A 141,807-nucleotide genomic window follows, 5' to 3' on the forward strand; every position below is an offset into this window, starting at 1 on the left:
GTGTTATTTCCTCATACATAATGCCTTTATTTATAGTAATGAGAAGGAGAAGAAATCCTGCATCCCCAAATAATACAAGTTCATATAGAAAAGAATAACTAGAATCAAATCTAATCTAGGATTTACACAATCACACTTAAACTAGGAAAGTTAACAACACTCCCCCTTGAGTGTGTAAATATTCAAGGTAGATTTAGCATCATGCAAAAGTTGAGGAAGTCGACTCATTGACATTGATTCTGGGAACAACGCTATTCTCGATAAGGTAGGAACTTGCATAAGGAAGTAAGTCTCACTAAAAAACCCTAAGGCTATGGCAAAAACCCAAGTAGGGACAAAATCCATAGTCTAAGGAAAAATGCTTCAGAAATGCAAAGTCAAAAGAAATGTCTATGGGACATCATTACAGATATGATCAACCCAAGATGGGTGCATCGTTAAAACCTAGTTAGGTAGCAAAAACCTAGTGGAAAAAATGCTCATTATCGTAGGAAAAAAGAGTACATTAAGATCAAGCAAGTATTCTTCACGATACTCCCCCTGAGTTTGACATAAATCCAAAAAGAAATAGTAATGTTACAACTCAGAAAGTTTACGCATACCAATTCCTTGAACAAGCTTCTGAAACGTCGCCTTAGGTAGTGATTTGGTGAAGAGGTCGGCCAGATTATCTTGTGAACGGATTTGCGTGACTTCAATTTTCTGATGCTATTATTGTTGATGTGATGTCTTGGTGTTGTCTCATTTGATGTAACCCTTCTTGAGTTGTTCGATGTATGCTGCATTATCTTTATAGATCATCATCAGGACATCCACAACGAGGTAAAGATGCAGGAGCTTCGAATATGGCCTACAACTACTCTCAACCAAAAGCATTCCTGAGTTGCTTCATGTAAAGCGAGAATTTCAACTTGGTTAGACGAAATGGCAACTAAGGTCTGTTTAGTTGACCTCCAAGAGATTGCGGTGCCTTCAACGGTAAAGACATAACCTATTTAACAATGCTCTTTGTGTGGATCAGATAAGTATCATGCGTCAGCATAACCAACAAGGCAAGAATCGACTCGAGAAGTAGGGGGTGCAGCATCACTCGATGATCCATAGGGATAGAACAAGTCCAAATCCGTAGGACCCTTAAGGTAACGGAAAATGTCTTTAACACTAGTACAGTGTCTGCGTGTTGGTGCATTACTGTATCTTGCCAAAAGATTAACAGCAAATGAGATGTTGAGTCTAATGCATTGAGCTAAGTACAATAAAGTGCCTATCGCACTTAGATAAGGAACTTCAGGCTCCAAAATCTCTTCATTATCCTCCTTGGGACATAATGAATCTCGTTTTTCATTTAGCGATCAAACGACCATAAAAGTACTTGAAGGCTTCGCTTTGTCCTTATTAAAGCGACTCAACACCTTCTGGGTGTAGTTCGATTGATATACTAAGATTCCATCCGAACAGTGCTCTATCTCGAAATCGAGACAATATCGAGTCTTTCCTAGATCTTTGACCTCAAATTCTAACTTCAGGTGCGCAGCAATTCTCATGAGCTCTTCAGAAGTTCTGATAAGGTTTATGTCATCGACATATACTACAACTGTAAGAACCCGTCCCGATGTTTTATTTTCGGGTTTTTGGAACGAGGGTACGTTCGTAAATGTTCACCTTTTGTTTAAAGTATTATTTTAGGGCCTTAATAGGTATGCCTAAGGGGGCCCACCTTTGGATGTTGTCCCCCGGCCTACTCATCTTTCTCCCATTTTCTCTCTCACACTCAGACCTACCTCCTATAACCCGTACTCTCTCTCTCCCCGAAACTCTCTTTGCAACTCTCATCTTCCCTCCTCGAGAGACAACACGCACACACACATAGACAATCACCACCCCCCACATTCACCATTTGGATCCTTGAGCTCCACGGATCATAAAGCAAAGGAAAAGCACTCAACCCTTCCCGTATCACGTGCATCGGGGCTGCACCACTGTGCAGTCTCCTCTCCAGTGAACACTCAGCCTAGGTGAGTCCATAAACCTCTTGGGTTACGTTTTGGGGTTGGAATGAAGTAGTATGTTGAATAACTGTTTTATTATTATATATATCGACTTGGTCCACTCATGTTTGTTTTGCGCCCCCTCATGACTTACAATCGAGGTGTATAATCTCAGTGTCAAGGCACTCCGCATTAGCATCTTCAAGTCCTCTCGGTGTATGACCTACTCCTTTGTTCATTAAATGTTATATTATTCCTTTTAGTGTTCTAATTAGTTGTATGCTTTGAACATGTTCCTCATTTGCATAATCATTGTAATTTAATTCATAACTATTATTTGTATTTCTTGTTCACATGCATTCTAATATGGTTCGTCACCTTTGAGTGTCGGCCAGCACGTGCCTACCTTGGTGTTTAAGAGAATATCAGGGTTAAGCGTGTCAGCAACTACCGCAAAACTAGAATGTGACTTCTTAATGAACATATAAGGGCATAGTTTCTTGTTCACACATCCCTGACTAGTCAAATACTCACTCAGACTGTTATACCACATTCTTCTGGATTGCTTCAAACCGTAGAGTGAACGCCTCAGCCGAATTGAGAGTGTGTTCTAGGGTTTAGAAATATATGATCCAGTCAATATAAGTCATTCGGGAACTTTCATATAAATTTTCATATTAAGATCTCCATAGAGAAAAGTAATCACATCCATAACGGGTGAATAAGTTTCGTCATAGTCAATCCCGGGCGTTGCGAGAAGCCTTGCACAACAAAACAAGCTTTGTTGCGCACAATTTCGTTCTTCTCATTACGCTTCCAAATGAAAACCATTTGTAGCCAATAGGTTTCACATGTGGAGGAGTTGAAGCTACATGTCCAAACACCTGACATTTCCCAAGCGAATCAAGTTCGACTTGGATTGTTTTTTTCCAATTTGACCAAGTGGTTCTACGTTGACATTCATTAACAAAACGGGGTTCAATGTCATCGCTCAACATGATCTCAGTAACTACTACATATGTTAATGCATCGTTGATGATCATCTCATTTCTACACCATACATCTTCTAAGCTAGCATAATAGAACAAAATCTCATGATTCTCGGGATGAGGATTCGTCTCTTCAAAGACGCTTCCATAATCCAGAATTTCTTCATGAGTTGGATTAATGAGTAAGCGACTGTCGAATTCACGGTAGGCTCTTTAAAAGCCTGTGTCATGGGTTTCCTTTTCCAAAGGTGTGAATCTTTTGAACACAGAGGTCTGCCACGCTTTTGTGTAAGGGCAGATGATTGGCTAGCCCCTAATGTACGTAGATTACCAAAGTTGGCATCCCGAGCCTCCAAGAGGGAAGTCTATCGTACATTTGGTACATCTATCTTTGCAGGCACATTCACAACTGGAATATGTGATCTTGTCACTCGCGCTAAATCGATGAAAGCATCTAGCATGCTCTAAGCTATGCTATGGAGATCAATATCCGACATAGATTCCCATCCTTCGCTGAGACCCCTTTTTTGTACGTAAGGGCGGCGAAATCGGCACATAGACCACATAACCAAAAATGTGTAGATGTGATATGTCGGGTTCATATTCGATAACCAACTAAATGGCATTATATGGTTGGGTCGCAACAGGCCTCAGGCGGACCAACATGGTTGCGTGTAATATTGCATGGCCCCAAGCAGCGATCAGGAGCTTAGTACGTATGACCAACAATCGAGTAATCATTTGTAAGCGCTTAATGAATGCCTCTGCCAGGCCGTTCTGGGTGTGAATACGAGGTACTGGATGTTCAACTTCAACCCTAACCGACTTGTAATAGTTATCAAAAGTTTTAGATGTGAATTCTTCAGCATTATCCAATCGAATAATTAGGGTGATGAGCCTTAAGCTTGAGAACCTGATCCAACAGTTTGGAGAATGCAGCGTTCCTTATGAACAACAAGCACACATGTGGAAGTATCAACCAAAACCATAAAATATCCAAATGCTCCGCATGGAGGCTGAATCGGTCCATAAATGTCCCCCTAAATCTGTTGTAGAAAAATAGGAGGATTCGAATGAATCTTGTCATAAAAAGGCTTAGTAATAAGTTTTCCCATAGAACATGTTTGACATGCGATTCCTTGAATCAAACCTAAACTTCGGGTTAGTGGATGCATGTGTGATGATTTGAGAATATAGCGCATCGCTATTAGTCAAGGATGTCCTAAACGATCATGCTGAAGTGTAATTTCATGCGCAGTCCCAGAGGTAGGGCCAACCACATAGTGGCTTTCTATGGGGCGTATGGTCGTATTATACAGGCCACTTGGGATACGCTTCATCTTTTCTAGAATACGCTTTTGGCCATATTCGTAGGAATTTATGCACAAAAATTCAACTCCATTTTCTACGTGGGTTTCAGCGTGGTAATTGTTATTTCTAATGTCCTTAAGGCTCAACAACGTTCTTCTGGAATGCAGAGAATATAGTGCCTCATCACTGGTCAAAATTGTACCATTAGACAACATTATATGTGCTTTACCGTATTCTTCGATCAGGTTGGATGGGCCTGAGAGGGTTATTAGAGATACATTCTTAGGTACGAAGTTAGTGACATAGATGTGTTCACACAAAATGGTGTGTGTGGTTGCACTATCTACCAGACAACTAACTTCCCCACTAGTCATATCTAGAATGAAAATTAATTTGAATTGGTTACATGCATAAAAGTTCTTAAAACAAATATCCATTCAAAATAATTTAAGTATCAAGGACAAAAATTAATTAAAACTTAATATCCAAAAAAACAAATCACCAACAAATAATCCAAATATAATTGTTCAAAATTAACCAAAAAACATAAAGGGGGTTCGACCACTACTATGGAATATATTCGACCCCATGGTCTTATTTCAACTTAAAAAAAATGGTTTATGTCTAAGATTCTAATCTTCCATAGATGTCGTATCCTCTTAAAAGTCAGAAACCTTCATTTTGGTACTCTTCAGTTCGTCCACTTACACAAAATTGGATTCAAACTTCTTACGATGAGAATGATATTTAGCTACAACCTTCTAGAGAGCTCGACAAACACGAGATCGATGGTCCCTTAAACCACAGCGATAGCACATATCTGCATTCATGGTTTCAGGTGCTTTACCCTTATTCTTAAAGTTTAGGGCCTTAGGAGCAAGGTTTGGGGCCTTCGGGGCTTTATTTCCTCCCTTAGATGGGCCTTGACTCTGTTAACCTTGACAAGGTGGCTTTTAGCCGCCCATAGCATGCCTCTTTGGCATTTCGGGCGTTGGTTTGTGCTTTAATGTGATTCAAGCACAGCAGTCACCCCAATAAGTCGAGCTTGATAATTCTTCATCAACAGCTGATTCTGCTTTTCAATGAAAAGTAAAACAAAGATCAAATCCGAGAACTTAGTGAACTTCTGAGCTCTATATTGTTGTTGTAGGACAATATTAGTAACAGAGAAGGTTGAATAAGTCTTCTCTAGGAGATCCTCTTCGGTCAAAGTTTCATTACAAAACTTGAGAAGTGATCGGATTCGACAAACTTCATAATTATATTCATTCACAGACTTAAAGTCTTGGAAACGCAAATGATGTCAGTCATGTCTTGCTTCAGGTAAGAAGATGTCTTTTTGGTGATCAAATCGATCGGCCAAAGTGACCCATAATGCTTGTGGATCCTCCTCAGCAAGATACTCAATTTGCAGTGCATCATGAATATGCCTATGGATGAAGATCATAGCAGTGGCTTTCTCAGCTTCACCATCAAGGTTATCTGTCTCATCTTCAATGGCGAGATGCAAATTCTTTGCAATGAGGTAAAGCTTCACATCTTGGACCCACTTGAGGTAATTCCTTCTAGAGACCTCTAAAGCGGTGAAGTCGAGTTTGTTCAAATTCGAAATGTTCCTATCACAAAATAAAGGACAAGATGTGATTAGTACAATGGAGAAGAAAAAAAATCAAGCCATTCACATAAGAGTAGAACATTCAGGTTCTAATAGATATATATTAGTTAAAAATCGCATGAAAAAGCTTCGGGTTTTCATGGGTGATGCTTTTAAGGAAAAGTTTAGGTTATCAAACAAGGCATGTTTTTAGAAACTTCAGGTTTTGAAATAATTATGAACTTCAGGTTCATATGTTCCTGCAGATAAACACAAATATATACACAAAAATATGCAACAAGAAAACATGCAGGGGCCCAGAAATATGCAAACACAATTATAATTGAATTAATTATTTGGGCTTCGGGCCAAATTTAAATTGTGGGTGAAAAAATATAAAACCCAAATTGTCTAAAAATAATAAGCAATTGAAACTCGAGGCCCAAAAACATAGGCCAAAACCCCTGGTTGGGCTAAGAAAATTGGAACCGTGTGGCCTAGGCCCAAGAATGGGCTAGGATAGGCTTGGGGGTCAGGCCCAAATAACATAGTGGGCTGCAAAAGGAGCCGGGCCCAAAACAAAGGCCCAGACTGGGGGATGATCGTGTGTGAAGTAACATGGGGGAATACGGATACTCCAATGGAGCTGGGACCCAGTACGGTAGCAGGCCGCTGTAGATGAGCCTTAAAAAAAACTTTGTTTTTTTTTTCGCAGGCCAAACTAATATTTTGGGTTGCTGTAGGCGAGCCCAAAGAAGAAAAAGGAAGCAGGCCGAAAGATAAAGCCCAATAGGGCTCGAGTTGGGTCCAAAAACACCTCAGCTGTAACTGGGTGCATTCGCCAGGGAAGAAAGTCGACGTCATCATTTCAGGAGGCCATGCTTTGGGACAACGATGCTCGTGGTGAGTTCATGGGTCAATGGAGACCACAAATATGAACGGAGATTAAGAAATCTCAACGTTCTACAAAAACCCTAGAAATACAAATTGGAAAATTAGAAAAATTTCGACGATTAATCGATGTCGGGGACGAACTGCAGGTCATCGAAACACGATGACTTGTGGGTGAGGATTGGTTGTAGGCTAACCTACAACAGTGGAGAAGTTGTGGAAGGCGTCAGAGTTTCTAGGTTTCAAACCTGGAGCCTTTGGCTTCGGCTTAAGGACTCGTGGCTTGGCACGGCTCGGCCACCCAAGCTGCAGGCTTGGTCGAATGGTTCAAGGTCATGGGTTCGAAGAACCCAGGTTGCCTTTTCTGATTGCTTTTGCATTTTTTTTTTCTTTTCAATTCAATTTAATGCATATTATATAATTTAATGCATGAGCAGTTATTTGATGCAATTCATGGTAATATCAAATTCACATAATTCAACAATTATGAATATAATCCTACACAATTTATGTAGAATCTAAAATTCGAAAAATGTAAAGTTGGGTCATGCATTATGGTGAATGTTCATGCTATCAGGGCTACAAAAATATTGAGATAAATACTGTTGCTTTGGAAGAACCTGATTGTGTGATGATATGGATGAACTGGTTTGATGCAGAAAATATCTTTGTCAGATTCCTAAGCGCAGTGGTAGGAGCATGCTGATAACATGTTGTAGTTTATTTTATCTAACTAAGGGGAAGGGGCCGGCGGCAAGAGGAGAGATGTGTTTGTAGGATCATAGGGGAATGTTTGTGTTATTCCCTCCTACGTAGTGCCTTTATTTATAGTAATAAGAGGGAGAAGAAATCCTTCATCCCCAAGGAATACAAGTTCATATAGAAAAGAATAACTAGAATCAAATCTAATCTAGGATTTACACAATCACACTTAAACTAGAAAAGTTTACAACAATACCACACTTTTTTAAAAAAAGACAATTAATAGTAATCAGGTATCAAATTCATTGTCCAATAAAATTAAAAATAAAAGGTATAAATGTATGCAATCCATGAGTAGTCACTTTTTTCTCCCAACTTATTGAAAACTCCCTTAACCTCTCCATTTTCATGCCTTTGATTTGTTTCCTCCGAGTAAAACTCAAAGCCCTAAAGTGAATTGAGATCCCCTCCAGAGCTGATGAACCCAAAGATCTAGATCATTCAGTTTATACCATACGGCCCCATTAGCCTATTCAACTGGCTCACCTTACACAAATTAAGAGTTTAGATTTATCTCTCTCCCTTTTTTTAAACGGTTTGAATTTCTAGATCCGTAAGCTCCAGACTGCAAGATCCAGTGATGATCTAAATTCCCCTAAACCAAGCCTCAAACCTCCTCATTTCCCAAATATGAAACCCAATCACCATGATCAAAATCTCTTAAAAAAACCTTTTCTTAAACTCAAGCCTACCAACACTCTGGAAGCTCATGTGTTTTTCATTTACTAAACTTATACGCTTTAGTTTCCACACCTCAAGTTCTCATGTCAAGCCTTCTTTTTTTTCAAAATCAATCCATCACCATCAATTATTTTGAAAACCGTTGAAAGCGCTACATGAGGATAAATGCGAATTGCTACAAGAACAACAAAATATCTCCTATGACTCTTTTTTCCTTCAAAATGCTTTGGCCTTGTTCTTGATGTGTTTCACCGTTCAACTATAGAATATATGTGTTTCATTGCACATTACTAACACAAAATTAAACCACCAATAAATTAAAATGTGTTAGTCTTTAGACCTAAACTACCAATTACTTAGTTTGGTTTTGTTTGATTTCTCTACTCATTTTAATTTAAACCGATTCAAATCACATCAGTTCTCACACAACTTAAGAAAGAAACCAGTCTAAACTAAACCTGGCATTTGTGTCATATTTTCCATGTTGTGTCATTTTGTGTCATATCTGATATCTTAACAGGTAGTGTCGTGTAACACTTGTTAAAATAAACGGGTAATATGACCCGACCAAAACTCGACCCATTAATATTACTTCAAAACATAATACTATATGTATACCACATTGTCACATAAATCTTACTTCAAAACATAAAAACACATTTGTCTTTCAAGTATCACATAAATATTAATTAACGTAGAAGTGTGAACATATTAAAAAATATATATACAGAAACACTCATTTTTTTTTTTTTCATATTTTCTTTTTTGAAAACATGATCTTTTCATGGATGCAAGAAGATGAATGGTTCAAATCATTGATATTATATTCAAAGTTTTACATTAGTGAAAATATTGCTCAAAGTTTATAAAGTCTCTTGAAACTATATAAAATCGACTCATATTTCAGTTAACCATAAATATTGGAACGTGATATTAACAACCGTTCATTTTCCTACATCCGCTAAAAGATAATGTTTCAAAAAAGAAAATCTGAAAAAAAAAAAAAAAAAAAAAGAAAAAAAAAACAAAACAAAACAAAACAAAGAAAGAAATTCGGTGAGAATAATAAAGCATAAACGACAATCGATATTGATTACAGTGTCGAATTTTAGAGTTGACCCTTTTACGAAAGTTGTAAAGCTTGTAATTACGAGTGATTGTATGTTTTTATTTACATTTTTCACACTTCTACATTAATTATTATTAATTTTGCACTCAAATTAAAATAGTTTTCATGCGGGTTTGGAGGGTTTTAACAATCTAAACGACGATATAACCATGGCGTGGAGGATTCAATCACGAGGGTTTATATATTCTTTCATATTTTTAACACTTATACATTAATTATTATGAATTTGTATTTATTTTGAACTCCCCTTAAAATACTATTCACAAGGGTTTGGAGGGTTTTAAAAATTCAAAAGACGATGTACCCATCTCAAAGCATAGAGGATGCAATCACGAGCTTTTAAATTTTTTTTTCACATTTTTCGCACTTACAAATTAATTATTATAATTTTTATTGTGTTTGGTATTTTTAAATTACTTTGATGCTTTAATTTAATAATGTGTTTTATAATGTTTTAATCTCACTTTTAAGATGATATAATATTTATGAGTATGACTATATAAGAGAGTAAAAAATTTGTAGGTTTGTTGACTATAAAATTGAAAGTCTATCTTTTTGCCTATACTAACACTACACTAGTTGATTTGAACTTTAGACAACATATCAAGTAAAAATTATCCCAGTAATGATGATAAGAAACTCTCATAATGCAAATAAATAAAACAATTTTTTTAATTTATTTTGAATATCTATACAATAATACATATTTAATATACACACACTATGACTATTGTATTTTATAATAAGTTTTATTAGTAGTTTTTCTTTAAAATCATCAAAATAGTTTTTTCTTAATGGGTTACTCACAGTTTACCCATATGCAGTGGTGGATCTAGAAAATAATATTAGGGGGGTTAGTAAGAATAGCGCGCTGCAAGCGCAAATTTTTTTTTACCATAAATAGCATGCATATCACCATTTCATCGAGTCTTGGTAAGTCTGAAGTCATTTGGAAATGCATACTACACACCTTTTAATGCTTCATTTGCGAGGGTAACTAACATGTTCCAAGGCTACTCTCATATGAATGTTTAACAAAGAAACACCCTTATCTTGAAAGCACTAACAATGTCTGATATCATTGCCTTCCATTAATATGTTTGTCCAAGAATGATGATGCTTTGTTATTCACTGAGATCACCATTTCATTTACCTTTTTACAAACATTTTATCAAACAGTTGGAAGGCATATATGAAGCCAACTCTAATTTTCAAAAAGGCAGCACCCAAGGTATCCATGAACATTCACCGAAGTTTAGAGGGTCAGCACCAAGGTATCCATGGACGTTCATCGAAGTTCGGGGAGGTCAACTAACCCCCCCTGTCCCTCAATGCATCTGCCACTCTCTGCATGTAAACTCATTATTAATGAATACTTAACGAGCGACTCAATAACAACCCGATTAGTTACAATGTTAATCTTAAAGCCTGTTAATTTCGTATCGTGTAAGAAATTACTAAGTTTAGTCCAAACCATACCACATCCACCCCACCTAGAAACAGTAAGTTAGGGAGTAAACAATACAACATTATGAACTAGTATATACGACACTGGAAATAGCTATACGACACCATTTCCCTAGCCAAAAAAATGTCTCCACCATCAACAAAAAAATATCTTAACGAGCAGACCAAATAGAAGCTAACACTCGCGCGCCACGCTTCCTCCACCTTATCCATCTTCCATTTTCCCAAAACCCTGCACAAACACCTTCAAAAACCCTCCATCCATGGCGGACCTAATCTCTTAACCCTCATCACCCCCTTATCATCCTCCTAAGAAAAAAAACACACCTCACTCATGGAGCTCTCTTCTTCTTTCACACAAGTCTCCAACCTATCCGCTTACCATAACTACTCCTTCACCTCCTCCTTCTCGCAGTTCCCAACCCAAATCCGCCTCAAAACCCCCAAGTTCCCAAACCGAAGATCGCAAAATCTCCACGTCGTCGCCGTCGCCGTCGACCCACAACAGGAACTCCCCCAAAACAGCCCCCAGCGGCTCCTCAAAGAGCTCTCAGAGCGCAAAAGGGCGACTTCTCCAAAGAAGAAGGTGCCGCCGAAGCGGTTCATACTCCGGCCGCCGTTGGACGACAAGAGATTAGCGCAGAGGTTTCTGAACAGCCCACAATTGTCGCTAAAGTCGTTCCCTTTACTCAGTTCCTGCTTGCCCTCTTCGCGGCTCAACAATGCCGACAAGGCGTGGATAGAGGAGTACTTGCTGGAGGCCAAGCAAGCTCTTGGGTACCCGCTGGAGCCTTCGGATAGGTTCGAGGACGACAACCCAGCAAAGCAATTCGACACTTTGCTGTACATGGCGTTTCAGCATCCCTCCTGTGAGAGGACCAATGCCCGGCACGTCCGGTCCGCGCATTCGAGGCTGTGGTTTTTGGGGCAGTATGTGCTGGAATTGGGTTTGGCTGAGTTTTTCCTGCAGAGGTATCCAAGGGAGTCGCCGGGTCCAATGAGGGAGAGGGTGTTTGGGTTGATTGGGAAGAGGAACTTGCCCAGGTGGATTAGAGCTGCTAGCTTGCAGAATCTGGTGTTTCCTTTTGATGATATGGATAAGTTGCAGAGGAAGGACCGAGAGCCACCTGTGAAGTAAGTTCAATGATCTTTTTTTCTTGGATACTTGAAATCAATGGTAGTTAGTTGAATATAACTCGTATCTGAAGTTCAGAAATTTAGGTGGATTTCAAACAATGGAAGGAGATAATTGCAGTAATCTTCTCATGAAATGGGAGTTTGTATCACTAGATATTGCCATGAATTCTCTTAACTATTGAGACGATCTATGAGATGGTTTAAACTGGGATTTATACTAAATTAAAGAAGCAATACCACATTGGCAAAACAATACAAGTAGCTAAACTAGAAGTAAGCCTGATCCAACTCAGAGAAGATTTCAAAAGTACCATACGAGCAAACTTGGTGAAGACTTCAATACTGATGAATGGACCTTTGTTAAAGGCTACTGATTATGCATGCCTATGATAAGAATTCTTCATTTCTTGGTACCCTGATGCATATGTGGGGATTAGGTTATATTGACTAACCTCTGTGTTGATGATAGATCATATCGCATTTATAATTTTATATCATGAAGGGATAGAATGGAGATGTAGCGTTTGAGGCTGGCTTGTATGGAAGCAAAGTTCTGTGCTTTTGGCCTTTCTCTATTACCTAAGTATATAGCTAATGCTGAAAATCAATTTTCGGATTAAGAATGGAAGTTGAAGACATGATAAGTGTGTGGCCCTTTCCTAGCCTCAACTTAGGGTGTATCTACATATTAAGTACTAGTTTTTAGCTGATTTTAGTGACGAATTACATTCCTTATTTATATAAATATAAATATATTTATACACATACACGGACACACTATATGTTTATATGTATATGTATCTCATAGTGATTGCAAGTTATCTCTTGCTGTTCTTGTAGATCTCACCTTGCAGAACCAGACCATAGTTTCTTTGGCAGTACATAAATAATTTCTATTTACTTTTTATCATATAATTGTCTAGATTCTTCTGTGCATTGAAAACTCATAGTTGATGAGAAAATGCATTTGAGCTTCAAATTTATTGTGTATTTTGGGCAGGTCTGTATTCTGGGCTTTGTTTGGGGCAATATATTTGTGTTTTGGTATGCCAGAAGTATATCGTGTTCTTTTCGAAGTATTTGGAATGGACCCAGAAGATGAGACCTGCCAGCCAAAACTACGGAGACAACTTGAAGATGTAGATTATGTTTCTGTAGAATTTGAAGGCAACAAACTCAGCTGGCAGGATGTTGCGGCTTACAGGGCAAGTTTTTTTTTGTGCATTGTTTCTGTTGTTTATGCATACTAACAAAAATAAACGCTCCAAAAGTTGCTCTGGGATCTTTAGAAGATCAAAGAGTTTTATTAAAAGAATATCAGTTTATATGTACGCAGTTGGCAAAACCATGATGGGTACTGAATATAAAGACTAAATAATTTAAGGGTCGTCAAACGGCACTAGGTTCAACCTGACTCTTGAGGCTTGTTTTGAACATATGTTAAATCCCTGTTAATCTTCTAATGTTGGGATTTATGTTGCATCTTTTTGGATAAATTATTCATGTTATATATTAGAATGACTATATAAATTTTCACATACAATTTGGTTGCCATATTTTACGGAAATAGTTTTGATTTTGTATCTTCTCAAGTAAGTTCCTGCAAATAATGTGTTTTCCCCTCTACAGCCCCCAGAAGATGCGCTTTTTGCACATCCAAGGCTCTTCAGGGCTTGTGTTCCACCAGGTATGCATCGGTTCAGGGGAAATGTATGGGATTATGAGAGCCGACCTAAAGTCATGCGGGCATTGGGATATCCCTTAGCATTGACTGATAGAATTCCAGACATTACTGCAGCTAGGAACATCGAACTTGGACTTGGGCTACAGGTGTTTCCCTCACTGTCCTCCATCTCTATATGTGCATTTGCGTGTAGTATGCAATTTTATTTAAACTAATCGTAATATAACATGGTGAGTAATCTGAAAAAAAGTTAAAAATAAAATAAGAGAAGACAAAGGCAACATGCCAAAATGATCTGTTACCATATCTATATGTGTCACCAGATGTCTAACTAGTATTTTCTCTGTCACACTCAAAGTTTACTAGGGCGGATTATCCTATTCCAAGATTTTAGATCCACCAAATCTGGATAGGTTATGTCCGTTCTGTCACTCTATTCGATGTACTTACTCTTATTTGTTAATGTTTATAGTCTGTATAGGCCCCGCATCTTGATGTATTGTTTACTTTCTTATTTGCGTACAGCTTTCTTTCTTGCATCCATCGAAGCACAAATTTGAGCATCCTCGATTTTGTTACGAGCGTTTAGAATATGTTGGCCAAAAGATCCAGGTAATAAGTTACACTGTGTAAATGCAAATTTATTTGTCCTACATTGTGTAGGAGACCCCATATATCTCTTTCCCCATACTAAATATATATGTTGAATTTGGGTGGTTGTGTGTTTATATCTTGTCTAGGACCTTGTGATGGCAGAAAGGTTGCTGATGAAACATTTAGATGCTCCTGGAAAGTGGTTAGCAGAGAGACATCGCCGTGTTCTCATGAACAAATTCTGCGGGAGATATTTGAGAGAGAAGCGTCTCCACCAGTTTATCATCTTCTCCGACCAAGTTCAGGATGCATATGAGCACAACCGAAGATTAAGAAATCCAGCCACAACCGCTGTTCAACAAGCCATTCATGGTCTCGCATACACAATATACGGGAAGCCAGATGTAAGACGCCTCATGTTTGAGGTTTTCGATTTTGAGCAAACCCAACCTAAAGCTGTGACTGTGTGAAGATGAAGGATTCATATTCAAATCTTTATGCATGCCAGAAAGCGTTCTTTTTCCGCTCGCTCAACCTTTTCATTTTTCTATTCTAAATAGGAAATACTTGCATGGAACCATATGTGGTTGTGATATCTAACGACACTAATGTAATATAAAGATGTAATAGTTTTAACTAAATTAGTTTTATCATTTATTTTCACTCTCATATGTGACTAGAGCACAATTTTGCAAGTGGCGCCCAATGTAATGTTGCAGCCTAAGTTTTAGCCGTTCTTTCCGGAGTCCGTCTCTTTATTTCTTAATTCTTTTGCTCTTAACAATCGAAAATGAGATGAGATTCGTTATATTGGTTAAGAGCGTTCACTTTGTGCATAATCTTGTTCAATTTTCTTATCTCTTTTATGGCTTGTATAAAAGAAGGAATTTTTAGAAATTTAAAAATTCCATTGTGAAATTTAGGATTTTCACATGAGAGAGAATTATTGAGAAAAATTATCTCAATTTTCACTTTCATTCTTGTAGTTTTTTCTTGAAATTTTGCCCTTTTAATTTTGTTATGTTTTTACATCAGTCTAATTCATTAGTTTTCCGTTGTTATTTGTCACATTTCTCATTTTCTGTTGCTGTTGGAGACTATAGCATGGATAGCCAAAAAAGTCTACTCCCACCCAACCATGAATATCATTAACAAAAAATGCGTTGTTTGATTACAATCACTAGAGAACAAAGTGAAAAAATAAATGGTTCGTTTAGGAAGTGTTTTTGAGGAATAAAATTGCTTTTAAATAAAATGATTTTAAATTAATTCATGGTAAAATTCAAGTTAATTATGGAATCCTGTAATAAGCACATAATTGGTGTTTCATGCAAAAAGTACTTCAAGGGTGTGTTTGTTGCACCGGATTGTTTCGGACTGGACTAGCTGCATGGACTAAGCTGGACTAACTTAGTAAAGCGTTTGATGCAGTGTCGGACTCAGAAGCAGGATAATGAAAATAGTACTGTTCATCAGATTTGTGTTTGCTTAGACTAGGACTACATTATTGTTTTATTTTAATAGCTCAAAAACCCGTGCCCAACGCCTTTGCCATTGTGTAATAGAGTAATGCTACAAATATCATGATATGGGTTAATTGGAACATATTTTTGCCATGTATATTATGAATCTTCAAAAAAGAGGACAATTGTTTTGTTTTTAGTACCTGCTAATATAAATGAAAAGATAAATACATATCCTAATTCAAATGAAATTAGGCTTGGTGTATAAAACGATTTTACCACTTATAGTTTGACAAGGAGACTATTTTGCTTTTTAACACGGATTCTAGTAGCAGAAAACAAGTCTTCCAAGTTTAAACAAGAAAACAAGAAACAAATCAAGAAAACAAGAAACAAATCAAGAAGATAGTCCTGAAATTTTCTTCCCATGGAATTGAAAGAAACTGCACCGATTGGCGAAAATGAGCCCGAGATCGTGCTTCTTGATAACCCATTTGAAAGGTTGCTAAAAGTGTCTGAGAGTAACTTGCTTAGAGGTACAAAAAGGAAAGCAAATAATATGGTCCCGAGGGTAACTACTTCTTGGACTAAATCTGGAGAGAAAGAAGATCTCCATAATTTAGAAAATACCAGTTAACTATAGTATAGCATTCCAAAGTAGATCTCCATAATTTACAAAATCATAGTTAATATTAGCCAAAATACTTTATCGTGCAAAGCTAAGTTAGAAGCCATAACATTAGATTTTACGATTAATAAAATACATCCATGTCAAAAGGCACCACATAATATACTCATCCACTTGCTTTGTCGCTTAAAAGTATTTGGACGAACACTTTGTTGAGTTCCGAATTGATTGCCCTAAAAACTCCCACATTTTGTGGTTTTTCCAAAATAAGAGTCAATGCATCAATTTGATCCATATGAGAAAGACCCATTGCTCCAAGTTCGTTAGCTATGTCACTATGATCTGCAGTACCTTGAACTATAGCTTCAGTTACCATTTGCATCCTTTTCCCACTTTCAACATAAAATTCTTTCAGTCCACTGATAATTGCCTCGGTTCCATCACTTGAACTTCCCATAGCTCTTTTCCTCTTCCTTTGGCTATTTTCAGATGGGGTGCATTGTTGGCTTTGTTGGTTCACTGAAGAAACAACATTTTCACCTCCAATATCACTTGCACCAACCTGCTCATGATTTTGTTCCTCCATCATTTCAGCAGGGGTTTCGGCTACATTACCCGTAGCCCGATCTTTTCCAAATATATATGCAAATCTATCATACAGTGGAAAATGTTTGCTTCTCCATCCATCGGCTTCTTTATTTTTCTAAGATTATATCAACATAGCAAAACTAAAATTTAGCATGCGTAACAAATATAGCAACAAGAATATAACTACTGTATAAATAAAATAGGATATGAACCTACACATAAGTTTGCCATGAGTCATCACTATCAACTTCAACGCACTTTTTGACATCATTCCATGCAAATCCACTTGTGTTTATCATGCCAAGGTCCAAACTATATGTATTTTTTTCCATTTCTTCAACTTTGACTCAATATGTGGAGTTGCCTTTATATTTGAATTAGGACATAAAACATTGACAGCTTTCGCTATTTCAGTCAAAGTACCTTGTTTGAAAGCTCTTGTGTCACACCGTTGCTTCCAAGCAACAAAATCCTCAAGAATAGATAGTAATACTTCTTCCTCAAATGCTTCCCATTTACACCTTCTTCCTTTTGGCTCTTAAGCAGCATTCAAATTATTGTCGTTATCCATACCTAAACAAAAAATATTTGAATGTACTAAAGTACAGTACAAAGAATCAATTTGCATAACATCCAAATAATTTGCATACCATCCAATCAATAAATCGAATGACATTCACTGATGAGCAATCTAATCATTTTGCTAATATCCAACATATGCATGATAAAAAGGAAAACTAAAATAAAATGTTATCATTAACACATATAGCTAGTTCGGTTGCTGGTTTCTAATTGCTCTCCATTCATTCTACATTTCCTGAGCCATGGCATTCCTCTTTGCAGTCCACTGGTCAGATATTTCAACACTACCAACATATTCACCTTCTTCTGTATTTTGTCCATCTTCTATTATTGGCAAATTCTCCATTAGATCTACAGACATCTCTTGCTTAATAAGATTGTGTAGTAAGCAACAAGCGGTAATTATTCGACCTTGTGTCCTTATCGAATAGAAAGATGGACTCCTTAGTATCGCCCACCTTCCTTTTAGCAAGCCAAAACAGCGTTCAATTACATTCTTTGCCTTAGAATGCTTCATGTTAAAATATTCTTCCTTATTAGAAGGTGTTCGTCCCTCCCATTCAGATAAATGATAAGGTATTCCTCTATAGGGTGCAAGGAATCCTTCACCATTTTTATAACCACCATTTACAAGGTAATAATAACCTAATACAAAAAAGAAGACCTTATTAGTGTTTTGTAGTTCACAAACAAAACTAGACCTAACTTACAAAGTTGAGACTAACTAATAGTCTTACCCACTGGTACCTTTAAACCATTAGGCCTAGTAATTGCATCATGTAGCACTGTAGAGTCTGATGCGGAACCCTCCCACCCCGAAAACACATATATGAACTGCATATCTCCTGAACACACACCTAACACATTAGTTGCGACTCGACCCTTTTTTGTTCGGTATCTTGGTTTGTCAATTTCAAGTACATGCACATCAATGTGTGTTCCATCTAATGCTCCCAAGCAATTCTAAACAAAAAAAATAAGCTTTTGTTAATTTATACAAAGGGAATGAAGAGTTAAAGCTTAGGGAAAATGAAAAAAAAAAAATTATCATCATACCTTAAAATCTACCGCCAAAACTACGATTCTTAGTATAATGTGATAGTATTTGTAAAGTTATACACACCTGTTCCTCTACAGACACCAAACCATCCATTTTTACCCTCCCATCTTGACGAAGTAAGTCACATAATATGGCAAAAGTCCTTCTATACATTCTCAATTCGTTGACACATTCAACATCAGTATTACCTATTATACCATTCAGATAACACAAAGTAATCTCTCATCTAATAAGTGAACGGTTAGTCAAAGTGCGTCATTCAACATGTCTCTATTTGGCCCTTAGCATCAGCAACAAAAGAAGCGTACAAATGAAAATTGACTCTAAATAAGATATCTCTAACAATAGGATCAATAAAAGCTTCCTTCGATCCATATCTATCCAAACAAAAAAAAAAGAAAAAAATAATAATGACATTATATATGTAATATTTACTATTATTAAGGGTGATGAAAATGAAGTGATTATGATATGAAATGAACTAGATCAAAAGAAACGGTATGCAAAGAATTCTGAAACAACTAACTGCATCAATACCCCTTTGAAGATATTGTCATCTAATTAAACATGTAGGACACTGGAATTTTCTCCATTTACCACCTAATTAAAGAAATGTATTTTTAAAGTTAAATTCATACGATCAAATATCAAACAGCCATGAAGTTTTACAAAATGGTGGGTCCTTTTTTATATTTCATGCTAGATAATGATGCAGATATGTTTGCAAGAGTAGACACGCATATTTCGTGTAAAATGGTTTCAATCACCACAACCCACGTATAACTATTTCATCACATTCGCATTGCTGATCCATACCTTCAGTACAAATCTGCAGGAAGACTGTGGCTATTTCTTTTGCCCAACACTGCAGCCCAAGAAGAGCCTGAAATAGAACTTAACCATTTACTTAAATACACAACAGAACCAACAACGAACCACTATATGTTTCAACCAAACAAGTGAAGTTGCATTTATCAATATGATAAAAATGACCATGAAGATACAAATGGATTGAGATGCAAAATGAGATATTTCCAGACTACCCTTCTATAAGGGAAAAAATCATCAATGATGAAGCATTGACAGGACATATGGAATTGCTTCCTGCCTATCTCTAATGCCATTCAAACAAAGTGGTCCGAGGAAGATAAAAGGAAATCAAAAAATGAAAAAACAAAACCAAACAGAGGATACGACTTCGAACATAACCACAAACCATTAAAAGAGTGCACAACAAAAATTTCTTCAGCTTGCAGAGATTTCTCATCCAACAATTTTACCGAACGTTCTGTTTTTAGTTTTCATTTTTCATGGGAGAAAGAATGTAAATGAGAGAGGGAGGGAGGAAGGAGAGATTGTTTTTCCCTTCAAGTTTTGTCTCATCATTTATGCATTCACCATTCTCACCCCCTTCTTTCTTTCTTTCTCCATCCTTTCTCCTTCTCCCATGTTTTCTTTTTGAAGCTAAGAAAATCGAAACTAAAAATTAAGAATGAAATGGTTATCAAAAGACTATAAACTAATACTTGTTGTCTCCCAAGTTCATCTCATATACCCATAGACAGTTATCGTAACATGCATAAAGAACACTACACACAAAAGAGGAAAAAGAAAGGAATAAACCAAATTTATTTGGTTGTTTGCATTGAATTCTTCTTTTTAAACAGATGACTTAAGGCCAATGATACAAGTCGAAAATCAATATCACAAATATTAGGAAAGGGTGATGCAGATGAAAAGGGGGAAGGGAATAAGGAAAAAAAAAACAAAAAAAAAGAGGAATGAAGGAAAGTAGGGCAAAACATCGATGATATCATTCATGTGGAGATGAATCAAAGATCAATCCACAGCACTGACATTGCACTAGCAAATAGAATTTTGAAATAACTGAAGATGGCAGAGTACATAGTTGACGGAAAACGCAAACGCCAAATTGGTTTAGTGCTTTATAATTTCCTAACATCATACTAGCAATAACAGCATAGAGCCACAAATTGGAAAATTATCTGTGGTACTTCATGTTACAAAACATATGTGACTTTAACCGAAACGTGAAGGGCTACAAAACAGGTAAAGTCACCCACGTTTCTGAGTTCGGATTTGAAAGAAAAGTTGAAATATGAAAAAACCCCAAATTCTAATCTCAATTTGACCTAAAAATCAAAACCCTAATTTGTTCAAGTGCAGAGTTCTATGATTGAAAATTTCTCAAACCTAAAACAACAAAATCAAATAAAGCTCAGTAATATCACGATTTGCAAAACAAATTGACGAAATAAATCGAAGATTCAAAGTTTACCAGACAACTCAGAGCAGATGAGGCCGAGTAGATGCAGATGAGGGTGAGGACTACGACAATGAAGGAGCAGGGCAAGGACGACGATGAGGGAAGACGCAGAGATGAGGACGAGCAGGATGAGCGATGTTGGGGGGGTTCTTGGACGACTGAATCTCTCGTGGTTTTCTATGGCTTGTGAGTCCGCCCAAAATTAGGGATCCTCGTTAAGAACTGCTAAGGAGGCGTATAATCCGAGCGAGTCCATGCTAAGGTCATTAAACCTAATCTTGGTGCTAAGGTTATCAAACTTAGTCCCTTGTTTGGTCTACACCAGGATTAGGTTTAAACCATGAAGCATTCTAAGGCAAGAAATGTAATTGAACGCTGTTTTGGCTTGCTAAAAGGAAGGTGGGCGATACTAAGGAGTCCATATTTCTATCCGATAAGGACACAAGGTTAAATAATTACCGCTTGTAGCCTACTACACAATCTTATTAGGCAAGAGATGTTTGTAGATCCAATGGAGAATTTGCCAATAATAGAAGATGGACAAAATACAGAAGAAGGTGAATATGTTGGTAGTGTTGAAACATCTAACCAGTGGACTGCAAAGAAGACTGCCATGGCTCAAGACATGTATAATGAGTGGAGGGCAATTAGTAACCAGCAACCGAACTAGCTATATGTGTTAATGATAACATTTTATTTTAGTTTTCCTTTCTATCATGTATGTTGGATATTAGCAAAATGATTAGATTGCTCATCAGTGAATGTCATTCGTTTTATTGACTGGATGGTATGCAAATTAATTGGATATTATGCAAATTGATTCTTTGTACTGTACTTTAGTACATTCAAATATTTTTTGTTTAGGTATGGATAACGACAATAATTTGAATGCTGCTCAAGGGCCAAAAGGAAGAAGGCGTAAATGGGAAGCATTTGAGGAAGAAGCATTACTATATGTTCTTGAGGATTTTGTTGCTCGGAAGCAACAGTGTGACACAGGTGCTTTCAAACAAGGTACTTTGATTGAAATAGCAAAAATTATCAATGTTTTTTATGTCCTAATTCAAATATAAGGGCAACTCCACATATTGAGTCAAAGTTGAAGAAATGAAAAAAAACATATAGTTTGGTCCTTGACATGATAAACACAAGTGGTTTTGCAGGAAATGATGTCAAAAAGTGCATTAAAGTTGACAGTGATGACGCATGGCAAACTTATGTGCAGGTTTATATCCTATTTTATTTATACATTAGTTATATTCTTGTTGCTATAGTTGTTACGCATGCTAAATTTTAGTTTTGCTATGTTGTTATAATCTTAGAAAAATAAAGAAGCAAATGGATAGAGAAGCAAACCTTTTCCATTGTATGACAGATTTGCATATATATTTGGACAAGATCGGGCTACGGGTAATGTAGCCAAAACCCTTGCTGAAATGATGGAGGAACAAAGTCATGATCAGGTTGGTGCAAGTGATATTGAAGGTGAAAATGTTGTTTCTTCAATGAACCAACAAAGCACCCCATCTGGAATAGCCAAAGGAAGAGGAAAAGAACCATGGGAAGGTCAAGTGATGGAACCAAGGCAATTATCAGTGGACTAAAAGAATTTTATGTTGAAAGTGGGAAGAGGATGCAAATGGCAACTGAAGCTATAGTTCAAGGTACTGCAGATCATAGTGACATAGCTAACGAACGTGGAGCAATGGGTCTTTCTCCTATGGATTAAATTGATGCATTGACTCTTATTTTGGAAAAACCACAAAATGTGGGAATGTTCAGGGCAATCAATTCGGAACTCAAGAAAGTGTTAGTCCAAAGGCTTTTAAGCGACAAAGCAAGCGGATGAGTATATTATGTGGTGCCTTTTGACATGGATGTATTTTATTAATCGTACAATCTTATATTATGGCTTCTAACTTAGCTTTGCACTATGAAGTATTTTGGCTAATGTTAACTAGGATTTTGTAAATTATGGAGATCTACTTTGGAATGCTATACTATAGTTAACTGGTCTTTTGTAAATTATGGAGATCTTCTTTCTCTCCTGATTTAGTCCAAGAAGCAGTTACCCTCGGGACCATATTATTTGCTTTCCTTTTTGTACCTCTAAGCAAGTTACTTTCAGACGCTTTCAGCAACCTTGCAAATGGGTTATCAAGAAGCACAATCTTGGGCTCCTTTTTGCCAATCGGTGTAGTTTCTTTCAATTCCATAGGAAGAAACTTTCAGGACTATCTTCTTGATTTGTTTCTTGTTTTCTTGTTTAAACTTGGAAGACTTGTTTTCTGCTACTAGAATTCATGTTAAAAAGCAAAATAGTCTCCTTGTCAAACTATAAGTGATAAAATCGTTCTATACACCAAGCCCAATTTCATTTGAATTAGGATATGTATTTATCTTTTCATTTATATTAGCAGGTACTAAAAACAAAACAATGGTCCTCTTTTTTTAAGATTCATAATATACATGGCAAAAATATGCTCCAATTAACCCATATCATGATATTTGTAGCATTACTCTATTACACAATGGCAAAGGAGTTGGGCACAGGTTTTTAAGCTATTAAAATAGAACAATAATGTAGTCCTAGTCTAAGCAAACGCAAATCTGGTGAACAATATTGTTTTCATTATCCTGCTTCTTAGTCCGACATTGCACCAAACGCTTCACTAAGTTAGGCCAGCTTAATCTAGTCTAAGCCAGTCCAGCTTAGTCCATGCAGTTAGTCCAGTCCGAAACAGTCCGGTGCAACAAACGCACCCTTAAGGAGTTAGCAACAATCCCCTTACATATAATATTAGACAACCTAACACATAAAGAAATCAACTACCACTTTGGTTTTGGTAACTTACAAAAGAGTTTTGGCTCATAATGCCCATCTTTTCATTTGAAAAACTCAACAAGAAAAGAGTTTTGGCTCATCCCATTTGACGAATTGGACTAGAATAGAAGAAAACAAAATTATACGAACGAAAGTGAAAATCCAGTTAAACTACTTGTAATCTAATGTAGTTAATAGAGTGCATTTTCACTCATCATCATAAATTACGGTGTATGTTCATCATACATTTCATCATTTGTCACGCATCTTTTCATAATTCTAAAAATTTTGAAAAAAAATTAACTATGATTAAAAGAACAAAAATGCTACTCTTATCATTTAATTGTACAATTATTTGTATCATCTCTCTAATAAAAATGAGACTCACTATATTTACACTTAAATGAAAGGACACGAGGCACATTATAAGGTGTATGGTGAACATACACACTTATGGTGGTAAGCAAAAATGCTACCACAACCAATAACAAAACCACTAAACAATGAATTCAAATTCTCTTTGTATGGATCACGGGGATCTGTGAATTTTTACCGTTCATCGTACATCGTGCGGTAACAAATCATTTTAAATTTTTTATTTAAAATTGAACACCAAACAGTACCAACAAAAACTGACCTTACAATATACAATGAACAGACACAATTTACGGATCTCCAAAAGCCTCACAAAGAGGATCTGGAGAGGATCATGTTGGCTAAACAGGATTTGGATCCCATTCGGATCCAAATTGTAGAGATCCTAAAGATCCTCGCATCTTAGTCATTCATCGTGCATTTGTAGGTTAGAAATCATTTGACCTTTTTTTATTTAAAATTAAATACAAATAGTATCTAACGAAAACTGAATGCACAATATACGATAAATGATTAGGATTTGGAGATTTCTAAGATTTCCACATAGTGAATCGGGAGATGATCCTCTTCCGGCTAAACAATGGCCACTCTGCACTTTCCACGTCAACATATTGTCCACTCCACCGCACCACAGCCAAGCCCAACTCCCCACTATTGAATATTTAAGTTTTAACCGGAAAAGTTGCAAAAATTACGAACCAACCAACCCAACCCCCAATGCGCAGGTTTTTCGTTGGGCGTCGTTTGACGTTATTGGTGTCGTCGTTCCACAACCTCCTTCCAAGCACATGATACATGCGCACAAATCCAGCAATACCCCTTCGCTTCCTGCTAGTGTGCACCCTCGCTACCTTGCGTGCGCCGGTCGCGCACCCTCCTATCGTGCGCACCCCCTTCCCTCTTCCAAACCCTCCCCCCGAGACGCAGACTCCCACACTAACGCAATCCACTCGTCGCCAGATCTCGGCCTCGAGCAATCCCACCTCGGCGGCGACAGCAGCAGAAGCCATGTCCAAAGCACGCGTCTACGCCGACGTCAATGTCCTCCGCCCTAAGGAGTACTGGGACTACGAGTCCCTCACCGTCCAATGGGGGTAACCGTTTTTACCTCCCTAATTTTATTGATTTTCTCGATTTTCAATCCAATTCGGGAGCTTTCGTATACGGATTTATCAGAAAACTGTTGATTTCTGATTTGGATTTCTGTAAGCTTGTAGTGGATTTCTGTAAGCTGATTAAGATTAATATATAATTAATTGTGTATTTACTGTGCTATCTGTGGCAATGATCCCCCCCCCCCCCTTTCTTTTTCTTTTTTTCGTTTTAATACAACTTTTTGTGGGTTTTTTTTTTTTTTCCTTTGTTTCCAGTGATCAAGATGATTATGAAGTTGTTCGAAAAGTCGGAAGGGGGAAATACAGCGAGGTGTTCGAAGGTATAAATGTCAATACCAACGAGCGCTGTATAATCAAGATCCTCAAGCCTGTTAAGAAAAAGAAGGTAAAGTAATTTCCTTTTAGGATATTCGGGTTTTCGGTTCTGGTGTTTTGTTCGATTCAGTTGCCAATAACCCCATTCTGCACTTTTTAATATGCATTTGTTGTAAGTACATAATGGCGTGGTTGTGTACTATATCAAATATGTGGATCATTTGTTGTAACATTTAGCACACCATTTCATCTTCCTAGTGGTGTTTGTGCAGATTAAGAGAGAGATCAAAATTCTCCAGAACCTTTGTGGGGGCCCAAATGTCGTCAAGCTTCTTGATATTGTTCGAGATCAGCACTCGAAAACCCCAAGCCTGATTTTTGAGTTTGTGAACAGTACAGATTTCAAAGTTTTGTACCCCACACTGACTGATTATGACATACGCTACTACATATATGAGCTTCTCAAGGTAATTATTGTACTTTTAACATGGCACGGTTTGCTATATGAGAGAAGGGGAATTGAGCCTACATTTTGAGAGAAAGAGGTTTAATTTAGAAATGATAGACCATACCCTTTCCGCAAGAGATTGTTCTAACTCTGCCAGAAATTGTTTTAAACGTTTAAACGTGTTTTTTTTTAATTTCATGGTACCTTTGTGGATGGTCATTGCTTTCTCTCACGAAGGAGAGATTTTAATCTCTTTGGGGCCGTTTGGGATGACGTATTTCAAAATCAGGGAATTAGTTAATATTATGTTAGTTAAGTTGTTGGATTGGAGTCTTTGGATCATTACATAGTATTTGTATATTTTTTATGGAAAGAAGAAAGTAAAACACACAAGGATCAAATTATTAAAACACACTAGGATTCAAATGATTCATCGGATGTAGGCATATTGAGTTTTATTATTAAGTCCCGAGTCTTCCTTTCAAATCATTTTAATAATGGACCTTAAAGTGCTCTCTGGTGTGCTCTGTTCCAAGTTACTCAGGGATTTTAAATTTCAGTCCATGTGATGGTTTGCACAATGACTAGTATGTCATTTGACTCTGATATGCTCTTGGTCCGTTGTTCTGCATGCATTTTTTTTAATGGTGGTATGTTAACTCGTGGGAAAGAGTTCACACCATGCTTCAACAATTTGCAATTTAATGTCCGCTCAAGCTTAATTACTGGATCTAAGGCATTGCCATCAACTTTTCTATGTGTTACGTATAATAAGAATGCTGGGTTAACATTTTTTTCTGGACCTATATAAGTACTGGCGAAATTAAGGTCCAAGTAGTGTGTAATTTTGCCTTTCATAAGTTAATTATTTTTCACTGCAGGCGTTAGATTACTGCCATTCACAAGGAATAATGCATAGGGATGTCAAGCCTCACAATGTTATGATAGACCATGAATTGCGCAAACTTCGCTTGATAGACTGGGGTCTTGCTGAATTTTACCACCCTGGCAAGGAATACAATGTCCGCGTAGCATCCAGGTAATAATTTATGGTAAATTGGTAATATAGGACTAATGCCGATTCTTAGGAGCGGGTCGTTTAGAAAACATGCATGTTAATGAATGAATGTTGAAAAATGAATTGTTTGAGTAGAACAAATATGTCATCTAAATTAGTAATGATCAGCTTAGGTGGCTAGGATGAAAATTTTCTTAAGTAGGTTGTTTCTTGCACATTCTTTAATAATTTTAGCATTGTGACTCTGTGAGGGTTCCTTTTGAGGTTTTTTTTTTTTTTTTTTTTTTTTTCACATCCTTCAGTTTATATATTCATCTTTGTGAGATGATTGAAATGTCTTTCCTTTTTTTTTTCTAGATACTTTAAGGGCCCTGAACTTCTAGTTGACCTGCAAGATTATGACTATTCTTTGGACATGTGGAGCCTTGGCTGTATGTTTGCGGGAATGGTGAGAATTACAGTTACTGTATTCTGATAAGATTTGTTACTTGAACTCCAGAATGTGCTTGCGTTTAGAAAATCATGTCAGGTCTGTTTGCTCGTCATTACTTGTTTTTGTGTAGATATTTCGCAAGGAACCTTTCTTTTATGGTCATGACAACCATGACCAGCTGGTCAAAATTGCCAAGGTAATGCTAGTACTTGTTTAGATGGCATAACTTGTTCCGTATGCACGTTATAGCTACTGTTAGAATTCCTGAAAAGAATCAAATTAGTGGTTTATGTTGGTTTATGTTTATACACAACTAGTTGCACTACGGTGTTATGTAATCTAATGTAGTTTCACATTAGCGCTTACGAACATGCACGGACTCACACTCATACACATATGGCCTAATGATTTCATGTATACATTATATATGGTCTAATCAGTATCGTTAGGTGTAACGTCCTTTCTAATGAATTGTAGTACTTCATATGCATTTCTAGGTACTTGGGACTGATGAGCTGAATGCATATCTGAGCAAGTATCATTTAGAGCTTGATCCTCAACTTGATGCTCTGGTTGGGAGGTATGTTGAGCAAAATTCTCTTCTAAGGGATGATAATAAAATAATAGGTCGATTCTGTGAATTCTTTGTGGAAATGTCTTTAGCATGCGACTGCAATGGTTCCATCTTCCGCTTGGAAGTGTTGCAGTGTAACTTATAAAACAAAATAAAAAGGTGCAAATGCAAATGAAACCCTGCCAAGTAATAAATAATGTAAAATTAGTTTCTCTATACGTGCATTGATGCGTTGCTACACTACTGCAGGCACAGCAGGAAGCCCTGGTCTAAGTTTATTAATGCAGATAATCAACATCTAGTTTCTCCAGAGGTCACTTACTCTATTTTTTCTTGGAATTATTTACACTAAAAGCTCTTAAGTTATTCACATTATATGTCATTTAAACGTGCCAAAACGGTTTTTTATTCCTTATGTATTATACAAATGTCAACTCAAGGGTAATTGATATGCAGGCCATCGATTTTCTGGATAAACTTCTTCGGTATGATCATCAAGACAGACTAACTGCAAAAGAGGCAATGGTAAATCTACCCTGCTTTCACAATTTAGCATTTAGTTGTTTGTGGTCAGGGTGAAGGAGGGCAACACAGTTCATTCCTCATTTTCCTTTCATTTTATCGACATCTCGATAGCTTTTACCATCATTTTGTGGATGATAAAAAGTAGCTGACGGTGGTAAATCCTGCAGGGCCATCCATATTTCTCGCAAGTGAGGGCAGCAGAAAGCAGCAGGATGCGGACGTAATTGCTTGATTAGTCCGATTACATAGACTAGAGGTCCATTGCTATTTGGAATTGGGAGTGTGTTATTTATCTGAAAATCGTCACTGTGGTTTGCCATTGTCAATTGTTGTATGTTTAAAATTGATTGTATGTTTTCATGGTCATTTAAACGAGTTTTCTTTCAATATGTCTGCTTAGTTTGTATAAACCAAATTAAACCAATGCATATCCTCATTCGCCAAGCAACGCCATTGCCAACATTATGCCACTATTTTCAGCCATGCGTCTCACCTATGATCCTTTATTCTATATTCGATGGAGAAAATAACCCCGACATTTTGACCGGTTCGAATATGCACAAGGATATTTATCAATTTTCTTGTTTCGATTCATTTCTTGAAGAAAGCCGGTTTTTAACCGGAAATAACTATCCTTTTACCGATGAATTGGTCTTGCATTCGTTATCCTCCATCGCCCTTATTGCCATTATCTTGCCACGAAAAAATGACTACCATCGACGCCACCACCACTACAGCCATCGGCCAGCCACTAGTCTCGCCCTTATCTTGCCATGAATGATCACCCCTACAGTGGCTGCTCCTGTTTACCAAATAAAAACTTGATAAAACCTGGAATGCTAATCCAGCATTTCCAGTGTCCAGTGTGACAAATTAACTAGCGAAAGCAATTTAATGACAAATCAACTTTCTGAAGCCTGTATAAAATGGGAATTTTCGGTACTAGGCGGGAATTTGACTTTCAAGACAGAAAGCACAACACGATGAACACCAAGATTCCATGAAACACATCTCTTTTCAAGAGTTATACCACCAACATCCATGATCATTCAAGACCGAGTTTCGGTTCAACAAGGAGTTACATCTCTCTCTCTCCCTCACTCACCACAAACACACACACAAAAACAACTCCACAAGCAAGTATTAAATAGCTATCGTTCTAGAAGAACTCTTGGTAAATTCATTCCAGGCTTTAATATAGAGGGCCACGACATTCATAATCTGTCCCTGCGACTTCTTATCAAATGTTCTTTCATTTCTTGAGATGAGGGAAACAAGCGTAGACATCAGACTTGGGATGCTTTGCCTCAGCATGTTCCCTGCACTTCACTTCTGATGTGGTGCACATAAATGCTTGCATGCACACCTTACACTGCATTCAACATATAATCATTGTCATATTAAAGCAGATGAAGTGGAAAATGCATTAGCTCACCTGAGAAGCAATTAGATTTGATTACATCGATCGACCAACAATTAATTGTACTATATGTTAACTGTCTTGGCCCCAAAACTCAAATATATTGATCGACCAGGCCTTCATCAATACCTACCAACAATCGACATTATATAATAACATACTCTTGAGACCGCTGCATATGCAAACTGATGGCACATACTTCATTTGTTACTTAAACACAATCTTCCCACCCCAAAAGAAAAATCTCTCAGACGTAGGTTGAAACTGAAAGGCTCTCATAAATTATATGCAAAGTCATCTTGACCAATACATGATAATCACTATCACCTCAAACTTTTGACAAAGTAACTGAATTTAACTTTCTACCGGTCACACAAGGAGCCGATTTTATCACAAAGTACCCCAAAAAGAGGAAGAAAAACGAATGCACAGCATTGGCAGGCATAAATTTAACATTCCCTGATAACCCACTTTCAATTACATTCCATCTAAACAAGTAGGAACGAAAGTAGACATTCTAAACCGACCGAAAGACTTAACAAATGGTTTTCTGAATTAACTATGAATCATACCATCACCAAACCAATTAGTTGAAGTAATTACCTGGATAGACATGGCTTTCTCGTTTGTTTTAAGCTGACTTCCTGTGCAAATCAAACAATTAACCCAATTGTATTAGACCAACAACTAGATCTAACCATAATCCCCAATTGGAGCTACTAAACATAATACTTCAATTTTCTTTTTCTTCTATTTTCTCACAATGGACAATTTTCAGTGAAATTTTACACATAATCATCGCCAAATAAGCTTGCAAGCAATTAAAACCTAAATCTAAATGCAAAATTTGTATTTTTTTAATTTCTATATCAAGTGAAAAGGGTAATTTAAATCTGTGAAAAAAGGGGGAAAAAGAAGATGAAATATTTACCTTTGCCGGCAGCCTTCTGCTTCTCCAAGTTCTTCTCGCGCGCCATCTTGGCCTTCTGACCGTTGCCTCCTCCCATGGCGTGTGGTAAATCGAAAGAAAGGGTGAGGAGCTGGAAACCCTAATTTCGCAATTGAGCTCTGTGCGCTGTGCCTCTTAAGGCAGAAAGGGGGAGCAATTATTGGGTGCGAGCCGAATTAGTCAATTTCTAGCGCACCTCCCTTCTCATAGTCAACTTATATCTTTTACAAACTTTTCCATGAGTTTCTTTCCGTCACGGTGGTTGGCTAGCGAGCTATAATTGCTATGACACTAACTGCACGTGACCGGCACGATCCTTATAGAGTCCAGGCCTGTCGGCCAAATACTAGCACAGGCACAACGAGTTTATACAAATTGCTCTCTTTTGTCATATTCTTTCAAGGGATTTGTATTCAAGTAGGAGTTTAAAGGATTTCAAAAGAATTTTAAAAATTCAAGAATATTCAATTAAGATTTTAAATTTATAGAAGCATACATGTATTGACTTATATTAAAGATTTTGATGGATTTAGAGGATCTTATAGTGTATTTTAGGCTTTAGCAAATCAAACTTCTCTTCCAAAGATTTTGAAATGAATTCACTTAGAGTTTATAAAACTCTACTAGAACTCCATCAAACTTCACGAATTTATCTCTTTTAAAAAAATTCAAAATCTCAATTGTATGACTTATGTTTGGAAATTCATATTATTCTAGATAACATTGATTTACAACTTATTTTTAAATATCATTTATGTGCTTTGATTAGAGATTGTTGAATCAAAATATTAAATGATTTTCTTTTTATGTTGAAGGTTGCAGAATTTTAAAGTGTAATAATAGGGAGACCAAAATTTTAAACTAAATTTTGTAAATCAAATAATATGGTTGTTGATGATTAGATTATTATTTTAGTATTAATTAACGTGTTTATTTCTTACTGGTGACACATCATTTGAATTGTAAATTCAGTTTAATAGTTTGATCTTTCTAGCATTACCTTTTTCTTTCTTTTTTTAATTGTAATTCACATGTTTCTGTACTAGTCCTTGAGCCTGATAGTGCATTTACCATACCTTCTATGGAACATGATGTTGTCGCACTGTCAATTGATTAACGACATACTTACAAGACAAATATAGTACCCAAATGATAATTGTCACGTGTCACTTAGTTTTTTGTGTTAAAACATGTCACTTGATACAGTTTAATAATATTTTTCTTCACTTATAAGTGGGTTATTGTACATGAAGTTTGATGGACTTTGGTTGACTCTTTGTTGACCCTAGAAATTACAAGACATGTGTGATATGCATACTGAATAACCATTGAGCGAACTATGTCCTCTTGTTGATGCGGGCGTTCCAATTCCCAACCGAACTTAGTCAGGCGAATGAAATGAATGTGGTGATGCAGTTACGAAACGTGTTGATGACTTTTGTACCAAGCAACTTTGACCAAAGAAGGAACACTCTCGACCTAAGATTCTAAAATCTGAAGACAAGGGGATGCAAGTCAGTACTAGGTACAGGATCTTCTACACCAGGTTCGGCAACTTTAACTATATTAAATCAGAGTATGGTACCCAAATGATAATTGTCACGTGTCACTTAGTTTTTTTGTGTTAAAACATGTCACTTGGTACAGTTTAATAGTATTTTTCTTCACTTATAAATGGGTTATTGTACATGAAGTTTGATGGACTTTGGTTGACTCTTTGTTGACCCTAGAAATTACAAGACATGTGTGATATGCATACTGAATAACCATTGATTGAACTATGTCCTCTTGTTGATGCGGGCATTCCAATTCCCAACCAAACTCAGTCAGGCTAATGAAATGAATGTGGTGATGCAGTTACGAAACGTGTTGATGACTTTTGTACTGAGCAACTTTGACCAAAGAAGGAACACTCCCGACCTAAGATTCTAGAACCTGAAGACAAGGGGATGCAATTCAGTACTAGGTTCAGGATCTTCTACACCAGGTTCTGCAACTTTAACTATTTAGTTCATAAACCTGTATAACAATAAGGGGTGAGCTTCAATAGCTTAGTACGGACATAACATTACCATGATAAATTGACCAAACTAAATTAAGAGTCATAATATCATACATAGTTAGATATCAAATCATTATCGATAACAATGCATGAATGCAATGCATACTCTTCGTCTATACCCATTAATTTGAATAACTAAACATCCAGACCTCATATGTCCCATTCCGTACTTATACCACTTGGTCCCAAGTAACTAATTATACGAACTAACTCCCCTAACACAGCCATCCCAATCTCCCACCTCTAATCTTGTGAATACATAACATATCCATTCACTTGCTATTGTTCTTTCACCTAACACAGCCATCCCAATCTCCCACCTCCAAGTCGTCCCTCACATAAAGATCGTCTTCACCGCTGATCACCTTAGAAAATCCAATCTCTCCCTCTTAGATGTTGATAGAATTTTTTTTTTCTTTTGTCAGATATACTCACACCACTTTCATCGCCGTGTTGCCACCACCACCTTATTATGACCATCTTCTCTACACCCACCACCACCACTGTCACCGTCACTGCCACCATTGTCATTTCCATGAGCATCATTGTTACTCCTACCATAACCACCGCCTACACTACCATCACCATGATCACCACCCCTACCACCATCATCATCACCACCGCCCCCCATCTCTACTCCTCTAACACCCCAACACTACCCCGCCAAGACAATCACCATGTGACAGTTCCACCACCATTGTATAAGACTACTTTGTCATAGTCATGATCACTAGTTCAATAATGAAACTTAAAAATAATATTGCTTATTTATAAATTGGTGATTAGAAATTTCATGATAATTCACATAGTTCTAAAAAATTCTAGCATGAAACTCTCTGGAATTCTGCAAAGTTTATCATGTAACTCTTTTCTTTCTCATAAAAGTACATCATTATAAGTCTACTAAATCCGTGAAAGTCTACCACTTAAAAAAATCAACTGCATTTAAATTTTAAGACAATACACCCGTCAAGTGAGAAGAATTAGATTCAAATTTCGATACAGGTTTAGCAAACAAACCTAAAATTATTGTTCTTTGTTTAAAAAAATAAAAAGAAGCTACTTAGCACTACAATCTAATAGTATTCATTTTCACTTATAGTGAGAGGTCTTAAATTCAATTATCGCTAAAGACGAATTTGAACCATATTATTACTAGTCTATTATGAGGTTTAGGAGGTGTAGTCAATTTGGATTTCAAAGGATTTTGATGGACTTTTTATAAGTGACAGATTTTAGAGGATTTTAATAGACTTTGTAATCCTATATGGATTTGGCAGATTTACATAGATTTTCATTACGATTTTTGTGGATTTGTATGAATTTCTGTCATGGATTTCTAAGAATTTCAAAAAAAAAAAAAAAAATTAAAAATCACATGCAGAACTGTCAGATCATTTTTAATGAAATCATGCGGCTAGGACTAAACAACTCCAATACGTGTTCAGTTATGGGTCTCTTTTGTTTGACCTTCCTTCATTCCATCTAGCATATCGATCACAAGCTGCAAGCATATTCACCATGATACTTTCGTTCCCCTTCAATCCTATGCCCACCATTTTCCTAAACTTCAATGCACGCTCTGCCTTCCCACCCTTCCAATACCCACCATGCATTACAATCCAAGAAACCATATTTATCTCAGGCATTTCATCAAACAACCTACATGCAACCTTCAAATCACCAAATCCAGACATTTATGTACAATCATCTAAGAAAAAGTGGAGAAGAATTCATAGTAGGACTTTCATCTTCTTTGCTCATGAAAAGAAATCATAGGGGGAGGGTTGGATTGTTGATGACATTTTGTATTTATACTTCCCACCCTCATATCCATCAAAATCCTTCATTTACAAAAATCCTAGCAAATCTTTGGCATTTCCACTACACCTAGATTTGTATGAATTTTTTAAAATTTTAATTGACTACCCATGTATTTGGATGTATTCTTCAAATCCCCTCAAATCCTAAATTGACTACACCATGATTTTCAAATCTTTTAAAATCCTCTTTCAAACTCCTAATTACCTATACTCTGATTTTAAAGTCTATTAAAATACTATAAAATCCTAATTTGACTACACCTCCTTAGTCCACTTCCACTCCCTCACCCTCTTAATATAAAGGGTAAAGTACAAAAAATTACCTCAACTATTGGTGTCACGACACTTTCATACCTTATCTTTTAAAATTGACAATGTCATACCTCATCCCAACCCAACCCGAAGGAGGAGGAAGAAGAAGAAGAAGAAGAAGGAAAAAAAAGAAGAAGAAGAAGAGGGAAAGAAAAAAAAAAAAAAAAAAAAAAAAAAAAAAAACCAGTTTGTCCGTCCCTCCCATGGGAAGTTCATCCTCCCTCCCCCCTACCCACCCACCCTCTTCCCTCCACACCCATTCCCCACCCCCCCCCCCCCCCCCAATTTTCTCTGCGCCCAGGTTCTTAACCTTCAGAATCGGCCTGACGAAGGTTTCCCGATTCCACCTCAACGGGATATGGGTTTTTTTTTTTTTTTTTGGGTTGCAGGTAATGGGTGGTTGGGTGCAGAGGGTGGGTGTGAAGGTGGGGAGGTTAGGTACAGAGAATGGGTGTGGGGAGAAGAGGGGGTGGGGAGCGAGGAAAACAAATTGTTTTTTTTTTTTTTTTTTCTCTTCTTTTTTTTTTTTGAGTTGCAGTTGCAGAAATGGGAAAGAAGATGAAGATGGGGAGAAGAGAGAAAAAGGGGGAAGGGGACGAACTGATGTTGTGATGTTGGTTTTTTTTTTTTTTTTTAATAACTTTTATTTATTATTTTAATATTTAAAAAATATTAAATGATTTTTTTTAGTTTTTAATAATTTTTTAATAAAAAATGGATCCGGATCAAGACACATCAGTATTTAACTGAGAAATAAACGGCCAAGCTAACGGAAGGTATAACATTGACACAAATTCTAAAGATGAGGTATGACATTGTCAATTTTAAAAGATGAGATATAAAAGTGTCGTGACATCAATAATTAAGGTAATTTTTTATACTTTATCTTAATATAAATGATACCATTTGCTCAAAATAAATAAATAAAGAACGATCGTAATGAACAGAAGAGCCCGGGTAACCGAACTTCCTCTCGAAACGACGACGCGTCCAGCTTCCTCTACAGTTGTACTACTCAGTCACAGGCTCCGCTCCTTTCACAGTTAACAGGCATAAAGAGAGCCCATCTCCATTAACGAACGTTGAAGTTTCAAAAACCCCAAATTCCATAATCCATTGACAGATCTCTCAACTCCCGATCCGCACGAATGCCTCCTCCAATCTCCGAGATCCGAAGCTTCTCGCTCTGATCGATTCCAAGAAGTTCCGAATCGGAATCAATGGCGGTGGTGATTGAGAGCTCCGTTTGGGAACCGAATCCCGGCGTATACATATTCATGTTCCTGGTCTCTCTCTTCTCCATCCTCGTCTTCCCTTATGCTTCGAGCAGCGGCAGCAGCAGCAGCTCCGGCAAAGCTCCGTCGCTCTTCGACCATGGAATCTCCCCCACCGCTTCCTCTCTTCGCTTCCAGCGCAACTTCCTTCTCATCTATTCTCTCGCCTCAGGTCCGTACTCCTAACGACGTCGTATGTTATTCCCTTCCACTTCCAGATAGATCTTCTCTGTTTAAATTCAGATTTTGTTTGGTTGCCGAGAAAGTTGAACTCAACTTACATAGAAATTTATATTTTTGTACTTCCATTTTGTCATTGCTCAAACTGAAAATCGCATTTTTAATAATCTAACTTAGTAATTTAGCTATTAAATTTCAATCACTGATCGGATACTTTTGTACTTTGATGACGCCAGTTATGGAAGGAGTGTGGTCTGTATTTGGCGAGTTCGAATTAGCTTACCACGGTTTGAGCAAAGAGCAAATGATGTTTTCTCTGTGTGTTGGATTTGCAGCATCTCTCATTGTTGGTTCTTTCTTAGGCGTGCTTTCGGATTTAATGTGAGTGTCGATTTCTAGCTTAACTTGTCAGTCTTGTTTCTTGTTTTATATTCGGATGCCCAATTTTAAACCCTAATTGATTTCCCTCCGTTGTTGTTTTGTAATTTGTGTAGAGGTCCAAAGAAAGTTTGCATCCTCTTTTGCATTCTACATCTCTTTCTTGGCTTGTGGAAGAGAATTACTGATCACCCGAGCATTTTGGTGGCGAGAATTTGCTTGTCTCTCACAGCTTCTATTTTTTCAATCAGTTTTGAGACGTGGATGGTAGTTCAACACGAAGAGGTTGTTAAGAAATGTCGTCTTTCAGATTTGATTTGTGTGCAGCAATTAGTCGAGGAAATGAAATGGTTAATATATAGGCTTTGTGTTTGCAGCAAGCGCACAGGCAAGATATGTTGAGTGAGACGTTCTGGTTAATGAGTTTCTTTGATGCTGCATCTCTTATTGGAAGCCAGGTGCTTTCAAATTGGCTCATTGGTGATAATTTGGAGAAAAACATGGCTTCTCATTCTACTACAGCCGTCTTCTTGGCAATACTTGGCTTAGTCTGTCTCCTGAGAGGATGGACACAAACCCCACAAAAAGTAGCTCTTAAGGAGTATAGGGCATCTTTCTCTGCATATATTTTTGGTGGTAAGATTCCATTTTGTTTATAAACTTCCATCTACTTAATATACTCAAAAACAAAGTATACTGCTTCGATACATTCATTATGAAAATTAATCAATTATTAGATGAGATTGATTGAGACTGAGTGTATAATCATTTAAGATTTGTCAAATGCTTTCAATTTTTGCAAAACTCTATTCATGAGGACCAAACTCTTATGTGCACTGCACTTTATTTCTTTCGTTGTTTATGTTTGCCTCCATTGACACTCAGCTGTATCTACTTGCCCCTCCATTGATACTTCTTGTGTATGTTTCACCATTTAATACCGTCTTGAATAGTTAGTTACTGATGTCATCTTTCCTTTGATGGGACAAGTACTTGTAGCTGTAGAGCATTTTCACACTTTTATCTGGAAGTTTTGTTTTTATAAAGTTCCCCATTTCTCGTAACTGATTATTTTCCAGTTAGAGGTTTCATTATAAGTATTTAGCTGCTCTTCTGCATATGGTTTACATGTCATGGTGTGAACTATAGGCGTAAGCTTTAGCTATGAATTTCAGGTTTATTCTTACTGTTGCGACTTTACACGATTGCCAGATAAAAGAATATGGCTTTTGGCATGGGCACAAGCTTGTCTTCACTTCTCTACAGCAGTCTTCTGGATACTATGGGCCCCTACAATAGTGGTATGGTTATCTATAATTAAAATTAAACCATTTAATAGAAGTGAAAGTAACCATGCTTAATATCTGAAGGACTTTGAACTTTGCACTAATGAGATTCTTTTCTTTCCTCCATAAATTGAACAAACAATTCTTTCTTGGTTTCTTCCATCTGGGTTAATTTAAAAGATGTATTTGAAGTTTTGGACCTTGGATATCTCTTGAGACTTGAGAGTTTCATTTTCTTCCTATAATTTTAATAACATGATTTTAGGCTGATGGACGAGAAGTGCACCTAGGGTTGATATATCCATGTTTTCTGGGCTCAAGAATGCTCGGAAGCACAGTATTTCCGTGGCTGAATAGTGGACTGTCATCCCTTAGAACTGAGGATTGCCTAGTATATGCATTCATCATGCTGGGGCTTGTATTGTCCATAACAGCTTATGATTATCAGGTAAAGATGTTTCTGTTTTGGAATATTTGCGAAATATAATATCACTCCTGTATGATGCTTCTTGTTCAGAAGTTTAAACTTTTAAACGCTGATATGCAGGAAATTGGAGTTTTAGTGACACTGTTTTGCATATTTCATGCTGGTCTTGGTGTGGTTTTGCCTTCACTTGCCAGATTGAGGACCATGTAAATTAAACAAGTGCTCTTTCTGTCTATTAGCTGATATCTCTTCTCTCAATTTTTGTTACGTGGATTTTTATTTGATAGTTTTTGTGCTTTTACTTGTTTGTTCACAGGTATGTCCCTAATGCACTCCGTGGAGGGATGATAAGCCTTTCTCAAGCACCTGCAAATGCAGCAATTCTGCTTTTTCTGGTGCAAGTAAGTGTTTCTTTCTAGAATCACTTCGACGTAGAAAAAGAAAACATATAATTAAGCATCTCCCGCAGCCACAGTAACAGAAAGTTCATTCGACTGGTGATTTCCATCATGGAGATTATTGATTTGGCATTCATCCACTGACTTTTATTGCTACGGTGGTATTGATGCAGGGGAAATATTACCATAACATTGGTAATTCAACAATCATAGCTTTTGCTGCCCTTGGGCTATTCACAGCAGCTGGTTGCATGCATGTCTTGAAGCGATGGGGGAAGCAACCATATCACAACTGGCATAAATTGTGATGTTTTTACCTAATCATCACCGAGCTTATCGGCCGAGTTGGAGAATCCTGATCATTAATTGCTCAGTCCCTGACCAGCACAATGAGTGTGTTTAAAGAATAAAATTATGTGGCTCTGAATCTGCACTGAGGTATGCCACCATAGAAGAATATAAATATTGAAGGAAAGTGTGAAAGATTAGATTGATATGGTCTTGTATACTCCTTAGGGATCAACTGACCGACTGCAAGGCGGAAATCAATTATCGGTTCCTTGTCACTCAGTTCGATTCAAGTTGCCAAATCCATCTCACACGCTCAACTTTCAGGGCACGTCTGCTGGTTAGTCAGGAAAAGAGCAAGGGATTTACATGTTTACTAGTAGATTTTACAAGTTTATAATTGGCACTGTTGCAGTTCAGGGATTTATAAATCGACAGTACCTGAGAGCTGCAAATCTCTGCCTTCCTTATTCCGAAGATATATTTTTTCATTTTTTTTGTTATGTAGAACTGAAACAGAATGGAATTGTCAAAATTCTTTACTTTTATTGCACATGAAAATACATCTTATTTTTACCTGCCACACATCATTTATTTAATTCAGTTGCTAGATGAGATACAAGCCGTTAACACGACGGAAAACTTCTCAAGATTCCGATCTATAACACGAAAGACCCGCCCTGCCGCCGGCTGTTGTTGTGTGCTTAATGCTCAAGTGAAGATAAAATTTGAGCATTATGCAACAATATATTAGCAACTAATCCTCTTGTTCTTGATCCCTGACCCACTTTGTAGCTACCCATTTTTCCCCTTCGATTACAGGACAGCTCCCGTGTAATGCTAACTGCAGAGGCATCATGCCAATTACGAATTAGAATGGATGAGTAAACAGTAATTGTATAGGAACGTTAACTGTTACCGATTTGGTGCACAACGTATTGTATAAAGACACCGACAAAATAAACGAATAATTTCTCTCAGACAGAATGATATACAGCAGTCGGGATAAATTTCTCGAGACAAGCTAAGGAAAACGTTTTTTCTTTCCGTTGTTCATCGATGATTCTGGAAATGATGGTAATAATAGTGACAATGGGAAGCAAAGCAACACTAACCATATCAATTGTACCATTTGGAAGCAATGAATAAAACAGAAGTCCATCCCCTTTGCGTGGCTTCACTTTCAAACCAACACATTCCCGAAAATCATAGGTTCCATCCGTGTTTGAGCCATTCTGCAGATCAAATGCAGGATGATCGATAATGAACAAACCAAAAAGGCAATGAGAAGCACGGAGGTCTTGACCTTACCTCGTAAGGAAACATGGTTTCACCACCTTCTTGAACATCACTTAAATACAACAAGAATGATGCAACCTGCACAAGTTCAAATATGACTCTTTAAGAGCTTTTGGTAAATAAACAGTACAATTCTTTCAAATCTCTAGCTTGGTAACGATATTATTTGAGAAAATTCTAGAACTTGTCGTAGAACATCTTTTTGTGACTTAAGACATGAAAACCATGACATCCGTTTGGTTTCGGACTAGCTACTCCAATTTATCCAGGTAACATACACCGATATGTTTCAAAGTGACCAACTGTGCTTTCCATCCCAACTGTAGTAGTTGTGCAAATGTAGCAAATAAAACATTGAGGTTTATCTTTGCCTAGTTTTATCTGTCTGGACGTGGGAGTGCACGTGTATCGGTGATACATAACCACAAACATTATGAGTGCAAGTGTATCGGTGATACACAACCACAAACATTATGATCATAAAACCAACAAAGGCCAATTGAAAATGCATGTATTACGCTGAAGATGTACCCTTTGGCTCTTTTGAGGACCATATTGATCAGGGTGGAATGCATCATAATGAGAATTATACTTCTGCCCGATCTCATAGCGCAAGACGTTAAATGCCTGAAACATGATGATATCCTCAGCTCAGACAATTTTACAAACTGGCCTGAAATAAAAGGTTAACTAATTCAACAAAAGGATCAGCGACTTTCAGCAACACTACACCGATTTCATTTATTTATGTTTCTATTGGGTGGTGGGCACATAACAGAAACACATAGACATGTGAGGAACAGAACCAAAAATCCATAAAAATAACTAGTATGTAAATGTAAAGTCTTCTCATCTAATCTAACAGGATTATTTTGCAACAACCCTTCTTAACCCAGTTTGCGCTTGCAGAACAATTACATTACAAGTTCAAGGAATATAATTTGGCAACACAACATACGATATTTAACTTCACGCTGTCAGCTTGGACATGACTGAAAAACTTCCACAAGTATTGCTTACAACGAAACATGACAAGCCATTATGATCTTTGTATAGATATAGATAAAGAAATGACGAGGATGATAATCACAAGCTCAAAAACTATAACTAAACAGTACCTCTCCGTGTGTCCTGGGAAGCATTGTAGCCCTTGCAATCTTTTCCTCAATCACATCCAAAGTCCCGGATTTATCATCAGAAGCGGAAAGAAACACGCCTGAACTGCTTCAAAATACCGTGTAAGCATGATATGTAGCATCTATAACCGCTCATCTTTACAAAAACTACTTACATGTGAACCCGAATCACATTAAATGCTATTTTTTCTAAGCTTATATCAACAATCAACAATAAAAATGGGATGCATAACCAGTACTAAAAGTGCAAATCCGGAAAAGGGTTTGCTGATTCACCACAACAAATGTTGAAAATGTACCTTGTTCGTATATCCTTTGTGCTTTCCTCTGTCTCTCCTTCTCGCAAAGCCAAAACCGATGGTTTAAGGCGTGGTTTTGCCAAACCGATTATGCTTTCGCATTGCTCCGCAGTTGCAAAATTAGGAAAATATAATGCTCGCGGATACCAACTCAAAACCTATAAGCAGTTCATATGCCCCCATTTCTTGTCAGCTAATCAAAATTCAATCTTTGATTACAACCCTAAATTGATCAAACTGTTCATAACAATCCAATCAAAAAACATTAAAAAGCAACAGAAACCTGAAAGGGAATGGAAGTTAAAGAATCGTCACCGGTCTTGCCATAAGGCATCGAATTGTACTCTGTCTCCAACAGTCTCGCTCTCAGCCTATTACCACCACCACTCACATGCTGCCAAAAAATTCAAAAATAATCTAGTCAATTTTGAAAAATTGAAAAACCCCATTAAAGTTGTTGATCAAAATAAAAAACCCAATAGAGGAAACGGGGAAATTTTACCTGGGAGAGGAGGGAGGAGCCATAGAAGCCAGCAAGGAAGAAGAAGGAGCAGAAGATCAAAGTGGTGGGCAATCCGAGTATGCCCTTGAACTTGAACTTGGAACTCCAATTCCCTTTCCCACTTTTGGGTCTCATCGGTAATTTCACTTCCCTTCCAATGCTGCTGCTGGCGAATTGGCAATGGCGGTGGTGATTGGTGGCTTTTATCTGGTCTCTTCTGTGTTAACAGTCACTCAAATACTGACTAATTGCAGGGTCTCAGTCGTGCTTTTAGAGTAAGCAACCCGCCTTCTTTTGATTCTAATTGCACGCACGGCACCGCGGAGGTTGGTGTTGAGAAAGACTGGGATTTTGTGATTTGAATTATTCACAAAATTACTGGGGGTGGTAAATTTTTAAGAATATAACAGGAATACAGTAAAAATATAATTAGTTGGAAGCATAAAAAAAAAAAAATTAGACTAATTGTATTATTACACTTATATATTCAGCCGTGTTATCGGCATACGAAAAGTCTTTCTGGGATTTTGGAGATTTGGAAATTGGAATCCAATGGTAACTAGGAATACAGAATTGTGTCTCTTTGTGACAAAATCGGTAGGCAATGTGGCGTGGAGCATCTTCTTCTTCTTTTTGGTTATGAGGTTTCACTGTTCAGTTTTTCCACTTTCCTGTGGAGTCAAGTCTCAACGGCTCAATGTAATCACAATCATAATGTTACTACTAAAATATGGTCTGATGATATTTCTCTTTGACAAAGCTAAGCTTCTCAAATTAGGGCAATATTTAAAAGTGTTTGTTAAACTGTTAGCCTTCCCTTCCCTCCCCTCCCCTTGCATCCGCACCGTCGTCCCCCTCCCCCTCCCCCTCCTGATGGGTAGTTTTCAGCGCTCCATCCTCTTATCCCTTACCGGTGTCTCTCCCACCATTTTGTGAGCCTCCCACCAAGATATGGGCCATGCCTCCTCCCAAGGTCGTATTCCTTGATTTGGGGTTAGATCCCTGGTTGCTGGTTGGATGGATGACTTCATTATTTCGATACACATTTTGTGTATTTAGTTGTCTTAAAATTATCAAGAAAAATATCATTCATCTAAAGCAAAGATAAACATTATGCTCACAAACTTGCCAGACATAGCAAAGCTCAAGTTTGGCTCGTTTATTATATGAACTCGAACTGTGTTATCAGGACAAGGGCCAATACCCTTTAATCCTTTAATCACATGAGCTACAAGGTCTTACACCGTCCCATGAAAGCACGAGGAATGTGCACAAAACAGCGCACCCTTATGCCGTCCCATGAAAGCATTAAGAATACACACGACACTGCGTGGAAGGCTAAAGGTGTTCACGTTTCATTTGCACAATCAACGTCGCCAACACACTGTTTACAGACAAGAACAAAATTACTTTTTAAAGTCCCTAACATTTGGATAATCCTATTTACAAGCCTACATAATCGACGGTCCAAAAGTACACACACAAAGGAGAGGCTTGCACACATGTCCAATTGTGTGGGTCCCCCCTTCCAATGTAAGTATATAAGTAGTACCACACATTTTGCCTACCTGGCTTTGGGTCATTGTCCAAACAAGCCCTCCTCTTGCAAGTAAATTACAAATATGATTTCCGAATCAGTTGTTTTCCTCCACGTAAATAATGCATGGTCCCTGAAAAAACACAACCATCCCTGTAAAACACTCATCTCCTCCCCCGGTTTCTTGCCAGTTGAACCAAGAAATTTAGGATACCCCTCGGCTGCGCTCGGTTCGGTTCGATTTTCAGGAAATAGATGCTCCGAGCGCAAGTGTATTGCTCTCTGCTCTTTAGTCCTCCACAAGTCAAGTTAGTGACGGTTGGTAGCAGCTCCAGCTCATGGCTCATCCAATACCGTAGTGCTAGAAGGCTGCCCAGGGGGGTTTCTATCAAGGCCTTGAAAGATGGGGCAGGCGGGGAAACGAGCGGCTTCCGCGGCCAGAGTTGGGATCCGGGGTCAGAAATTGAGGTTCCTTTTGAGCAAAGGCCGGTATGTTTTCATTCTCTGTCTAATTTTGCAGTAGTCTCAGTCCTTCATTGTTCAACAGAAAATTTGATGAGCTTATTCGCTGAACAAGAATTCAGTCGGTAATAACTTCAATTCACTACTTGAGGAAAACAATTCAGATTTTAGTTTTTCTTGCATAAATCAGAAAATATAAAAGGATGACATAACCAAGAAGAATAAGTATGACCAATGACTAATGAAAATATGCCGTCCAAACAAATTTGTGGGTCTTATAGTTGAGTAGCATCTACCCGCACTTCAAGTCATGGGATTGAATCAAAGAAAGTGGGTAAGTGAATCCCAAAAGGGTTGGAAGAAGTTTTGCGGGAAATTCAGAGAAATCCCTTCTTATGCACCCCACTCAATGAGCAACAAAGAAAATAAATAAGGAACAAAAAGGAAGAAAATCAAATAGATTCCTACACATCATGTCTTGCATGCAATATGCCATAAAAAATCAGTACTTACAGTTATTTGATTCCATGATAGGTGAATGAGTACTCGTCTCTGAAGGATGGAGCCTTGTACTCGTGGGGCGAACTGGGACCTGGGCCTTTTTTACTTCGACTCGGAGGTTTGTGGTTGGTAACTTTCACAACTCTAGGATTGCCTATTGCAGCTGCGAGCTTTAATCCATCAAGGGTAAGATACAGATATTGTGCATTTGAAAGTCAACATTAGAAAATATATGTGGATATGATGAACAGATAGGCTAATATCATATGTATAGTAGTGTAAAAGCAAAAAAGATTAATGTCTCGGCACCAACAAGGTTTCTGGAAACTAGAAGAGAATGTTCCCTGTGCTTCCATGCCTAAGAATATACTCAAATAGTTGTAAAAATCACACACACAATCCCTGACATGCTACTAAACAAGTTCATTAGGAAGACGTAAACCCAGCAAGAGGTAATTCATTTGTCTTTACTTAACCTGTTCCAACCTTACTTTATCTGTTCCAACCTTGCAGGACCCTCTAAGATTTGCGCTAGCCGCTGGAACTGGAACTCTTTTTGTTGTATCGTTGATTGTCTTAAGAATTTATCTGGTACGGTTTTCAGCTTACTTCATCTTACAATCGCGGCTGCAGTGCATGAGTAAAAGTTTTGCATGGAGTACTAACTAAACCTCACAGCCAAAACTTAATACTAGATAAGACAGACACATGGTTGTTGTATTTCTGGCAACCATGGATTAAATTCTACCGGTAGAACATTACAACCATCTCAGTCCCGAATACCAGAGAACATAGTTTGCTACAGGCTCCCTGGTATGTATGGATTGCACGAAAACAAATGCAAGGCTTGAAACTTCATATGGATAAATTAAACAGTACTATGGTAAGCAATAAGAACGAAGAACAAGTTTATCTTTTAACAGAATGAACTTTACATCTAAGCAATTTTCATACTTAATATTTGTTTGGCAGAACCTCTCTCATTGTACAATCTTTAAAGCAAGTAAATCATATAATTACCGTACTGCAGGGATGGAGTTATGTTGGTGATAGGCTACTATCAGCAGTTATACCTTACGAAGAGAGTGGCTGGTATGACGGACAAATGTGGGTAAAGCCACCTGAGGTTAGTGCCAAAATAGAGTTAATTTCTTGATGTTTTCATCTCCCAATCGGAGGATTTATATAGGAATACAAGCAATGATGATCAGGTATGAAACCAGTACAAGAAGTCATAAAAAAACTGCTATGAAACTACTGCCTATATCTAAATTTACTGCTTACAACTACTCTATTAATTACAATGGATTTCATGTCTGATTTCCTAATTCTTTAGTCAACAATGGCTGCTTCAGTTAACACTCCCCCTCAAGTTGGTGCATAAATATCTCGAATGCCCAACTTGCTGAGTGAAAGATGGAAAATCCTACTTGACACTGCCCTTGTTAAAATATCTGCTAGCTGGTCATCACTCTTCACATAAGGCAAGTTAATGGTACCATCAACCAACCTTTCCTTAATAAAGTGCCTATCCACTTCAACATGTTTAGTACGATCATGTTGAACTGGATTATGAGCAATGCTAATGGCGGCTTTGTTATCACAATAAAGATTTGATGGCTTTGTAGAATTAAAACCCAATTCTCTCAACAAAATCTTGAGCCATAACAATTCTTGCACGCCGTGTGCCATACCTCTAAATTCAGCTTCAGCACTGGATCTAGCCACTACATGTTGCTTCTTACTGCGCCAAGTAACTAGATTTCCTCCAACAAACGTAAAGTATCCAGAAGTCGATTTGCGATCAGTTACTGACCCAGCCCAATCTGCATCAGTGTATCCTTCAACTTCTTGATGTCCATGATTGGAAAACATCAAGCCTTTTCCAGGAGCAGACTTCAAATACCTGAGAATGCGTTGTACAGCATCCATGTGGGCTTCACTTGGCCTATGCATAAATTGACTCACCACACTTACAGCATAGGCTATGTCAGGTCGTGTATGAGACAAATAAATCAACCTCCCAACTAATCTTTGGTATCTTTCCTTGTTAGCCGAAACTTGATCAGGATAGTCTCCTAATCTATGGTTTTGCTCAATTGGTGTGTCTGCAGGTTTACAAGCTAACATCCCAGTCTCAGTTAATAAGTCTATAACATATTTCTTTTGAGAAAGAAAAATGCCATGCTTTGATCTTGCAACTTCAATACCCAAGAAATATTTCAAAGTACCCAAGTCCTTCATTTCAAATTCCTTGGCTAGATACATTTGAAGTTTTTGAATTTCCTCGACGTCATCACCTGTAACCACCATATCATCCACATAAACAATTAAGGCTGTAAGTTTACCTTTATCATGTTTAAGAAATAAGGTATGGTCAGCCTGAGTTTGCTTGAACCCATAATTTCTCATCGATTGAGCGAACCTGCCAAACCATGCCCTTGGTGATTGCTTCAATCCATACAAGGACTTTCTCAACCTGCATACTTTGCCAATATCCCAAGTGGTAGTGAATCCAGGAGGAAGATCCATGTATACCTCTTCATCCAAGTCTCCATGTAAAAATGCGTTTTTCACATCAAACTGTCGTAGAGGCCACCCCAGATTTGCTGCCAATGACATAAGAACCCTAATAGTGTTGATCTTTGCTACCGGCGCAAATGTCTCTTGATAATCAATGCCATAGGTTTGAGTATAACCTTTGGCTACCAATCTGGCCTTGTACCTCTCCACTAAACCATCAGCTTTATGCTTTACTGTGAACACCCATCTACACCCAACAGGTTTCTTGCCTTCAGGAAGTTTAACCAGTTCCCAAGTGGAGTTTTTTCGAAGAGCTTCCATCTCTTCAATCATAGCTTTTTTCCATTTTGAATTTTTAAGAGCATCCTGTAACTTATTAGGAATTGAGACTGATGACAATTGGTTTGCAAAAGCTATATAAGAGTCTGACAAGCGATGAGATGAAACAAAATTAGATATAGGATATTGAATACCCTTTGTAGAAGAATGACCATAACGAACAGGGGGTATCCCTCGATTTTCTCGAATAGGATAACGAGAACCAGACTCATGATGTGGTTCATTTGGATCAGTACTTAATGAAATCTCATGATTGGACTCATCAAATATAGTAGGCTGAAGAGAAGGAGAATGAGTGGTTACCTCAGGATAATTCGTATGAGTAGCAGCTGATTGGTCAGAGAGTTGGTCAATGAGGGGATCTATATGTGGGTGGTCTATCTCATCAGCCACTTTTTCTTTTTCTTTTCCTTTATCTCCCCTTTTTCTTGTCCTCTCATATACCTTCAATATTTTTCCACTCTTTGCCTCATCATTAGGCAAATTTGGACCATCACCGGCATCAGACAAGTGTTCATCCGAAAAATGCATACCACCAATGTCAAGTGGCAACTGCTCTTCCTCCTTACTCCCCATCTCCCCCTGAAGAGAAGTGACAGAATCTCCCTCTGAAAAATAAGCCTCTTGTTCCTGAAAGGTAACATCCATAGAGACAAAAATTTTCTCATTGGGAGGATAGTAACATCGATACCCTTTCTGAGTAGCATAATAGCCAATAAACATACATTTGATGGCTCGAGGATCCAACTTATCACGATTTTGCATGTGGACATGAACATAGCAGACACAACCAAACACTTTTGGAGGAATATGAAGGAGTGAAGGAAGAGAATGATACTGGGAAAGGGTTTGGATAGGTGTTTGAAATTGGAGAACACATGATGGCATGCGATTGATAAGAAAAACAGCTGTGTGAATGGCATCACCCCAAAAACGTTTAGGAACATGCATAGCAAAACATAAAGATCGAGCCACATCCAAGAGGTGACGATTTTTACGTTCTGCTATACCGTTCTGTTGAGGAGTATGTGGACAAGATGTTTGATGAATGATACCTTCTTGTTGAAAAAATGTTCCAAGTCCATAATTCAAATACTCTTTCCCATTGTCAGATCGAACAACTTGAATTTTAGCATTAAATTGGGTTTGAATCATTTGATGAAAGATTGGAAAAACAGACATAACCTCACTCTTACTTTTTAGTAAGTATACCCAAGAAACTCGAGTGCAATCATCAATGAAAGAGACAAAGTATTTAGCACCAGTATAAGTAGGAATATGAAATGGTCCCCAAACATCAGAATGAATAAGAGAGAAAGGAACATCACTTTTATTGGAGCTTAAAGGAAATGAGACACGATGATTTTTAGAAAAGATGCAAGTTTCACAATGGAAATTAGAAACCTTGACTTTAGAAAATAAAGAAGGGAATAGATATTGCAGGTACTGAAAGGAAGGATGTCCCAATCTTTTGTGCCATAACCAAATTTTTTCAGAAGCTTCAAATTGTTTAGCTTCCACTTGACAACTGTAACTTGTCTTCTCACAATCTGGTGGTAAGTCCAAGTAGTATAGACCTCCCCTCTCTCTACCATGACCAATCAACGCTTTCGTTCGAATATCCTGAAACCAACAATGAGTAGGAGAAAATATGGCAAGACAGTTTAGTTGATTTGTAAGTTTACCAATGGAAAGCAAATTGTGAGAAAGATTAGGAACATGTAAAACAGATGAGAGAGATAGGCATGGTGTTAATGAGATGGAGCCTGCTCCAAGCACTGGAGTGGAAATACTATTAGCAACTTTAACGGTATTTAAAGGTGGAGTAGTGTGAGAAGCAAACCATGAAGAGTTATTGGTCATATGGTCAGAAGCCCCCGAATCAATGATCCAAGGTTTATTTGGAGCACCAAATGTGGTGTTCAAGGCAAAACCAAAGTTACCTGCGTCGACTAAGGAAGTGGAAGCAGTAGTAAGAGAAACTGAGTGAGCAGATTGATCTACTCGAGGAACGGAAGGCGTTGGTGTAGACAGGTGTGCTTGTGATCCAACAATGCTTTTCTTTTGATTTTCCTTCTTTTGAACCCGCCAATCAGGATATCCATGCAACTTAAAACAAGTGTCTCTAGTATGCTTATCCTTGTCACAATAAGTACACTTCCTTGTATCAGTAACTTTAGATCCACCTAATCGAGAATTCGAGACTCCACGGGGAAATCGAGACGGAGCAGCTACCATGGCTAATCCTTCCACTTGTGGGCCAACCAACATAATGGTTTGCCTACTTGCTTCAGCATTCACAAGAGCATAAGCAGCACGAACAGATGGCAAAGGTGTTTGAGTCAAAACTTGACTGCGAACATGATCTAAATGAGGATCAAGGCCAGCCAGAAAATCATACAATCTTTCTTCTGAAATTTCTGTCTCTCGAGCAGCAACATCATCAGCACATTTCAATTTTCCAGGACGTAAGAAATCTATTTCTTGCCATGTTTGCTGAAGTTTACCATAATATGCAGATAAAGGCTCACCATTCTGGCGAGTCGCCAGTGCTTGACGGTGAAGTTCATATAATTTTGATGCATCTTTTTCAATTGAGTAAGTTTGGGTAACAGCATCCCAAACATCTTTTGCAGTAGAGAGTCGGAGAAAAATGGCCCGCAAATCTCTAGTCATGGAGTTGAGAAGCCAAGATTGAACCATGGCATTCTCTTCCTCCCATATAGCATACGATGCATCGGCTTCTGCTCGTGCCTTCTTTTTTCCACTGACATAAGACCATTTGCCTCTGCCAGTGATGTAGATGTGGACACTTTGGGACCACGAGGAATAGTTGGACCCATCCAACTTGTCTGGGGTGATATGCAGAGACATATCATTTTGTGTAACAGCAGCTGAAACAGTGGTCTTGGAGTCACCCATTACTACTGCAACGAATTCTCTTTATTGAAACAATAGAGAGTCAGTCTCACTGAGAGAGATACAGGAACAAAATGCAAGGAGGAAGAGGCAATGGCACGGGTTTGTTGGGTGATTCCAACGGGTATGGTTTATAGGGTATGGGGTAGTATTTTAAATTTTTTTTTGTTTTTTGGAAAGTATTATGGGTTCGTGGAGATATTGCAAATGGACAGAAGATGGGTAGAGATGCAGCAGAATGTATATGGTTAACAAGCTCAATATGGGTAGTGATGTTAGCAGATATGGCCAAAGAGAGATTGGATTCGTATGAAAGTAGAAGGCCTGCTATTCTGCAGGTCTTATGGGGTAGATGACAGTAGTGCCAGTAGGTTAATCAGAATAGAAACTCCTTTTTTGGATCAGAATGGCTCTGATACCATGCCAAAATAGAGTTAATTTCTTGATGTTTTCATCTCCCAATCAGAGGATTTATATAGGAATACAAGCAATGACGATCAGGTATGAAACCAGTACAAGAAGTCATAAAAAACTGCTATGAAACTACTGCCTATATCTAAATTTACTGCTTACAACTACTCTATTAATTACAATGGATTTCATGTCTGATTTCCTAATTCTTTAGTCAACAATGGCTGCTTCAGTTAACAGTTAATATTGCCTATACATCAAAACCTTGAAAAAAAAAAAATGATTTATGCTATGAAAAATGAATCCTGTCACTTATCACTAGAGCTTAATAGTTAATACTCGAATAAAGTTTCTGAAAGTCGGACTGTGTCCATCGTGTGACGTATGTGTGCATATGCAATTATGGTCATAAATATTATACGTTGCATTAACTAAGTAGGGTCATTGAAGATGCAAATTTGAAGATATCAACACTTGGTCATCAAGCAATTTAAACATTTTATAAATGGTGTCTAGTACATAATAAGAATGAAAAGAGAACACTCAAGCAAGCAAGCTAAAACAGATTCCAATTCAACAAAAAGGGAAAAAGCAGATCGGAACTATCTATGCCCGTGCCAACCCATAATTTAGGCAGAAAGCATCAATGGGGCATCATCCCAATCCATTTCATCATTTGATTACTGAGAAATAAACATCATGTAACAGAGAGCACCTTGTAAGAATATGCTGAACTCGAAATACAGCGTAAGCAACTCCACAATACCTCTTCTGCCGTAATTCAGGTACTGTGTTGCTATGGTGGCCATTTCACCTCGCTGCCAAATCCCAACAGCTGAATAAATGATAGCAAGCAGACCTAAGTAAAGCATCTGATCTTAATTTGGGATCCCGAAAAACGAATAAGAAAAGAGTCGCCCATAGTTAAGAACTTTCAGAAACCATCAATCAAGATCAGTTTATTCTACGAATTGTCCAGTTGAGTTAACAAGCAAAATGAATATGATAAGGAAGAAGGGCATACGAACATCCTTCACCCGCACTCTGCTACTCATACAGAATAATGCAGGAACCATCCTTGCCTAAGATATGGTTACTGAAAACTAACAGCTCACTATTTTCCTTGCAGGTCTTGGCTCGTGACAGACTCTTGGGATCTTACAAGGTACTAGCAACAAGAACTTGAAATAAGTGCAAACCATCAAAATATAACCTAGAAAAGGATGATAATGAAATTTGTATTTGAAAATTTATGGTGCAGGTCAAACCAGTCATCAAATTGCTGAAACAGACTCTAGTTGGAACAGGGGCATTACTTGTTACAGGAGTGCTGCTGTTTATCTTTGCTACACCAGTGGAAGACTTCGTTCGCACCACATTTGGCACGAAACAAAACTCGTCAGATATTTCCGCCTCAAAAATCAGCTCAAAGTTCAATATAAGGTTTCACTCTGATCTATTATATACAGATTGATTTTGATACTTTGTTCTCTAAATGTTGCTTGATCATGCAGTAAAGAGGAGTTGCTTAAATTGCCTACGGATGTGAAGGCCAATGATGATCTAGCAGCAGCTGCTGCTGAGGCTGCTGACGGAAGACCAGTCTACTGCAGAGATAGGTTTTATCGTGCATTAGCAGGTGGACAATACTGCAAATGGGAGGACCTGCTTAAGTGATGGGTCGAAGGAAAAAGATAAAATCATAATTCATATGCAATTCAATATTCTACAAAATTGTTTTACAAACAAAGTAGTGGTCTGCATGGAAATGCCATGTCCATCCAAGGAAAATCCAATAGCACCAGCAAATAGATGGGGGGTGGCGGGAAGGTTAGCATGAGACGGTGGAATGCCTCTTAGTCACTACTACATTTTATAAAACAGATTTTGTGAATGTCATTGAACAAATGCTGATAAACTATGCTTTGTAATTTGTAACATATAACAACAGAATCTAAAGGTATTACTTTATTTTAGGAGAAAATGATCAGAAAACAGACATAAAGAAAGCACGAGAGAATGATTCAATGTGGAACATATTTACAATAGGTGATGTGACAAAAATTGAGCAATTAAGTTTCCTTTACTACTTTGTACTGACATTATGCCATTAATGGAGAGGAAAAATGATCAACTTTCCAAATAAGCGGCAATTGTCATAGTAAATATCCATGATAAACCAAAGAACAGGGAACAAAAAAAAACAAAAATGTATTATATACATATACATATACATATACATACATACATATATATATATATATATATATATATCATTTGCTATGTGAGGCACATTAAATACCATAACTCTTCAGTCACTGGACTCATGAAGTTGAGATGTATCTAATGCATGCTTTTCTCGCCTAAAACAAGAATTCTTAAGAACAGCTTCAGGAATCAGAACAACAGCTGTGGAAACAACTAGACAGACACGCTTCCACAAATATCTAAATGATAATCTTACAAAACTTGATAGCAGTATGTGAACTCGTCTCCGTCAACACCCAAAAAAGGACACAGAAATGATATCTGGAAAATAAGTGCCAGTCATACTTGGCGTCCAAACAACCTTGACCAGTGGCATTTTTGAGAAATAAGAAGCAGAGCCTCCGATGTCAGAACTCAAGCATTCCAACCCCAAAGATAGATCCACCAAGTTAGTGTAACTGTGTAAGTCCATAAACAGTATCCCCTGCAAACAACTTTCTAGCACTGGTTATGAGCTGTAGCCTTCAACAATATGCCAAGAGCCATTTGTGATCATGGAAACAAATAGCTGTGCCATATCATGGTATAAGTTAGGCTCAAACGGTATCCCTCCCAGACAAGCTCTGCAAAGTCAAGACAAATGGCCTTCAATATATGTTCATGGTAAAAACTGATAGCAGGATATAGAACCATCGATCTTGTCCTTATTGCTGCAGTCTAAGCTTTCTGACGCCAGATTAGAGCAAAGCACTGTTGAATACTTGGAGGAACACACAATGCGTAATTCCCCGACTAGTATACCTCCTAAATAAGTCTTTTGCACCAATTGAGAATTTTAAAAAGTCGTCTGTCAACGACATCCCTGAATGTATTTTTCCTTCTTTGTGCATCTTCAAGATCTAAAGTTCTATATGCAAGAGCAAGAAGATACATCGCAGGATGGAGTCTCCTACACACACCACAAGAGGATGGTAAGTGCATTTCTAAATGTATGAGAAGACCAAGTAAAGTCATGATGAACTAATGGAGGGATAATATCCTAAAGATCCCCTTGAAAAAATTCAATTATAAAAATGAAAGACAACAGCATTGTTCAGAATGGTGGCTTTTTTACTAGACACGCCAACATAAAAAAATAAAAAAATAACCATTCACGAATTCGAAAATAAATGTTTAAATTTCACTTTGCACTAAATTTAAAGTATAAGTTGACCTGCTTCAATACAAGTTGAGCATCAATCCCTATTCTGTTTGGTAAATTAGTTATACACTAGATTTAAGAAAAACTGTGAATTATGAAATAGAGCTCAAGATCCAAAGCACAAGACATTACTTACTTTTCAAATTGTTTTCCAGCATCAAAGCCATCCCAATATCGTTGAGATGGCAACATGCGGCCTTTCTTATCTCTACCAAATGTTTCAATATACCAACCGCCTATGTCATGCATGCCACAGCGAGGCTCAAACAGCCAAAATCTGTTCACACAAGTTAAGAAAACAATTTATTGATATGCTGGGCTCATCTCACATGACATACATAGGACTAAAATGATAATTTTACCAACAAATTGTTGGGTTGATATGTAAAACAGACTCACTGGAGAACACAGAAGTAGATTTATAACTTTGTTCATGTCCTCGACTATGACAATGAACAAACAATAAAATTGCGCATGACAAAATCATATCAAATTCTTGCAAGAAAGAAAAAATATGGAGGCACATTTACTTAAAAATAAAGTATCAGAATGTTCTTTCATACAGATGTCACAGCTTACTTGCTTGGTGGCAACCGAGCTCTACTGCATCTGCACTCACAAACAGAAACATTTTCTCCCAATTCATACCAATACAAGTGTTTCACCTGTAAAAATTACAAAAATAAATACATGAATAATACTAATCCAACAATATAGTCTATATATAATATATATTATAAGCACCTCTTATCCAGATATAATTACAATCATGAATAGATATATAACAAAAACTAATACCAGGCAGGCATATATGGTGAGCAATAACGGTTCTTAACAAGATGCTTCATGCAACGATATACGTATGTACAAAAAGAGGCCCTGTTGAATCAAAATCTGTTCATGTTGGAATATACTATGCATTCAGGCAAAATGAAATGTCTTAAAGGAAAAGATTCCCAGTATGCCTTACCCAGTACAAAAAGGTTAATCATCAGTACAACAAAACCCTTTTTAGTTTAAAGAACCATTGGCAACCATATGTTAATGACTTGGTGCATGTACATCTTAGATTATGCACCACTAGAATATATTAAAAACTTCTTAAATCATGCAGGATCTGAAATCTGCAGAATCACCCTCTAATCAAGTATGGAAAATTAGAAAGTGTAATATTGAAAAATATATACATTAACTTTAAGCAAGAAATTTTATCAATAAGGATGAAAGACAGAGCAAAATAACTCGAAGAAACCAGGTTTACGAACCAGCAATGTTCTATGCTTCATAATCACATGGGTTTTCGAACCACTGCTATTGTAGACAAAGCAAGACCCTTCTTCTGAGCTAGTCCCTAATCCTGTTATTGTACCCAACAGAATCCTTGATCCAATGGCACCACCTAAAAATGAATCTTGAGAAAACCCTTTGTTGGTATGCACAGGATTTTCATTACAGATGAGAAAAACATGAATGCGATCAGACTCTTGATTCTGTTTCCCATCACAATTATTTTTTGGAGGGACTCTGGTGGCTGTAGCAACCACCCTTCCACATAGATGCAATTCTAAATCTTTATATGCATCTGATGGGTCATTTTTGATATCCCAAGTTTCTGTATTTGCGTTTCCAACATCATCAACGCCACCAGAGTTCTTGCTGATGCTAGAGTCCTCAACAGAATGACAAATTCCCAAACCCGCAGATGTGGAATAATTCAATTTCATATTGTTGTAATATGACAATTCTGGAATTTTATTGCCCAGATGGACCATCCCAAAAAGATCACGCCCCGAAACCAAATGCAGCACCTCTGGAGTTTCATACACAGACCTCTCTTCAGCTTCGAAGCAGTCCGGAAGAAGCTCCATAGACTCTATCAGAGGGCCATAGTAAGCCGCATGTATGGCTGAATAGAAATCTCTCTCAAGAACATCAAAATAACCTGTACCAACCACCACCCTCCTCTCTGACAAAACATCATTTATAGCTAGTCTATACCACTTCAACCATTCAACAACTTCCATCTTCTTATATGTACTTAGATGACCCTTATACATGCTGAATGTCATGACATGTTCAGAATGTTTCTGCACAAGCTTTCTCTGAGATAACAGGTCCATGTCGTAATGGGCCCTCTTTTCGCAATCCGAAAGAATCTGCAATCCATTACCAGTTAATCAGTTATACGGTCAGATTAGAATACCTGTATTTTCCTGGTAATTTATAAATTCGTTTCTGGACTATTGCTCATAGAAGGGTAAATACCCTGCAATCTAATTCAAAGAAGAACACGTAATGCTTGTACGGAGCAAGCTAAGAGTATTCACTATATTTTCCTTCAGTATTCCCTTGCTTTAAGACTACAGCACAAGCTGTTTATGAAAGCAAGTTTAATTTGGATACTTTAATCTTTATGAACATTTGCTCTTGGGGGAGAGAAGAATATAGCAAGTTTTTACGGTCTTAAGAAGAATAACGGGAACTTTTCAGCCAGATGTGAGGAGGTGGATTTTTGTGGGATAGAGTTCGATTTTGAGTTTCTTTGTGGGCATCAATGTGTACTAAGTTTTCAACATATTCGAATTTCCTTTATTACAAGCCGATTCTGTAGTCCTGTAAGATGATTGTGTTCCTTTAGGCAACTTCCAAATAGCCAGCATTTCAATTCAACTGCGGATATCGCCATGTTTATGATTCAACTACTATCTAGATTCCTCTATTATGTCATGTTAGTTTGGGATTTTGTTTGATTTAATTGCAATAATCCACCCATTTTTCAGTAATCCAATTTCAAAATTTAAGACTGACTTCTTTCTTTTGAATGCAAAACTAAACCAAACCTTACTTCCTATATGTGATAATTAATCCAAAATTTAACTGCAATAACAATGCGATTATATGTATAATTAAGCTCAGAGAATTGGAGCAGCGAAGATACAAACCTCGTAGGCGGCGAGGATTTGCACGAATCGGCGAGAAGCATCGGAATTGGTCTTCGACTCGGCGAGGTCCGGGTGAGTTTGCTTCGCCAATTTGTGGAAAGACACTTTGATTTCGGCAAATGAGCTGGTTTCGGAAACACCTAGGACCTCATACGCGTTTTCTGAGCCGAACTCGGTCCGAGCTGACTCGGTTCTGCTACAGAACCACTGAGCTCCACCACTCCGATTGAAGAGAAATAAGACATTGCGCTTTGGGTTCTGTTGAAGTGATAGCAGAAGAATTGGACGACCGCGAAGCAGAACGTCGTCTTTGCCGCCATGAGAAGCCATTTTCTAGTATATTTTTTTAATTTAATTTTGGATTAATAGTGGGGGAACTTTGGAAATGGTGGAGCTGGAAGAGAGGGGGTTGGTTTTCGCCCTTTCGGTAGGCGGGGAACAGTGAAGGTGCGGTTTCGGAGTCCGGAGGTAGTCTACTGAAGTTGGTACGTGTCGTTTGTTGCTCATTCTTAGTGGAGTTTTATGGTCTTGACACGTGGCCAGAAAGTTGAATGGATTGGGTACGGATACGGTTTCATTCGGTTCGATTTGGTTTTCTTTTGGGTTTTTTTTTTTTTTTTTTTTTTTTTTTAGAAAAACTAATAAAAAGAGCTTGAAAATTTTTAGTTTTAACGATAAAGACAAAATAAAGGGTAAAGTGAATAGTATCAGGATTGACTTTTTAGTTTTAACATTGAATAGCTGCTCCACCACAACACATTTGAAGCTTTCTCTATGTGCGCACGACTCCACCATACAACTGGCGCCATATCCATTCAAATTTCAAGTTTCTATATTCGTCAAGTTTAATCAAGTACCCTCCACTCCAAATTTCGAATCGTTGACAATTTTGTTATCTTAGATTTATTGTGGTTTTTAGGGTTTCATTCAATTTTAGTTATGAATAAAATAAGGATTAGGTCTGAGAGCTATTCCAATATAGAATTAGGTCTGAGAAGGGCAAAGTGTCGTCCTCGTATCCATTTATAACATCGGGCATGAAAAAATTTCTTGAATGTAGTATAATTTAGTCAAATTATATATTCTTTTAGTGCATATGCAAATATGCTCATGATTTGTTTATTCCAAATTCCATTAGTTAATTATATAATTCCTAATTTTTCATTAGTTAATTCCAAATTTTATTAGGTATTGGACATAATTTTCCATTAGTTAATTCCATTAGCCAAGCCTCAATCACTGAAGACAAAAATTGTTGAATAGTGTGTTTTATTGCTTATAGTTTGATTGAGTCAATTATTGTTAATTTGATCAAATTTATATTATGTTGTTGACTCTTTTTGGTATTATTTAAAACAGTCATGGAGAGGTTAAGAGAAAATCAACCGAAGATAGCCTCTCACCCTTTACAACGGATATTCCTAAAAGCTCAAATGAAAATGACATAGAAATCATACTGGCAACTCTTCCAGGAGATCCTGGGCTTCGACTTCGGATATGAGAATATGATCTAAATCAAGTTCGAAGAGCTTTTTCACAAAGGGAGTTGGTTCAACCTTGAACCCATCAATTTCCATATACGTCATTTGCAGGAGTACAACGTCGTTTCAATCCAAAATGGTTTGATGACTTTCCTACTTGGTTTAAGTATAGCATATCAAAAGTACTATTTTCTGTCGAAGTTGTTATCTCTTCAAGCTAGAGATTCCAAACCAAGGAGGTAATGACAATTTTACTAGCAAAGGTCTTCATAATTTGAAGAAAAAATGTCGACTTCGAGTTCATGTTAGAGGCCCTAATAGTGCTCACAACCAAGCTTTACTTCATTGTGAAGCTTTAATGAATCAGAATCAACATAGTCAAACAATTGTCCACAAGCAGTCGGATCAAGCACGTATTGATTATCGCACTTGTTTGAATGCATCACTTGATTGCAATTGCTTTTTATTATGACAAGGTCTTGCTTTTCGCGGTCATGATAAAAGTGAAGATTCAAGCAATAAGGATTTTCTTGAGCTTTTGAAGTTTCTTGCAGATCATAATGTGGGTATTAAAGATGTGGTGTTTAAAAATGCTCCTTAAAATCTCAAGTTAACATCACCTGATATTCAAAAAGATATATCAATCAAGGAGCAAGTGGCAATTGTACTTTGCTATGTGAATACCAATGGACAAGTAGTTGAAAGATTTATGGGCATAAAGCTTGTTCCTAATACCACTGCTTTTTCACTTAAAGAGGCAATTGATCAATTATTCTCTATAAACGAATTAAACATATCTAGATTGCGTGGACAAGGTTATCATGGGGCTAGCAATATGCAAGGTGAGTTTAATGGTCTTAAGACACTTATTTTGAAAGAAAATGAAAGTGCATTTTATATTCATTACTTTGCACATCAACTTCAACTTGTTCTTGTAGCCATGGCAAAAAATCATATTCAAATTGGCTCTTTTTCTACTTGGTTAATAACGTTGTTACTATTGTCGGAGCATCATGTAAACGTCAAGACATGGTTAGAGAAAGACAACAAGCCAAAGTAATGCAAGCTATTCAAAATTATGAGCTTCCAAGTAGGCAAGGCTTGAACCAAGAAATTAGTCTTAAATGTGCAAGTGATACACATTGGGGTTCACACTATTGGTACCTTGGTAAGCTTGATTAAAATGTTCTCTTCTGTAATTGAAATGCTTAAGATGATTGTAGATGATGGTGTAAGTCTTGATCAAAGAGGTGAAGGGGATATTTTGTTGAATCTTTTGCAATCTTTTGATTTTGTCTCTAGTCTATTTCTGATGAAAGAAATATTGAGAATCACAAATGTGTTGCCACATGCATTGCAAAAGAAAGATCTTGATCTAGTAAAAAGAGGGCTATGGCTTTAGTCAAATCATGTAAGCAACAACTACAAGCAATTAGGGATAATGGATGGGATGCTCGGCTTGATAAAGTTTTTTCGTTTTGTGGCAAGCATGATATTGATATGAATGATATCTTTATAGCTAGAGGGAGGTCACGGCGTAGAGTTGAAAATTTGACAAACCTTCATCACTACCATGTTGATCTCTTTATTGATGTTATTGATAAGCAACTTCAAGAGTTGAACAATCGTTTTAATGAGGCAAGTACATAGTTGTTTCTTTGTGTTGCCTGCTTAAGCCCAGATAACTCATTCTCAACTTTTGACATTGAAAAGTTAGTTCGTCATGCTCAATTTTATCCAAAAGATTTTTTTTGATATGGAGCTCACACTTCTTGAAGATGAACTGAAGAATTATATTTTTGATATGCAAATAATGAATTTTTTGCGTTGAAAGGAATTAGTAGCCTTGCACAAAAGTTGGTGGAGACAAAGAGGGATAGACATTATCCCTTGGCATATTTGCTAGTGAAATTAGCATTGATTTTACTTGTTGCGACTACTTCAGTTGAAAGAGCTTTTTCGATGATGAAAATTGTGAAGAATCCACATCGTAATAGGATGATTGATCAACGGTTGTATGATAGTTTGGTTGTGTACATTGATAAAGAGGTATTTGATTCTATTGATAATGATGTTGTAATACAACGTTTCCAAAATATGAGAACACGTCGTGGACAATTATAAATGAAAGTATGATTGCTTTTTGAAAGCTATTTTTTGACTCCATTGTCTTAAATTCGTAGCTCCACCACTAGATGTAACATATACAAGATATAACAATGATGACAATGGACAATTAGGTCATTTCATAGTCTATGTTTAGACTTGCAACTTTGTTACAGCATTGGATGTTCTGAACTAGTCCAAAAATGTTTATTCTCTTCTGGTGGTTTGAGTTGTGGAGAATATTTGAAACACTTCTGATCAGCACATTCTCTACTTAGAATCCATCATTATAGCCATGTCTTTGTTGTTGGGAAAGTTTCTAGTGGCTTAGTTGTTGTTGCCATTACTGCATGTGGGTTCTTTGAGCTTTCCTATTGGATTCTTGTGGGGTTTTTTCCTATTTGTTTATTTAAAGCCCAACAAAGTTGAGGTAAATCCATTTTCTATTTGTTTTTTGTTTGATCATTAGTTAAGTTCCCTCCTAAGTTCACTTTAGATACTTGGACTTAGGTTTAAATACTAAGATAAAACTGCATCATTTTAAGTGTATAGGAATTTGGTTCAGCTTGATTTTCCTTTTTTCGGCAAGTTTATTTTCGATTTTCAGTTTTTTGGTTTCGATCCCTTTTTTTTTAGGGTTTTTGAACCCACCCCTAGCATGGATTACAAATGGAAAAATTTGCACTCAAAATTCTTGATGTCAATGCGCCAAAGTTCGTTTCTTATAATCAAAATTTGTAAATCACATTACAAACATAATTTAAAAGTATAAGGAATTCTAAAATAATAAAAATTGAAACAACAAAATTTTGTTAGAATTTGTGAATTTCTTTTTTGGTTAACTTAAAAAAACAATATAATTTAAGTACGAAATTTGATGAGTGTATAGAATCATTAATATATGAAAGATAGTAGTTAGGAAATGTGACAGTAATGGTGGCGGAGATGGTGGAGGAGATGGTGATGATGATGGTGGGTGGTGGTGGTGACGGTGGTGGGCAATGGTGGCAATAGTTGTGATGGTCATGATGATGGTGGGTGGTGGTGGCGGTTGTGACATGTCTTGTGGTGGTCACTAAATGTTGAATTTTTTTACTATATTATTGTTTTTTTCCCTCTTACCCATAAAAATTTGGAAATAAAACTATTCACTTAGGAATTGTAGGTTCCAAATTCCAAATTTTTTCCTCGCGAAAATTCTAAATCTTTATGTTTTATGAATCCAAATAAGGGAATTGGTGCATGTCAATTTATAAATGACTTTATTTTTTTAATTTTAAGTTCATTTTTCTCATACAAAATAATGCAGTTGATTTACTAAACAAATCGTTGATCTATTTGCTATAGTTGATTCACTAAACGAGTTTAGTTTAAAATTTTCTTTTACAAAATAATATAATATAATTGATTGTGATTATAAGTATGTACCTTTATAAAATCGGCTACAAAGATTGAGTAGTAGTTTCCATAACTAAGTATTATTCGACATGAATTTGACAAGTGAGAATCGTAACACATATGTTAGTATATATCCGTCCAGTAGATAAAATTTCTGAATTTGATATTCCCACATGAACCTTCTTTCATTTAACAACATCCACAAGATAGTAATGAATTTTTCTATTGTGATAATGACACGCCCTGATCCAATGTATGGGGGACAATGGGATGGCCGCGTGCTGGTCGACACCCGAGGGTGATGCAAGCCATTTTATGAATCCATATGCCGAGAACATGTGAAATATGCATATAAATTGCGCGCTAACTACATAACGAAATTTTCATATACAAACCTTACCCAAAATAATATAATAATATTCAGCCGTTAATAAAAATGATAGTGATAATGCATGACATGTTCAGAGCATACTTCTAATTCAGAAAACAAGCGGAAGGTGTAACAAAAAGTGCTATTACAAGTCATGTCAAAGGCAGAGAGGATGACACAATATCATTGGTAGGGCAATGCCTCGTAGCTTGGATCGTATGCCTCGTTCCTATGTCTTGAGGGGGCGCAAAAACAAACATGAGTGGACCAAGTTGATATATATGTAGTACTAACATAGTTATTCAACAATATACTAACCCCTAAACTTTATGAAAACTCATATAGCATAATAAGTAATAGGTTTTTTTGAAAACCCTAACATGCCATAAAACCTTTAATAAAACATATATCACATAATGTGCTTAATAGTGGTATTGTATATCAATATCTTACGGCCAAAGCCACCAGCCTACGCCCGACCAAAACCAACTTATCTCCAGGCCGAAGCCACCAACCTACACCCGGCCAAAGCTAATATAAGTATCATCACCCATAGGCAGAACAATGACCACTAGATAAGCACAAAAATCATTGAACATAATATTTCCAAACATAATATATATATATATATATCTCATCGGAGCTCAGTAGCTCAAACTTCATATCTAAAAACATATTCGTAGTATATAGTCATCCATCATATATACTACAAAGAACATGAAAATCGATAAAGTATGGTATTCCAAAATAGTCTTAGTAAAGCATGATATCTCATAAAGTGTAAATCCAATTTACTCATAAACGTTTCATAAAACGTAAACATTAAATCATGTTTTTCATGTATGCATTTCTAGTAGTAAAATCATGCATTTTAGACGAGATCCACTCATAGATACTCCGTCATCGAAGAGCCGTGCGAAATCAGAAGGACGAAACCGCCGCTAATAAACGCACCTAAGCATATAAAGGGTCTAATTAATAAAACTCTACCATAATGATTGAATTTCAGAAAACGAACATAATAAACAGATTTAGGATGTAGTAAGGGAAAACCTCGAGTACCCCCCACGCCATCTTAAAGTGGCTGCCCCGGCAGCCACGCGCCTATATGGGTCGTCGGAAAGTTGGTCGAAAAAGTTGACGGTGCCGTCGTGGGCAACAGTGGAGGCACGTGTGCTCCATGCGCAGCACATACGACCCTTAACACACGCTTGCACGCCACTCATGCGTGGCCTGGGTTCTGGGCTTGGGCTTAGGCCTAAGGTTCTGGGCTTGGGCTTGGGGTTCTGGGGTTCAACAAGCCGAAAGCCTAAGTTTTCATGGCCCAAGGGCCTCGGTTAAAATGGGGTTTTGGGCTTGAAAGCCCAGCCCAAAGTTTTGGGCTAGAAGACCCAGGTTTCCAGGTTTGGGTCGAGCTGACCCGGTTTCTTTAAGGAAGAAGGCCGGAGCATCCCTAGCTTCGGTTAATGTCGATTCCCAACCCTACCCTACAATCTACCTACCACAATAAAGATAGAGATGAGAGGAATAGATTCATACCTTCGTGGTTCCTCCATGTGGCCAGAAAATGGGCTTGAAACCGTCAGACTCGTAAAGAGGGTTGGATGTGCTATGTGCTTCACGAAGAAAATGAGAGAGAAAACACGAAGTAAGGGTGATGGTGGGAGGTGTCATCGCTGAAGTGGTGTGGGTTAGTGCGTCCTCAGGGAAAAAGAAAGTTGAGAGAGAGATCTGCGAAAGGGAAAGAGAGTGTGAGCTGAGAAAGAGTGTACTCGGGGGATGGGGAAAGATAATGAAAGAAAGAAAATGGGGAGTTGCCACGTGGCAGCCAAAAAGAGAATGAAAGTTAGGAGGAAATCCAAAAAGGGAATCCGAATTGGGTAGGGGATAGGGGACAAAAATCTTATGTGGATCCCATGGTTCGGAAATTAATAATCGTAAAAGATGAACACCAAATGTTCGAAAATGTTCGACGTTAAAAAGATATAATAAAAGTGGGATGGGGTTTCACAATCTACCCCCTTAAAAGAATTTCGTCCTCGAAATTACAATCTCAAATAAATAAGTACGGATATTAACTCCTTATCAGTTCCTCTGTTTCCCACGTCGCTTCTTCGACTACATGATTTCTCCACAACACTTTTACTAACGGAATGACTTTGTTCCACAGAGTTTTATCATGTCGATCAATGATCGTCACTAGTTCCTTAATGTAACTCGCGTCCTGACTCCCTTGTAACGGTTCCGGCTGAATAATGTGAGAGAGATCTGGTACATACTTCCGAAGCATGGAAACATGAAATACGTCGTGAATCTGTGATAACTCTGATGGTAGCTCCAATCTATAAGCGATCGTACTAATTCTCTCTGTGATTCGGTAAGGGCCAACTTATCGAGGACTTAACTTTTCTCGCTTACTAAAACAAACCACACCCTTCCAAGGCGACAACTTTGGAAAGACAAAATCACCAATCTTATACTCACGATTCCTGGAATGTCGGTCCACAATGTTCTTCTGTTGATCTTGTGCCGCCTTCAGGTTCTTCTTTATCAACCGGATGTTAGTATTAGTTATGTCGACAATTTCTGGCCCCACTAACACCTGCTCACCAACCTCAGTCCAACACAATGATGTCTGACATGCCTTCCTATACAGTGCCACAAATGGTGTCATGCCAATACTGAAGTGGTAACTATTGTTGTAGGAAAACTTGATCAATGGAAAATAGTTATCCCAACTACCCTTCCACTAGAGAACAGACACTCTCAACATGTCCTCCAAAGTCTAAATCGTCCTCTCAGATTGACCATCAATTTGTGGATGATAGGCAATGTTGTACAACAACTAAGTATTCATGGCATCATTGAATGCTCTCTAAAATTTGGAGTTGAGTCTTGGATCTCTGTCCGAAACAATGGTGACGAGTACGCCATGAAGTTTAACAATATTATCGATGAACAATTGTGCCAACTTCTCCAGTGTGTAAGTCTGTCGAACAAGCAAGAAATAAGCAGTCTTGGTGTGTCGATCCACAATCACCCAAATGCCATCAAACCCCGACCGTGTGCTCGACAAACCATACCCGAAATCCATGGTGATGTCTTCCTACTTCCACTCTGGTATAGAGAGATTCTGCATTAGCTCTTCAGGTCTCTGTCTGTCCACCTTCACCTGTTGGCAAATAATACATCTTTTCACATAATCCGCCACATCCATTTTCATCTTATACCAGTAGTAGAATAGACGGATAGTGTGATACAATTTGGTACTCCCCAGATGCATGGTATACGCCTAGATGTGAGCTTCATCAAGAATTTCCTTCTTCACCACTTCATTGTCCTTAGGCACAAACAGCCTATTTCCCATCACCAAGGCTCCATTTCTCCGAATTTTCAAATATTGCCTTGAACCATTCCGCCTATTCCTTCAGGTCTGCACACTGTTAGTTAAGCTCCTAAGCTTCCCGAACCAAATCCACCAAAACATGCCTAATATGGAAGTGTGCCAACAATACTCCCTGTGAATCTAGTGTCACGGCAATGCCAGTCTTTCGAAGAGAAAACAGTAGCGGAACATGGATAACTCGAAAAGAGGCAAGTTGTCCATAGGATTTCTGGCTAAGTGCGTCCGCTACGACGTTGGCGTGACCATAATGATACTCAATAGTTCAATCGTAGTCACTAATGAGTTCCATCCACCTTCTCTGCCTCATATTCAACTTCTTCTGGGTGAAGACATATTTTAGACTCTTGTGATCAGTAAAGATGCGGCACTTCTCGCCGTACAAGTAATATCGCTAGATTTTTAAAGCAAAGAGCACTGCTCCGAGCTCCAAATCATAAGTAGGGTAGTTTATCTCATGAATTTTGAGCCGCTTGGAAGTATAGGTGATGATTTTCCCATGCTACATCAAAACAGAACCCAATCCCAACAAGGATGCATCACTATAGATCTCAAACTCACCGTCACCGTCACCGTCCGAAAGAGAAAGAACGGGAGCATAAGTAAAACAGTGTTTAAGCTCGTAAAAACTCCGTTCACAATTCTTATCCCAGTTGAATTTGACCCCCTTAAAGGTCAATTTAGTAAGAAGCAGGGCAATCACTGAGAAGTCCTACATAAAACGTCGGTAATAGCCAGTCAGCCCCAAAAAGCTCTTCACTTTAGTAACATTCCTCGGTTGTTCCCACGTAAACACTACCGAAATCTTCTGAGGGTACATACTAATTCCCTCAACGGAAACCACATGCCCAAGGAAACTGATTTGGTTTAGCCAAAACTGACACTTACTGAACTTCACATACAACTGATGTTTCCTCAACCTCTCCAACACCAACTTAAAATGTTTCATTTGCTTAGCATTACTCTTGGAGTAGATCAGGATTTCATCAATGAACAGAATCACAAACTGATCAAGATACGGTCTGAAAACTCTATTCATCAAATCCATGAAAGTTGCGGATGCATTGGTTAACCCAAAAGGCATGACACAAAACTCATAGTGTCCATACCTAGTACAGAAAGCAGTCTTCGATACATCTTCATTTCGGATCAGCAGCTAGTGGTAACCCGAATGAAGATTGATCTTAGAGAACACCTGGGGACCCTTCAGCTAGTCAAATAGATCATCAATCTAAGGCAAGAGATAACGGTTCTTCACTGTTACCCGATTCAATTGCCTATAATTAATGCAAAGTCTCATCGACCTATCATTCTTTTTTACAAATAATACAGGAGTGCCTTAGGGAGACATGCTGGGTTGGATATAACCTTTGTCCACAAGCTCCTGAAGTTAAATCTTCACTTCCCTCAACTAAGTCGATGTCATTCGATATGGTGCCAAGGAAATCGGGTCGGTACCTGGAAGTAAATCAATGGTGAATTCGATTTCCCTCGCAGGTGGTAACCCTGGCAAATCCTCTAGAAATACATTGGTGAATTCATTCACCACTGGCATATCTCCAGCACATAAAGAAAGTTCACCCTATGTGACCATGTGAGCTAAGAATCCTACACAGCCCTTCTGTAATTACTTAGTTTTCTGGATGGCAGAAATAATACTATTTTGAAGGATCCATTGCTCACCCTGAAACGTGATCGCTGGTCGTCTAGGCCGATCAAATGTCACAAGTTTCTTTCTACATCCGACATAAGCATTGTACCTAGATAACCAATTCATTCCCAAAATGACATCGAACTCCACAAGGTTGAAGAGAATCAAATTGGCCTCCATAAGTTCCTCTTCAACAATAACTAGGCAATCCTTAAACTCCCATTATGCACAGAATAGATCTCCCGATGGCAATTGTATGAACATATCAAAATCAAGCGATGTAGGTTGCGGGTTAACAACTCGTGCAAATTGTGGATATATGAAAGAATAAGTAGCACCTGAATCGATCAGAACATGAGCCCAATTACCACAAACAAGTAACGTACCAATAATAACTATAGGGTTCTGCTCCGCTTCTTGCTGAGTCATGGCGTTGATATGCCCATGAGCCTGAAGTTTCGAACCACTATTACGGCCCCCACAAGTCCTAGAGCCCTGGCTGTTATGGCCTACTCGGTTCATCTGAGCATAACTGCCTGAAGCTGCACGAGAAGATTGCGGTTATCTTCGAGCAGAAACCTGAGTACTCAAATTGCTACTCCCACCATAACTCTGAGTAGTCGAATAATTTCCCCCACCGTAATTCGAAGTCCTCGAGTAATTACCCTTACCGTAACCTGAACCAAAAGCATAACTCTTTGATGGTGGCGCCGAAGGACAATCACGGACATATTGCCCAGTGCCACCACACATGTGACACTTGGTTGTAACCATAGTGTAATTCCCCTGATGGCGCAAACCACAATGCGCACAAGCCGCAATTGCTGGACTGAAGTGGGTGAAAGATTGCCTAACCGACTCACTGCTTGAGCCCTCACTGGATGATCCTGAACCCTGACCATATCATTTGAACGATTGAGAGTGTCTAGGGCCAAAGGAATTAGAAGAAGTAGAAGCCTCCCTCATGCTTCAGGATCAGAATCCACGATCTCACTGATTCTGATTTCGAGGTTGATTCTGGTTCTGAGGCTGATTCTGGTTAAGTCTATTTTGCAGCTGAATCATCATCTCCCAATGGTTCCCATAAGTTCCCTCATGGTGTCTCGACAAACACTGAAAAGTAATATTAAACTTTGTAATACTCAAATTGCCCTGGTGAAACTCTAAGAACCCCTGTTTCATCCTCAGCTGATAACCGGGCTCAAAAAGTGTGCTTTGAAAAGTTTCCTGAATGTAGCCCAAGTCATCAAAGAATTACATGGGCGATAGCTCATCACTAACTTCCACTAATATCTTGCGTTCCCTTGAAAGAAGTAACCAGCAGTATTCGCCAATTCAGACCCTGGGCATCTCATACTCTCTAAAGTGTCCTTCATCTTTTCTAGCCAATCCTCAGCCACTTCACAGGCTCCAACTACATTAAGCTTCGTATAAGTACAACTCGGCCTGTTACTACCAGGAAAAACATTTTGTAGTACGAAGGTCAACTACTGAATTCCTCCCATTAGACCAAAACGAGGTCGCCGAGGCATATTCCCACCAGTAGAATCCATAATTCTGATAAGAGGCAAAACAAAATTTAGAAGAACAAAAGATTATGGCCACAAGAAAGCTTATGATTACCAAATGGAATAATGAAGTCCTAAGTAAGCTCTGATACTAATCTGACACGCCCCAATCCCGATGTTCGGGGGACAGCAAAATGGCCACGTGCTGGTTGACACCCAAGGGTGACTCAAGCCATTTTATGAATGCATATGCCGAGAACATGTGAAATATGCATATAAATCACTAACTACACAACAAAATTTTCATATACAAACCTTACCCAAAATAATATAATAATATTCAGCCGTCAATAAAAATGATAGTGATAATGCATGACATGCTCAGAGCATACATCTAATTCAGAAAACAAGCGGAAGGTGTAACATAAAGTGTTATTACTAGAGATGTCAAAGGCAGAGAGGATGACATGATATAACTGGTAGGGGAATGCCTCGTAACTCAAATCATATGCCTCGTTCCTATGTCCTAAAGGGGCACAAAACAAACATGAGTGAACCAAGTTGATATATAAGTAGTACTAACATAGTTATTCAACAACATATTAACGCCCAAAGTTTATGGAAACTCATATAGCATAATAAGTAATAGGTTTTTCAAAAACCCTAGCATGCTATAAAACCTTTCATAAAATATATATCATATAATGTGCTTAATATTGGTATTATATGTTAATATCTTACAGCTGAAGCCACCAACCTATGCACGACCGAAGCCAATATAAGTATCTCCCGGTCGAAGCCACCAACCTACGCCCGGTCAAAACCAATATAAGTATCTCCTGGTCGAAGCCATAAACCTACACCCAGCCGAAGCCAATATAAGTATCATTGCCCGTAGAGAGAACAGTGACCGCTAGATAAGCACAAAAATCATTGAATATAATATTTCCAAACATAATATATATATATATATATATATATATCTCAAACATAATATATATATATATATATATATATCATCAGAGCTAAGTAGCTCAAACATCATATCTCAAAACATCTTCGTAGTATATAGTCATCCATCATATATACTACAAAGAACATGAAAATCAATAAAGTATGGTATTCCAAAATATTCTCAGTAAAACATAATATATCATAAAGTGTAAATCCAATTTACTCATAAACGTTTCATAAAACGCAACCATTAAATCATGTTTTTCATGTATGCATTTCTAATAGTAAAATCACGCATTGTAAAAGGGGTCCACTTATATATACTCCGTCATCGAAGAGCCGTGTGAAATGGGAAGGACGGAATCACCGCTAATAAATGCACTTAAGCATATAAAGGGTCCAATTAATAAAACTTTACCATAACGATTGAATTTCGAAAAATAGACATCATAAACAGAATCAGGACGTCAAAAAACATAAGAGGGAACCTCGAGTACCCCCACACGCCGCTATAAGGTTGTTGCCCTGGTGGACCTACGCCTCCATGTTCTGACATGGGTCGCCGGAAAGTTGGCCGAAAAAGTCATCGACGGTGCCGAAGCATAGTACCTCCGGCGGAGGCGCGTGGGCTCCACGTGCCAGCACAGGCGACCCTTCACGAATGCCTACGAGCAAGTCCACACGTCACTCACGTGCGACCTGGGTTCTAGGCTCCGACTGGCTTTGGGCTTGGGCCTGGGGCCCTAGGGCACAGCCCAAGGGCCTCTATTAAAATGGGGTTTTACGTTTGAAAGCCCAACCTAAAGCTTTGGGCTAAAGGACCTGGGCTTCCAGGTTTGGGTCGAGTTGACTCGGTTTCATCAAAGAAGAAAGCCAGAGCCTCCCGAGCTCCGGTCAATGCCGATTCACAACCCTACCTTACAATCTACCTACCACAATGAAGATAGAGATGAGAGGAATAGATTCGTTCTTTCGTGGTCCCTCAACGTGGCCAGGAAGTGGTCGGAAAATAGGCTTGAAGCCATCGGACTCGCAGAGAGGGTTAGGTGTGCTAGGTTCCGATGGGTATGCTCTGCGCTTCATGAAGAAAGGGAGAGAAAGCACGGAGTAAGGGTGATGGTGGGCGATGTCGTCTCCGGCATGGTGTCAGTGGGTGTTTCCTTGGGGAAAGAGAGAGTTGAGAGAGATATCTACGAGAGGGAGAGAGAGAGTGTAAGCTGAAAAGAGTGTACCAGGGGGGGAAGGAAAAGAGAATGAGAGAAAGAAAAGAGGGAGAGGAGTTGCCACGTGGCAGCCAAGAAAGAACGAGAGTTATGAGGAAATCCAAAAAGGGAATCCAGATTGGGTAGGGGATAGGGGACAAAAATCCCATGTGGGTCCGATGGTTCACAAATTAGTAATCGTAAAAGACGAACACCAAATGTCCGAAAATGTTCGACGTTAAAAAGATACAATAAAAGTGGGACAAGGTTTCATAGATAAATTATAGATACCTAATGATTATTATTATTATTATTTTTTTTAACTTTTTGGACAAGAGCTTAACTTCATTAACTTAAAACAAATTACAAAGTCAACTAAAGGCCTAAGACAAACAGTAGGAGGCCCAATTCCATAACAACATAGGCCTGAAACTGAAAACACATGACAATAACAAATAAAATCTAAAAATCATCCCAGAAACCCAGCTTGCCGCCATCGAACTCTTGCCAGCAATCACTGGAATGACAATCATGTAGGAACCAGAATGAAGGAGGATCCGTGAAAAGTCAAGCACAACTGAAAAAAAAAAACCCAGAAAAAAAAAGAGAAAATCCATAGCAAAAATCAGATCTTAAAGTTGTGCAATCTACCAAGCCATCTAGATTTGTACCACCAACCACCACGCCTGTAGGAAACGAACCAAGTTGACATAACACGGGGGTGGAGAGGGTCAATAGGATGTGTAAAACACCCTTACTACGACGGAGACCGCATAACATTTCGCCCAAAATTTCTAGCATGCCAGTAAAGCAGGAGGCAGTGGAGGTAGAGATCTACATCCAAAATCGAGTCCACAACTCGAAGATTTAATTTTTGGTAAGGGTTAAGGAGAGGTGAAATGGGGGTTGGAGATGAATGTGTACGCAAGGGAAAAAGGGGGAGAAGGAAGTGAGCACTACTACAAAAGTACCTAGTAATGTCATTTTAAAAAATGACAAGAAAAGACTATTTTTGTCATATGTTAGCAAAAAATCCAACAGAAATTCATGTGGCGGCGGATAAAAGAACCGATATTGCGTCACGAAAAGGCTTTTGTTGTCGGACATGACTCTTAATTTGCCAAGAAAATAGTGTCGGACACATATGACATTAATACTCCCGTCGGTTATAGGTGACATTAGTTGTTGAGAAATCCCGTCGGATATAAAGACAATGATGTCACATATAACTGACATAATAAAAAAAATATAAAAATATAAAGTATATAAACCAAATTTATGTTTTTACTAAAAATAAAAAATAAACAAAAATGCTCCTTTATCCGACACCCATGCTCATTTAAAAATTAAAAATTAAAAATCATATATGACATAAATGCTTCCATTGGTAATGTTCTTCAGCAATACATCTCATTATACAAAGTGTTTATACAACAAAATAAAGAAAACATAATGATGACTCTTCATTTTTCCTATCTTCTTTTCTTCCCCTTCTTTTGTTAGTGCTACCTTTCTCCTTTCCCCCTTCCTCCCCTCCTCTTCTCTTTTCCTTTTCTTCTTTCAGTGCTCTTCACTGCAGAACAGCAATCCATCACATGAGAAAACATGAATTAACAAAATTTCAACAGCAATTGATGCCAAAAACATCACTAAATATTAACAAATTAGATAAAATAAATGTGGTTTAAGTAGAATAATGTATGAGAAATTTGATAATTAGCAAATTAGTCATAAAACTAGATTGAATTGAACAAAAACTACAAAACCATAATAAAATTAGGGAACTACAAATTTTTAGTTAACTTGAAAAAGTTGAAACAAAATTCCTCACTAAGTACCTCAGATAAGCAAAATCCCTTACACATAATAGAAAACAGGAGCAGGAAAGTGAGACATTTCTGGTGTTTGGCATAAATCATGTGTTGTCGTACTAGAGAAAGAAGACGGGGAGATGAGATCGGCGACTGTCATGGGGAGAGTGATGGAGGAACTGGATGAAGTGGATAAAAAGAGCATGGTAAGAAGATGAAATGAAAAGAAGAAATGGGAGAAAAGAAGAAAGAGATGCCGGAAAGAAGAAGGGGAAAATGAAAGGGAAATGAAGGAGAATAGAAGAAAAAAAGAAAGGGAAAAGGAGATAGGAGAAGGGGAGAAGAGAAGGAGAAGGAAAGAAAGAGGAGAGGAGAAGGAATGCAGCGGGAAGAAGAAGAAACTGGAGAAGGGAGAAGGCAACGGCGCAAGAAAGAGGGAGAGAGGTTTTATTATGTAGAATTGGTAGTACTGTCGGTTAGAATTGATAGAACCGACATCACACTATTCAATGTAAAGAATGGTGGGAAATATCCACCCCCCCCAAAAAAAAAATCGCTCTCAAAATTTGCCAAGATTTAAAAAATAAAATAATAATTGAGTCGATATAACTACCAGCATTAGTATAAAAAAATTGAAAATATTTGTGTCAGATATAACCGCTAGAGTTTATGACACACCCCGACCCAGAAAGTCTACATGGACCCTGAATCGAGCTGTGCTGGCCGACACCTGGAAGGTGACGAAGCCATAAAATGTGATAGTGTATAAAAAATGAATGAATTTGAATCTAAAAGTGTCTAAATACTAGAGTGCGCTACGAGTGGGAGTGAACCCATTTCACACGCGATGTCAGAGCATAAGATACAGTAGTGTGGGTAAGAATCATACCCTCAAAAATATCCATCAATACTAAGATTCGCCACAGATTCTTGTCGATACAAACTCAGCAGTTAAAACCTGGAGGGCACCAAACATAAGGTGTGAGTAAGCAATAAAACCAAGCTTCCCAAAGTTACTACCTCTCAAAAAGTAATGCCCCTAAATGTAAAACCCGTATCGTTTTCCATAAGACAGTACAACATATATACATATATCCAAACCATACTCAGAAATGACCAAAACCACGGTTTGCCATCGACTCCACCATACATTAATAAGTAGGCCAAATGAACTAAATCAATACAAAGTGATATATTAGTCAGAGTCATCTAAAATGACTTGTACATCTTATCCATATCTCATCAATCATGGCTAGCATATAAGTCGGAGTCACCTATAGTGACCTGTACGACTTATCCATATCTCATCAATCATGGCTAGTATATAAGTCGGAGTCACCTATAGTGACCTGTACGACTTATCCATATCTCATCAATCATGGCTAGCATATAAGTCGGAGTCACCTATAGTGACCTGTACGACTTATCCATATCTCATTAATCCTGGCTAGCCAATAGCTCAATAAGTATACCTGCACACGAGTCGGAACCACCTAAAGTGGTCTGTACGACAGGACTGGGTGTAAATAAATACGCTCAAGTGCTACGATCACGTGAAGACTGGGCGAATAATCGCGGGTCACCTACGAGTCGGAACCACCTAAAGTGGTTTGTACGACAAGACTGTGCACCTACCTTGAATCCAAGGTGAGCGTAAGGTGCGGGAGGTGAACATCACGTGAAGGACTGTGCCCTGGCCACGGGCGGGAGCACTAACACCGGGGTGCAGGTTTATGAGCTCTCAATGCATCTCAATATAACATGTGCAACTCATGGCAACCAGTACGACAGTATTGAAATTGCCTAACTCATAACTGTAGTCATGCTATAACGCAATCGATTCAACTATTACCATAAACTCACCTGAACTTACCTGTGTGTCCTGAGTTCACCTTTGCACTTGAAAGCATTCCCAATAATTATATGCAAGTAATATACATATGGATATATCATGATGCAATCTACTACTTAACCATGTCGTAGCATTTTCAATTATAAACAATATGGTGTGAAGTGTACAATCAGTAACGCCCTACTCCCAAACTACTTATTTTCAAGGATAATTATCCATGACAACCCAATTAACTATAATTTAACTAACTAATTCACAAAACTAAAACTTGCCTTTACAAATTTCCTTCGCATTACTCAATTTCCCAAGCAAGGCTTTTGTCTCAAATATTTTATGGTTGCATCTAATGTCTCGTTAGACTGCCTACGTACCCTAGACAGGGATCAAGCCATTCGTAGTTCATATAGTACTTCAAGCATTCACAATAAATATGTATGAAAGTAATATGCCTAATCAATTTAAAAGTGTCGATAGAACTCTCAATAATATGTACGATAAAAAGTAAAAGATGCACTCAACTGGAGTCCACGCTATGATTCTCTAGCGCACGCATCGAGGCGTCCTGAATGATTGGTCCCTGTGACCAATTATCAAATCACATCTCAGAACTCTTATCCGTAGAATATGTAATTCACATAAAACACAACCTCAACGACATTCTAAAATAGTTTGATACCCATTGACCACAAGTCAACCGTCGATCAAAGATCGACGGTAGGGTTTACAACCCTGTATAACTTGACCCGGAAGATCCGCATATCAGATTTCCAATCCACAACTCCCAACGATCCACAATATGTTTCTAGAATAACATATTAAAATTTCATTACGATCCAACGGTCAGATCTCCGCCAATTGCCTAAAACAAGTGGTCGTGAACATTTATTTTACTAACTTACAAATCCAATTCAGGAAGATCCGTAAGTCGGATTCCCGATCCATAAATTCCTATAATCTTTAAATATTACGTATTATAATGTATCCAATTTTGGTGACGATCCAACGGTCGGATCATCGATTCACATTTTATCAAGTAACGTATCGTAACGAAATTAGGTTCCAATTATCAACCTACGTCATTCAAATGACAAAACTGAATTCAAGACATTTGACATAGCCTAAAAATAGCATTGGCGGCCCACTGGCCACGCGCCGCCGCACGCGCTGCCGCGGGTGGCGGTCGGCCGCCCCGACTCGCCGGAAAATTCAACTATTTCCAAAAATTCTCAAACTTCACAGAAATGAAGATCTTAGTGAGTGGAGCAACTTTCATACCTGTCACGAAGTCCAAAAGTGGACGGAAGATGGTCAATTTTTCCCACGAAGCCGGCGGGTGCCTAAAACTTCCCGACATCGATTCGTCTTCTACGGTGGTCCAACGGGGTCAAGGTTTGTTGGGTTTTGCTCCTGGGATGATGGGCTACAAAGCCCAAGTGGTTGCATCGGCCATTGCTTTGCCGATTTGCCGGAAAATCGAGAAGGGTGGCCGGAGCATCATTGATTTTCGTCAAATTTCGTGGCCTCAAACCGCCTCATAACATGGTTAATCAAGGTGGTTCTTGGGTGGGTTTTGTAGAGGGGAAAGAGAGCTTCAAGATGGTGGTGGTGGCATCGAAAAACTCCACCGGAGTTGGCCGGAATCGGCCTTGGAAAGTGGGTGGTCGCGAGTGGGAAAAACCCACGGGAAAGCTGGGATATTTTTTTTTTTTTTTTTTTTCTTTTCTTCCCTTTTTCTGATTGGGCTTCACCTTAAATAACCAATTTCTAATTGGGGATTTAATTTAATCAACACTAAACCTTGAATAACCAATTTCGAACGTCCGTAATTATACCGTTATAATCCGGACTCGTAAACGGCTTTCGCCTATGCGTTCACATCCACGAGTATTACGAGAATATGTTAAAAGAATAAGTCATACGTCTCTCTAGACGATGGTCAACAGAAGTCAAAGTCCTTGCCTCTAGGACAATTTCGTAAATTCACGCTTTTTAAATAAAATAAAAACGTAAAATGTGGAACGGGTTGTCACAATCTACCCACCTTAAGAAAATTTCGTCCTCGAAATTTAAAATCGTCAGTCCAACGTTGAATACTCAAATTTAAAGAGATATGTATGTAAATACATACACGAGGAAGACATCAAGTTATAGCGACTACATAAAAAAAAGATGACATTTTGTCATGATCGGAGTGTAGTGACTCTTCTTTCATGCCTCCAAATTCCTACTATCCTCTCATAAACGTATTCAAAGCGTAATGCACTTTGAAATTAAGCATGTAATATTTTTGGGTCAAGCCCACCTAACAATTAACGAATTAAATAAGTAAATACGAATATTAATGTAGAATAATCTACTTGTTTACTTACTTAACAACCCAACGAATAAGTTATTAATATTACGGTCTGTACCCCACAAAACCGACAATTCACTGTTGTTTTGATAAGCAAGTAACAATTCCCGAGGGTGCAATATTACCATCTTGCCCCTCAATGGAAAATACACATACCAGCCTCGATCGTACTCATTCACTACCTTCTGAGGCAACATCGTCAATAACATAAATTTTCAACATCACAATCTCAATCAAATATTTGTTCGCAATAATCTGCTGTAAATCACAAGCTGCACATACAATATTTGTATTATATTTCGAAGGATACCATACTCCTAAACAGGAATGTAACCGTAGTTACCAATAATTCTAACAAAAGTATACGTCTATTAAATATGCATTGTGCGTAAAATCTTCATACATCAACTCCAATGATACCATAGTTAACCCGAAATTGTAACTGTGGTTACAAGTGACTAGAAGGGAAATAAAGATATACTGCAACCATGCTACTGGTGGGACAAACAAGATGCAACTCGTCCACAAAGGTCTGAGTAACTCATTTCAAACTAATCGTTAATCTAGGAGTAGAAATGCAATACTGAACAACTTCTAATACTCAAAATCTTCATAACGACTTCCAAAGGCTTGGAAGTGAAACATGTAACACGATGAAATATAAATACACCAAGATGATAATCTTGTCAGGTTTTTATTTGTTGAATTTGTATAGAAGTCTAGGAGTAGTTTTCTCAAAAAGTCATCGTCCTCTGGACGTAATTAGAAAATTGTAGTTGCCCAAGGAAGTTTGAACTCTATATCCTCAATATCCCCACGACATTAATCAAAAGTGGGGTGCATCTAGAGTGAGGATTCATTTAGAACACATCAAAGGGAGCCTCGATTTATCTCTTTCCTACTTCCACATTTGATCACGTCACAAAGAGAACTTCTAGATCACATCCCCCGAAGAGGTTGACTACGTCCCACTTCTATCTTAGTGGTCTTCACAAGTGTCTTGTTGTTGAAATTTCAACACCCATTTTAAGGAAATAACTATTGCCAATACTTCAATTTTTAGAGCAAGAAGAATATTGTTTTCTACTTAAGTAAACAACCACCAATTGGAACATCATATAAGCGTATCATTGGTTTAGCATCACGATTAATGAATTTCACATTCTTTACATATACAACATATCTCGAACTGCGCATATAAAAAGATACTTCCTAACTCCATTCATACAAAATGATTAAAATCATTTGAACCATTTCTTGGTAGATTAAAGGTAACTCTATATCGATACTCATACTTCCCAATTAAATAGAAAAGGATAGGCTGGAAGTGTGCGAGAGTAGATACACCATAGTGCACTCATAGATGCCAATTTAATTCTACTATTGCCTCCGACAAAACTTAGCTTGTTCCAAAAAGTAAATGTAATAAAAAGTTCGAAGATCAATGAAGATTTGGACACACTTTTCTACATAAGAGTCCCAATCAATATTCCAATGAAATTAGAAATTGCTAATTCTAGGTCATAAGTATGATGGTTCATCTTTAGCGGTTCTACCACCGAGAAACATAAGCGTTAATATACTAAGAAAGTCTGAATCCGAATTGACTTATCACATCAATCGACAATCACCATGCATCATCAAAATCTCCCCAGAGAAGTGTCATCTAGCCTTCGAAATAAGGTAATGATTGTTGACTTTAGGTCAATGAATAAGATGGTTCGTTTCAAACGGTTCTAATCGTGAAAAATAAAAGCAATACTCTGCCATGTTGTCATACCAACTTAACAATGTGGTGGTATCCGCGGTAAGATTTTTGGGATATGACGCCAAAAGTATACGTCCTCGAATTTACAGTACTACTAACCAACTCTACGACACGAACTAAAAGGTCTTCACAGTTTCCTTGACACTCATAACAATCTAACAGTGAGATATCATCCCGCAGTTCGATTCTAATGTCTGCCTATGGAAGTGATCGAGAGGTGGTTAGTCAAAGGGTTTTCGTTTACCTAGATAAGTGATAGGGTAAAAACAACAATCATGAGTTTACCGTCCTATTGCAAAGCTTATTCCTAAGCTTCCACAATCCTAATTTATTCGGCTCAAGCAAAGTAGTTCATTGATCCTAGGAGGATTTGATGATTGCTTTTCGGATTTCTAAAACTCTCAGGATATGACAACTTACATTCGCAAGCCTATTCTCACCCATTTAATAAGTACAACTACGAAAAATCTGGAATAGCGTTGATTGAAAAATCCCAATGCTAGAAAAAGACCTTGCCTAAGATCTACTTTCAAAAAGACTTCATCGACAGTCGATCTTCCTCCTAAAGATCCAACATGAACACAAGTATGCTTGAAGATATTAGTGCTAATAGGGACCGAACAATAATTATCCCTCCGATGATCTTCCGCGAAATGTTATTAAACAATCAAGACTAACTAAGATTTCCAATCTTTAAAGAATCAATACTAACGGCGGTAGGACAATGATAGAATTATTTGGTAATATCTCTGGCGATACCTGATTATCAAAACATTAATTTAGGTCATCAACTTGCCTCAAATCTACACTTCCCCCCCTCAAGGGAAATCTTCGTTTTAGTTCTATGGACATGGCCAAAATGATTTTATAAAATGTCGTCAAGGCCACAAAATTGTCCAAAACTGAAGAAAAGTTAACATATTTTTCCATATTCGACGAGGTGGCATCATTCGAACGTCAAACACAAAAACCAAGAGTGCTCACATCACGCGTGTGATGAACACAATACTGCCCAACATATGCTCTGATACCAAACTGACACACCCCGACCCAGAAAGTCCACTTGGACCCTGAATCGAGCTGTGCTGGCCGACACCTGGAAGGTGACGAAGCCATAAAATGTGATAGTGTATAAAAAGCGAATGAATTTGAATCTAAAAGTGTCTAAATACCAGAGTGCGCTACGAGTGGGAGCGAACCCATTTCACACGCGATGTCAGAGCATAAGTAAGGTACAGTAGTGTGGGTAAGAATCATACACTCAAAAATATTCATCAATACTAAGATTCGCCACAGATTCTTGTCGATACAAACTCAGCAATTAAAACCTGGAGGGCACCAAACAGAAGGTGTGAGTAAGCAATAAAACCAAGCTTCCCCAAGTTACTACCTCTCAAAAAGTAATGCCCCTAAATGTAAAACCCGTATCGTTTTCCATAAGATAGTACAACAAATATACATATATCCAAACCATACTCAGAAATGACCAAAACCACGGTTTGCCATCGACTCCACCATACATTAATAAGTAGGCCAAATGAACTAAATCAATACAAAGTGATATATCAGTCAGAGTCATCTAAAATGGCTTGTACATCTTATCCATATCTCATCAATCATGGCTAGCATATAAGTCGGAGTCACCTATAATGACCTGTACGACTTATCCATATCTCATCAATCATGGCTAGCATATAAGTCGGAGTCACCTATAGTGACATGTACGACTTATCCATATCTCATCAATCCTGGCTAGTCAATAGCTCAATAAGTATACCTGCACACGAGTCGGAACCACGTAAAGTGGTCTGTACGACAGGACTGGGTGTAAATAAATACGCTCAAGTGCTACGATCACGTGAAGACTGGGCGAATAATCGCGGGTCACCTACGAGTCGGAACCACCTAAAGTGGTCTGTACGACAATAAATATGTATGAAAGTAATATGCCTAATCAATTTAAAAGTGTCGATAGAACTCTCAATAATATGTACGATAAAAAGTAAAAGATGCACTCAACTGGAGTCCACGCTATGATTCTCTAGGGCACGCATCGAGGCGTCCTGAATGATTGGTCCCTGTGACCAATTATCAAATCACATCTCAGAACTCTTATCCGTAGAATATGTAATTCACATAAAACACAACCTCAACGACATTCTAAAATAGTTTGATACTCATTGACCACAAGTCAACCGTCAATCAAAGATCGACGGTAGGGTTTACAACCCTGTATAACTTGACCCGGAAGATCTGCATATCAGATTTCCAATCCGCAACTCCCAACGATCCACAATATGTTTCTAGAATAACATATTAAAATTTCATTACGATCCAACGGTCAGATCTCCGCCAATTGCCTAAAACAAGTGGCCGTGAACATTTATTTTACTAACTTACAAATCCAATTCAGGAAGATCCGTAAGTCGGATTCCCGATCCGTAAATTCCTATAATCTTTAAATATTACGTATTATAATGTATCCAATTTTGGTGACGATCCAACGGTCGGATCATCGATTCACATTTTATCAAGTAACGTATCGTAACGAAATTAGGTTCCAACTATCAACCTACGTCATTCAAATGACAAAACTGAATTCAAGACATTTGACATAGCCTAAAAATAGCATTGGCGGCCCACTGGCCACGCGCCGCCGCGGGTGGCGGTCGGCCGCCCCGACTCGCCGGAAAATTCAACTATTTCCAAAAATTCTCAAACTTCACAGAAATGAAGATCTCAGTGAGTGGAGCAACTTTCATACCTGTCACGAAGTCCAAAAGTGGACGGAAGATGGTCAATTTTTCCCACGAAGCCGGCGGGTGCCTAAAACTTCCCGACATCGATTCGTCGTCTACGGTGGTCCAACGGGGTCAAGGTTGGTTGGGTTTTGCTTCTGGGATGATGGGCTACAAAGCCCAAGTGGTGGCATCGGCCATTGCTTTGCCGATTTGCCGGAAAATCGAGAAGGGTGGCCGGAGCATCATTGATTTTCGTCAACTTTCGTGGCCTCAAACCGCCTCATACCATGGTTAATCAAGGTGGTTCTTGGGTGGGTTTTGTAGAGGGGAATGAGAGCTTCAAGATGGTGGTGGTGGCATCGAAAAAATCCACCGGAGTTGGCCGGAATCGGCCTTGGAAAGTGGGAGTGGGAAAAACCCACGAGAAAGCTGGGATATTTTTTTTTTTTTTTCTTTTCTTCCCTTTTTCTGATTGGGCTTCATCTTAAATAACCAATTTCTGATTGGAGATTTAATTTAATCAACACTAAACCTTGAATAACCAATTTCGAACGTCCGTAACTATACCGTTATAATCCGGACTCGTAAACGGCTTTCGCCTATGCGTTCACATCCACGAGTATTACGAGAATATGTTAAAAGAATAAGTCATACGTCTCTCTAGACGATGGTCAACAGAAGTCAAAATCCTTGCCTCTAGGGCAATTTCGTAAATTCACGCTTTTTAAATAAAATAAAAACGTAAAATTTGGAACGGGTTGTCACAGTTTAGTATTAAAATTTTGAAAATAATATAATATAATCTAACACATTACTTACTCATGTCGGATATATCCGCAATAATTGGTTAAAAATATTTTAAAAATAAATCTGGTGAAGTTAAGGACCCGCTTCATTATTCTTGTTAGAAAGTAGTGCACTAATGTCGACAGTAGTACTTTTTATCTAACACTTTTTAAAGATGTTGTCGGAAATATTTTATCCGACAGTAGTAATATAAAACCGTCATCACTCTTCGACACATGAAGCCAATTTTATAGTAGTGGAGGGAAAAAGGCTGCAGAAATGGAAGTAGAAAGAGAAGCAACGGGAACAAGGAGAAGGAGAAAAGAGGGGAGGCAACAAAACAGGGAAGCCATAGAAAAAAAATCAGTAAGAAACACCGGGAAAATAGGGAGGACCGCCGAGACTGTGACCTCAAAAACGGACAACAAAAATTGTGGAGGGCAGGACACAGACAAAAGACAAGGAGAAGAAGAAAACAGAGGAGATAACAACCAAAGGAAGGAGTCGGCAGCGAAAATAAAGAAAAAAGGGGCTTCCGCGTGAGAGAAAAAGAGGAGAGGCTAATTGGTGAACACAAAAGAGTACAACAATCACAATCTCACGTAAACAAACATATCATTAGATTTTGCATGTAATTGGTAACTCAATCACATCCTCCTAAAAAAGTCTTCAAATTCAATAATGCATGGTCCGACTCTTCTCTCTTCTTCTGCTGTCAAGACTGTCAACCACTCACAAACATCTATCTCAATCCAACTCTCCAAATCAATGTCATAATACCATTTATGTTTCGGTAGTTGATCAATTTGAAATACAAGACTTTTTAAGTACATTTTGCCAACAAAATCAATACAAGACTATCTATCTGTTATAAATTATAGTGCTGCCGTACGTGAATGTGGTTGCAGTTTGGAGATATATACATAAGCAATGACTTAATTTCTTCAAATGGAGAGATATATAGGGATTTTCTACAGTACTCCGGATTATCTCATACTCTAGGTGTTTTAATTGTTAAATTTTTATTTAAAAATATAAAAAATTATAATTTAACGGTTAAAACTTCATAATATCTTCCATATGCTTAGAATGCCCCTAGAATTTTTGAATTACATAAACCATGGTCCATGCATGCCAAAAATAGAAAGAAGAAGGACAAAAGGAAATGTATTATTAAGTTCCTAAATAATGAAAGGTACCTGGAACAACTGGAAGGATTGCAAGTTTGTGGAGACAAATGATTGGTGTTGATATGGATATATATGTTTTGCTTCTGGTTCACAAGTATGAGAGGAAAACAGATCTATAAAATATCAATATGGTAGTAATAGCCTTCATGCCATGCCAGGCTGTCACTAGGACAATAATGAACCTCTTTTGCATAATTCAACCATTATATTTCGGAATACCGAATTCACCTGTACCAGTGATTGTTATCAGAAAATTTTGTAGTGTGACCGCCTCATTATTACATGATGTTGTTAGTTTAAGTATTATACTGCTCTCATATCATAAAGGAAGTTGAGATTTCATCATAAAATCAACTGACAATCTTTGAAGAGTAACCCAATTAGTTATAAGCACATGTAAGATCTCTCTTTTATGTCATGGAATTCATCTCCACAAACTCTTCATCGACCCTTTAGCGTACAATATCGTTTGCTATAAAAATATTTTTTTTATTAATTTTAACATAATAACAATAGCAAATAGAAAGACGTCAAGAAATGAAAGTTACAAAATTAGTGGTACCCCACATGTGACAACTTGTATGGCTTTCATCTTGGTACGTATCTTACGCGGACGCAATTAAGATATTTTTATAAGTATTTCAGCACCTACTCTCTTCAATGTATTGCTAACAATCTCACAATGTCCATACATATAAAGAACATTACTCCATCTAGGAAATGGAAAGGCTTCGAGTCTAGAACACGTCACATGTATCATTGAATTTTTAGCACAAAACGTTACAATACCAATCAACCATTGCACTTGTCAAGTACTGTTTTTCCATGTTGGTGATAGTTGTGCTGGTGAAAGTAGAGCCCCTCTCTCTCGCTCTTCCTTCAAGCACGGTAGTTGGTATTTATCAAACGAAGAAACATGGTAGTTGGCAGTACTGCTTTACACTTAAATTTGACTATAATTAATGAAATCAAGCGGTAGATTAAGTAGTTAATGAAGATCCCACCAAGAGATGAGATTGACTAATGCAGGTCTACAGGTGGATATGCAATCTGCACACAGGATTGCCCCTCACCTTTAATTTAGCAGGGCACAGTCCTGACCGGAAGAGGATTCTCTACCTTCTCAATTTTTTTACCCTTTCATACTCTCTTATTTGAACTGTCACGGTTAAGCTACGTCAACATCTTGTATTAATTTTTTTATGAAGATAATAAAATAAAAAGTAATATGTGAGAAGAGAAAATGAAAAAAAGATGGAAATAAGAGGATAGAGAATCCTCTTCTGTCCTAAATGAACAGCAGCAGCAGCAGCATCAGCATCAGCATCTAGAGTGTTGGAGAAAGCAAGCAGCTTTTGCAGCAATAAGCTGAGTAACAAGGAAACGACTTAATGACAGAGACTAGTCTCCAGATGAATAAATTAAAGGAAAACTAATAAAAATAACTTGAAAATTTTGAGTTTTAATGATAAAGATAAAATAAAGGGTAAAGTAAATAGTACCATGATTGATTTTTTAGTATAAAAATATAATTTTTCATTAAAATGAACAGTACAGTAAGTTTTTCGTTAAAATTCGTATAAATTAATCGCATCTCACATTTATTCGATTCCTAATTTTAGCTGTCCGATTCCACTATGGGGTGCACGCGATCTTAAGGTCCACACCACAATGACATGACATAGATTCTTAGGCAAAACAATTCGTGAGACTTGTCACTCGTTACATTACATTACATATTGTTACAAGTTCACTCGTATCATAATTTGCTTGAATAATAGTAGTTAATATTATATTTTAGGTACTTAATACGTCCATCTGGTTGTCCACGCAAGTTAATAATACCGAAAGTGTAATACTATTATGTTGTTCGAGCTTTTGAGGCCACGTTGGCAAGGAATCGAAATCCTTGTGAGTCGATAATGCCAAGCGACTAATTCCGTGATTGTTGCTGGTGGGTTATGTCTTGTTCGACCTTCGACGCGAATCTCTTCAGCTACGCACCACGAACCTCGAGTGAAATGGCCCTTGTACACCCAAATCACGGCTTACAATGTGCGATAGGATCATGATTGTTTCATCTTTGACATTCTAATCGTCGTCAATAAAGCAATTGATAATAACATGAATCATAGTTATTACCTTGACATCAAAGAAGAGTTTGACTCAATGTATTATTTATGTTCTATTTGATTTTGATTTGACATTAGAAGTATATTGAATTTTCTGCAATAACTGAGTACTTTTGTCTGTAAATGCTGCATATTTGATTCGATCCATAAATCTATTTTCTTCCTTATGAGTTTTAGTCTCAATAAGAATGCTAGTTCTTACTGTTCATATGTATTGATATGAATATACGGTATATACCACACCAATTCGTTATGTATAGATGATGAGATTCCATTGATACAGAGCCAATTCCAATAGACTTATTGGGGTCCTATTAGCGTGCATCCAATAGAAATTGAACCTACGAATTCACCAATTGTGAGTTGGGCGCTTTAACTATTCAGTCATGGATGCTTAGCGGGAATCCTTGTAAATGATGAATAACCAAACTCGAATTGAAATGAAATCTTTAGGATAAATCTATGCAATTTAGGAGGACATCAATTCAAATCCTGGATTTTCGAATTGAGGCCTTAAAAAATGATTAAATGAAGTCCACGAGGCTGCAGATACTATAGATCTTGGCGTTTCACACTAAGCAAGCAAGTTACCCTTCCCTATGGTCGAGCAAGTAAACTACCTTGTAGAATAATGAAAGTGAAGTCTGGAGTCAAACCATATTTGTTGTTGCCTGTATAGCAAACCGCGCACATATGTATAGATAATTAGAGATCTCCGAACGATATCTACTCTTATCATAACACGTGAATCGATAAAAATAGTAACGGAGTAGCACACCCAATGTTATAAGTTGTGTTTTGTTTAATTATTAACAATATGTTTAACATTAACACGGGAACTATCAGTCACATTAATTAATGAGAGCAATAAACAAACCCGTGAAATTTCTTGTCTTTAAGTTGTTCTACTACGTGTGTGTGGTGGGAAAAGTAGCCAGGTAGATGGCGGTAGTCACCACTCACCCACCAAAAACAAAACAAGCAAAATAGACTGTACGACATAAATATTAATTAATTATGAAAAATGTTAATGGCATTTCAAAATCTCATTCTACACTTCTCGAATGTATTTTTCTTTCTAAATATAGAAAGTTTAAAGTGCAGAATGAGATTTTTGGAATGAAAATAATAATTTCCTTAATTATATTCACTTTTTTTTTTCTTTTCAAAAGATCGATTTATTAGATTAGAAAGTCAATAGAATTCGAATCTACATTGTAATGCAATGAGAACATTCTTTGTTACTACGGTAATAGATGACCATTTGCAATTAATTATATTCCCCGGAGAGTATAGAGAGTGTTGAGAGTGGATACACAACTGACAAACCCGTGAACCAAAAACACGTCAAAATTTCAACAATTTTGACATTATATGCGGTGCAGCTCTCAAGTCTCAACCATCTCTCATGAAATTTCTAAGTTTATCGGATTGAAGAATTGGATTCTAGTTGGGAAAAATAGTAAATGATTGAACAAAGTGGGACCCCCCCAGCATGGGTTGTGTCATATTATATGTTTATATTGTAGTGCTATAACTGTTCGTTTCATGGGCGTGTTGATCCACCATCCGAGCCAGTGGTGGAACCAAAAATCTACGTCAAGAGGGACCTTTAAGATAATGAAAGAAATGTAAATGTGAAATTTCAGGATGAGTGCTGGACAACCCTCGCATCTATTTGGCTCCGCAATCCGAGCTTTTTGTTTTTTAGACCAAGTCAATCAAAGATCATTCTTACAAAAAAATCTACTAATTATCACGATTGGTCGTTAGATTGTTATTGAGAATGTTTCTTTAGACTAATGTTGGTTGGTTATGTATACATGGATGACTTTTTTTTATTGAAGTGATTTCTTGTAAAATGATGTTTCAGTGATGGTCTTACCAAATTAGTAGTTGTTCTTATGATGAATAGGGTTTGCCAAGTGGGTTTACGCCCAAACTCAATTACTTTGTATAATTAATCACACTTTAATATCTTATTTAATTGCAATTTAACGTGACTGGGCGATACATAACAGTATCTGAAGTGTGAAAACAAAAGAAACTCAGCCCCAAGGAAAAATGGAGAATATAGGCTAGTGTACAAAGGCAATGAGGATAGGCTTAGAAAAAGTTAAAAAAAAGCCTGCAAAAATGCATGTGATGAAAGCCAATTCACCCAGCTTTCCACTCACTCACGCACATTTTTGTCCCAACTCAAAGCATTCAACCTACCGGACAACCACCCACCGCCCCCTTTTTTCTACGCTCCTGTCCCATGAGCCATGATTATTATTTTCACTCTTTCACCATTACAGCTGTCCAAATCCTACCCCCTCTCTCTCTCTCTCTCTCCATTTCTGTATTAAAAGCGGGCGTCACTAAAGCTGCTTCTTCTTCTTCTTCTTCCATTTTATGGTCTCTCACTCCCTTCTAAACACAGGGAGTGAAGAATATACAGTGACTGAGATTTCAGCTGCTAAGCTGAACAGAATGGCCATTATGTCTACCTCTTTTGTGCTTCTTCTTCTTCTGGCTCTCTGCCGATTCTCCACTGCAGCGGCGGCGGCGGACAATACCGATTTCTCCCACCCCAAAACCACGCCTTCTACTTACATCGTCCACATGGCCAAATCCCAAATGCCCGCGAGTTTCGAGCATCACACCCACTGGTACGATTCGTCGCTCAAATCCGTCTCCGACTCGGCCGAAATGCTCTACACTTACACCTCTGCCATCCACGGCTTCTCCACCAGGCTGACGCCGGAGCAGGCAGCGTCGCTCAGTTCACAACCCGGAGTACTCTCCGTGCTTCCTGAACTCAAGTACGAGCTCCACACGACTCGGACCCCCGAGTTCCTCGGACTCGGCCAGACCACCGAGACAATGCCCCAGTCAGACTCGGCCGGTGACGTCATCATCGGAGTACTGGACACCGGCGTCTGGCCCGAGAGCAAGAGCTTCGATGAAACCGGATTCGGACCCGTGCCCTCCTCCTGGAATGGCACGTGCGAATCTGGAACCAACTTCAACTCCTCCAATTGTAACCGCAAACTAATCGGCGCCAGGTACTTCGCCAAAGGCTACGAGGCCACGCTGGGCCCCATCGAGGAGTCCAAAGAATCCAAATCGCCGCGCGACGACGACGGCCACGGCACTCACACCGCGACAACCGCCGCTGGTTCCTTTGTCTCCGGCGCGAGTCTATTAGGGTACGCGCCAGGAACCGCCCGTGGGATGGCCCCGCACGCCAGAATCGCCGCCTATAAGGTGTGCTGGGTCGGCGGCTGTTTCAGCTCCGACATTCTTGCCGCCATGGACAAAGCAATCGACGACAACGTCAATGTCCTCTCGATGTCGCTCGGTGGCGGGAATTCGGACTATTTCCGTGACAGCGTGGCGATGGGAGCTTTCTCAGCGATGGAGAAGGGAATCTTAATCTCGTGCTCTGCTGGAAACGCGGGCCCCAGTGCTTATAGCTTGTCGAACTCGGCTCCATGGATCACAACCGTGGGAGCAGGTACACTGGATCGAGATTTCCCCGCTTTCGTCAGCCTCGGTAACGGCAAAAACTTCTCCGGTGTTTCGCTTTACCGCGGCAACTCCAACTCAATGCCAAGCGCCTTGACGCCGTTTATTTATGCCGGTAACGCGAGCAACGCTACTTCCGGGAATCTATGCATGATGGGGACTTTGAGTCCCGAACAAGTGAAGGGAAAGATAGTGATGTGCGACCGCGGAGTCAACGCTAGAGTCCAAAAAGGGGCCGTGGTCAAAGCTGCGGGAGGATTGGGCATGATTTTGGCTAACACCGCCGCGAACGGCGAAGAACTGGTGGCCGACGCTCATTTGTTACCGGCCACGTCTGTGGGTCAGAGAAACAGCGACGTCATCAAGAGCTATTTATTCTCGGATCCGAACCCGACCGCCACGATTTTATTCGAGGGGACAAAAGTCGGAGTCCAGCCATCTCCAGTAGTCGCGGCATTTAGTTCTCGGGGCCCAAATTCGATCACAGCGGACATACTGAAACCCGATATAGTTGCTCCAGGTGTCAACATCCTAGCGGGGTGGTCAGGTGCGGCGGGACCCACGGGTCTTGCGATCGATGCGAGACGCGTGGCGTTCAATATTATCTCCGGGACGTCGATGTCTTGCCCGCACGTGAGTGGGCTGGCGGCGCTGCTGAAGGGGGCGCATCCGGAGTGGAGCCCGGCGGCGATTCGATCGGCGCTCATGACCACGGCGTATACGGCGTACAAGAACGGGCAGAAGTTGCAGGATGTGGCTACCGGGAAGCCATCCACGCCGTTCGATCACGGTGCAGGACACGTGGATCCTATATCGGCCCTCAACCCGGGACTTGTCTATGATCTAACGGTGGACGATTATCTGAACTTTCTGTGTGCGTTGAATTACTCGGCGTCTGAGATCAGCAGCCTGGCGAAAAGATCGTACACTTGCGACGAGAAAAGGAGGTACAGCGTGAGGAACCTTAACTACCCGTCGTTCGCGGTGAACTTCGAGGACAGAACGACGTCGACGAATGTAGCGAAGTACACGAGGACGGTGACTAATGTGGGGCCGGCGGGAACGTACAAGGCAACAGTGACGTCGGACAACCCGTCGGTGAAGATAACGGTGGAGCCCGACACGCTGAGTTTTGGTCAGGTGAACGAGAAGAAAGCCTATACGGTGACGTTTAGTGCTTCCGGTTCGGCGCCGTTGAATGCGAACAGTTTCGGGAGGCTGGAGTGGTCGGACGGGAAGCATGTTGTGGGAAGCCCAATAGCAATGAGCTGGAATTAGGGGGGAAAAGGTTCACTCACTCAAAGAGTGGTGTGGATGTGATTAATTGCCAAAATTAATCTTCTAAGAATGAATGATTAAGGTGGTAATTAATGTTAATTTTCAGCTTAGGATTAAAGGAGCTGAGAATTGAGACGGTGTGCGTGTGCGTGTGCGTGTGTTTACAGACTTGTATGAGAGTATGCAAGTTAATGCATGGGATGGTTGGGTGGTGGGATTTGTATTTGATAGAATATTTCATGTATTTGCATAAGCCCGTCAATGTCATCAATCATCATATGTTGGAATAATTATTGGATAAGTGAGATTTCATTGACCAAGTGACAGCAGCAGCCATTGTTTTGGAATCTTTGGATCCTATTTTCTTTGAAGTTTGCAGCTAAAATGGTTAAGCGAACTGTTACTTAGTATTACGGTTTAATAATATTTCTTTTCACTTGTAAGTGAAAGGCGTCTTAACTTCAATTCTCGTCAAAGGCGAATTCACTTGTCTGGCTTCCTGTTTTTCATAACTTGAGCTATAAGATTTTGAGGGAAAGTAGTATTTTAAGTTTTGCCTCATCCTTTTACCTCAAAGTTGTGTAACTTGTGTAAGTAGAAATATGTAGCATCACTAAATGGACCTTATAAAAGATGTCTTGAGTCCCAATTTGTCTCATGCTTTTCAGAGATTACATTTGCCTTGTTGAAATGAATACCTTGTCATTCCAAGATGCTCAAATTGAATGTACAACCCAAACATTAGATTGTAGAAAACGAACAAAAAAGTGTCAAATTAAGAGCTCCTATGGCCTGCGTAGATCCACAAAATGAAAGCCCATTCCTCTTTCCCTTCCGCAGACACTTGAAAAATGTTAGCCATGGGGGCCACGCCCAACATGCTATTTTTAGGAAGTGCAATTTACATAGCACAGATACATCGTTACGTGACATTCTATGCAAATAAAATAAAGACATTTAATGAAAATTTACACATGTAATAACTTTATTGATACGAAATGCTACTGTGGCAATACATTCGTACCTTATAAGTCATTCACATTTTCAAGTGTTACCAGGACATACTAGTATTGACCTATCTTTCTTTGTGCACTTATTTCTATTTTCCTTCTTCATTCTTCACCGCATTCTGTAATTATGTACCATAATCGAAACAGTTATGCCATCCGTTATGAATCATTTGTGTAAAATATAACAACTCAAAATCGTTGAGCCGTTTAATTAATATTGTGATAAATCAGCACTTCCCCATAAAAACTTCCATGTTTTCAACTTGGCTCCTTGAAGGCCCCTAGCCCTGATGGTTTTCCGGGGCTGTTTTACCACAAATTTTGGGATACTGTTAATGAAGTGATAGTAGGGACAACCAAGGAATTTATGGATGGTTTGTTATATCTACACCAACTCAACAAAACCCATATTGCCCTCATTCCGAAAGTCCCTAACCCAGAAAATACAAGCCAATTCAGACATATTAGCCTTTGCAACAACTCTTACAAGATTTTATCGAAAGTTCTTTCCAACCGCCTCAAAACCATACTACCAAATATTATATCCTACCACCAAAGTGCTTTTGTGCCTAACCATCAAATCCATGACAATCTTTTTGTAGCCCATGAAGCTTACCACTACTTGAAACTCAAGAAAAAAGGAAAGAGGTGTGAGTTGGCTTTGAAATTAGACATGAACAAAGCTTATGATAGGGTGGAGTGGGACTTTTTGGAAGAGACTATGTTGAGAATGAGGTTTGAAATTTCTTGGGTGGCGTTGGTGATGAGTTGTGTTGGAACTACTTCTTTGTCGATGTTGGTCACTGGGAAGTCGGGGAAGTTTTTCAACCCATCAAGGGGATTGAGGCAAGGGGATCCCTTATCTCCCTACCTCTTCATCTTGGTGAGTGACGTGCTTTCACAAAACATATGTTATGCTACTAATGCGAATTTTGTGCAGGGGATGACTATTAGCAGAGGTGGCCCCATGCTATTACATATCTTTTTGACCGACGACTCACTTTTCTTCCTTCATGCCACTCTGGAGAATTGTCACAATATTATAAAGATTTTTTATGTTTATTGCGTTGCTTCGGGGCAACAAATCAATTATGATAACTCTTATGTCTACTTTAGTGACAATACTCCGATGGATACCAAGATAGAAATGTGTGCAATTATAAGAATTCCAGCTACGGATGACCCGGGGGTGTACTTGGGATTGCCGTCTATTTGGGGAAGGTCTAAAAAAGCAGTGTTGGGTTACATCAGAGAAAGGATTTCGAAGAGGATTAAGGGTTGGAAGGCCTCTCACTTGTCAATGGAGGGGAGATAAGTTTTTATCAAAGTCGTGGCTCTCGCGGTCCCGGCTTATCCGATGGCTTGCTTTAAATTTCCCACCACTTTATGCAAAGCTATTAATGGAGATATGAGCAGTTTTTGGTGGGGAGATTGTGAGGACAAGTAGAAGATTCATTGGAGCAGCTGGGGAAGTTTATGCAACCCCAAGTCTGAATTAGGAATATGATTTAGAGATATTGAAAGTTTCAATGATGCTCTTCTTGGGAACCAGTGTTCGAGAATCATTTGCAACCCCGACGCTCTATGGGTCAGAATTCTTAAGGCACGTTACTTTCCAAATTGTGACTTCATTCAAGCAACTTGAGGTTCACTGCCTTCATGGGCTTGGGTTAGCCTTTTGGAGGGTAGAAAAATGCTGGAAAATGGTGCTTTTTGGCAGATTGGTGATGGTGAAACTGTGAAGGTATGGAATGACAACTGGATCCCTAATATGGAAAGACGGAAGCCCACTCCTAAAGTAATTCTATCGGGATGTGCTTCTTCTCTTGTGTGTGACTTGATTGGGAGAGAAGACTCAATGTGGAATTTGAGTATATATGAGCATCTGTTGAAGGAAAAAGATATGAGTCTAATTCGTGCTATCTCGTTTTACCTGTTGGATAGCCTGAATCATCTTATCTAGCCTTGGATGAAGGATGATGCGTACACACTAAAAAGTGGTTACTTTTGGACTTTCAAATTTAAATATCAAAATAATGTTGTCCACCAACACTCTTCTCATCAAGTCGACAAGAAAATATGGAAGTTTGTTTGGAGTGTGAAGTTACTTCCCAAGATTTGGAACTTTTTGTGGCGAGCTATGTTTTCTTTTCTCCCAACCAAGTTGGTCCTATCTCGAAGACATCTTGCAAACAACTCATGCTGCCCTAGTTGCCTGGTAGATGATGAGCCGATTCAACACGTTGCTGCTTTGTCCATGGACTCGGCCGATGTGGTTTGGCTCTCATTTAAGCTACTTACCGAGCCCACATTGTATAACCAGGTTTGATAAATGGTTTTTAGGGATGAACGAATCGTCTCTGGCACCTGACTATAATCAGCTCATTATTGTTCTTGGGATTACTTGCTAGGAAATTTGGAAAGAAAGGTGTAAGGTGTCTTTCAATGATTATATTCCCAATCCTGTCCAAGTGAACCACAAATGCCGTTTGTCCACTGCTGAAATTATGAGTCACCGATCTAGAATAAGTCACGCACGAGGGAATAGTGGGAATGGAGTGCAGGTTATTGCATGGTGCCTTCCTACGTATCCCATGATCAAAGTTAATGTAAATGGCGCCTGGAAGGGCAATCTATTAGCAGTTGGCATTGGAATTGTTATGAGAGACTCAGTGGGCAGTCTAACTGGGGGGAGTTGCATCCATTTGATTCGGTCGTCACCTGAGGAAATGGAAGCTGAAACTATACTTGAAGGTTTGAAACTTGTGGCTTTTAGTGATCATTGTAATGTGGTTTTGGAAAATGATTGCAAAACTGTTATGGACATAATTCAGAAAAGAAACTTGAAAGGTCTGTGGAAAATCATTCCAATTGTGGAAGAAATAAGGAGACATGCTTGCTTGTTCTCTTCTCTTCATTGGAAATGGATTCCTTGGTTAGCAAACAAATCAGCTCAAGCAGCTGCATCGTTGGCGATACAGAGGGTGTGCTCTTCGAAATGGGACTATGTGCCCGCTCCCTCTTTTGTCGGTGTTCTGTCTAGGGATGGCCTCCCTTGTCATCCTTCTGTATAATCTCCATGTGGGGTGGGAATAGCCCCTCCATTTTGGGTGTAGGTAGATTTTTTGGTAGCCTTTTTGGCTAGATAGCTAGTTCTTATTTACTGGAACATGTCTATTCTTGCTCTATGTAAGAGTTATGTTTATCTTCTCATTTTTTAAGGAGTCTATCTGTATTCTCTTCTCCATGTTGCTTTTTAATGGAATTCCAATTGACCAAAAAACATCATATCATATATCCATAGACTATAAGAACTGGAATGAGGATCCTCTTCGGATCGGAGATTCTCAAATCTTGTATATTCATCGTATATCGTGCGGTCGATTTTTGTCAGATACTGTTTATGTTTAATTTTAAATAAAAATATTTTAAATAATTTTTAACCGTACTAAATACGATAAATAGATACAATTTAAAAATTTTCAAAATCCACACAAAGACAATTAAGAGAGAATTCTCATTCATATGAATTGGATCGTAATTCGTGTCTCATCCCAGATCCGACTCTGTTGTGCTTTTTTTAGCTTATCCGATTTTATTGTCGTCGATATATGTAGCATGCCGCGCAAGAAAATAGTAGCTGACCGGCTACGTTGCGCGACACGTGTCCTCGTCCAAACACGTGGCAGAGTCAGATAGCTCTACCAAAACATCATAAAAGCCATGCAAACCACGAGAAAACCAGTGAAGTATTGGAAGACAAATAGCCTAGAAATCGAGATCTCTGAGATGGCGAGCAACCAAGAGCAGCAAAGCAGAAAGCCAGCTGAGGGCGAAGCAAAAGGGAAGGTGGAGGAAGGGCTGCCGATGAAGGACAGTCCGTACCTGCAGCATGATAACCTGGAGGATTACAAGCGCCAGGCATACGGAACAGAAGGCCACCAAAAGGTGGAGCCAGGGCGAGGTGCTGGCTCCACCGAAGCCCCCACAGTTTCCGGCGCCACTGTCTCCTCTCAGGGTGATATTTCTGCGCCTGAAGCTATTAACCAACAAGGAGTTCCTTAATTTAACTTAGTTTCCTTGCTTGTTTTTTTTTTTTTTAGCTTTTTGTTATGAAAAAATCTCATTGGCAATACAATGCATGTGTTTGTGTGAAGATTCAATAGAAATGCGAGCTTGCGTTTGGTATGGATTGCATTTTGTTTTGGGATCATGTAGTTGATTCAAGCTGTGTGTTGCAGGGATGATGGATGATGTTGATTATTCGATGCCCGTAGGCGTAGGGACGACTCCGGCATTTTTCTTAAAATGAAGACATTAACAATCATATTCTGGTCGCTCAAGTTCTTCGTGTATTGTAATTACACACACACATATATATGTGTGTGTGTGTGCGTGTGTGTGTTTATCAATACATTCCTTTAATCATTTTCTTGCAATTGATCTTGGAGAAGGCAAGATTAAGGGACATTACTTTGGAATTGAATCAAATCACGATGGCAAACTAGGTATATCTGATAGATTTTGAATATTCTTCTATCTTGTGAGGGAGGGATCAAGAAGTGGTAAACTTAAAAACCAATGTATTTTGGGACTGCTTCTGTAATACTCTTAGTTTCCACTCGCTGGTGGTAATTGTCATGCATTTATAAGGAATGTTATATTTTGTAAATGTAGGACCTAACTACATCATGAATGAGGCTTTTCTTTTTACAAGGGATAGCATTTCATTGATGAACAAGTACAATTATAAGTGTTGTCACAATGGTTGCATTTTTTCAGTGATTTGGAGATAATTTTCACACAAAAACAGTAATCTAATGATAGCGCAAGCAGCATCGGCACTAGCACAACTTCCTCATCTATTCTCTTAAATGTTAAATAGTTTTCACAGGTTGCCAACTCTAACTTTCTCGGTTTGAAACAAGTTGATATTTGTGCTGGGCCAAAGAGAGATTTAACTATGCCACCTCCGCTAGCAGTCGCGGATTCAGAAATTTACCATAATGGGGTCACGAACAAGAAGCTTCTGAAAACTAAATATATATACTTTCATTTGTAATTGGCGACGATATGTTCTCATATTTTAGAAACGTCGTATCACAATCAACATAATCAAATATATTTTTCATCGTATATAATTATGTTATTATTTAACCATTGATTTTCATTCATTTTTTATTGTATACAACCAAACTATCATTCAACCATTTTTTTTCATATGACGTGGATTCTTTACAATATTGATCACTAGAAAAGTTGTCTCTATTTTGAAAACGTTGTAGCTTTGGTATGTTTTAATTATAAAAATACTAATAAATGGTCTCTCTATTGTGTTTGCCTTAGCTATTATAAGAGTCATTTAAGTATTTAAAGGGGAGATATTTGAAGTTGTTGGGGTCAGTAGCAGCCAATACCCACATTGGCTCCGCCACTGTCTGCTGGTTAGCCGTATCCCTTTAATGAACCTAGGTGAAAATACACCTTGGTTCGTCCTAACCCAAGTTAAAATCCTCGACGAATATTCTTCGTTGGACTTATTCTCAACTGCAAAACTTCTTTGGCCAAGACTTCATCTTTAATTAGATAGACATATCCCTTTAAACTATATCTTATTCTTCACAAAATTATTATATTTCGCCGAGTAGACCACCTCTCTTCACACATGAGACTCTCGGCAAAACTCATAACCCAAAAAAATCGCTTCTAGAATCGGATTTACAAAAGTCCAACATGATAAGCCCTAGTTTAGTACTGAGGTGATTCTGAAAAAACTGGCTATCAAAAAAAGCTGTAAACATTCAGCTTCAGTTTTTTTACACAGTTTTGGGTGAAAAAAAGCCAAAAACACAAAGCTACAAAACCTAGCTTTTTTTCACATATGTTTTACATAAAAGTTTATCAAACACTATAATACTATTTTTTTTTTTTTTCAAAAGCACTTTTACAAAAAGTTTACCAAACACTCTGCTGGTTTATTTCACAGCTGCTTATTCTCACAGTACAGTACAAACAGTTTTTTTTCAAAGTATAACAATACCAAACCAAGTTGTCCCGCTAATGCTTCTTACTTTACAACCACTGAAATCTGGCCTAAACCTTAATAATCTTAATAAAATTACTGCCACCCCATCACATGATGTAATGAATTCATTCATAATTATTTTATCTATTTTATAAGACTATCCTCTATATGATCAACCATATAAACAAAAGAAACACCTTCATTCACCCAAAAAAGAAAAAAAGAAAGGAGGAATCTCAACTCCCATGAATGAACATAAACGATCGTACTACACCACTTGGAGCTTGGCATGCAATGGAAGGCAATCCACTTTGATTTCATAATTTCGATAGAGACAAACTCGGTCTCAGCTAATGGCCGGCCCCAGAGGCCACAAATTCCACACTTCCCTTCGTCACTCCCAAACAAGAAGAGGAGACACCACTATGCCACTGGGTCGCCTGCCCTGCCCCGCTTCTCCCATTCCTCCTTTATTGCTTTTTCGGCACTCCACTTGCTTTTTATCATATATATTTTGGCACACATCGTTTTCACTTCTCCAGTAGTCCAGATATTCTTATGAATAAGACTTGCATCTTCAATGAGAGAATACAAATGAACGGTTCATGATAAATATATTACTTGATAGTTGATACTCATTATCTTATTCTTTATCGGGTGACGTCACATGACAAATATCTATTAGATAATTGAGGTGACTTTTAAACATGCAACAAGCATTATTGGAATTATGCAATAATATCAATGGAGAATATCTCCTTGCGTAGAGTGATTTGAAATCACTTTTCTTTTATATACATAAATAGTGCAAATGAGATTGTACTGAATCATACAATGAATTATCCATAATTTGTATCGAACTTGTCATTAAGAAAGCTAAACTTTTTTTTTTTTTTTTTTTTTTCAAACAAAGAAAGCTAAACTTAAAACCTCATACTTAATAAAAAAAAAATATTGAAAGATAAAGCGAGTGGAAAAATCACTCCCTATATTTTTTATATTTTAAATTTGGGATGTTCTTCTGTTTATATTCCACATGTCTCACTTCCTCACACCCTCTAAGGCCTCTGACCCAACTCTATTTATAATTCTCTCATTTTCTCAACATCCTTGCAACCCTCATGTCTTCACAAAGAATAAAAAATTAAAAAAGAAAGAAAAAAAAAAAAAAAAAGGAGAACCCCAGTTCAGAAAACACAATGGCAGCAGTTCCAAACATTGCTGCTGATGATGAACAAGAAAGAGTACTTCTTGACGAAGATTTTGCCTCCGACGCTGACGAATTGGAGGAAGAACAAGAAGAAGATGAAGAGGAAGAAGTGTCACTCTGTGATCTTCCAGTGAATTTGATCAAACAGGATCAAACACAATTTTCCAATCTCAATCTCAAATCTGAGTCTTCCCATGTCGCCATTGAAAAGCAAGATCAAGAATTTGATTTCTGTTCGTCAATGCGTGGCGGGTTGAATAATTTGTTGGTAGACACAAAAATGTGTGCTGCAGATGAAGTGTTCTTCCAAGGCCAAATTCTACCTCTCCGCCTCTCCCTCAGCTCAGATACCCACTCCAACAGACCAACCAGTCAGTGTCCGTTGAGCGGTGTCGGGCTCAGAAGCAGCAGTTGCAGAAGCAGAAGTAGTCACAACTCATCATTCAGCAGCAGCACCAGCTCCACCACCACCACCACCACAACAGGCATTGCTTCAAAGCCAAGAGCAACAAGACCAAGAAACCAATTCTACACAGAACCAAGTCCAAAACTGCAAATCAAAATTCCGAATTCTCGATTAGAAAAGGCGGGCAGCCGGCATCATAAGTCCTCGATGTGGGATTTTTTCCGGTTGGGATTGGTGCGCACTCCCGACATGGAATTGCAGGATTTTAACAAGGTACTTCGTAGCAATTGTAGTACTAGTACTCGCGCGAATAACAACGCGAGAAATTCCGTCAGTCGAAATAGCAGCGTTAGTAGCACCAGCAGTACAAGTTTCATATCCAGCTACAACAATGCTGCTAGTGCTATTAGTGGTTTGAAGTCGGAGAATTTGAAACAGAAGAAGCAGAGCTTTTTTAGCAGTGTTCATGGCTGCAAGTGCTCGATCGAAACGGTGGCGTCTGATAACGTGATTTTCAAGAGCCGATCGAGCAGCGGTAGGAGTAGTAGTGCAAGTCACATCAATGAAGATGGTGGTGTAAGAGCGGCAGCAGCTGCTTCGATGCATGCCGCGTCGGAAGAAAAAGTAGCGACAAATTTGAAGATGATGACGAGGAAGAATAACAAGAAGCAGCAGCAAAGTTGTAAGCAAAAGGAAAAGCAGGCCCTTTCACATCACAGAACGTATGAATGGCTAAAGCAGCAGTCGCATGCAAACTCTCCTTTTCCTGTGCATGTTTAAAGTTGATGGCGGTGGTCGACGACCGGTGGTGGGGATAGGAAGTTAAAAAGGAAAATGATTTTTGTACGTCTCTTTTATTTTTCTGCACACTCGTTTATTTTTGTCCATCGGTTCCACTAACACTAAGTTATTTTGTGATTGACAAATTAAAATTTCAATTATATTTTAGGAAAATAATGGGATTTTAATATAATTGAAATTTATTTTTTGAGTGCTAGTTGAGTATACGTGGTATAAGGAGAAATGAGAAAGTTGTTAGCATTCTTCATGCCGGATAAACATAGTTGTGTTGAGAGAGAAAGATAGGTGTGCGGTTGAAATGAGAAAATTGCTAACATTCCTCATGCAGGTAAACGCAGTTGTGTCGAGAGAGAAAGAATGGTGTGCAAAAGTTATTTTTTTTCTAGCGTAAAAAAGGCTTTCCTCTGGAAAGCTATACGTGGATCCAATGTTTAGAAGGTTTTAGCTTTCTTGATGAAAGCTTGAAATATGGAAAAACAATTATATGCTCTCTAGCATGCATGCCTGCAATTTGCTTTATTCAACTATCATTTGTTTATCCTTTTTTTTTTTTTGGTTCGCTTTAATTTGAAATAATATTTACATTAGTTTTGCTGTTTGTTGTTAAACTTTTAGGCTCTTTGGGTTTAATTTTTATAATTAGCTTTGAATTTGAGGTTTAAATAAATAAATTCAATGATTAAGCATGGGTGGGTGTGATTGTGGTAGTCATGATTAAAGTGTGAGTAAGTTGAAGCTTTTTGGGTGGATGTTATAAGGGCACACGAGAAAGAGAGAGAAAGGGAGAGGTGGTGAAAAGCTAATGGAAGAGGGAACTCAAGAAGTTCTTTCAAAGTTCAAAAAGAATGGGAAAAAGATGTTTGGAAAAAGGCAAAAAAAAAAAAAAAAAAAAAATCTAAGAGAGCTGTTGAGAAAACTAAACAAGGAAAAGAAAAAAGTGGTAGGGTTTTTATCTTTTGACAACAAGGTATAAACTTGAAAGAAAATGATGGATTACATAAAATATCACATGGTAACGAGACTCCAGCTATATCTACAATTAGCAATCAACGACAAGAAATGGGGAGCTTGCTAAAAATCTAATAGGTTTTGACACAAGAAGTATGGACATTCTACGGATGGATGGATGAAAAACAACCAAATTGGCCCGGATTTATGATTTGGTTTGGTTTTCCACAAAGTATATAACTTTTATATTGAACCAAACCAAACCAAATGAGTATGAATCGATATGACTATGAATTCATTTATATTAACCTTCAGTTTGAACCAAGCTGAACGGAACTACTCCCTTCGTCCTTGATATTAAACCATCCATCTCCCCAAAACCAAACCCAGTGGCTCAAATATAATTCACATCTCCCTTACTCATTCACATTTTATCTCCCCCCCCCCCCCCTTCAGTTGCTTAGCCATCAATGACAACATACAACATTAGAAGCCGCAATTGAGTTAGATCTACTCAATTTGTGAGCCAAATTTGACATAATTGAGCTTTTAAATCTCAACGAAACCCAATTGAACCTAAGCTCAACAGTGTACTTTGGTTCGATTCGCAATTATTTTTCATCGAAACCAGACCGATTTGAACGAACAATGAAGATGGGTTTTTAATCAAATTGAGCTTTAGTTGGGCACATTGCCAGCCATTGGAGATGGTTTTAAAACCCGACTTCATAGTAGACCCAAAATGCCGTCAAACTAAGAGTCTGCATGTTCCAATTTGTTTCCCTTCAAAAATGATAACCAAACCAATTAAAATATAAGGCCATCTCCAACCGAAAGAGGGCCAGAGGGCGACTTCATAGTAGACCCAAAATGTCGTCAAACTAGGAGTCTGCATGTTTCAATTTGTTTCCCTTCAAAAATGATAACCAAACCAATTAAAAAATAAGGCCATTTCCAACCGGAAGAGGGCCAGAGGGCCTCCAAGAAATTAATATTTTAATGAACAATGTAGGGCCATATTTCTTACCATCTCCAACCGAGGGGCTAGAGGACCATAGGCCAAACATAGCCCTATGACAAAAAATCATCTCTAACCGAGGGCCAAACATAATTTATTATTTAAATTTAAAAACTACAACAACTTAAATTTAAAGTCTATAATCATCATCATCTTCATCATCCGTCATTATAGGAGTATAGTCGGAGGTAAACAACTACCATCGGGCCATAATTTTCTTCTTTTTCCTATTCCATAATTTTCTTCTTTTTCCTACCAAAATAGGCCTTACTCATTGGAGTGTAATTCAAAGTGTTCCTTTGCATATTTCTATTGTCCATCTCTTCTTGTATTTGTTTGGCCCGTTCTTCATGCCTACGGTTCCTTTCTTCCACAACAATGGTATTTTGCTCTACCATGAATTGCAAAGAGGCAGCCACTTCCTGTTGAAAGGCGATATCATCATTTGCCTTGCCATTTTCCTTCAATTTTCGGGCTTTGTTTCGTCCCATAGCCCTAGGTATGGAACCTTCACCTAAAGACATATTTTCTACCCTTGTCTCTTGAATGGTAGGAGATCCATCTTCATCCCCATCTACAGTCGAGGATGCAGTTCCGAACATTGGCGTAGAACCTACTCTGTGTTGAGGTGGATCTTCAAATAACACCTACCCTTTACAAATTTCCCAACAACCGTGATGTTGAAAAGGTTTCGAGCTGCCCTCCATATACAATTCCTTCGCTTGGTGTACCTAGAAAATATAATTACAAAAATTAAAGGAAATTAATTTACAAAATTAAATGTAATATAATTAAATATTTAAAATAAATTATGAAAACACTTACTTCGCCGTAGTAATTGACGCCGCTTTCTTGTCTACTCGCAGTTGTTAACAGTATTTGATGCCATTTATTCAAACTTGGATGAAGATGTTTCTTCCATCTTGAAGAGCAACTCTCATGGTTTCGGGTATTCGGTGGAGTGGTGCCTTCGTAGAACTCATAGTATTTTTTGGACACACGAGTCCAAACACCTTCACTTGTTTGAGAAGTCCCCCTCACACTATCTTCTGAAACCCATCTATAAGCCCTGCAAAGAGCTTCATCTTCTTTTCGGGTCCAAGCCCTACCTTTCATTGCAGATGTGGCCATTTGAAAATTATTGAAAAAATTGAAGGAAAGATTATTGGAAGAGGTAAGAAAATAGAATGTGAAGAATTGAAATAGAAAGAAGTGAGATAGTATGAAATTGTGAAATTATATAGGAATGGCTTACATATTTATAGGAAAAAAAAAAAAGGGGAAATTTTTTAATTTGGTTGAAAAAAAAAAAAAAAAATTCAAAACCAACGGTAATTGACGTCAGCTACCATTGGATTCAAATTTTTGCCCAGCCCTGGGCCGGCTGGGTTAGGCTAGTCGGTTGGCCCTTTTCTCTTCTTTTTTTTTTTGGGCCCGGTGGGGCCCACAAGCCATTTGGCATGGCCCTCGGTTGGAGACGGTTTTCGTGTCATTTCGGATTATTTTCGGCTCTCTGACCCTCTGGCCGGATCGGTTGGAGATGGCCTAACATGTTTGATTTGATTCCAGTTTAACAAAAATTCTTAAAGAAACTGAACCAAATCAAACTAATGTTAAACCTTTTGGTACTGGTGGTTTCAGCCTTAATTTTATATGTTATTCTTTCATTTTTCTTCAACCTTATAGTCCAATTACGAAAATTCAATAATTTGAAACATACTTTTCTTATGATACATCAAATCATCCTAAAATCCAACATAACATCAAACTTCCAAGTTTAGTGATCAATATAATATAGTTACAACTCAAAGAGCTTCAATTTTCCATCAACCTTGAAAATCAACTTTCTTTCTGCTTACCTAATTATTAGCCAATAAAAAGATTTAAATTTGTAAAATAAAATCATTTAAATATCAATGTGTAAATTGTTAGTTCCGTTTGATTCAGGTCGGGTGACAAAATCTCAAACATTTAATCAAATCAAACCAAACCAAATTAAAAGCTAGATAGTAAAATTTATCATTTACAATTTTTTTTTCTTTATAAATGTGGAAGTGGGTTTCATTTGCATCTTAAGAAATTAACTTGTAAGTTTCTTCTTCGAAACTTATCAAGAAAGTGCTAAATCTCTTGTTTTACATTGTTTTTTAGTAGCCTTGCTTTCTACGTTCTATTTTTTATTTTTGGCTGATATGATGTATACCACTTGTTGCTTGTAGCCTCATATTTTTTTTATTATTTTTTGTTTTGTTTTGTTTTGAATAAACGATATTATCTACACTAAGAGAATGTGGGTGTGGGCTAAGCCTCACAATAGGATAGCAATAATGCGGTTCAAATTTACATTTGGTGAGAGCCAAACCTAAAACATCTCACTAACAAGTGAAAAAAAATACCACTAAACCGTAGTACTAAGTGCTGCATATCTTAGTGGTGTGAGTTTCAATGGATCCTTGTTATATAAATGCTAAACTATGTGTTTTATATTTTTCTTTTCAGTTGGTTATTAACCCAGAAATTTCTTCTGAAATATTTCCTTAGAAAAAGAAAATGAATTAGGGACGGGAGAAACCACATTTCCAAAAACATTCAAAGAGTGCGGAATTTTCTAAAGCATATTGTCTGTTCAAAGTATTTAATTGACCTAGTTATAATGGAATGGCCAACTTTTAACTCGACAGGAAACTTCGACATTGATATCGACTTTTTTGGTCTCCTCACATCTCTACTAAATTTACAGGAAATACATATTTGGTTGTTTCCTAGTAACATTCCAAGGGCTGAGGAGAATAGCGTTCATGCATGCATGCAGTCGAGTTTTAAAATTGATACTTTGGATGCGGTCTCTGGTCCCTAGTCCTTAACACTCTTTGACTAAAATCTTAATGGTATTGAAAGTTTGATCAAAGTTCACTGACTTTGTACACCTCATTATATTACTATTAATATTGATATTTTTATAGTTTTGACATTAATTGTTTGATATTTTATGAGATTTATAATCTTATAAATTTAAAATTCCTCATTATAATGCTATTAGAAACAACTACAATAAAAAAATTCAAATATTTTGATTGAATAGATGGATAAAAACTATGTAACAATGGGAAATAATAAATGGCAAAAGAATGTATCCATAGTGTTAAATGATTAAAAAATTATGAGTGTAAATGAAATTTTTAAAAATATGGGCGAAAAAAGAAATTAATACATGGGTACAAATTAAAACTAAAAAGAAAATACTACAAATTTTTTGAAAAAAGTTGCTAATTAAAAGTGGGTACAAACTAAAAATATAAATATATGATACAAAGTTTAGCCATAAAACATAAATATACCATATGTAATCTTTCTATCATTGATTAATTATACGATGTCACGTGATGGTAAACATATGGGTACAAATACAAATAAAACTTTAAAAAAAATGGGCACAGTACAAATTAAAACTAAAAAGAAAATTGGTACAAATTAAAAAAATTTGCAAATTAAAAATAGGTACAAACTAAAAATAAAAATATATGATAAAAAATTTAGTCATAAATATAAATATACAAATTGTAACATTTTTAACACTAAGGGGGCGTTTGTTTGCCCTCACTAACTGGGACTGGACTGGACTGGACTAGCTATTAGTCCAATACTGTGTTTGTTCCATGCTGGGACTAACATTAATGAGACTAAAGGGGACTAGCATGGACAAAACCCTTCACTAAGAGGTCTTAGTGAGACCCCCCAATAACCATGGGACTAGCTAAGACTATCTTCTATTTCTCGTCCTTGTCATGCTCAACGACCACTCCCGACAGACTCCTTGTCATCGCCGGTCACCTAGATCAATCATTAACTTCCCGACTTTCTTTCAAATCCATTTCACAACCAACTTTCATATAAAATATACCAAATTGAAGCTGGGAGTGACAAGATTACGATTTTAATTGAATCGAGGCCAAAATGTGGTCGAATGTGGTCGGAAAATGGTCTGGAAGTCTCGGCCTGTTTGGGCTTCTTCAAATCCATGAAAAATTCGAGCATGCAAAGCTAAGATCTCAGTCCAGGGATGGTGATGAATTTTTTGGCGGTGCTAACTTCATCCAATTTAATGAGGGTTGGCCAAAAAACACATCGGGAAACATGCAACTCGTCGGGAAAATTGGAGCCGTGAGGTTCCGTTCGAACAACGCATAGCTAGAGAGGGATGGAGGACAGAGAAATAGAGACTGGAATCAATAAGGAGTTTGACCAGGAATGAGAAAGAGACATGAATTGAGAGGTCTGAGAGGAAAAAAAAAGGGAGAGGGTGGGACGATGAGAGAAAAGGAAAAGAGTGGGACGGAAATGATAGGAAAAGATGGAGAAAAAGATAAGATCATAATAAAATATTAATAATTTATATATTAAATAAAATAATATTAGAATTTGTTATTATCCAACTTTTTAGTCCAAAAATGCACCAAACGCTTCACTAAGTTAGTCCAGTTTAGTCTAGTCTAAGCCAGTCCAGCTTAGTCCTTTAAGCTAATCCAGTCCGAGATAGTCCGGCGCAACAAACGCCCCCTAAAGGAATATGTGACATCCCACATCGCCCAGGGAAGTGATCCTTATATGTATATTCTCATCCTTACCTAGCACGAGGCATTTTGGGAGCTCACTCGCTTCGGGTTCCGTAGGAACTCCGAAGTTAAGCGAGAAGGGGGCTAGAGCAATCCCATGATGGGTGACCCACTGGGAAGTTGCTCGTGAGATCCCAAAAACAAAACCGTGAGGGAATGGTAAGCCCAAAGCGGACAATATCGTGCTACGGTGGTGGAGCGGGCCCGAGGAGTAGTCCCTCCCGGGTCGGGATGTGACATTGGTATCAGAGCCTAACCCTGGTCGCGTGTGTGCCGACGAGGACGTCGGACCCCTAAGGGGGGTGGATTGTGACATCCCACATCGCCCAGGGAAGTGATCCTTATATGTATATTCTCATCCTTACCTAGCACGAGGCATTTTGGGAGCTCACTCGCTTCGGGTTCCGTAGGAACTCCGAAGTTAAGCGAGAAGGGGGCTAGAGCAATCCCATGATGGGTGACCCACTAGGAAGTTGCTCGTGAGATCCCAAAAACAAAACCGTGAGGGAATGGTAAGCCCAAAGCGGACAATATCGTGCTACGGTGGTGGAGCGGGCCCGGGGAGTACTCCCTCCCGGGTCGGGATGTGACAGAATAAATTTCAAAATAAAAAATACTTTATTATTGAAATAATTAATGATGTTATTAATACTCAAGGACCTTGATAAAAAATTGAAAATGAATAAGGTTTTAATCAATCAAGTAGCAAAAAGAGGGATGAGAACCTAATTTCTCCTTTAGAAATATAAAAAATTCAAAGATAAATGAGAGATGCTTCTATTAGACAACATGATTGTACTTTGTGATAAATAGTTCCTCTTTGGGGGGCATCCAATAAAATTGGAATGGAACTTTGTGATAAAAATATGAGGTGATTGAGAGTTTATGAAGAGTCCTACTTTTGAGAGAGTTTCCTTAACATTTCTCAATAATTAAATAGAAAGTTGGAACTATAGAGATGAGCTAGCCATAATGAACAGGATGGCTGGTGTTACCAAAGACGACTCAAAACACCCGCCATTGAAACTGACAAGGGAGAGTTGTCCTAGGGTTTGTTTTCTTTCTTTTCAATTCACCCACTCTGAGACCTTGATATCAAATAGTTCTGCAACGCTCCAAAAATTTTATACGGAAGCTAACTACGGTGATAGGCACAAAATGTCATAGTTACCCTTTATGTTATTAACCATACTAACATTTCTCTCTTTGACGATTTTTCCACTAATATTTAATCTCGTTTATTTTATGGCTGCATCTAACTTCTCGTTAGACTGTCTACGTACCCTTCGGAGGGATCAAGCCAAGCGTAGTTCACAATCCATTTTACACATTTTAGAAAAACAGCACTCTTGGACCAAGTTTAGGCTCCCTTTGGAACATTCAAAACTAAACCAAATCGTGTAATTATATATGAGTTTTGAAGCTTGTGTTCTGTACTTTAAAAGCATATAAATTTTGTGGAAAACGGAGCTCTAAATTGGAAGTTATGCCAAGAAGAAAAATGGAGTCTTGAAACTGGAAACCCAGTTTTCTGCTGCTCTTTGGCAGCTCGCGACCCAAGTTTAAATAAGGTTTTGATCAACCAAAACTCAACGGAACTGAGTGAAAACAATTGGGTTACGATCATGAACATATGTACTTTCAACACACTAAAATTTTTCTCCAAAGGAGCACATAAAGACCTAGAAATTAAGAGCCAAAGAAGGCTACTTGAAACTTGAGTTTTCTTTGCAACTTACGTAACAGCCCACTCCAAATTCATATAACAAATCCCAAAATACTTCTAGGTAGTCCAGAAGTCATGCATACAACATCCAAAACTAACAAGGCTCAAAATTAACAAGAAATTGACCTTTTGAACTAAACCCTTAATCAAGAAATTTGATCTACAAACCCAATCCGAATTACCCAACTCTAATTCATGTTTAGACTGGTTCATTGAATGATAGAAAACCCTAAATAAAACTAAGAACTCCAAATATATCATGGCAGTTTCAATTCAACTTAAGGAAATTAAATTCGAAAATCAAGATAATCAAGGAACAAGGAATTTACCCTTCAAATCTCTAAATCCTTCCTTCACAATCACGTTTTCTAACTCTCAATTTCTCTGCCAAACACTCCCTCTCCAATTTTTGTCTAAAATGGAGAACAATTTTCTTCCAAAAGCTATGGAAGAGCCACCTCCTCCCTTGTGACATCCCACATCGCCCAGGGGGTGATCCTTAAATGTATATTCTCATCCCTACCTAGTACGAGGCATTTTGGGAGTTCACTGGCTTCGAGTTCCGTAGGAACTCCGAAGTTAAGCGAGAAGGGGGCTAGAGCAATCCCATGATGGGTGACCCACTGGGAAGTTGCTCGTGAGTTCCCAAAAACAAAACCGTGAAGGAATGGTAAGCCCAAAGCGGACAATATCGTGCTACGGTGGTGGAGCGGGCCTGGGAAGTGATCCGCCCCGGGCCGGGATGTGACAAATTGGTATCAGAGCCTAACCCTGGCTGTGGTGTGCCGACGAGGACGTCGGGCCCCTAAGGGGGGTGGATTGTGACATCCCACATCGCCCAGGGGGTGATCCTTAAATGTATATTCCCATCCCTACCTAACACGAGGTCTTTTGGGAGCTCACTGGCTTCGAGTTCCGTAGGAACTCCGAAGTTAAGCGAGAAGGGGGCTAGAGCAATCCCATGATGGGTGACCCACTGGGAAGTTGCTTGTGAGTTCCCAAAAACAAAACCGTGAGGGAATGGTAAGCCCAAAGCGGACAATATCGTGCTACGGTGGTGGAGCGGGTCCGGGAAGTGATCCGCCCTGGGGCCGGATGTGACAATCCTCCTTTTTTTTTTTGGGTGTTTTAACGAAAAGTCCACGGTACTGTTCACTTTAACGAAAAACCACATTTTTACACTAAAAAGTCAATCCTGGTACTATTGACTTTACCCTTTATTTTGTTCTTATCATTAAAACTCAAAGTTTTCAAACCATTTTCATTAGTTTTCCTTTTTTTTTTCCTTCCCTCCTTTCCCCTTTTTCTTCCCTCTTATTTGTCTCCTCTCTTTTTCCCCCAACCATAGCTACACACGTGGTTTATCTCCACCAGGCCTTTAATTTCTCAATTAAATTTTCATAACCATAAATCGATTTATTTTCGATTTTCTCCACATATTCATAATTATGAATATCTAATTCATATATTTAAATTTTCAGGATATTACAAGTTCGTTCTTATATTAGTCGAATATAGTTGTGGGGTCGTGATTTTTCAGGGCCGAAGTAAGACGAATCAGGATGCGAATACCCCAAAAGTCTTTGATGGACTCAACATTTTCCCAACAGAGTTGAATAAACAGAGCAGCGATGCCATTATCATCCAGTTCCAAAGCAGTGGGCGAAATCCGATGACTTCACTCAAATTGACCATGCCTGTTCCACAAGATATGAAAACCTAATCCAACAAGTAATCAACAAGTTTCTTATAATTTTGGCATGCGCCACAAGTAATTACACTCCTAAGAGAATGCAATATTAACTTTCTAGATATCATTTGGGATCTCCTGGTTTAATACAGATCCGAAAAGGTCTCATTCTCAAATGGTATAAATACACTCTTCTATGGTTCATCTCTAGTAACGCAATTATCACACACTTATTCTCTTGCCTATGCTTGAGTTTCATAATATTGCTGACTAACTTGACGGTCGGAGAGTCTTTTATCGGCACACCTCAGTCTTTAGCTACTTACGATTGTTTACTATTTTGCATGTAAACGGATTTGTGCGTCTCTAACCTCCATGGCAGCGTGCAAATTTAATTCCAACAATAATAATGTTTGGGTCGTTTGGAACTGCTTCTTCTTTAAAAAGTGCTTATGCTCAGAATCACTTCTAATAAAAGCGCTTATATTAAAAGCAAATCAATTTTTTTTTAATAAAAGTTCAAATGCTCCCTGAAAAAGCATGTCTATTACGTTTTTTGAACTCATAAACTTTTTTAACTTTTTTTTTGTTGCCAAACATGATCAGAAGTGCTTTTTATAATTAAGAAACGATTTTAGTTAGTTAAAAAGCTCTTCCAAACAAGCTCATGTACTTCAACAATAGGAATCAAATGGTTCCTTCTTCTTTTTCTAATATTATCATGGATCATAAGTCAAATGGCAAAACCAAGACTTAATCCTCGGAAAATCAAGGGGTCTCCACGACTTCATGAGTTGTGAGTCCTATCCCATATTCCTAAAACACACCATAACACTTGTTTTCCAAAATTTTAATAAAGATAATAAAGAACATGATTCCTTCTCTTTCTCCTTCGTCTAACAAAGCTCTAGATAAGTTTTCTCCGTCCACTCACCACCACATTCCAAAATTAAAACCCCATCTTTTAATTAAACGACTAATTGGTTTCATTAAATCGCTAATCATCTATCTATTTACATATAAAGGGAGAAAGAATAATGAAGCTTTTATAATTCAAAAAATTAACCGTTCAAAAGAAATTCGCAAAAAAAAAAACTGCACAGGTAAATTGTAATTGGACAATGTGTGATTAATAATAATAATTTTCAAACAGAAAAAAAAAAAAAAAAAAAAAAAAACTAGTCCCAATAACCATCATTAAAAGTTAAAACGCACCAAAGTCTGGCTTTTGGGCCTCGCCCAATATAATCCTTCATTTACCCTTTAACACGGGATCCCCACGTCCCTCTCTTTTTATTCCAACACAACACCCCAACTACCAAACCAAAACCCGCGAATTCCTCTTCCTGTTTTTCCCCAAAACCATAGGGAAAATCCAAGTACAACCAGAGAACCCAAGCTGACAATGATGTTGGACATGTGTAGGAGGCCGTTGGAGAAGTGTTTTGGTGGCGGAGACGGCGGCGATGGCCTGCTTTGGCACATGGACCTCAAGCCACACTCTTCTGGGGACTATTCGATTGCAGTGGTTCAAGCAAATTCGGCGCTGGAAGATCAGGGACAGGTGTTCTCATCTCCTTTCGCAACGTACGTTGGAGTCTATGACGGCCATGGCGGTCCTGAAGCTTCCCGCTTCATTACCAACCGACTCTTCCCCTTTCTTCACAGTGAGTAATACGCCCATCTCCAGAAATGCCCACGTTCTTGTTTTTCTTTCATTTCAATTAGGAGATATATGTATTGAGACCAGGAAGATTCCCAGTTGACTTATTGATCTCACAGATTTTTTTAGTTTTTTTGGCTAAGCAATTTGAAAGAAATTCAGATGCTACTTTTATTTCTTTTCCTTTTAACATTTATTTCAACAAAAAAAGAACAAAGGAATTGTGTTTTTCTTCGAAATTAAGGTTGTTTGGTGTTCCCTCAGAGTTTGCAACCGAACAAGGTGGACTGTCGGAGGATGTGATAAGGCAGGCATTTGATGCAACAGAGGAGGAGTTCTTGGAGTTGGTTAAGCGATCATGGATGGTGCGGCCGCAGATTGCTTCAGTAGGATCGTGTTGCCTGGTTGGTGCAATTGCGGATGGTCTTTTACATGTGGCTAATCTCGGAGATTCGAGGGCAGTCCTTGGCAGGAGATCATCGGATGGGCAGGCGGTGGTGGCAGAGCGGTTGTCTACGGATCACAATGTTGCAGTGGAGGAAGTGAGGAAGGAGGTTAAGGATCTTCACCCTGATGATGCGCACATTGTGGTGTTTACGCGTGGAGTTTGGCGAATTAAGGGCATTATTCAGGTACTAAATGTGGGTTTTTTTTTTTTCAGTTCGTGAATCATCTTGCTGATCATTATTTCAGATACTAGTGGAATACTAGAGTTTCATTCAGGTTACCTTCATTGTAGTGTAGTGTTAATTTATGATGGTTCTATTGGTTAACGTATTTAGGGGTTGTTCGAAAAACTTAGTTCAAATGGTAAGTTATTTGGAATCTGAACCCGAGGTTTGATTTCAGTGATGCATAAGAATCTGGGGAAACTTGTCCCCTACTGCAACTAAAAGAATCTTATGAAACTTTGTGGTACGAGCGTAATGAAATTGTGTGCTTGTACTTTAGGATGTCCGCGATTATTAGCTCTAGTCCTATGAAGAGGAGATTCCCTGTAATATGTTGTTTTGTCCTGCGGTAATACAAGCGGCTAATCGTCTCATGCCTTTCATTATTGCCATCTTACAGCATATTGTTCGAGGGCATGAACCTCGTCCTAGAAAGTCCTGCTCTGATTAGGTGCATTGCATGAACCGTATCTTACAGCTTTTCTTTCTTGACGAGTACGAAGGAAAAGTCCACTTTTTTGTGGATATGGTATTCTCTCATTGTTTTTCCAGATCCATCTACTTTCACAGGTTTTCCTCTTTACTCTTTAGCCGCTTTCTAGGCAGCTAAGAATTTAAGTATATGAAGCAAATGGGATGGTGGTTCATGAAATGCTCATTAAAGCCTAAAATGTATTGTATTGTGTGACTAGCAAATCATGGTCGGGTGGATTCTTTGTATCTCATTTGTTGAAGTCCGCTCTCATATGCAATTAAGAGATATGACAAGTTTCAGGCTCATTACGGAAACACACATATAGCAAACATACTCCAGCGGCCTTGTGACGAAAGTTCAGTTTGGTGGTAGTCAACTTTATAAATCCTAAATACCTTGTGAAAGTGAATGTAATATTCTTGTGAGTTGTTGCTTTATCTCGTTGGTACTTTCCTGTGCTTATTGTCTGATGAAACCTCCCCTTTGTAGGTCTCAAGGTCAATTGGTGATGTCTACTTGAAGAAACCTGAGTTTAACAGAGATCCTCTCTTTCACCACTTTGGCATGCCCGTTCCTTTAAAGAAGCCTGTAATGACAGCAGAACCCTCTATAGTAGTTCGAAAGTTACAGCCACAGGACATGTTTTTGATATTTGCAACAGACGGTCTCTGGGAGCATTTGAATGATGAAACAGCCGTGAAAATCGTCTCCAAAAATCCAAGAGCTGTAAGGCCCCGACAAAGTTCAGTTCTGTGTTAGTTTTCTGTATTGTAAAAATTTTAAGATGTTGAGAACTTAAGAGTTGCTCATAATTTAATTACAGGGAATAGCAAAGCGATTGGTAAGAGCTGCCATCGGTGAGGCTGCAAGGAAAAGACAATTGAGATATGACGATATAAGAAGAATTGAAAGGGGGGTAAGGCGCCATTTCCACGACGATATCACCGTAATAGTGATATTCCTAGATCATTCACAAGTTTCCTCAAATGCTAGTCTCAAGGATGAGAGCCTCTTTAACTACACTAATGTCCCTGTCGATATATTTTCAATGAACGAAGAAGCAGCAGACAGATCACTCCACACCTTCCCATGAAAGAAATCGGTGGCATAAAATTTGCATCTGTTGTGTAAATAGAATGAGAAAATTTAAACGTAGGTGCAGCAGACTGCGAGATTTTACAGGAAAGGTGGTGGCTTGTACATAGTTTGATGGCAAGATTGAAGGTGCTGTTGAATTCTCGGCGTTGAGCTTCGACTTCATTTGCAGCTCTCTCTCTCTCGTCAGTGTATAATTTGTTGTGATTTCCCACATTGTGTATATTACTGGGATTTATTTATAGAAGCTTAAATTTATCTTGAACTGCAATTCACAGTCATGATAGTTTGATAAACTGGACGAGAGTGATGCCGCTGTGATGGTATTTGGAAAATGATTTTTGCACTCATGTTTACTTTTGTATTTTGATTCTCTTTTGATTTGTTGAATCTAATATATGAATTTTTATGCACTCTTTTAAAATCCTAATTGAATATTCATGGATTTTCACTCTTCTAAAATTCCTCCAAATTGCGATTGAATACCACGTCTAAATTTAGGAATAAACATTTTGGTGTGCATGCAAGGCTAATTCCGCACGGTCTTGTGTTCTAACTTTTCACTTTGCAATGAGCAATCGGTTTTCCAAGCTAAACACAAAATGTGTCGTGTTTGAATATTTTCTATAATGATCAATACGACTAAATGATCACATAAGAAATCTTAATTGTCAGTGTAATCAAACACTCATAAACTCATCGTGTCCCGTTTATAGTGTTTCCCTTTTTTCGGCGGCCTAAGCACATAGGCTCATCATTTCACTCTTATAAAATTCATCAATTTTTCGAGATGAATTAATTCGACACTTGAATGTTGTAGTTCGTTAAAAAGAACCAACGTAAGATTAAGTGCATGGACATGGAAGTTGTTTTGTTTCAAGATTGACATACCAAACTCATACTAATAGTCACGTGGTTTCTTCAACTTTTGTATGTGGTGCCAATGCGGCAGGTATTCCATGTGAACCACCGGCCCACCGCCTTCAAAGTTTTCAGGAAAATACAAGACACTGTCACACCACCAACCCCAACAAAACAAACAAGTAGTTGATACTAATTTGACGGGTATTAATTCCACTGATTTATTTCTCGACACATGTTACAAGAGGCACCATGCCCACTGTTTATTTCTTTTCCTCTAAAAACATAGAATGAGGATCCTATGCGGATCTTCTTTGTGAAGATCTTGGGATCTTAGGGATCCTCAAATCGTATCGGTTTATCGTATATCGTACGGTTATAAATTATTTTAAATTAAATATGAATCATATCTGACAAAAACTGACCGCACGATATACGATGAGTGAAGATGATTTGAGAAGCTCCAAGATCCTCCTAGACAAACATAGACCTTCTCACAAATTAAAGAATTAGATTGTTTTATATTATCAATTGATCTTCTCGTGGAATTTTTATTTTTTTTATTGTATCAAAATATATTGACTTGCGTGTAAAGTTCAATGACTATATGTGTTACACATCACTTAGTATGTGTGTTCACATATTAGGCTTAAAAATTTGTCATACGTGAGGAGACGTATGAACAGTATCAATCTCACACATCACACCAGGAAAATAAAGAACCTTGCAAGTTACATGGGCTTATAAGAGTTAGATTACTACCTATGTTGCTAGATTATTTCTCATATTATTAATTAATTTTATATTAGAACCTCAATTTTTTTAAATTAATTAATGGATCGAATGATTGCTATTGGAATATATAACTTAAGTTATACCGTTATAGTCTAACAACGCAAGTCTCACATGGCAATTATTTAAAAAATACAAGCATATAACATTTAGGAAGGATCCAGAGTACCACCTCTACGAATAGAATGGGGAGCAAAAAGGGGGAAGAAAAAAAAACGCAATCAGTTTAGCTGTGGCAACGAGTTTCCAAGTGTAACGACTAAAACGAAAATGATGTTAAGTTTTATGTACTAAACATGTTAGTAAAGAAAAATGTATTTGACTTGGGCCTTATAGTGGTGCGGTGAAGGTGTGGGTGGTGGCACTGGCAATGGTGGTAGAGAGCGGTGGTATGGAAATGGTGGTGCCCGTGGAGGTGATGGTGGCTCAGACGGTGAAGTTGGTCGTGTCTAGGGTGGTAGTAGCCTAAGCAAGTCATCACATATGATACAATGAGCGGGGTTTGGTGGTGCGAGTCTAAATGCTACAATGTTGGTGGGGTGGCGTTGGTGGTTGTGGTGGTGAGGGTAGTGATTAATATGAATGAATTTGATTATAAGCACAAAGTTTTGTAAATCTGTTATAAACTATTTTGAGGAGTACCAAGTATTATTATTTCTTAATGTGGTTTGATTTAAATTAGGTTATCTATTTTCATTTATGACAAACAACTCCAACTTTGCTCAACATTAATGCTAATCCAAATACTTGTTTGGATGTAAGTAGTAAATTGCTCAAATAGTTAGAGCGTTCCTTTTCAACCCGTGGCGTCTCAGGTTCAGACTATTCACTTAATATAAGTTAAAGTAGTTATATCATTTGTATTAAAAAAAATTATTTGAATTATCCGAAGTATTTTGAGAGAGGAGATACTGGAAACTTAGGGAAACCAACAACTTGAGAAACGGAGAAAACTCGAAGACGACAAGGAGAAAGTAGATGCGTGTTTATGTTTTCAGCAAGTTTTAGAGCTCCGGTCTAAAAAATATCGGTTTTTTGGAGTGGATAGACTAGCGGTGTTGATTGTGTAAAATAGACTGGACTATTTAATTAATTTGGCGACTATTTTTTATATAAGTACCAAACACTCATGTTTGTATTAATTAATCATATCCCATCCTTTATATGAGTATATCTTTGCACGGGAACTTATAACTCAAGTGATAAGGATGTTTTTTTTTTCTTAGTACAACAATATATTTTATATTAAGGGGAAATAGTTCGGCTAAGCCACACAATTAACAACATAATTTGATGTTGAATTTTTCATGTACGAGATTCGAACCTAATATCTCTCACTTACAAGTGAATAGGAATACCAGTAGATTGTAGTAGTCACTGACAAGTGATAAAGATGCCGCTTGCAACGTGTTCCTAAATGGGCCTGAATAGCACATTCCAAAGAACAAACGAACCCAATTCAAAGTCCGGCCCAGCCGACATGGAGAGGTTTGGTTTTGGATTGTTGCCGTACAAAATGTCAAACAAAGTGCTAAAGCTCAACCAATCACGTCAAATTTCGAAACACGTGCGAATCGGACGTGTAGGCACGCAAGCCCATCTAGTTATGAGTCGCCCCATTCTCAGTTTTCGACTCTCAGCTTTTTCCTATTACCAACTTTACCCCTATCCCTCTTTAACCCCCACCTCACCACTTTCCTCTTGCTTGAGCCGTTGAAGCGAAGAAAGGAACACACATCAAACACACACAGAAAACGCGAGACTTCCCGCGACATCCCGATCCCTCACTCCGGCGACTCAGAATGGCTGCCGCCGTCTCCGAGAGGGCGGAGCTCGCCAAGCTCTGCACCTCACGTGACTGGTCCAAGGCCATCCGAATCATCGACTCCCTCCTCTCCCAGTCTTCTTCCATCCAAGACATCTGGTCCGCCGCGCTCTCCATCTCTCTCACTTGCTTGTTCGATTCTTGCTGATCTTCCATTTGTTAAATGAATTGTGTTCTGATCGATTTTGCGTGGCTCTGAATGTTGGTGTATTGCAGCAACAGAGCATTCTGTTACAGCCAATTGGAGCTCCACAAGCACGTGGTTAAGGACTGTGATAGGGCGCTTCAGCTGGACCCTGCGCTTCTTCAAGCTTACATCCTCAAAGGTTTTTCTCCGATCATTTTCGTCGAATTCCTGCTCTTATTTGACTTGGAATGTTTATTTCGTTTTCTTTAAATTTGATATAATTGGAGTAATTAGCTGATAATTATAGCTCCCATTATGAAACTGTTAAGCTACTCGTAATTAGAGGTCTTGGATTAGATTTTAGGTCTTTAGGTCATCTTAATTTGAATTTTAGGTGTTACCAGAATATGTGATTGAGTGGTTAGTTGATGCCGAGTGAAAAGTGCCAAAAATTTGTGAGCATGATATTAAGGAATCACAAGTGCATTATTTAGATGACTTGCGGTGGTGTTGATTGTATCGGTCCTTGTTTTACCAGATTTTTTTTTGGTATGATCTAGAAGTTCCTTAACGATGATTTAATGAAGGTTCTGTGTGAGAATTATAAATTAAATTTTATGTATTTTTAATAGTTGGTTATTCCAATAATTAGGAGCTTACTCCCCGACATTATATACGAAAGTACATTTAAGAGAATGTACACTTTTTCGCATAATTAATATACACGCATACACACTGAAACAGGACAGTTAATTTTGTTACAATTATGTTGCTCTTTGTGATGCATGCATAATGGTGCACTCTCGGTGTGCACTTAGTCAATTGTTTTATGATTCGACATGAAGTACTCTTGGGGCTCAGGCATCTTTGCGATCTTAGAATTGGTTTTTGTCCTATAGGCCGTGCATTTTCTGCTTTGGGAAGGAAAGAGGATGCTTTTTTGGTTTGGGAGCAAGGCTATGAACATGCCTTGCGTCAGTGTGCAGATCTGAAGCAGTTGCTAGAACTGGGAGAGCTTTTAACAATTGCAAAGACGGACAAAAGTAATGGAGATGATAACCAAGCAAAAGAGTCAGCATCATCTAAACTTGTGTCCGAAGCAAGCCCGCATATTAATGGTAAATCTGGTGATACTTATAAGAATCACAATAAATTGAGTGGTGAATCAAAATTATGCTGTGAATCAACAGTTACCTCCGCGGTCCATAGCAAGGTTAATGGAAATGGAAATTTTGTCGCATCCAATGGAATTGGTGATAAAGCCCAAGGGAGTAAGAAGTTTGATAGCCAAATGAATGGGAATCATGATATTAATGATAAATTACATTCTGAATCATGCAATGATTTAAGTGATACATACAGTAAGTTACCTATGATTTGTAGCAAATCAAGTGATTTAACAGAAACACCTCCCACACCCCCTAAACTAAGTACTAAATCCGATATACGCCATGAAATTGGTGAGGAGTCCAAGAGAAGTAAAAAGTTCTCTGTTGCTAGACTTTCAAAGACCAAGTCAATAAGTGTGGATTTTCGACTATCAAGAGGTATAGCAGAGGTATGTTATAATCCTTTATTTGGTAACAGTTTGTCTGTTTGAGCACAGTTATTGTTTGTGTTGAACTTCCAGCGTTTTAAACCTTATATTCTGTTTAACATATAATGCAACTTTTTAAAGGTTAATGAAGGGAAGTATGCTCATGCCATATCTATGTTTGACAAGGTAAAGCTTCACTCCATGCCAGTCATCCTGAACAGTTTCTGGCAATTTCAGTTTGTCTTCCCATCTATACTTTTCCTTGATTGTCTTCTGCTTCCATTTGTGTTCTTTTCCCTTCTTTGTTTCTTGTTTGTGGATAGGGAACAAGTCTAGAGGGTCATTGTTCTATGGGGCCATTAGCAAGTTTTATGAGCAGTTGCATTTTTGTATAATTATATGCACAGATATTGAAAGAGGATCCTAACTATCCAGAGGCACTAATAGGGAGAGGGACAGCCTATGCATTCCAACGAGAGCTTGATGCTGCAATAGCTGATTTTACAAAGGTATTTGACTAAATAATATCTGACCAAAGAATAAAAATATTTTGGCTTCACCTTCACCTGCAAGTAGTCGATCTGATTATGTTGTTCAGGCCATGGAATCAAATCCATCAGCTTGTGAGGCATGGAAACGGAGAGGACAAGCACGAGCTGCCATGGGAGAATTTGTTGAGGTGTTTATGCTATCTCAGTCTTTCCATGTAGCTGTATCATCTCTGAATTTAACTAATGAATATTTTTTATTGTGGTTGTACACTGTTCCTCCGACTTAATTATTGGTAAAATAATAAGAAAAATTCTTTTGTTATGACACAAGGACTGCCTTGCATATTTGTTTCCTCATGATTCCAGGCTATTGAAGATTTGTCCAAGGCATTAGAGTTTGAACCAAATTCAGCCGACATTTTGCACGAAAGGGGTAACTAGCTCAAACCCCATGTCTTTTCATTAATCATCATATCTCAGGACTCAGTTTCAAAGGCTATAACATAATGCTTTCATCAAAGGCTATAACATAATGCTTTCATCTTTTATAAGAACAAAATGAAATTGTATTACAGGAATTTCAGTATTTCGTTTTGTCTTTCCTGATGCAATAAGTGCTTTTAGGATGTTAAGAATGACGCAGGCAAACAATTTTCTAGAGAGATTGATAGTCTAATAGCCGTACAAGCTTGATATTGAAGTTTGTGAGGTCTTTAATTATATTAAATGAAAATTTATATGCAAGTGACAGAGACTATTGCATGATAACCTCAGTACTATGAGTAACAAATGAAACTTATATGATAACCTAAACTTATATGATAATTTCAATACTATAACACAATAGCCGATAGAACTATACATATTGGGAAATCTATAGAACTACACATATTGGGAAATCTATTCACTGTATTTTTATTAGTAGCCAAAAGAACGAGTTTTTTTTTGTTTTTTTTTTTAATTTTTTTTATAGACAGATAATGACAGTAGCATTTTAATTTTTGTAGGAATTGCCAACTTCAAGTTCAAGGAATTCTACACTGCCGTTCAAGACCTAACTGCATGCGTGAAACTTGACAAGGATAATGCATCTGCGTACACATATTTGGTGAGTCTTCAAGATTCGGTTTCCTGTTGATTCTTTAGTCTAGTGATTGGTCACACTGGTTTCCCTGTATTATATCTTGTCCTATTGAGTCTTGACTGAACTGAAATTGACTTCCCTAGGGTTTAGCATTGTCCTCTATCGGTGAATATAAAAAAGCTGAGGAGGCACATTTGAAAGCAATTCAACTGGATCCGAAATTTCTTGAAGCATGGTTGCAGCTAACCCAGGTATCCATGGCAAATTATTTTGTTTACCAAGGCCAAATGCATTTCCATTAATGTTTGAGAAAGCTTTGTGTGCGTCTGGTTCATTTCATTGCATATCCTCATTCCAATGGCATCATTCATAGTGAAAGGCAGGGTCCCATGGAATCAATATGGGACAATGTCTCTGTTAGTCAACATGGTACTCATATAATGCACTAGAATCTAAGGATAGGCTCATAAGTCATAACTGATGCTTGGTAGCAGTTTATTAGTTCACTCCTATGGAGCCAATAGGACTTGCCATTTCGGATGATACAAATCAAGCAGTTAGAACTTATTACAAATACTGTTCTTCTGGGCATGTTGGTTATTTCAGTTCTATCAAGATACGGCAAACCCAACCAAGGCTTTGGAATGTCTGCAGAAAGCTCTACAAATTGATGGGAGGTGAGCATTTTCTGTCTGAACTAAGCCATTTGTGTTTGTAATGTGCATGTTGACCTTCAGGTGCCTGGTGTTAACACTGGAGATTTTTTCTTTGTCTAAATCTGAAAGGTTTGCCAAAGCATATCATTTGCGTGGACTACTGCTCCATGGGATGGGAGAACACAGGTGCGTTCTACCAAATCATATATTTGGTTTCAATGATTGACATGTAGTCCATTAACCATATTACTACTAACATGTTTGCATGACCTTCTGAAGCATAAATGATTTATGGATATGGATATTACTGTTGTCTTTGATCATATGTAGATGATTTAATAAATTGTGATCATCACTTGCAAGGACGATATGTTTTTTGTGATACAACAATCCACTTAGGCACTACAATAGTCCACAGGCACAATAGCTTTTTCTTGTATAATTATTTATTTGTTTTATTTTATTATTTTTTCTTTTTTGTGGTGGGGCACTATACTTTTGGTCTTCTAGTTTCCATACATATTGGGTGTATTAAGTATTATGTTAAGGATGATGACATTTGACCATATTGATAGATGAAAAAGTTGCCAATGTTGCTTGGAGACGCCTGACTAAATTTGTGGTATCTTGTTAGTGAAATCATACCCCTTGAAATAGTCTGTAATTTATTGCTGGATTCTATCGTGCAGCAAGGCTATTAAGGATTTGTCAACTGGTTTGAGCATTGAGAGTGCCAATATTGAGTGCTTGTATTTGCGGGCATCCTGCTACCATGCCCTTGGAGAATATGGACATGCGGTATTAGAAGTTATTTCTTTGATTGGTTAGGAATATCAGCTGCATATTTATTCATGTTTCAGTTATGTACTGGTCACAGGTCAAGGACTACGACGCTGTGCTCGATTTGGAGCTAGACTCAATGGAGAAGTTTGTGTTGCAATGCCTTGCTTTTTATCAGGTTTAATTGATCTGGAATAATATGGCTTATTTGATGTTGATATTCTTGCACTTGCATTGATATTTTTCTGCTTGTAAGAACTATGCAAGTGCTGATGTGAAAAGAGCCAGACTCATAGCGTGCACTCTGTAACTTTTGGCGTGTGGTTCCATGTTCTAGCATATATCTTGGATGAACCTTTGACAGTTTGCTCCATTGCATTTTATTTAGTTATTTCAAATACATTGAATGAAAGTAGTATGAAACAGTAGTATCCCTTTCATGAGTGAAAACGTATACATGATAAATGACAATACCACACAAGGGGAACTGATGATTGACGATGGCCTTACTTGAACTCAAACTATTCATTGCTTACATGTTAAAACTATAACTTTGTTATTTTGTTTTGTTTCCAGAAAGAGGTTGCTCTATACACAGCATCAAGAATCAACAGTGAATTTTGCTGGTTTGATATTGATGGAGATATTGATTCACTTTTCAAGGTATTATCTCTTGAGAATTATATTTGGTCTTGATTCTCAGTTCATTGTGTTAATTTTGCATCTACTTTTTGTCATACCATTTCAGCAGGTGCATGCATCTCAATTCTCAAATCAGAAACTTTACAATGTGTGGCACAGTTATACTTCAAATAACATGCATTATTGGCATACTGTAAACAATAACACAAAAGGCATCAAGTATACAATGTCATCGGAGATATATAAAATATACAAAGGAGCTATTCCCTTATCCTAGTCCTTTAAACAACTAATTGTGAAATTGAAGCTGAAATATGAAACTCTCAAGATCGTCTATTTTCCACTGCAAAGAGGCTATAAAGCCAACCATGTTAAAAGTTATTAATTCAAAAAGAACTCAAACTATAACTTTAATGGCATGTTTGGATTAGGGTCTTTAAAGTAACATGGAACTTGGGCTATATTTGGTAGGATGACCTGCAGCAATTAGATAGAGGAAGAAAATAACTAGATCCAGTACATTTGAGAAAACTTCGAGTTTTGAAATGACAACTTTCTTGGTGTCATTTGTAAGTCCTTTTTTTGGTCTTTTTGTGGTGTGCTAGAAGAAGCTTTGTAATGTGCTTGAGTAGGTCGTTGGTAGTCTTCTTTTCTTGCATTTTTAACATTTGAGTCTTATGTTCCTTGGAACTTTAAAGTCCTTAATCCAATTGCACTTTAATAGTCATGGTTTTCAAAGAGGACACTAAAAACTTCTTTTTCTTTTGGCTATAAAGTTCAACCCTCTTTTCCCAAATAGAGGGTAAAACACAGCCTCTTATAAATCAATATGCAAAAGGAACATTAACCAATTGCCCCAAATTCTACTACATTATGTTTATTGTTTGTTCAATATCAAATATTCAGGAGTACTGGTGCAAGAGATTGCACCCCAAGAATGTATGCGAAAAGGTCTTTCGACAACCCCCCCTGCGTGAATCTTTGAAGAAGGGTAAGGTTAGAAAGCAAGATTTTCCAGTTACAAAGCAGAAGGCTGCTCTTCTGCAAGCTGCTGATTCAATTGGAAGGAAAATCCAATATGACTGTCCTGGCTTCTTACCAAATCGACGTCAGGTGATTTGATTAACTTTGAAGTTTGTCTACAATTATTGATGTGGCTTCTTAATTGTATTTTTTTTTTTCTTTCCATTTTTCCAAGTTTCAACTTTTTATCATTTTAAGTAAACATATTACCTGAGGAATAGTTGCACCTCTAGTTTTTCCCCTAAAATTGAACAACCTGGATCAGTTAGATTCATTTGAAGCTGCAGATGTTGCAATGCATTCAAGCCCCATGATATTTCTCCTCTCTCATACCTAGATGCTAAATGGTATATCATCTGTTAAAAAATTGCTCAGTTGAAATATTTGCCAAACATTTCACCAGAGGTGCACATCAAGAATTGTTTCACTATTACCTGAAACATCTTGTACGTGACCCATTTTATCCGCCTCATTGTCCCAAACACAAAATTGATGAATAGAAGTGACCATGCTTGTGTTGGGTAATTTGAGAATTAACTTTTATATTTGAGCCAGTTTAAAGACAAGAATTAACTTTTCATGTTCCAAATAAGTTTTGAAAAGGGAGCTAAAATCTGTACTTGACTGTGAGAACCGTTAATTTTGACCTATTGTGTTGGTGTAGCCAAGTTAAACTTAACTTGTGCACTTTCCATATTTTTGTAAAGAAGAAAACAAGTAAACTTTTTCCGCATTTTTTTTATACTTTTTTCATACGGGTTGTTATTTTACGTTGGGGCTTTTGGCATTCTTCTTTTGACTCATTTTGTGCTTTCAACTCTACATGCATAGGATATAATATATTTCATTGTTTCTTCTAGTTTTCCTTGCCATGAAGTGCTTTGAATTAATCAACCAAAAATTTTATTAAGTTTCTCATATCCTATGTCTACCAGCATCGTATGGCAGGATTGGCTGTTATTGAGGTTGCACAAAAGGTTTCAAAAGCATGGCGTTCCTTCCAAGTGGAGTGGAAATATTCCAATAATAAAAGCACCTTGAAGTTTGGTAAGAGAGGCCGGAGAAGGGAAAGAGTTAATTTGCCCAGCCAGAATAGAGGCGGTGCTGGTTGCAGTACAAGTAGCTCTTCAGAGACCTCAACTTCATATGGAATTACAGAAGCTAATTCATCTGCACGGTCTATGATGTCATGGCATGAGGTTTATTCGATAGCTGTCAAATGGCGGCAGATTTCTGAACCGTGTGACCCTGTTTTGTGGATTAACAAGCTAAGGTATTCCACGTGATTGTTATATGTGAATCATTTCCATGCTCAATAGCCACTGGAGATCATTTGTGGATTGAATTTCATTCTGATTTCCATTTTAATGGTTAAACAAGATAGTAAAATATTCTTCTATGTTGTCATCTAATGTGAACCTGGATTTCTTCTACCCAATTCAGTGAAGAGTTTAATGCTGGATTTGGGTCTCATACACCATTGATCCTTGGACAAGCAAAAGTTGTTCGCTACTTCCCAAATTTTGAAAGGTGAAGGTCTATAATGGTTCCATTTTGTATTGAACTGTTCAAACAATTGTCCTCCTCGAATGCTCATCACTTGTCAATGTGGCAGAACATTAGAAGTCGCCAAGGCTATAATGAAGGAAAGGTCATTTGTGTATAATAAGGCCGATAACCTTATTGATTTATCCAGGGATGGGAAATTGCAAGATGTGAGTTCACCAATGCGTTTTTTTATACTCTTGTAAATCTTATATTTTGATATGAAGGCTACTCTATCCTTTTCCTAAATGATATTATCACTTTTAATTCATATTTTGTTTGCTTTCTTCTCCATGTATAACCCTCATTGAACAGTCTTTTCTTTCATATGTAAATAGTTGTTCACTAGTATATTTATATTTGTGCAGATTATGCAAGCAAAATCTTGCACTGATTTATACAGAGTGGTTGGTGAGGACTTCTGGTTGTCTACTTGGTGCGATAGTACTGCCTTTGAGGGGTAAGATTGCATATTGTTAAATTTGACGTCCTTACATTTTAATTCCATGTCACACCTAATTTCTGACTGGTTGCTTGTTTCAGGAGGCATCTTGAAGGGACAAGGATTACCCTAGTAAAAATGTAGCTCCTTGTCTTACAACTTTCTGTTTTTCCTTTCTATTTTATTTTTTTTCCCATCTTATTTATTTCTTTCCGTTTTTCAATTTCTGGATGGATCAACTGACTATTCCAGGGGGGAGAACAAATATGACTTTGCAATCAGAACACCTTGTACGCCTTCAAGGTGGGATGAATTTGATGCAGAAATGGCGAAGGCATGGGAAGTAAGTTACCCTACACCCTTCTATGCGAGCCAATAAATTTTATTGTATTTCTATCCATACATTTATATATTTGTTTCTGGGGATCCTTGATATGAGCAATACATTTGTATATTTGTATGGGAAGAACAGATGCGCAATATGAGACATGAGAAGTATGTCTTACCATCCCCTAGTTTGTATGTATAGCATCTCCGAAGCATTGTGTTGGCCAGTGAAATGCTTGTACCAGATCTTGCATAGAGTATATCTGAATTTGATTTTGCTAATCCTACATCCAATGGATTCCAACCTGAAACCTAGCCTGAGCCATGAAACAAAACATGCTCTGAAGTGTTATTCCTCTCTTACATGTCTGCAAACCTTGTGAACTCTCATTTTTCATATTGTTCAAAACTGATGCCTTCTCAGAATTACTGCAAATCCTTCTTGGATTATGCAGGACTCTAAATCCGAGTAATCCCACATTCCTGATATACTTTTTTCTCATTTCAGACTGCTAACGCTAGGTTAATTAAATATGTAAGCAGAAATACGTGCTCGAGATATACCATACATTTTGCCACCATATATCTTAAGCAGAACCTTAAGATGCAGTCCCACATTTTACTATTTCTTTCATGGTGAGTCCTGTGGATAGAATGGACTTTAGGCTGGTTCCATTGGGCAGATTCTTTTAGCTGGAGGTGCTAAAAAAACGATTTGTTTATACTAATGTTTGTCCTTCACTTGGAGTATCAACAATCCCTGTTGGCATATTTTATTTTTATTTCAAATCGTTTGATTGAACAAATTACTAATGTCTACTAAAAAAAACGATTTGTTTATACTAATGTTTGTCAATCACTTTGAGTATCAACAATCCCTGTTGGCATATTTTATTTTTATTTCAAATCGTTTGATTGAACAAATTACTAATGTTTGCGAGTATTGACTATGTATTGGCAGGCTATATGCAATGCTTATTGCGGTGAAAATTATGGATCTAATGAATTCACCGTGCTTGAAAATGTGAGAGATGCGATTTTAAGGATGACGTATTATTGGTATATCATTTAACCTTGTTGCATATATATGGCATGTTTGTCTTTCCAAAAATATATAGATCTAAATAAAGACTACATCCATACGTAATTGTCTTTCAGGTACAATTTTATGCCTCTTTCAAGAGGCTCTGCAGCTGTTGGGTTTGTTGTTATGCTCGGATTATTTCTTGCTGCTAATATGGAGTTCATTGGAAATATCCCACAAGGTTTACAGGTAGATTGGGAAGCCATTCTGAACTCTGATCCGGACTTGTTTGTTAATTCGATGAAGACTTGGTTGTATCCGTGTCTGAAGTCAACGACATCCTGGAAAGATCATCCAGATGTGCAATCAACTCTGGCCACAACCGGTTCAGTTGTTGCTGCTCTGAGCACTTACAATGACTGAGCTTCTAAAAGTCCTGAAGAGGTGAGTTCACTGCATCAGTAGGTCTAATGAGAATATAGTATAGCTCTCTGATTGCTCAAAACTAGGGCTCATTTGGTTTCTAGGATTGAACTGGATTGGACAACCGTTGCAACGTCCACTAGATTTCAAGGTAAGCTGAAGGAAGAAATGAAACAAATCGTGGCCAATTTGAAGGTTGGAAATTGATTACATATTACGGAAATTCATCCCTTCCAATCCCTCCGAAAATGGCGGGATTGTAATATCATTCACTTATAACCTTCAATAATCAATACACCTTAAGAGTTTATGAGTTACCCAATCTAATTCAGTCCAAGGAACCAAACGAGGCCTAATTTATTGTACAGTCTTTAGATATTGGATATCCAAGTACTCAAATGAAGCTCCGACATATAAAATACGCATCATGTGATACGATGTTGTGACTTCCTGAATCTGACTTGGTTGCAGCCGAATATTGTAAGCGGGAAGATTGTTTGTAGTATTCGTCGGAGGGAAACTGAGTCAATTTGAGGCAAGATTTCTGCAAATCTTACACCTGCTTGTATCATTGTAAACATGTTATGCATGCTGTATGTTTATTTGTTGTACTTGTACAGGCTCCCTTGGATAATAAATTTGTAATTGTTATTTTCTGTGCTTCTGCATTTGTTATTGTTCATCACAATAAATTTGACCTGCAATTTTAATTCACAATACATACTTGTTATATTATACAATTTCAATATTTCACTATCTTTTCCCCTTTTGGGACATTATTGTTTGCCACCGTAGTTTTTCCCTTTGAGCTAAAGCTAACTACATCGTACACCATCGAGGTTTGGAGTCGGTGTCAAGACGGGTCATGAGGTTCCAATTCTTTTTAACGGTAACGGCAGATGATTTTGTTTGTTAAAAATGGAGGTCTCATGAAAACGTGGGACCGAATGTGAATGAACGAAACACACATATACATATATCAAATTGATTTGGGAAATGCTCTCAAATACCACTATTACTGTAGCAGTGTTCTCAAAGAGTGCTATACTATATCAGTTAGCAATTAGTCGTATTATAACTCTATTGTATTGGTATATCATATATCAGTCATAGATAGTCTTTAATATCATTCAATTTAGTACTGCAAAAAATTAGGCAAATTTAAAATTGTTAAAAACATTTATTTGTAGTGAATAAAGTTGATGAGTATAGTTTTGCAAGTAAACATTAAAGTAACTATCTTTAATTCAATTGTCATATGATTTCCGATTTAGGTAATTTTTATGGACATAATTTTTAGAGCAGTTCTAAAAGATAAATGGTTCGGATCTTTGAAAAAAGTTATGGAGTGGGATATACAAAATGTGTCAAAAAATGGGTGTTATCGTAAGCCATTAAAAATTCACTAATCTAATGTGGAGCAACGGAGGACATGGAGCAACATTTGTTTTTTGAATGCGAGTTCAGCCGTGTGTTGTGGTACTGATGCTCTTTGTAGCTAGACATGAAGTCTATCATGGGGTAGGATTTTCGTGAGTCTTGGCAAGGGTTATGGGCTTGATTTCGTGATGAAGATAGACAAGAGGAGCTTTTGCAAGAGTGTGTTTATGTTTGCAGGAGTGTGTTTTTGTTATGTGGAGAATTTGAAGAGTCGAAATGAGATGGTGTTTAAAGGAGTGTTGACTAATCCCATGGAGGGGATTAATTTGGTGAGGCAGCAAATTATTGAATTCAGAGCATGCCATAAGTCTAAGAAGTAAGTTGCTGTCCTTTGTGAGGATGAGGATGGAGCTATCTTTGCTGGACAATCATTTCGATGGAGGCGGCCAAATTATGGTGTGCTTAAGATTAACTGTGACGGTGCATGGTGTGGGAAGACACTCAAAGGAGGATATGGGTGGGTAATGAGGGACTTTGGTGGATTGCTACAAGCGGTAGGTGGGAAAGGAGGCCTATTTTTCAATAATGCGGAGATGGTAGAAGCTGCTGTGATTTGTGCGGCGTTAATAGTATGCATTGATATGGGTTGTGATGAAGTGGAGATTGAGTCTGACTCTTAGGTGATAATTATTATGCTTAATGGGGAGGATGTGGTAGATGCTACTTTGGAGTGTTTTATCCATGATATTGGTCATTTGGCGTCTCAGTTAGGAGGGGTGAGGTTTGTGTTTGTCAAGCGAAATGGAAATGTCGCTGCTCATGTTGTAGCCTTATATCTTGCCTCGCATAGAAATGCTTTCCGTTGGGTGCTCTTGGTTCAGAATTTTTATTTAATATTCTTGCTGAAGATGTAAATGTTTATATTAAAATTTAATAAAAGTTATCATTTGACCAAAAAATAAAAAATAATTGTCATCCATAAAATTATTTATCTTTTGCTAACGTAAGAGTGCAATTAGTTTTTGGTATGACACTTTAAAAGAAAAACTAATGAAAATGGCTTGAAAACTTTGAGTTTTAATGATAAGGACAAAATAAATGGTAAAGTGAATAGTATTAGGATTGATTTTTTAGTGTAAAAATGTGGTTTTTCGTTAAAGTGAACAGTACCGCAGATTTTTCGTTAAAATTCCCTACTTTAAAACGACATCTGATTGGGTTTTGAAGGACTTTATGTTACTAGAAGGTTTTATAATGGTTAATTACAATATCAAGTGTAAGAAAGTACACCTTATAAAAAAGAGTTGGCAGATCTGTAAGAAAGTGGAGGATAAAAAGAAAAGTTGGTATTTTCTTACGAATGGACTGATGTGAAAATTCATAACCATGAAAATTTAATAAATGTGATTGTAACATTACGCGCGGCATGAAGAGATGATTGTAATTGCACAAATTGATACAAATTACAACATTTATAATTGATGAGCAGATTATGCAACTCAAAACCCCGTGGAAACTCTAAATATTTATCAAAATAATATGCCAAAGAAATTAATTCATATGATTAGTACCATGCCAATAAAAAATCTGCATTTGTAACGAAGTCAAAGAAACCAAGATCTATGATATGCATATGAAAATGCAAAATTTTATATAATGCTCTAGAGTATCGATAATTCGGTCTCTTTAATTGTTGAATTTTTTTGATAAAAAAATAAAAAAGAAATAAAAAATATATCGGTTAAAAAATTTAAACCATTCTTTACTCCGAAACACCACAAAACTTTTTATGAGAATGATTGAAATTGAAAGTTTGTAATTGTCAGTCTTTGAAGCAGGAAAATGTCGCTAAAACAAAAAAGCAAAAAAAAAAAGGGGGGGAAAAAAAAAAAGGGAAAAAGAATAGCACAAAATGATTCATGGTTTCTCTGAAAAACCAAATTGTCATACCGACAATCCCCATCCCAAAATTTGACATAATAAGGGCATTATGGTCAATACGCATAACACACTACCGGTGGACTGTAGACATAAAGACAAAACTGTCCTTAAATCCTGATGGAGAGGAAGCCAGAGAATGTTCTTTTTTCGAGTTGCAGAAGTTTATTGATTTTGTCTTCTTCCCCTTACCCTATTTTCAATCTTCCCACTCTATCACTAAGATTTATATCCTTTTTTCTTCTTTCCCTTTCTACCTTTCTCCATCTTTGTTCATCAAATGTTTCTTGTACAATGGTAGGTCTACCTGTAAGACAAATGAAGGTGATTAAGCACAAGGGGGAGCACAATGTAATGGAAAGTGAAACATTACCAGTGGGTTTATGAAAAGAGTAATATTGCATTTACAATGTATTAGGTATTGTAAAGTGATATAGTGTCGGTATTATCGAATATCAAAATCAAGCAATTACTATAAATTGGTACATAGCTTTCCCAAACAAGAAAAGAGTAATTGTGCATTGACCATGTATTAGATAATGTAAATTAATAAAATGTTATTACTAGATCTCAACAACCTGTAAATTGGTATCGACTTTCTCATATAAGTAAACGGTAATGTTGCATCAACAATGTGCTATATTATAAAGTGATACATTGTCGTATTACTACATATTGACAACCTAGCTAATATTGTAGATTGGTGTCAGGATTTTCCTAGTAAGAATAAGAGTAATGTTATGACGACAATGTACTAAATACTGTAAAGTGATACATTGTTGGTATTACCACATATCGACAACCTAGCCGTTACTGTAGATTGGTGTCAAGATTTTCTTAGTAAGAATCAGAGTAATATTGCAACGGCAACGTACTAGATACTGAAAATTGATACAGTGTCAAAATTACTAGATATTGACAACCTAGTAGTTAATGTTAATTGGTACTTGACTATCCCAAATAAGAAAATGATAATGCTTTCTTTGATAATGTAATAGATATTGTAAAGTAAATAGTATTACCCGCCACTCTAGCAATGCTTTACCAAATAAGAAGAGAAGAATGCTTCATCGACAATGTGTTAGATACTACTCTAAACTCTAAAGTGATACATTATTGGTATTACACTATTACTTAATATAAAAATGTAGCAATTACCAAAATAAGAAAAGAGCAACGTTGCAAATCGAGATTAATAGACTGTGCTTAGTTAAGAGGACTCACAGCGCTCATGGAGTTCTAATAAATCTTCATGCATGTTAAACGTCCTGGACGTGGCAGGAGCAAACAACCAGGTTCTGTTCATCTGCTTGATATACATATGTGCCGCGTAGCTCGGGATTTTTTCAGTTTTGGGTTCCTCAGACTTCAATCGGTCATTAACAAACGCTAAGCAGTCCATCAAGCTCTCTTTGGCCAACCCTTTCATGTCATAAGCCTGTGATCTTCTCCACAGGCTCTTACCATGAGGACTCATTGAGCTAGATAAGCACAGAGCTCGGGTTGTGTCACTAATGACAGCATCAGGCTTCTTCAACAGCAAGAAACACTGAGCTCTATTGCTATGCAGCACGATCCTCTCGTTTCGTATCTTCAGCGGGCACAAATCAATGGCCTCTGAGTACTCCAGCACAGCTTTTTCAAGGTTCCCAGACCGAAAGCTTTCATTCCCTCGTTGCTTCAGCTCCTTCACCATTGATTTTTTCTTTCTAACTTCTTGTTCAAACATTAGTCTCTCTCTCCTCTTTCTGTCAACCTTCAAATCCCATATCTCTTCCAATGCTATCACAGCGTTTTTGCTCTCCACTTTTAAATTTCCATACTTTATTTTATGATAATCTATTAAGAGCGTCTGCGCAATTGTGTCTCCTACTTTCGGTCTTCCTCCACAGCTTCTAAGCTCGACCAGATCAACAAGAAACACAACTGATTTCTCCATGACTTTGTATCTTGTTTCGGGGTCTTTGAGAAGAAGCAAGAGGGAATCAATGGCCATGATCTGCCAATCATCTGATGACCTCGACAGATTGCAGAGTGCCTCCACGACTTCTTCCGAATTCGCTACACTTTGTCTACCAAATTTGGTTTGACAAAGTGTTCTCAACAACCCAATTCCAGCAGGTGAGGTTTGATTTTCCAAACCACCCCACATTACACACAATTTAATCAAGAATTCCTTCTTGCAGATTAAATTTAGAGACTTTTCTCTGCATGCAAAGGAGTGGAGAAGGCTGAAAGACCAGCACTGAAGCTGGCTCGCCCACTCTTCCGCCTTTCGGTTCTCAATCTCCAACCCTCCATCAACCCCACTTGTAACCAAATTGCAATGGTACTTCAATCTTTCTGTACGTTCCAACCCAGCAAACTTATCGTAAACCTCTTTTGGGCCAGTCAAGGCTATCTCCATGGCTAATTCTACAATCTCGAACTCATTTGCAGAAAAGGCTTCTTCAAACACCTTGTCATGTCCAGCTATATGAACAAGAGCATGAACCGCTACCCGCTGCTCCACCCATGTGATCTCACCTCTCATCAGCTCTAATAAAGGCAAAACCACCCCGGATTTTACAGCCTTCTCAGCAAATTCAACTACGTTCATGGCGTATGACCCGATGATATGAGCAGCATAGTAAGGAATATAAATGTTCTGATCAGTCAGCAGCCACTCCTTGTCATTGACTCCTTTGTGAATAAGCTTTGCCATGCATTCAAATATTCCAAGAGATGGAAATTCAGGGTCATTAGGGTTTTCCATGGCTATGTTCCACAGGCTGCTTAGTACAAGGACATGTTCTTGGTCATGGCTGAAAGGCAAATCTAACAAGGCTCTGATGATTTTCACATTTCGGATAGACGGGTCCGGCTCATTCATGCTGCAGAAGAAACAAGAGGGTTTTGTGCACTCTGGATCACAGGTTTTGGTGGTGGTGTTTTGAGATTGTGAGTTCATGGTTTTGTGAAGAGAAGTTGGAGTTTTATTGGGGTTTTGGGGCTTATAAAAAATTAATAATTTATGCTTAGTTTGGTAGAGAGTTTTGGTTGCAAAAGAATGAACTTAGATGAATATGACACCACCAAGAGCAAAAAGTGCAAAAATAGTCATGTAAATGAAGAAACTCAACTTACTCTAAGAATTGGTTCACATGATTGCCTCTAACATCAAATCCAAGCACCATGGGTTTGAGAAACATATGAGATTTCATCCTATACTCTTTTTCTGAGCGTTTTAAATATTGAGTTTTGAGTGTCTTTATGACAAACTGAGAGTGAACAACGGTTGTCTAGATTCTTAATCTGTATTGTCTCATTAGAAGGAAAGACGATTCCAATTATTTTGTCCTTTGCATCAAGTCACGTTTTTCTTCATTAGAGGTTTGTTTGTATGGCATTTGCCTTCTTCTCTTTCAATTTTTGAATTTGTTGGTGGAGGGGGTGCCTCCCCATGTGAGAAACTTGCTAAGGCAAGAGAGACTACTTAATGGATTAGCAACTCACTTTGTCATGTTTCTACAGGCAAATGGCCAAACAATTCTTAGCATGTTATGGGAAGTTGTAAGTAATTAATAGGATAGCTGCAAAGCATTTCTCGGGTTGGATTTAACTAAACCAAGTGTCTTTTGCTAAATGGAGACAGAGTACTACGATCTCACTTGGGATTATCTAAACAATTAATGATAAGATTTTTACCACCTGCAAAAGTAAGGATAAAAATACTTAAAATACTTGTAAGAGTACAAGGTAATTGTAGTATAGCAGCTCAAACCATGTCACTTTTCACATGGATTGAATTAATAATTTATGTTAAAACCAAATCTTAATTAATTATTTGAAAACAAAATTTGGAAGAGGTTGATTTTATGACCTAAAATATTAAAAGCGAATTTAATTAAAAACAATTAAATAAATTGGCAAAGTAAAGAGAATAAAAGAAAATAGTTTTGAAAATCTATTTAAGCACTAGGTTTCCGCTGTTACCTTAACAATCATACGTAGTTCTTCCAATTACTTATGAATTACCCATGCATATTTTGAAGGTTAGGTTTTCCTAAAGTATGCCCTACTTGGAACCTCCAACATAGAACGTATATCTAATATGCAACCCATCTGTGGCGTCCAGATCGAATGTGAACACGCAAGACTCATTAAGTTTTGTGAAATCCTTTTGAAAAACCATATAACCCTTAAGATGTGTCGTCCATCCTAAGAAGTTACACATATTAACCACAAGAAGCCTTAGTCAATTCCAGGGACAACCCTCTGCCAAAATTGCATCAAATTACTTTTCTAAATATCCTAACGGTGGCCAATCATCAAGACAATTAGATAGTTTAAACCGGTAATTAATAATTCAAAACTTGCATGCATAATATCATAAGTAAATTGAAAAGAAACTACTTATTCTCGCTAAGACTCGTGGCCTCGCCCTAGCAAACGAAACTAGTTACTAACAATCATAAAATAAAGGGAGTTTTAACGAAAAGCCCGCAGTACTGTTTACTTTAACGAAAAACCACATTTTTACACTAAAAAATCAAACCTAGTACTATTCACTTTACCATTTATTTTGTCCTTATCGTTAAAACTTAAAGTTTTCAAGCCATTCTCATTAGTTTTCCTTTAAATAAAATATTATTAAGAACATAGATAGAAAACACCTTGAAAATAAACTTGAATCGTCAAAATCTCTCCAAGCCTAGCAAAGTATTGATGCGTTCTCCTTTCTAATGGCTAAATAACCTTTTTAATACTACTACAAAATAAAATCCTACCTAAAAAATGTCTTCTAAAAACTAGGAAACATAGTAGAATAAGATAACTAGGAAATAAAAGGTTTCCTATTTAAATTGAAATTTGAACTTATCAGAAAATCAGACTTTTGACCAACCAAATCAACTCTGATTTGGTCCTAGAAAGTTTCTTTTGAAAGTTGAAGATGTCCCCTACAAATCCCCAGAAGGAATCTTCCTCAAAATATGCCATCTTGGCCTTTAAAATACCCAAAACATCCAAAAATGTCAATTTGGAAAAGCCGCGCGCTGAGTCTTTATTTTATTTCCATGGTCAAACGGCTTGGTAGAAAACTCTGGAATTTTGACACAATCATCATGAAACACTCATGAACATCCCCAAATTGAAATCACTCCAAAATTCATATGTATGATCACTTTTTGCTCCAAATGAAGTTGAATATCCTACATTGAAAATACATAACAAAATATCAAAGTTCCACCAAAATAACCAATAAACTATAACTAAGAATAAGGCAAAATATATGGTATAGTATGGATTCATCAAATACCCCCAAACTTAACTTTTTTCTTGTCCTCAAGCAAAACAAAACTAAAAAACAAATATAAAAACTAGCAGACTAGAAACTTAAACAAAAATTAATTAAGACAAAATTTTCACCTGCAAGTTGTCATCATAGAAAACATTAAAAATCAGAACATCTTTTCAAAAGTTCCAACTAATCCCACTATAGAGTCTAAGCCATTTAGAATCAATTAGAAAAGAATTCATGAACTTCTTTTGGTGTAAAGTGAACCAACATGGCTAAGAAGACTTGATTAAAATCCCTACCTTTTGTCCTTTTTATTCCACACTTCAGACATAATAACTTGATATAAATTTATTTTTTTCACTTTTTTTTTCTCCTTTTTTTTTTTTTTTTTTTTTTTCCTAGTAACAATGGTGGTTGTGCAATGCCAGTTCCCTTAAGCTTTCAATCTAACCCATGTAACGAGCTTTAGGTCAATGACTTCCAAACCACTAAGGCTTTAGGGCACTAGTTGTAGAACACCCCTAATGACTTACTAATTCGAGCTGAAAAGACTACGAAACCAACCAACCACCCTGCCCTATGCCAAAACTCTATCGTTTGACGCGATAATCACTACTGATCAGGCAAGACTGACCCGGTGACTAAGTAAAACCTCGGGTGGAACAATTATTATTTTATTCATAACAAGAGCTAACCTTTACTTTATTTAAAACAAAAAAAATTAAAAATAAACTTAGACTAAAAGTAAGTGTTTCAATCTCACTCCCCACAAACCATGTTGATGTGAATGTGCAAATTTTCAAAGTATAACTCATGAATTAGTGTCTAAGCAATGATAAATAGAAAAGACTCTATTATGGGATTAACCTTCACCATGTCCATTTGTTCTAACGTTTAAAATATTCTATGGATATTAACTTAAAAAGAATGAATTTTTTTTTTAATTGACTCAAAAATTAAAAACCTAAAAAACTTATTTCCCACCCCCAAACTTAAATCACACATTATCTTCAAGGTGTGAAAAATAAACATGACAAAAATAAAATAAAACTATAAAAATAACTCAAATGAAAAAGACTACCAAAGAAAACTAATAAAAAATAAAAATAAATAAATAACAAAAATTAAAAATAAATAAATAAATAAATAAATAAATAACAAATTATAAAACAGAAAAATAAAGAAAGAAAAGAAAACAGAGGCACCTGGATTCGAAGTGGTAACCTGGTGCAGGGAGAATGTGCCCGCTCAGTGGATATCTAGGGCTAAATTGCCTCCAAATGCAACCTGCAAAGATCACATATTAAAAATCTAACTAGAATAAACCCAAAATAAAATACTAATTAACTAAAAAAAATGACTACTTTTGTGTTTTTCAATTTTCTTGATTTTTTTTTTGGTGATAAAGAATAAAAGCAAGAAAATAAAATGAATGGAAATAAAAAGAAAAGAGTTTCGAAAAATTGGGTTGCCTCCTAATTAGCGCTTTAGTTAACGTCTATAGCTAGACGTAGAGGAACTGATGATCACGTTACTTGTCCTTTTAAAATCAACTACTCTTTTGCTGCATCATTGGATAATGGTAGGTAAGGATTGACTTGAATTGTGCATTTAAATTCATTGGTTGAATCTTTGATATCCACCCTTCCGTGTGAATGAATTTTTGTAAGCAAATAGGGGTTTTTACAAATAGGTTGATGTCTCTGCCAAACTAACTTAAACCTTGTATTTAACACCCATAATTTTTTTATTGGTTGAATTTCTTGACGAAGAATTGGGCTGCCATTAAGCTTCTTCTTTTTCTTGTAGATTTTAACATTCTTGCAAGACTCCACATGAATTTCCTCAAGTGTAAAGGGTTGTGCAGTTACACTGTCATTTTTGAAGCTTTCCTGCAGCTGTGGGTGGCTTTGCAGCCTCTTGAAAGAGAATGTTTGGCATATAGACTTAGGGTAGCAATGGGATATGTGGAAAGTTCAGGATCAGCATATGATGTTTCCTTCCTTGGGCGTGAACAACAGGCAGATGGCTCATCAGTTCCTACACCAACCTCTCAATCAACATAGCTTGTCCCACAGTTTACTTCTTGAATTGTGGAGCATTCCTCCGAATCTTGTGGGTTAGCTATTGTTTGATTAGAAAAATTGGCTTCCTCCTTTTGTTGTTCAATATTCTTTTGTGCAAAGTGCCCATCTTGCTCCTTAGGCTCTTCAGTCAAAGTGTTAATGATCTGAAATTCTCCATTGCTTCTTTTAATGTACAACTTAGTTGATTCTGCCAATTTGGAGAGTTAATCCTACACCGAAACCTTTTGTGGGACATTAGGCTGCTCAAAAATCTAATGATTACTTGCTCGCATAAAACTAAGATACTCATTCAACCTTAGGGTGTAGAAATCATAAATGGGATCATTCCAACGCTTTTGTGATTTGTTCCTCATATTAACATGCTCTTGCATATATGCTAGAAAATATTCTCTCTTAGGACACTGCAAAATATCATGCGTATTTAAACAGCAAAGAGCACAAACTGTAGGTTGAAATCCATAAAACCCCTGTTCTGCTAATGAAACCCATAATGGTGGTCCTGGTTGTACTGATCTCAAAATGAAGTTGTAACCTGAAAAAAATAAAATAAAATCAAGTAAATAAAAAGTTATGTACAAAAATAATTAACCAAGAATATGATAAACGCAAATTATTTAAAACAATTCTCGGCAACGGCGCTAATTTCTTGATAGGATTTTTACCATTTGCAAAAGTAAGGATAAAAGTACTTAAAATACTTGCAAGAGTACAAGGTAATTGTAGTTTAGTAGATCAAGCAAGGTCGTTTTTGCACATGGATTGAATGAATAATTTATGTTAAAACCAAATCTAAATTAATTATTTGAAAATAAAGTTTGGAAGAGGTTGATTTGATGACCTAAAATATTAAAAACGAATTTAATTAAAAACAATTAAACAAATTGGCAAAGTAAATAGAACAAAAGAAAATAGTTTTGAAAATCTATTTAAGCATAGGGTTCCGCCGTCACCTTAACAATCCTACATAGTTCTTCCAATTACTTATGAATTACCCATGCATATTTTGAAGGTTAGGTTTTCCTAAAGTATGCCCTACTTGGAACCTCCAACATAGAACGTATATCTAACATGCAACCGGTTTGTGGCGTCCAAATCAAATGTGAACAGGCAAGACTCATTAAGTTTTTGTGAAATCCTTTTGAAAAACCATATAACCCTTAAGACGTGTCGTGCATCCTAAGAAGTTACACATATTAACCACAAGAAGCCTTAGTCAATTCCAGGGACAGCCATTTGCCAAAATTGTATCGAATTACTTTTCTAAATATCCTAATGGTGGCCAATCATCAAGACAATTAGATAGTTTAAACCGGTGATTAATAATTCAAAACTTGCATGCATAATATCATAAGTAAATTGAAAAGAAACTACATATTCTTGCTAAGGCCCATGGTTGAGCCCTAGCAAACGAAACTAGTTACTAACAATCATAAAATAAAATATTATTAAGAACGTGGATAGAAAACACCTTGAAAATAAATTAGAATCGTCAAAAGCTCTCCAAGCCTAGCAAAGTATTGATGCGTTCTCCTTTCTAATGGCTAAATAACCTTATTTATACTATTACAAAGTAAAATCCTACCTAGAAAATGTCTTCCAAAAACTAGGAAACATAATAGAATAAGATAACTATGAAATAAAAGGTTTCCTATTTAAATTAAAATTCGAACTTCTCATAAAATCAAACTTTTGACCAACCAAATCAACTTTGATTTGGTCCCAGAATGTCTCTTTTGAAAGTTGAAGACATCCCCTACAAATCTCAGAAGGAATCTTCCTCAAAATATGTCATCTTGACCTCTAAAATACTCAAAAAGTCCATAAATGTCAATATGGGAAAGCTGCACGCTGAGTCTTTATTTCATTGCCATGATCAAACGACTTGGTAGAAAACTCTGGAATTTTGATACAATCATCTTGAAACACTCACTAACATCCTCCAATTTGAATCACTCCAAAATTCATCCGTTTGATCACTTTTTGCTCCAGAGGAAATCGAATGTCCTATATTGAAAATACATAACAAAGTATCAAAGTTCTACCAAAATAACCAATAAACGATAACTAAGAATAGGGTAAAATATATGGTATAATATGGATTCATCAATTAATTAAAAAAACTTAAATTTCATAAAAAAATAGGCACAGAAGTGGGACTTTTCAGCGCAAAAAAGGTTTTTGTCCCATCAATCATACGCCCCATTTGGTTCTATAATCCATTGCTTCAAAGTTAAGTAAACAACTTTGGTAGCCCCTCCATACACAAACCAATAAAATAACTATTTAAATTATTTTGTACTAGCCTTCATGCACACGCTCATGCGTGTATAGAAGGTACGTTTGAATCATGGCGTGCTACACTCGACTTAAACATTTTAAATGTATTTATATACGTGAATTGACAAAAGAAAAATCAAATATTTGAAGTAAATGTGCAACATCGCCCAGGCGAGTGGATCTTGTAAGCCTTATATGTATATTCCCATCTCTACTTAGCACGAGGCCTTTTGGGAGCTCACTGGCTTCAAAGTTCCTGGAACTCCGAAGTTAAGCGAGTTCGCACGAGAGCAATCCCAGGATGGGTGACCCATTGGGAAGTTCTCGTGTGAGTTCCCAGAAACAAAACCCTGAGGGCGTGGTCGGGGCCCAAAACGGATAATATCATGCTACGGTGGAGTTGAGCTCGGGATGTGGTGGGGGCCCGGGCCAGGATGTGACAAAATGAATAATCTTAGATAATGCTACAAAAAAACCATTCACAAACCAATCAAAGCAGCTGAATTCACATAATAAAATCGGTCTTCAATTTCCATCTACATTCTATTGAATTTACATTAAGAGTAATATTTAATAAATAACTGATTGAATCACATTATTGTTAGCCCATTGTGAAGCTAAGCCCACCACCTTCCCCCCTTAGTGTACATAATATCGTTTATAAAATAATAAAAAAAACAATCATTTGACAACTAATTTAATCACATTATTATGCACGTGGGAAAGACGTTTTTTATAATCAGCATTACACGCATCTTAAGATTTTTTGAACGTGTTTAAAAATAGAGAAAATAATATTTAATAAACAACTGATTGAATCACATTATTGCTAGCCTATTATGAGGTACTAAATTAAAAAAAAAATTGTACAAAAAGAAT

At 37.7% G+C, this 141,807-nt stretch overlaps 13 protein-coding genes, 1 long non-coding RNA gene and 2 pseudogenes across 22 annotated transcripts; 11 read left to right on the plus strand and 5 right to left on the minus strand.

Annotated features, from left to right (window-relative positions):
* Positions 1–10,915: 10,915 nt before the first annotated feature.
* On the plus strand, positions 10,916–14,968 carry LOC137736894 (Ribonuclease III family protein). Its single transcript, XM_088686297.1, has 5 exons — positions 10,916–11,946; positions 12,950–13,154; positions 13,579–13,779; positions 14,159–14,245; positions 14,374–14,968. Exons 1-5 carry the CDS (start codon positions 11,147–11,149, stop codon positions 14,695–14,697), a joined length of 1,617 nt encoding a protein of 538 aa, XP_088542423.1. The 5' UTR covers positions 10,916–11,146; the 3' UTR covers positions 14,698–14,968.
* A 1,516-nt stretch (positions 14,969–16,484) lies between these two features.
* On the minus strand, positions 16,485–17,605 carry LOC137734690 (uncharacterized; annotated as a pseudogene).
* A 4,040-nt stretch (positions 17,606–21,645) lies between these two features.
* Positions 21,646–22,920, plus strand: LOC137733920 (uncharacterized). Its single transcript, XR_015956363.1, has 3 exons — positions 21,646–21,849; positions 21,999–22,060; positions 22,158–22,920. It is a non-coding gene; the product is annotated as an uncharacterized LOC137733920 (long non-coding RNA).
* A 1,803-nt stretch (positions 22,921–24,723) lies between these two features.
* LOC137733639 (casein kinase II subunit alpha-2) lies at positions 24,724–28,851 on the plus strand. Of its 2 annotated transcripts, XM_068472779.2 has the most exons (10): positions 24,724–25,128; positions 25,405–25,534; positions 25,737–25,931; positions 26,794–26,951; positions 27,288–27,378; positions 27,494–27,559; positions 27,861–27,943; positions 28,187–28,250; positions 28,394–28,462; positions 28,630–28,851. In XM_068472779.2, the coding sequence occupies exons 1-10, from the start codon at positions 24,830–24,832 to the stop codon at positions 28,684–28,686; spliced, it is 1,212 nt and encodes a 403-aa protein (XP_068328880.2). In that variant the 5' UTR covers positions 24,724–24,829; the 3' UTR covers positions 28,687–28,851. The 2 variants fall into 2 exon arrangements, with proteins under 2 accessions (XP_068328880.2, XP_088542095.1); XM_088685969.1 differs by lacking the exon at positions 27,494–27,559 and having other exon boundaries at positions 24,789–25,128.
* Positions 28,852–29,458: 607 nt separating this feature from the next.
* Positions 29,459–31,037, minus strand: LOC137733648 (uncharacterized protein At2g23090). The gene is made up of 3 exons (XM_068472790.2): positions 30,814–31,037; positions 30,486–30,526; positions 29,459–29,834 (listed from the first exon to the last, which is right to left on the minus strand). Exons 1-3 carry the CDS (start codon positions 30,887–30,889, stop codon positions 29,715–29,717), a joined length of 237 nt encoding a protein of 78 aa, XP_068328891.1. The 5' UTR covers positions 30,890–31,037; the 3' UTR covers positions 29,459–29,714.
* A 4,908-nt stretch (positions 31,038–35,945) lies between these two features.
* Positions 35,946–39,842, plus strand: LOC137747829 (uncharacterized). Of its 4 annotated transcripts, none has more exons than XR_015956806.1 (10): positions 35,946–36,474; positions 36,719–36,863; positions 36,977–37,145; positions 37,238–37,496; positions 38,073–38,161; positions 38,412–38,594; positions 38,694–38,792; positions 38,890–38,974; positions 39,145–39,409; positions 39,488–39,842. XR_015956806.1 is itself a non-coding variant. In XM_088685971.1 (9 exons), exons 1-9 carry the CDS (start codon positions 36,249–36,251, stop codon positions 39,277–39,279), a joined length of 1,377 nt encoding a protein of 458 aa, XP_088542097.1. In that variant the 5' UTR covers positions 35,946–36,248; the 3' UTR covers positions 39,280–39,842. The 4 variants fall into 4 exon arrangements, 1 of the variants encoding a protein (XP_088542097.1); XR_015956804.1 differs by having other exon boundaries at positions 38,694–38,779; XR_015956805.1 differs by having other exon boundaries at positions 39,145–39,842.
* Positions 39,786–42,817, minus strand: LOC137747845 (putative prolyl 4-hydroxylase 9). The gene is made up of 8 exons (XM_068487991.2): positions 42,496–42,817; positions 42,277–42,387; positions 41,994–42,151; positions 41,677–41,779; positions 41,090–41,185; positions 40,571–40,636; positions 40,375–40,494; positions 39,786–40,103 (listed from the first exon to the last, which is right to left on the minus strand). Exons 1-8 carry the CDS (start codon positions 42,628–42,630, stop codon positions 40,017–40,019), a joined length of 876 nt encoding a protein of 291 aa, XP_068344092.2. The 5' UTR covers positions 42,631–42,817; the 3' UTR covers positions 39,786–40,016.
* Positions 42,818–44,287: 1,470 nt separating this feature from the next.
* On the plus strand, positions 44,288–53,171 carry LOC137718484 (protein CONSERVED IN THE GREEN LINEAGE AND DIATOMS 27, chloroplastic). The gene is made up of 7 exons (XM_068458048.2): positions 44,288–44,521; positions 45,029–45,181; positions 45,509–45,586; positions 46,026–46,121; positions 52,317–52,352; positions 52,449–52,630; positions 52,702–53,171. Exons 1-7 carry the CDS (start codon positions 44,288–44,290, stop codon positions 52,862–52,864), a joined length of 942 nt encoding a protein of 313 aa, XP_068314149.1. The 3' UTR covers positions 52,865–53,171.
* Positions 53,172–53,486: 315 nt separating this feature from the next.
* On the minus strand, positions 53,487–58,034 carry LOC137709224 (Chaperone DnaJ-domain superfamily protein). 2 transcript variants are annotated; one of them, XM_068448325.2, is made up of 5 exons: positions 57,539–58,033; positions 55,862–56,752; positions 55,176–55,261; positions 54,733–54,873; positions 53,487–54,344 (listed from the first exon to the last, which is right to left on the minus strand). In XM_068448325.2, the coding sequence occupies exons 1-5, from the start codon at positions 57,866–57,868 to the stop codon at positions 54,200–54,202; spliced, it is 1,593 nt and encodes a 530-aa protein (XP_068304426.2). In that variant the 5' UTR covers positions 57,869–58,033; the 3' UTR covers positions 53,487–54,199. The 2 variants fall into 2 exon arrangements, with proteins under 2 accessions (XP_068304426.2, XP_088541792.1); XM_088685666.1 differs by lacking the exon at positions 53,487–54,344 and having other exon boundaries at positions 54,747–54,873; positions 55,160–55,261; positions 57,539–58,034.
* Positions 58,035–60,048: 2,014 nt separating this feature from the next.
* On the plus strand, positions 60,049–61,143 carry LOC148690700 (uncharacterized; annotated as a pseudogene).
* Positions 61,144–88,232: 27,089 nt separating this feature from the next.
* Positions 88,233–91,355, plus strand: ARA12 (Subtilase family protein). The gene has a single exon (XM_068472742.2). The coding sequence runs from the start codon at positions 88,642–88,644 to the stop codon at positions 91,033–91,035; it is 2,394 nt and encodes a 797-aa protein (XP_068328843.2). The 5' UTR covers positions 88,233–88,641; the 3' UTR covers positions 91,036–91,355.
* Positions 91,356–95,782: 4,427 nt separating this feature from the next.
* On the plus strand, positions 95,783–96,717 carry LOC137731408 (uncharacterized). The gene is made up of 2 exons (XM_068470520.2): positions 95,783–96,063; positions 96,287–96,717. Exons 1-2 carry the CDS (start codon positions 95,835–95,837, stop codon positions 96,355–96,357), a joined length of 300 nt encoding a protein of 99 aa, XP_068326621.2. The 5' UTR covers positions 95,783–95,834; the 3' UTR covers positions 96,358–96,717.
* A 2,406-nt stretch (positions 96,718–99,123) lies between these two features.
* Positions 99,124–101,084, plus strand: LOC137728869 (uncharacterized). Its single transcript, XM_068467662.2, has one exon. The coding sequence runs from the start codon at positions 99,270–99,272 to the stop codon at positions 100,464–100,466; it is 1,197 nt and encodes a 398-aa protein (XP_068323763.2). The 5' UTR covers positions 99,124–99,269; the 3' UTR covers positions 100,467–101,084.
* A 10,668-nt stretch (positions 101,085–111,752) lies between these two features.
* Positions 111,753–114,736, plus strand: LOC137708633 (putative protein phosphatase 2C 78). Its single transcript, XM_068447756.2, has 4 exons — positions 111,753–112,149; positions 112,410–112,777; positions 113,781–114,017; positions 114,115–114,736. Exons 1-4 carry the CDS (start codon positions 111,888–111,890, stop codon positions 114,382–114,384), a joined length of 1,137 nt encoding a protein of 378 aa, XP_068303857.1. The 5' UTR covers positions 111,753–111,887; the 3' UTR covers positions 114,385–114,736.
* Positions 114,737–117,583: 2,847 nt separating this feature from the next.
* On the plus strand, positions 117,584–128,682 carry LOC137741462 (suppressor of RPS4-RLD 1). Of its 4 annotated transcripts, XM_068481178.2 has the most exons (25): positions 117,671–117,963; positions 118,081–118,190; positions 118,891–119,109; positions 119,182–119,549; positions 119,670–119,714; positions 119,936–120,037; positions 120,127–120,207; positions 120,386–120,452; positions 121,027–121,127; positions 121,247–121,354; positions 121,710–121,780; positions 121,889–121,945; positions 122,449–122,557; positions 122,637–122,717; positions 123,116–123,202; positions 124,088–124,294; positions 125,140–125,477; positions 125,648–125,734; positions 125,820–125,919; positions 126,118–126,209; positions 126,293–126,331; positions 126,444–126,534; positions 127,480–127,577; positions 127,677–127,986; positions 128,437–128,682. In XM_068481178.2, exons 1-24 carry the CDS (start codon positions 117,842–117,844, stop codon positions 127,963–127,965), a joined length of 3,069 nt encoding a protein of 1,022 aa, XP_068337279.2. In that variant the 5' UTR covers positions 117,671–117,841; the 3' UTR covers positions 127,966–127,986; positions 128,437–128,682. The 4 variants fall into 4 exon arrangements, with proteins under 4 accessions (XP_068337272.2, XP_088542567.1, XP_088542566.1 ...); XM_068481171.2 differs by having other exon boundaries at positions 117,584–117,963; positions 118,891–119,549; XM_088686441.1 differs by having other exon boundaries at positions 117,653–117,963; positions 118,891–119,549; positions 128,070–128,682.
* Positions 128,683–131,471: 2,789 nt separating this feature from the next.
* On the minus strand, positions 131,472–134,233 carry LOC137721662 (uncharacterized). Its single transcript, XM_088684990.1, has 2 exons — positions 132,508–134,233; positions 131,472–131,590 (listed from the first exon to the last, which is right to left on the minus strand). Exons 1-2 carry the CDS (start codon positions 134,231–134,233, stop codon positions 131,472–131,474), a joined length of 1,845 nt encoding a protein of 614 aa, XP_088541116.1.
* Between the last annotated feature and the right edge of the window lie 7,574 nt (positions 134,234–141,807).

Source organism: Pyrus communis, chromosome 15, assembly GCF_041283825.1.
Source record: "Pyrus communis isolate YQ-2024b chromosome 15, ASM4128382v1, whole genome shotgun sequence".
Lineage (NCBI taxonomy): Eukaryota > Viridiplantae > Streptophyta > Magnoliopsida > Rosales > Rosaceae > Pyrus > Pyrus communis.

Bases quoted from the DNA above. Each gene is read 5' to 3' on its own strand.
- LOC137747845 (XM_068487991.2), bottom strand. From the start codon at position 42,630: ATGAGACCCAAAAGTGGGAAAGGGAATTGGAGTTCCAAGTTCAAGTTC. The intron at 41,186-41,676 runs GTACTGTTTAGT...ATCATGTTTCAG, and splicing joins TTCCCAGGACACACGGAGAG to GCATTTAACGTCTTGCGCTA. The intron at 40,637-41,089 runs GTACATCTTCAG...GAACTTGTGCAG, and splicing joins GTCCTCAAAAGAGCCAAAGG to GTTGCATCATTCTTGTTGTA.
- LOC137709224 (XM_068448325.2), bottom strand. From the start codon at position 57,868: ATGGCTTCTCATGGCGGCAAAGACGACGTTCTGCTTCGCGGTCGTCCA. The intron at 54,874-55,175 runs GTAAGCTGTGAC...TTGTGTGAACAG, and splicing joins GCTCGGTTGCCACCAAGCAA to ATTTTGGCTGTTTGAGCCTC. The intron at 54,345-54,732 runs GTAAGTAATGTC...TGGTGTGTGTAG, and splicing joins GCTGGAAAACAATTTGAAAA to GAGACTCCATCCTGCGATGT.
- LOC137721662 (XM_088684990.1), bottom strand. From the start codon at position 134,233: ATGAACTCACAATCTCAAAACACCACCACCAAAACCTGTGATCCAGAG. The intron at 131,591-132,507 runs GTGAGTCCTCTT...TTTGTCTTACAG, and splicing joins ATTAGAACTCCATGAGCGCT to GTAGACCTACCATTGTACAA.
- LOC137733639 (XM_068472779.2), top strand. From the start codon at position 24,830: ATGCGCACAAATCCAGCAATACCCCTTCGCTTCCTGCTAGTGTGCACC. The intron at 25,129-25,404 runs GTAACCGTTTTT...CTTTGTTTCCAG, and splicing joins TCCCTCACCGTCCAATGGGG to TGATCAAGATGATTATGAAG. The intron at 28,251-28,393 runs GTCACTTACTCT...ATTGATATGCAG, and splicing joins AACATCTAGTTTCTCCAGAG to GCCATCGATTTTCTGGATAA.
- LOC137731408 (XM_068470520.2), top strand. From the start codon at position 95,835: ATGGCGAGCAACCAAGAGCAGCAAAGCAGAAAGCCAGCTGAGGGCGAA. The intron at 96,064-96,286 runs GTGATATTTCTG...TGTGTGTTGCAG, and splicing joins CGCCACTGTCTCCTCTCAGG to GGATGATGGATGATGTTGAT.
- LOC137747829 (XM_088685971.1), top strand. From the start codon at position 36,249: ATGGCGGTGGTGATTGAGAGCTCCGTTTGGGAACCGAATCCCGGCGTA. The intron at 37,146-37,237 runs GTTGTTAAGAAA...TTGTGTTTGCAG, and splicing joins TGGTAGTTCAACACGAAGAG to CAAGCGCACAGGCAAGATAT. The intron at 38,780-38,889 runs GTAAATTAAACA...GTTTGTTCACAG, and splicing joins CTTGCCAGATTGAGGACCAT to GTATGTCCCTAATGCACTCC.
- LOC137728869 (XM_068467662.2), top strand. From the start codon at position 99,270: ATGGCAGCAGTTCCAAACATTGCTGCTGATGATGAACAAGAAAGAGTA.
- LOC137736894 (XM_088686297.1), top strand. From the start codon at position 11,147: ATGGAGCTCTCTTCTTCTTTCACACAAGTCTCCAACCTATCCGCTTAC. The intron at 11,947-12,949 runs GTAAGTTCAATG...TATTTTGGGCAG, and splicing joins GACCGAGAGCCACCTGTGAA to GTCTGTATTCTGGGCTTTGT. The intron at 14,246-14,373 runs GTAATAAGTTAC...TATCTTGTCTAG, and splicing joins ATGTTGGCCAAAAGATCCAG to GACCTTGTGATGGCAGAAAG.
- LOC137708633 (XM_068447756.2), top strand. From the start codon at position 111,888: ATGATGTTGGACATGTGTAGGAGGCCGTTGGAGAAGTGTTTTGGTGGC. The intron at 112,150-112,409 runs GTGAGTAATACG...GTGTTCCCTCAG, and splicing joins ACTCTTCCCCTTTCTTCACA to AGTTTGCAACCGAACAAGGT. The intron at 112,778-113,780 runs GTACTAAATGTG...TCCCCTTTGTAG, and splicing joins GAATTAAGGGCATTATTCAG to GTCTCAAGGTCAATTGGTGA.
- LOC137741462 (XM_068481171.2), top strand. From the start codon at position 117,842: ATGGCTGCCGCCGTCTCCGAGAGGGCGGAGCTCGCCAAGCTCTGCACC. The intron at 120,038-120,126 runs GTATTTGACTAA...TATGTTGTTCAG, and splicing joins CAATAGCTGATTTTACAAAG to GCCATGGAATCAAATCCATC. The intron at 126,332-126,443 runs GTAGCTCCTTGT...TGACTATTCCAG, and splicing joins AGGATTACCCTAGTAAAAAT to GGGGGAGAACAAATATGACT.
- ARA12 (XM_068472742.2), top strand. From the start codon at position 88,642: ATGGTCTCTCACTCCCTTCTAAACACAGGGAGTGAAGAATATACAGTG.
- LOC137718484 (XM_068458048.2), top strand. From the start codon at position 44,288: ATGCTCCGAGCGCAAGTGTATTGCTCTCTGCTCTTTAGTCCTCCACAA. The intron at 46,122-52,316 runs GTTAGTGCCAAA...TTTTCCTTGCAG, and splicing joins TGTGGGTAAAGCCACCTGAG to GTCTTGGCTCGTGACAGACT. The intron at 52,631-52,701 runs GTTTCACTCTGA...TTGATCATGCAG, and splicing joins AGCTCAAAGTTCAATATAAG to TAAAGAGGAGTTGCTTAAAT.
- LOC137733648 (XM_068472790.2), bottom strand. From the start codon at position 30,889: ATGGGAGGAGGCAACGGTCAGAAGGCCAAGATGGCGCGCGAGAAGAAC. The intron at 30,527-30,813 runs GTAAATATTTCA...TGATTTGCACAG, and splicing joins GCAGAAGGCTGCCGGCAAAG to GAAGTCAGCTTAAAACAAAC. The intron at 29,835-30,485 runs GTAATTACTTCA...TGTTGAATGCAG, and splicing joins AGAAAGCCATGTCTATCCAG to TGTAAGGTGTGCATGCAAGC.